Source organism: Citrus clementina, unplaced genomic scaffold, assembly GCF_000493195.1.
Source record: "Citrus clementina cultivar Clemenules unplaced genomic scaffold, Citrus_clementina_v1.0 scaffold_3, whole genome shotgun sequence".
Classification (NCBI taxonomy): Eukaryota; Viridiplantae; Streptophyta; class Magnoliopsida; order Sapindales; family Rutaceae; genus Citrus; species Citrus x clementina.
In genome coordinates this window covers 41,193,389-41,299,137 of record NW_006262339.1, presented here as the reverse complement: position 1 = coordinate 41,299,137, position 105,749 = coordinate 41,193,389, and the positions used below count along the sequence as shown (strand labels likewise).

General features: G+C 32.8%; 10 protein-coding genes across 17 annotated transcripts; 5 read left to right on the top strand and 5 right to left on the bottom strand.

The window, feature by feature from the left end:
* Positions 1-1,321: 1,321 nt before the first annotated feature.
* LOC18046912 (TATA-box-binding protein 2) lies at positions 1,322-5,909 on the top strand. 2 transcript variants are annotated; one of them, XM_006443335.2, is made up of 9 exons: positions 1,322-1,874; positions 3,426-3,513; positions 3,743-3,814; positions 4,231-4,281; positions 4,591-4,635; positions 4,746-4,838; positions 5,095-5,196; positions 5,282-5,355; positions 5,489-5,909. In XM_006443335.2, coding segments are annotated over exons 1-9 (606 nt in total). In that variant the 5' UTR covers positions 1,322-1,794; the 3' UTR covers positions 5,490-5,909. The 2 variants fall into 2 exon arrangements, with proteins under 2 accessions (XP_006443398.1, XP_024043783.1); XM_024188015.1 differs by lacking the exon at positions 3,743-3,814.
* Positions 5,910-6,171: 262 nt separating this feature from the next.
* On the top strand, positions 6,172-10,306 carry LOC18046911. Its single transcript, XM_006443334.2, has 7 exons — positions 6,172-6,686; positions 7,779-7,833; positions 8,229-8,303; positions 8,479-8,570; positions 9,000-9,081; positions 9,702-9,785; positions 9,889-10,306. The coding sequence occupies exons 1-7, from the start codon at positions 6,364-6,366 to the stop codon at positions 10,012-10,014; spliced, it is 837 nt and encodes a 278-aa protein (XP_006443397.1). The 5' UTR covers positions 6,172-6,363; the 3' UTR covers positions 10,015-10,306.
* Positions 10,307-13,784: 3,478 nt separating this feature from the next.
* LOC18046910 (GATA transcription factor 5) lies at positions 13,785-15,049 on the top strand. Its single transcript, XM_006443332.2, has 2 exons — positions 13,785-14,045; positions 14,203-15,049. The coding sequence occupies exons 1-2, from the start codon at positions 13,902-13,904 to the stop codon at positions 15,022-15,024; spliced, it is 966 nt and encodes a 321-aa protein (XP_006443395.1). The 5' UTR covers positions 13,785-13,901; the 3' UTR covers positions 15,025-15,049.
* Positions 15,050-22,872: 7,823 nt separating this feature from the next.
* Positions 22,873-24,620, bottom strand: LOC18046909 (glucan endo-1,3-beta-glucosidase 8). The gene is made up of 2 exons (XM_006443331.2): positions 24,274-24,620; positions 22,873-24,082 (listed from the first exon to the last, which is right to left on the bottom strand). The coding sequence occupies exons 1-2, from the start codon at positions 24,603-24,605 to the stop codon at positions 22,882-22,884; spliced, it is 1,533 nt and encodes a 510-aa protein (XP_006443394.1). The 5' UTR covers positions 24,606-24,620; the 3' UTR covers positions 22,873-22,881.
* A 2,259-nt stretch (positions 24,621-26,879) lies between these two features.
* Positions 26,880-31,082, bottom strand: LOC18046926 (glucan endo-1,3-beta-glucosidase 8). The gene is made up of 2 exons (XM_006443330.2): positions 29,905-31,082; positions 26,880-28,017 (listed from the first exon to the last, which is right to left on the bottom strand). Exons 1-2 carry the CDS (start codon positions 30,231-30,233, stop codon positions 26,895-26,897), a joined length of 1,452 nt encoding a protein of 483 aa, XP_006443393.1. The 5' UTR covers positions 30,234-31,082; the 3' UTR covers positions 26,880-26,894.
* Positions 31,083-34,638: 3,556 nt separating this feature from the next.
* Positions 34,639-46,869, bottom strand: LOC18046925 (general negative regulator of transcription subunit 3). Of its 2 annotated transcripts, XM_006443329.2 has the most exons (16): positions 46,538-46,869; positions 45,790-45,921; positions 44,738-44,875; positions 44,174-44,224; positions 43,522-43,611; positions 43,288-43,434; positions 42,904-43,014; positions 41,610-41,666; positions 40,162-40,887; positions 38,486-38,644; positions 37,161-37,326; positions 36,546-36,691; positions 35,638-35,916; positions 35,404-35,538; positions 35,116-35,297; positions 34,639-34,912 (listed from the first exon to the last, which is right to left on the bottom strand). In XM_006443329.2, the coding sequence occupies exons 1-16, from the start codon at positions 46,628-46,630 to the stop codon at positions 34,846-34,848; spliced, it is 2,679 nt and encodes an 892-aa protein (XP_006443392.1). In that variant the 5' UTR covers positions 46,631-46,869; the 3' UTR covers positions 34,639-34,845. The 2 variants fall into 2 exon arrangements, with proteins under 2 accessions (XP_006443392.1, XP_006443391.1); XM_006443328.2 differs by lacking the exon at positions 41,610-41,666.
* Positions 46,870-60,721: 13,852 nt separating this feature from the next.
* LOC18046924 (myb-related protein 2) lies at positions 60,722-62,843 on the bottom strand. Of its 2 annotated transcripts, none has more exons than XM_006443317.2 (7): positions 62,721-62,843; positions 62,411-62,631; positions 62,242-62,318; positions 62,004-62,061; positions 61,799-61,883; positions 61,615-61,684; positions 60,722-61,527 (listed from the first exon to the last, which is right to left on the bottom strand). In XM_006443317.2, the coding sequence occupies exons 2-7, from the start codon at positions 62,619-62,621 to the stop codon at positions 60,823-60,825; spliced, it is 1,206 nt and encodes a 401-aa protein (XP_006443380.1). In that variant the 5' UTR covers positions 62,622-62,631; positions 62,721-62,843; the 3' UTR covers positions 60,722-60,822. The 2 variants fall into 2 exon arrangements, with proteins under 2 accessions (XP_006443380.1, XP_024044798.1); XM_024189030.1 differs by having other exon boundaries at positions 62,411-62,624.
* Positions 62,844-69,092: 6,249 nt separating this feature from the next.
* LOC18046923 lies at positions 69,093-72,399 on the top strand. Its single transcript, XM_006443312.2, has 6 exons — positions 69,093-69,354; positions 69,435-69,485; positions 69,932-69,983; positions 70,298-70,356; positions 71,675-71,720; positions 72,026-72,399. Exons 1-6 carry the CDS (start codon positions 69,223-69,225, stop codon positions 72,151-72,153), a joined length of 468 nt encoding a protein of 155 aa, XP_006443375.1. The 5' UTR covers positions 69,093-69,222; the 3' UTR covers positions 72,154-72,399.
* Positions 72,098-82,417, bottom strand: LOC18046242 (DExH-box ATP-dependent RNA helicase DExH10). 3 transcript variants are annotated; one of them, XR_002906278.1, is made up of 18 exons: positions 82,212-82,417; positions 80,916-82,006; positions 79,386-79,700; positions 79,142-79,246; positions 78,962-79,030; positions 78,188-78,355; positions 78,023-78,094; positions 77,837-77,953; positions 76,621-76,830; positions 76,372-76,530; positions 75,617-75,706; positions 74,855-74,947; positions 74,511-74,664; positions 74,279-74,427; positions 74,102-74,197; positions 73,659-73,751; positions 72,920-73,097; positions 72,098-72,184 (listed from the first exon to the last, which is right to left on the bottom strand). XR_002906278.1 is itself a non-coding variant. In XM_024187025.1 (17 exons), the coding sequence occupies exons 2-17, from the start codon at positions 81,879-81,881 to the stop codon at positions 72,987-72,989; spliced, it is 2,967 nt and encodes a 988-aa protein (XP_024042793.1). In that variant the 5' UTR covers positions 81,882-82,006; positions 82,212-82,417; the 3' UTR covers positions 72,707-72,986. The 3 variants fall into 3 exon arrangements, 2 of the variants coding, with proteins under 2 accessions (XP_024042793.1, XP_006443372.1); XM_024187025.1 differs by lacking the exon at positions 72,098-72,184 and having other exon boundaries at positions 72,707-73,097; XM_006443309.2 differs by lacking the exon at positions 72,098-72,184 and having other exon boundaries at positions 72,707-73,097; positions 82,222-82,417.
* Positions 82,418-83,804: 1,387 nt separating this feature from the next.
* Positions 83,805-89,813, top strand: LOC112100274 (chaperonin CPN60-1, mitochondrial-like). Of its 3 annotated transcripts, none has more exons than XM_024189240.1 (17): positions 83,807-83,991; positions 84,131-84,251; positions 84,629-84,719; positions 84,853-85,025; positions 85,116-85,211; positions 85,938-86,039; positions 86,219-86,305; positions 86,394-86,477; positions 87,187-87,273; positions 87,360-87,419; positions 87,530-87,607; positions 87,697-87,792; positions 87,913-88,003; positions 88,106-88,209; positions 88,822-88,927; positions 89,034-89,112; positions 89,244-89,813. In XM_024189240.1, the coding sequence occupies exons 1-17, from the start codon at positions 83,954-83,956 to the stop codon at positions 89,311-89,313; spliced, it is 1,563 nt and encodes a 520-aa protein (XP_024045008.1). In that variant the 5' UTR covers positions 83,807-83,953; the 3' UTR covers positions 89,314-89,813. The 3 variants fall into 3 exon arrangements, with proteins under 3 accessions (XP_024045009.1, XP_024045008.1, XP_024045007.1); XM_024189239.1 differs by having other exon boundaries at positions 84,107-84,251; XM_024189241.1 differs by lacking the exon at positions 89,244-89,813 and having other exon boundaries at positions 83,805-83,991; positions 84,107-84,251; positions 88,878-88,927.
* The last annotated feature ends 15,936 nt before the right edge of the window (positions 89,814-105,749 follow it).

Below are 105,749 nucleotides of genomic sequence, written 5' to 3'. Positions count from 1 at the left end.
GGGGTTAATTTTTTTTTTAAATTTTTTAGGCTTGTTGCCTTTTTTGAGGGAAAAATTATATTTTTTGTATGGGGGGGGGGGGGGGGGGAGATAGTCATTTCACTAAATTTCCGTTAGTTTTGGTAACGGGCTGCAAACGGAAGTAGAAAAGTGAAACGAAAGTAACTTTTGATGGATTTCAGATAAAAAAAAAAAGAATTATGTATTTTTGATAAAGTCGGAAAAAATGGGTGGACGGTAGATATTTTCCTTATTAGATTTGACAAGCTTAAATTTTTATTTAAATACAAAAAATATTTATGAATATTTAAGAGTAATAATTAAAGTTAAATCAAAGCTAATTAATAAGAACATCAAATATATAGTAAATTAGTTATCGGGTAGTCATAACTATTATAAACAAATATAAATTAATATAACTATTTAATTATTTATTTAATTTTTTATCAGATATTTTAGATATATTTTAATTTATAAAAAAAATAGCAAATAAAATATATAAAATCAGCTAATTGCTGGTATTATTAATTTTCATGATTATTTTTAATATTAAATTGAATATAATCAATTATAGTAATATATTATTAAATAGTTAATTTAATTGAGGTAAAAATATCAATTTAATTAGACTATAAAAATAAAATAAAAAATAAATTTAAGTAAATCACGAATAAAATAATTAATTAACTTTAAGTAATAAATAAAAATTTATGTTATATATGAAAGAAATATTACAAATGATTGATTTTTTCCTCTTATTATTATCTCATCTAAACTCACTTATAAACTGGGATTGCTAATCCCATAGTTTTAAGGACTAAATTTAAATTTATTTCTTATTAATTTAATCCAAGCAAAGTTACCAAATATGGGATAGTCTCACACTTAATCCTAACTCTCAAACATAGCCTAAAGGAATTATTAAATGTTGGATCTTAGTTCTGGAAAGAGAGAGAAAAACTCCTTAAACTGAAAAAGGGAAAGTTCAAGGATTTAAAAGATAAAAGCCCAGTACCGATATGTTCTTTCTCTGTTATGCCCTCTCTTAACTTCACGCAAACATAGACTCCAAGGTCAACAAACCAAACCTTTGTGCCGAGGCTATAATGGTACATTCGAGGCTCAATCCAAAAAATATCACCGACCTCAAATAACACGCTCCCAATTATACTCTTCCAGAACCATGCATCAAAACGCATCGTTTCAAGGCAACCGGAACCATCCGGTAACAAGTTCTTATTACCGGCTCTTCACAAACTAAGCCCGGTCACCTCTATAAATAACCCTAACTAGGGTACAAAAGATCACCGTTTCGCCGACCGCCTCTCTCTCTTTATCCCTCTCTCTTTCTCGCATTCGTTCAGACCGCAGACCAAACGCGAACCTCTCAAATCCTCAAGTTCAAAGCATTATTAACAAATCCTTTGTATCAAAACCTATAAAAGACTTCTCTTTTAAAATTTGTTCCCTCTTTATAAGCCTCTAATTTCTTCTGTTTTTCCCTCCAATTCTTGGGTTTTTTCTTTTCTTATCAGCTTTAAGAACCCTAGATTTCTTTAAATTTTAATCGAAATTGAACCAGATCGATTCTTCAATCAAGACTGTAAATTTCTTTCTGGTTCTTGATATTTTAGCTGTGAAAAGAAAAACCCATAAATTGTTTCTGTCTTTTGACTTTAATCGGGATTATAAAAATTGAAAAAAAAATAAAATTTTTGGAGAAGTGGAAAAAGACAATTTTTTTTGAAAGAATAATTTTGGAAAATTATTGATTAGTGAGGAACAAGAATAGAAATGGCTGAGCAAGGTGGTTTGGAAGGGAGCCAGCCGGTTGATCTTTCCAAGCACCCATCTGGCATTGTTCCCACTCTTCAGTAAGTCCCTTTTTGGATCTGTATATACAAAGTATATGTGTGGATTTGTTTCCGTGAAAATATGCATGTTTGTTGTTTTTCAAGGTGAGTTGGTGGATGATGAATTTGTGGAATTAGGGTTTGTGCGTATGCGAGTTCATGATTTTGTAGATCTTCAGTGTCTGGGTTTTGAATTTTTTAATCTAGAAGGGAGATTGAGGTCTACAGTAAATTATTAGTGGAAATTTAATGGATTGGAGGTTTTGGTGATGGTGTGTACAATCTGATTCAAGTGATTTGGAGAATGATGGATTTGATAAAACGGTGGATGAGTGAAGTTTTGTTCATAGATTTAAGGTTGAAGGGTTGTTATTTACAGGAAGTGAGAGAATGGCAGGAGTGAATTTGTTGCTGATATGATCCCTATTCGACTTGTATTTGTATCTTTGTGGTGTTTAAGTGTTTATTCTCGGAATTATAACATGAGTAATCTCAATGTAATTGAAGCTGTCCTTGGCATGTATGTAGAAGACAAGATTTGTGAAATTATGAACTATTTTCCAGTTGTGGAATTGTAAACATAATTCTACATGTGCAAAATTACGAATTCTGTAAATGTTTATGAATCATTTTAGCTGGCATAAAAATTTTTAAAATGCTAAATAGATCTTTTCATTTTTGGAAAGAGTGTGAGAAAACATGTCCTACGTGAAGCAAAAATGAGTGTGTCCTGTTTGCATCTGATGCAATAACGTTTAGAACAACTATTTTGTTCTGATATTTAGAAAAGAGAAAAGAGAAATACAGAGAGTCAACTTGCTTGTAACGGTATAAATTCTTGGATTGTGCCAATGCAAGTTCTGTTTTTTGCACTATCTTTTGTTGCTGGTCATGATTTTTGGGTTGTATGTACAAGATATTAAGCTGTTGTGTTGACCTTATTTTAAATCATATTGACAAGCCCATTTGTCAGTATTGATAAGAGTTTACTTTATGAGGCGGCCCTTTCAATAGTTGTTTTGCTTTTTCTGTCAAAAAGTGACATTTTTGCTCAGATAATAGATTGGCTTGTACAAGTCCAGTGGAAGTTGTAGTTATTATTCTCAGTATGTATGGGTATTGGTCCTGTTGCGGGGTGTATATTTTGAGCTGGTTTTTGAAGTTATAATGGTTGTTGATTTCCATGTGCCATACAAGCTTTGTTTTCCATTTACTTGTACAACTACCATATGATCTAGTTGTGCACTATCAGTTGCTTAGCTAGGTCTCTTTTTGACCGATAAGGTCTCATTATAGCTTGTGCTACTATTTATTTGAAAATGCGATGATGATGTCATATTGTAATTGAAGATTATTGTTTCAAATGTTACCTTACATTTGCTATTTAATACTAGGTACTGTCAGTAGTGTCAAGTATATGTGATTTTTGTATAACTGAAGAAAGATTTAATTTAAAGTATCCCGTACAAATGGAATTTTGGCTGTGACATATTAGTTGTTTATTAAAAATTTGAAATCTTTTATTAAAAATTTGAGATCTTACTGTTACTTCTATTGGCTATTGTTTTCTAGAAACATTGTATCAACTGTCAACTTGGATTGCAAGTTAGATCTTAAAAAAATTGCACTGCAAGCTCGTAATGCAGAGTACAACCCTAAGGTATGTCAAAATTTGACAGTAATATTTTTTTCTAATATAATGCTAGGTATGGAGGAGTTTGATTGCCTACCCAATCATTGGGTCTGTTGGTCGTGGCACCCGGCATAACGCATCTCTCTCACTTGTGTTTGTTTATTTTTGTCATGTAGAGTGTATTGGTTGGTTGCTTAAGCATCGTGTTATTGTTATTATGAGTTTATGCCTAATATTTCTTTTGAATATATTACAGCGTTTTGCTGCTGTCATAATGAGGATAAGGGAACCCAAAACTACAGCCTTGATTTTTGCTTCTGGCAAGATGGTCAGTCTTCTTGTACTGTCCTAAATCATGGTTCTGAATACTGATAATTTTGTTTTCCTGTTATTATACTTTTATAAGCAGTGGATTCTATTTTTTAAACAAGGTTAAGTAGTGTGTTTAATTTCTCTTGCTCTCTCATTTTGCTTTCTTTTTCATTTCCTCCACTTCTACTAGTTGATGTTTCTGTTATGAAAATAGTTTCCAAATGTGTTAGAATTGATAAATTAGTTATCTCACATGCTGCAGGACATATCAAGCTGGTGTTTTATGTTTTTTATTGTAGGATTATGGATAATCATTTTCATAGCTGTAGTTGAATATGCCATCTGTGTATGGTGGGTGTTGCTTCATATCCGAAGTGATTTAATTTTTCAGCTTTCCCTTTTTTACTGAAAGAGATACTTCTCTCGTTACAGGTTTGCACTGGTGCCAAGAGTGAACAGCAATCAAAACTGGCAGCAAGGAAGGTGTGTCTTGGGCTGTGAAAGGCTTATAGATTGTAATTATATTCATGATAGGAGAGTGGGATGTAATTCTCTTCAAAACAAAAAAACTGGTAGTAAATTAAATAAAAAAATGTGTCGCATCAATGTAGAATAATTTTTAAAGATTTTGACTTTTACCGGTGAAGAGTTGTTTAGGGCTTTGAATGGTTATAAGCTTTCCTTCTTATTTTCTTTGAATTCTAACCTATAAAATTCAGTTGAATGGATCTTTATCAGTGGAGGATTTCTTGTATAATTTTCCTTGCATGATGTTGAATTTGTATTTTTCAGTATGCTCGAATCATCCAGAAGCTTGGTTTTCCTGCCAAGTTCAAGGTACCCTTTCTCCCTCTAATGAAATGCATGAGGGCCGTGCTTGTCATAGCTGCAGACTGCTTTTTAATCTTTTTTTTATATGGTTCCCTCACATCGGTATTGTGATGCAGGACTTCAAGATTCAGAATATTGTTGGCTCCTGTGACGTTAAATTCCCTATCAGGCTTGAAGGTCTTGCCTACTCCCATGGTGCCTTTTCAAGTGTGAGTGGTACCTCTCACTATTTCACTGCTATGATTTTGCTATTTAAATATGGTCTCTGTTAGATGTGCATGTTTGTGTTTATTAGACAAAATCCATGTGTCACTTCTTTACACAGACTGCTTTATATGTCATGCATGTTCTCATTCTTATCTAAGTTCCAAAAAGTTAAAAGAGGAATTTTCTTATTGATTTAGTTTTTGTTTGCTGATGTTTCTAAGGTTGAGGACTTGACTCACTTTGACTACTTTCATGCAGTATGAACCAGAGCTCTTTCCTGGCCTTATATACCGCATGAAACAGCCCAAGATTGTGCTTCTTATTTTTGTTTCTGGGAAAATTGTGATTACAGGAGCAAAGGTACTTTAGCTTTCTTGCCTACTTGCCCTATCCATTGTGATATGGATGGGCTGACAAGACAATTTTCTTTGTTCAACATTTGTAGGTAAGAGATGAGACCTACACAGCCTTCGAAAACATATACCCTGTCCTTACAGAGTTCAGGAAGGTGCAACAGTGGTATGGCATAAGTTCTCTGTCCTCTGCAGTTTTTCTTGTGCCAAAGAAGACAAGAACCTGATTGTGAAAAGTTTGTTTTTCCTTTTAACAAACGGAACTTTTGGCTGATATTATTTTCCTGATTTGGTTGCAGAATTAGCAAGATGAGTACACATTTGAATGGGGGCTCCGACTTTGCCGTGGAATGTGGATAGTATTATTAAGTTTCAAGAACTGCTTCTCTTTCTGGGTTTTGCTGTTGAAGAAGGTGGTGGATTCAAATGTGAATATGTGAAGCTTTGGGACCTTAGGGAACTGGATGTTAGTTAGGGTCATTAGAACTGGATTTAAGTTACCCTCCATAAAAATGGTACACGGTGATCTTCAAGAAGTGTTTCCTCTGTAATTAGTTTTTATTTGGTTCAGACGGGAAGGGCTTAGATGTAAGGAGCTTCTCTGTTTCATGATATTTTTTTTTTTTTTTTAAAGGCTCTGTTTCATGATTTTATTTAAATGTGAAGAAACATTTTTGGTGGATTCTAGTAATAACAAACTTCTTGTTCCAATTTTGACGACATGGTGTCTTATGACCTCTTGGAAAAAGAAAATTAAATTACATAAAAGACATGTGAAAGTACATACCTTTTGTTGCATAGAATTTCGATCTTTTGAAACAGGATGAGTTATATTCTAATTTATATTAAAATCGGGTTGAGTTACAAATTTTATGAATCATCAAACATTAGAAATGAAATTGTATTTTTGATGAAGCAAATTGTTAATAATTGTATGAAAATAATCACGTGGCAAATATGTCATTTTGGCTACAAGATATTCTGAGAGCATACGTGAAAACATGTGGCAACGGTTTTTTTACGTGAAGCTTTATTTCTTTCTTTCTTCCACTTCAAAACGACAGTTTCTTCTTCACTCTCCCCTCTTCAAACTACAAAAATACAAACTCGTAAACAAATATCTGACATAACTGAAGCACATGTATCGTTTAACTGTCTCTCTGCAAAACTGTTGATGGCTCAAATTACATCACAGGGTGGCTTAAATTTGCTCTTTAACGGTGATGGATCATCATTTGGTGTGGAACCGAGAGACCCTTTTCAGTACAAGCTTGGTAGTGGCTTAAGATCAATCGGAGTTCATAAGAGGAAGCTCATTAGGCCTCGGAGTGGAGTTTGGTCGTCTATGAATAAGAAGAAATCTAGCAAGTTTAGTGTAGATGCAAGCCTTAATGTGAGTGGTAAGGGGATTAGCGGCGAGAGTGAAGAGTATGACAGTGATGAGGAGTTTGATGAATTAGCTTGTTTTAGAGGCTTGGTTTTGGACATCTCTTATAGGCAAGTTCAAATATTGTTCCTATGCTTTGGTTCTTTCATTCATGATTCGTTGTTGTTTTTTGATAAGTTGGTTTGTTTTGCAATGTGGACTTTTGCTAAATTTTGATTTGGGTTTAGATTTTGCAGCATGCTTTATCTAGATTTGTAGTTATACAGGTTGTGTAATGGGTCTATTTCAGCTGGGTTTTAGGTAATTCAGCTATTTCTGTGTGGTCAATTATTTGACAGAAGGATAAGTTTTAGAGGCAGTGCACTAGAATCCCAATTACCAAGAACGAAAGGAACATGATCCGGTACTTGTTATAGCAGATGGGTTGCTTGTGAAGTGTATAAAGTTCGACGTTTCTACTTAGACGTTGATACAGTTGATCAGGAGACAAAATGTTTTACTACTAACTACTGCATTTCTTTTTCCCCCCCCCCCTGATTCTATATTAATTCGTTATCAGGTACTATAAGTATATGTGGGTTAAGTCCAGGTGCTGAAATATATTAACATGGACTGAAAGCACCTATGATCAATATGAAAGTTGATAATAAATTTTGTAATGTAATGTGGTTTCAGTTAACTCAGTTTTAAGGCTTCTTGCATACTTAAATTACTCCTGGTAGCCAATGGGCCAACCTCATCGGATCTGTTAATTGGGAATTTGTTATGAATATCTGTTGCTCAGTTTCATTCTCAAAACTAAATATCATTGCTCTGGAACCCTGTCAAAATGTCTCAGACACTTGATTTTTTCATCTGTATTGACTGGAGTGATCTCAGTGGTTACTATGAATTAGTTGAAGTCCAGCGTATAAAGTATATATCCTATGGCTCTATAACTTGATTGCTTTCCCTTTCTTCTAACTTTCAATTCTTGAACATTCTATTCATTTTCCAATGTCATTTCAATATAACTTGTACTTGAATATTAATCAATTTTTAAAGATGAAAAGGGAAGTTCAATTCTTAGCTGGTGTTAATTCGCAGAACTTAAAGTGCTCGGATCATGTCTTTCTTTTTTTCCCTTCCCCTCTTTCTTTGTACACCATCTTTTAGGAAAACTTCAATGTATCTGGATCTGATTTTTTATTGACTTTCTCCAGGCCAGTCAATGTCGTCTGCTGGAAACGAGCAATTTGTTTGGAGTTCATGGAGAAGGTTAGACTAACATGGCTTACTGGTCCATTTTAGATGTTTGGACAGTAGTAATTAATCTATGGCTTGGTTTATAGCTTTTGTTTTCTACTTTACTTTCGGCAATTATATATTAGAATGTGGAAAATCATTCGTTGAAGAATACTCAAAAGTCGAAATATTTCTCCTTAGCACATCTAGATGTTACAAGGCAGGCCTAGGAAAGCATATTTAGACTGGATGTTGATACATGATATTGTAATAGTGACAGAAATGAATCCTCAACATTACCTGTTGCTTCTCCTTAGTCATACAAAATTACAAGATTTATCTATTTTCTCGATTCACACAAGTACACAAGCACATTCATATAAATAGTTCATTTTCATTTTAAATCTCTTGTCATTGCTTCTACCCAGGCTGATGTTCTGGAATACTATGATCAGACTATAAACTCCCCGAATGGATCCTTCTACATACCAGCTGTTTTAAGGGTATGTGATTAGGGAGAATTTACTATTCGTTGTGTTGTAATTTTTCCTTGCAGTTCTTCTATAGTTTGATTTTATTCACCTTGTTTATTTACTTCAAGCATTACTCTCCTTTCTGACTAAAATTTGAACTTGAATTCCAACTCGCTTGAATTGACCATATCCTTCCTTCTTTTAGGTGCGACATCTGCTGCAAGTTGTTAGGCGGAGAAGAATAAAAAACAACCTCAGTCGTAAAAATATAATGTATCGCGACAACTTCACATGCCAGTAAGTACCCTTTGAACATGTTGAACTTGTTCATCATTGCTTCAAACAAGTAGGCACCAACTAACACAATTGCTGGAAGCTCCAAGTGAGAGAGAGAGCACTATGTTGACCACATGGAGTCAAGTTTCAAAAATTGCTTTTTAAGCTTTGAAGGCTTTGTATTAAAATTTATTATAACCTTAGCTGAAAAAGGAACTTTAACTTAGCTGTGCTATAAAATGGTGAGATCTCTTGGAGTGGCCAAAGAGGATTGAGGTTCAAACACTACTCACATTTTGATTGTATAGGGGTTTGGTTTTTACTTGTGCTAAAGAAAATTGTAGGAAAATAGTTGTGCAATATAACAGTAAATTTTCATTTCTTCTAAGGGTGTTTGTCACTGTTTTGTCACTGTTTTGTGTACTAACATAATATTTCCTATATCGATAGGTATTGTTCTTCCCGTGAGAACTTGACAATTGACCATGTTGTGCCAGCTTCAAGAGGAGGAGAATGGAAATGGGAAAATCTGGTGCGAAAATTTTGCTGAGACACATTTGCTGGATTCATTACTTTGTTACCACTATCTTTCATTGTTGATTGTTTCAAGCTTATAGTACTTCACGATCTTTGATTATGGATTATTTGAACTCATACATAGAGCTTCACAATCTTTCATATGCTTAACACACTGCAGTTTCCATCTGCTATGCATTATGTTTGATTGCAATTGGAATCGTTTATAAAAAGCAGAACTTGTATTTTAGAACATAAAAATCGCACAATTGAACAATATAAAGCTCAATGTGCTTTTTAAGATTACAATATAAAATGACATAAAAAATTACAAGGATCACATTACAATGTAAAAATAAATTAGCTTTTTCTTTTATGGAAAGTTAAATTAGATTCCCTTTTATGACTGATAGGGGATGACTGAGAAAACAGTGATACTGTAAGTTAGTTGTAGATAATGTATTATGACTTGATGTTACTCCTCAGAACAGCCTCAGGGATTTTTCCCAGAAGTTTGTATACCTAATGCACGAAACATGGAAACTCCTGCTGGAGGATGATAATAAAGATTATTGATATATAACCACTGTTTATTCTGAATCTTTGTAATTCTTGCTGATGTTATTTTTGTAACAGGTTGCAGCATGCTTCAAATGCAACTCAAGGAAAGGTAAAAAAACTCTGGAGGAAGCAAATATGCAGCTCTCAAGGGTTCCCAAGGTATTAGTTAGATACCTTTACCATGCTGTTGAAAATCATGCCATTGAAAATATGTGATTTTGGTTACCAGAAGAGTTATGGTTTATGCCTCTTAATCCTGCAGGCACCAAAAGACTACGATATACTTGCCATACCCCTTACAAGTGCAGCAATAAGAATGCTGAGGGTAAGAAAGGGAACACCAGTCGAATGGCGTCAATATCTACCGCAGCACTCTTTGGAGTTATGACATCCATCAATTGGACCATTGTACATTCCCAGGCTTTGTACATATTGTATCTGCTCACTCCTGGTGCTCAAGTCATTCGAAAGCGCCTAAAGAACATGGACAACCCATGATTTATGTCACGTAAATTTTCCTTTCTTCTGCCTCAAAAACAGAATGAATTCATCTACTGTAAATTCTTAACTGGAAATAGAACGATATATTCTTATCTACTCATTTATTCTTCTTTGTGTGACTTCATGATGCTTCTCATATTGTTTATTGATCTTGCCTCCAATTGAGGATATTGCTGACCTATGCACTTTCTGTTGAATCCTACTCCAATACATCTGCAGGCCTAATTTTTTATCTTCTTTACGTGAAAATTTTTGCAGTTGATACAACAAGTTAACTAACTCGTATAATATTGATTACTTGTTCTCTAATCCGTTCATTGAACATAATGGCCAAGTGGTTTCATCTTTTGGTAGGCATATTGAGATGAAATTCCTAGATAGAAATATTCTGCAATTTTGTTTATTAGGTGTTGTGAACTATGTTAGTGGACTTGTTTTAAACGAGATACGGTGTATAGCTGGAATGAATAGAATCACATTCATGGGGCACATTTTTCCTCCACCTCACGTTATTATTATTGTTATATAGATTCTCTTAACAATAATTGCTTGCAATGCTTCCTTATTTCTTCATTGAGACCGGCAGCTGGGGTCATTCTCTCCCCACCTGAAACCCCCTTCCTTTTACAGAAATGCAACATTGACCACTCTCCAGTCATATTATAAAGACGAGTTAGCTTCATAATTTAATATGTAACAGTTTTGGATCAATTAAACAGTGTATTAACTTAGGCATCAAGCTAGAAAGATGATAGTGACGAAGATGACATGATATATCATGAATGGTGATGATGATGATGATGAAGCATTGAGTGTGATGGAGACATGTAGCAGAGGAGTATTCGGAAAATTACAAAGATAAGTCCAATCCAGTACGGTCTAAAATTATGACTGTTACCTGTAATCCCCGTTCACAGCGATTGTACCGTCACTTCGGTTACCACAAATGCGTCAAAGCAGTTCTGGCCTCTGGGACATCAGGACTCAGAAGATTTTTGCAACTCATCCCCCTTGTAAGAAAGATTACTCGTTGCATCAAGTACTCACATTTTTTAGCATGATTTAATAACAGCTGGAATCAACCCACCAAACTTCCAGGTCCTAAGTATAATGAAAGATTGACTGATGGTTTTTATCATGAAACAAAATGATTAAATTCATGAAATTGAGCAGCTAAGCTAGCTTAATTAGCTATGTAATCTGGAGCAATATTAATAAGAAACGTGCAGTATAGTTAATTAAACTTAATCAATGCTTAGAAAGTAACTCCAAGTCCCACTCAAAGCCTCTGGGTATTGCAGCAATTAAATTAATTAAGGATCAACTCAATTTCTGGTCTGATAAAGCTGATTAAACATTTTATCCAAAGAATCTAGCAGTTAAAATTGCGCAGAGAGTAGACTGATAATAATGGTACTTTTTAGCTTACTTTGGTCCCCATCAAATCTCCCATTATTCTTCTTTGGGTTAATTCCGTCTTGTCCCCAAATGTTTTAATATATTTCACCGTACATCTAAATGTTTCAATAATACTCAATCTACCCCCAAATCTGTTAATTTAACCATTTATTCTAACGGTCAAAGGATAAATTTGGAAGTTCATGCCCTAAATATTATTTGATAATGATATTAAATTTATTTGATAAATTAATTAATGAAATTATTATTAATTACTTTTAATTAAGAATTTTTAATGTAAATATTAATTATTGGATTAACATTTTATCTCATTTAATTCTTTTCTAATTCAAGATAAGGGGTATTTCAGACATTTCATTAACTTTCAAATAGCTCCGTTAAAAATAACGGTCAAATTAACGGAATTGGGTGCGCGGTGGAAAATATTAAAAAATTTAGGTGCACGGTGGAAAATATTGAAAGATTTGGGGGTTAGGTGGAAATAACCCTTCTTCTTTTGACGTTTGATTTTACAGAGAAAAAAAAGAAAGAAAGATTATTATGATTTATAACAGCAGCTGCTGCAGTAGGTTCAGTTTTACAGCGAGCTGCACAGAACACAGGCCTGGTAATTTTTGTCCCCACTCATAACTTCTTCTTCACTCAAAAAACCCCCTTTAATCTCGACTTTTAACTTAAATTTAATATTTAAAAAAAAATCATCAATAGTATATCCTTAGTTTATTTCCTTATCAAATTTACTACAATATTTTTAAGATGTATCAGTTATTCATCCTAAATTAATAAAATATATCTACCGTCCACCAAATTGTTAGTTGCCATTTAAATATGATGACGTCATAGGAGTATTCTAGTATTTTCATATGATACAATTGATAATTTAAGGATATATAAGTGATAATAAGAAATTTTAAGCGTATACAAGTGATAATTTTTAAGAATAAAATCGTCAATTTGTTATAGTTCTGTTAACTTTCAAATGGTAGCTAACAGTTTAATAGTCGTCAGATAACTTTTGTCAATTTAAAGTACACGATTGATACAGCCTTAAAATGTTATAGTACTTTTGATAAAAACGTAAATTTAGAGTATACGAATGATAATTTTTCTAATTTTTTTTAATGACACTTTGAATTAAGTTTTTTTTTAAAGTAGTCATTGAAAAACGAAAATAAGAAGACTTTTTATACATTATATTTGAAAAGAGGAATGCAAGAGACAAAAATGAGAAATGTTGAAAACACCATTTGTATGTTTTCAACTTTTTCTTTCTTTCTTTCTTTTTTAAATATTTTCTTTTACAAAAAGTGAGAAGAACATTTTCATGTTTTATTAATTATTTTTAACAAAAACATGTTTTATCGTTTTGGTTTACTGAAAGCTGAAAATTGCCTTTGACAAATGATACAAAACAATTTTTTTTTTTTAAGTGTTTGATCTATAAAGTATACAAAAATAATTATGATATTACTAAGCTGTATACAACATAACCGTCAACATAACATAAATACCAAAGAATAAAAAAGTTTGAGTTGATTAAAATAACATATTATTGAATGGGTCAAACTTATATCACTTATTTATTAATCGTGTCAAGTTTAGATTTTGAGGTCTCAATGTAATTGTTTAATCAATTATATTGTATTAACTAATTTTTATCTAATTGAAATATATTTAAAAATATTTTATTATACTAAAATTAGTTATAATTTGAGTAAGTAACACCGCAAGCATTTGAACAAAATATTCATGCATGCAGGTGCGCACACACAGACACACTCATTACATGCATATGTAAGGGCCCACAACTTGCATTAATGTTTCATGTCAATAAAACCTTAATGATTCGTGTAATAATAACTAATCCCCTAATTAACTACTTAATAATTACTATGATAAATCATTTGTGAATTTCTCTTTAGTTTTTTATTTAAAACAAAAAACAAAACAAAACAACCATAGTAGTAGTAGTCGTTAGTAAATAGATAATGTCAAAGTAATTGCCAAAACCAATAAAGAAAAAGCAAAATTCAAAAGTAATAATAAAAAAAAAAGAATCATAAAGAGAGAAATGGAAGATTTGGGATAATAAGACAGAGGGGGTGGGGGCGTATTTTAAATTTTAAATTTCAAAATTTTTTCAATGTTGAAAAATTTGCACTGTTTGATTTCGTACCATTTTTAGCCTTTAGCTTTATCTGCCGACAGAAACCGAGGCCATAATAATAAAGAGCCACAGCAAACAGCTCAAAAAGACAGATAGATACCTTAGCCAATATACCCCCACCCACATCACGTTACCCTTCTTTCATTTTCTCCCTTCTTTTCTCACTCTCTCCTCTCTTTATCAAAGGCATGGACTTTTGCCGGAATGTGGCTGTTTCCGGTGACCAGTACCAGCAAGACCAAGTCCTCTCGCCTTCATCTATCCCTCCCTCTTCCTCCTCCAATCTTGCTCTTGCTGACCCTCTCGATGACCTTTTCCCTGCTCATACCACTGTGGGTTTTATTCTCTCTTCTTCTTTCTCTCTCTTGTGGGTTTTCTTTTATTCTTCTGGACAAACCCCCTAAAACAAAATTCTTTACTTTGCTCTTGTCTTAAGTTTTTCACTTGTTATTTTGGTTAAAGGTCACAATTTTTTTTTTTAACTTGCAGGAAGTGGATGTTAGCTTGGAATGGCTTTCAATATTTGTAGAGGACTGTTTGTCGAGTTCAGGAATTTGTCTCCCAGCTTCTGAATTGCCCACCAAAAATAATGCAGCTGCTACAACTGCAGCTCCGTCGCCAAAACCCTTGCAGCAGCAGCAGCAGCAAAAAGAAAGTACCACCACCACCCCAAGCCCGCCACCTTCCCTGGAAAAATTTGTTGTTCCGGGCAAGGCAAGAAGCAAAAGAAAGAGAGCCTCAAGCACTGCTAAATTAACTCAAACAAGCACGTCATTATCATCGTTAACAACTGGTTGTTGGACGACCACTCATAACAACCACCCGGCAGATACCCAACTCTTTCACTCCGACGACCCTCCTCTGCTTCAAGTTCAACAGGCCTTCTGGCTTGCTGATAGTCAACTCATTTTCCCCAAAAAAGAAACCACCAACACCAACACTATCAACACCAACAGCAACAAGAAAGCGAAAGCTAATGATGGTGATGAGGAGGAGGAGGAGGCAAAAGAAGAAGAAACAGAAATTGGCAAGGAAGTTGAAGTTGTCCAGCAGCAGCAGCAGCAGCAGCAGCAAGGAAGGAGGTGCAGTCATTGTCTATCACAAAGGACGCCACAGTGGAGGGCGGGACCATTGGGTCCAAAGACTCTGTGTAATGCATGTGGGGTGAGGTACAAGTCTGGGAGGTTACTGCCTGAGTATAGGCCGGCCAAGAGCCCCACTTTTGTTAGCTACTTGCACTCCAATTCTCACAAGAAAGTCTTGGAGATGAGAATGGCTCTGATGCCTTCTCCTTCTTCACTTCCCAAGTAATTATTTTTAGACAGACAACAAAAGAGAAAATATATAATGCAGAAATCTTTTAATAGTTAGTGTTGCTCTACTCTAGCAGGTAGTAGCTAGTAGTAATTTTCTTTTAATTTAATTTTTATGGGTATTATTAATCAATCAATTAATTAAGGTTTTAGAACTTCGAAAATGTTCTGTTTTTCTTTCTTGTGTTCTTTAACCTTTCTTTCTTTCTTAAAGCACCTCCAATGTTTTCAACAAAGAGAGAAGAGATGTGGATAGCACTAGCACTACTAGCCAGGACGCAGCCGGGTTTCTGTTTTGGATTTTCTTGGGAAACAAACATATAATTTAATAATATGGATTACTTATATATAGCAAGAAAGAAAGGAAATGCTATTATTATTCTATGTTACGACTTACAAGGCAGCGAAAAGGACATCATTTAGAATGATGTTGCTGCTGCTGTACAAGCATATTTTGACCCAGAAAGGATAAATATGGGAGATATTATTTGGAACAGTGAACAATTATTATTATGAAATAGTATTATTGAATTGGGTGATATTGAAATTTTCTTTTTTTTAAACAAAAAAAGGAAGGGTAATTTGGGAAGAAAAAAAAGTTGATGGAATCAAGGCATGCACGTGAGCAGTTGAACCAATGGATTCTCCCGAAAATGGGTTACAGATTGAACAGATTCTTGTCCTTTTCTTTCATCTTCAACAGAACAGTTACTTTTTCCTTTTCGTTTCCCCTCTTCGTAAGTTATTTACATGCCCACCATAATTAATGGTAATTTGCATTTCACTAGAAATTTAGGGAAAAAAAAAATCAAATGTATTCCTTTCCCATTTCCCAACAATCCATGCCCCTATATTTAAAGATTTTTTTTAATAAAAAAATTAAAATATGGGCTAAAGTGGTTAACCTTAAACGTTTTATATAATTAGAAGGTTGCTGGTTTTGGTATTTGAAAATGTTAGCTCCTTATTTAACCAGCTTACTCTTTTTAATTGGTATCCCACCATTGAGTGTTAAAAAAAAATAAAAACACAAACTCGTGTGCCCTTGGTCCTAGTTAGGTATTCATTTTTAAAGATTAGAATTTTTAAATTTTAATTAATGATTATAATTATCTTAAATTTTTATTTTTTAATCTAATCTAATACAAAATTTAGTTCAACACCGAATTCTTATCTCTCAATTAAATGGCTGGTGTATGGGCACTAGGCCAGAAGGGTCAAATGAGTTATTGCTAGCCCAAACTCTGACCTCTCTAGGTTAGACTCTAATAACATTTAGGGTGCGTTTGGGATTGAGGTTGGACAGTTCTAGCTTTACAGCACTAAAGTATTTGGTAAAAACACTAACTATTGTAGCTTGAAAGTTATGTCGATAAAATTTGTTCTCATGTATAATATACAGCACCTTAATCCCAAACATGACCTTAGTTAGATATATACTTTTTAAAAAATTGTAACATCCCCACATCATAGTTAAAGAAAGTGAATTTCAAAACACTTGCATCGGATGGAACTTTCAAGATCAAAATCGTGATGAATTGTGTGCCAGATGCCGTTGGCCACAGAGAATACGAGGTCTGAAAATGAAAGAAAAAGGGAACTTTGAAAAGGTGTGTTATTAACACAAAACATTCAACATCAAGTTGTTTAACGTTTCGTGTATGCACAAGTTATGACCTGTGAACCAAATCCTTAAGACCTTTGTTATATAATAAAATGTGATGAGCCGACATTACCCCATTGGGTTATATTAAATCTTTCAAAAATAATTGTGTTATTGATTAATGTTTGATAATATCGGGTACTACTCAAAAATAACATTTCTTGCAAGAGCACGGCATAGACTAAGTCCTTCTGATTGACAAAATTATATTAGATTAGATTAGGTCCATGCGGTATATAAATAAACTTAATCCCTTAAACTTATGTGCGGCATCAGATTATGCATATTTAATTTAATTGAAGATTTTGTTTTATTTTTAATAAATAACTCCCGAATCTATCTAAACTGCACCATCTACATAAAATAATATAAAATTTATATGTTAATTACTTTTTTCTTTTAACTAAAGCATAGGATAAACTAATAATTAAGGGTCAGTTTAGAATTTCAGTTGTTGATTAAATAATATGCTTTTGCTGTGTGGATGCAATAAGGATGCAATGATCAACTGATTAAAAAAATAATTTAGTGTTTGATAAATTATGTTATTGTGGTTGCTATGAGTTTGAAAAACAGTGTACATGTGTTTGGTAAATTTTATTACAAACATGATATTTTACCATATAATGACCAAAATAGACATAAATTTAAATTACCTTTTATTTTTTTGAAATATGTTTAATAATGTTTAGACATGCCCTTTTCTTTTTAAAACACGTAAAATTATATTAAGTGAAAAAACTTAATAATTTGTTACATAAAATGTGATAAAAAATCATACTAATATATAATTTAGATAAAATAAAAAAATAATATGCACTATTTTCACATAAAACATATTTCAATAAACACCATGATTATAGAAACACATATAAATAGATTAAATGTTAAAAGCCATGGTTATGAAGTTGATCTTAAAAGTTATTGTTAATTTTCATGTGAAATTGTACTCAGTTCAAAAAAAAAGTTTACATAATTATATGCAAGTCTTTTTAATCTTATAATAGAAAATACAAGTATAATATAAAAAAATACGAATTTACTATATCAAAACTTTGATATTGGAGAAAATATATAGTCGTTGTGGTGGTAATATGATATCAAATGGCTTATATATTAGAGTGTATGAAAAAATATGACATTATTATTTTTGTTAAAATATTAATTAAGGTTATAATAGGAACTTTAAAAAGATGTGGTAGTTTATTTAATAAATTGTTTATAAAAGGCAACCTTTGTCTGCTTTTAAAAGTTACTGTTAAAATGAAAAAATATATAAAATAAGCAGTTTTTATAAAATTTACCAAACACTATTTTTGTCATTGATAATAAAATAATTAGTTTATTAAGTTTCAACCTTAATCTCAAATAGGTCCTAAATATCCTTCTCATCCATATGAATAAAGTTTGAACCTCAAATCTTATATTTAATTTAAGAAATTTTATTAATTGAACTAATGAATTGGCTGGCCACCATTTGTAAAGATTACTTAAATTTTAGATTTTTTACATTAAAAATAAGTAAAAATTAAAATATCTAATTAACAACTCATCTCACATCAATTTGGTTGAGTGGAGATTGTTGACCACTCAGAATTCAAATCATGGAGAAGTAATGAGTAAATTTTATTTAATTTGAACTATAGGCCCGCTGCTTGCAATTTTTTTTTTTTTTTAAAAAAACACCATGCAAACTTTTTACTATCTTTTGAATTTTTGCACACAATGATTTTCGTTATTACTATATTTTACCATCTACTTTTTTCATACTCTCAAATCTCAATTTCACAGAACTACTAATTTTATCCCATCTAAATCTAAATTTGTCTATGAAAAGAACTTTTTCTTCAAATTGCTCTTTTACAAAAAAATAAAACCTCCTTTTTATTCAAAATCAAAGATGGTGCACTTTAATTTTATTCTTTTACTAATAAGAATAGAAAAAAGCCATGTTCTATGATAAATGACATTTATGCTGGAAGCCTCTATCTGCTTGACAGGTAGGCTGTAGGCAGGGGCAAATCTTATCTTACTTCCTTTTTCCCCTAGAAAAAATTTTCAATTCCCAACTTTTCAAATTTGAATCACCTCCACAAAAATAAATTTAATAGGTTAGTTATTATTTAGGTGGTGGGTGGTTATGAGTTATATTATATATACCATTGGTTATGGCCTAGGTGGTCCTTTTCTTTATTGCTTAGTTTGACAACTACACCCTTCTGCCTAGTTAATAAATATACACATATCAGGATCATGCTACGGTGCAACTGTGGCACCGTGCCACAGTTGCATCTAGTCGTTGGATGCAGTTGAATTAGTGGGATCCACTGACATCCAACGACTAGATGCAACTGTGGCACGGTGCCACAGTTGCACCTAAGATTTGCCCCACATATCAATAGAACATCATTTTGCAGCAAAATAAATATTAAATGTACACTTCCATTAGGATGGCAATGAGATGTATATAGTTTATGTAACAAGTGACAACTAAATATTAAAATCCACAACTTTTTAATTATGAAGATTATACATTGGAATGAAAAAAAAAATTAATCTTTTTAGAGTAATTTCGAAAACATCAGAATTGGTTATATAATCATATGCAAAATGGACTGTTACAATTTTATTATGAAACTGAAAAACAATTAGGTTATGATTGCCAACAATTTTTTTTTTTTGTGAGTATGCAATTAAATGTTTTCAATTGGTTCTTAAAATGAAGAGCTTCCAATACATTTTTGTCAACTAATTTGGGACCGAAAATTAAAAACAAGCTTGACCAAATTGCATGGTGGAGGAATAGAGTGGGTCTGAATTACACTGTCTCTACATCTCAATTATTAGCTCTATTATTACTTCTCCTTTATTTCTTTCTTTCTATTATGAGTTCTCTTTTGTTTTATTCCTAGTTAAAATTATACTAATATTTTTTTTTTCAGTCAATCAAACTGTGAAATTTTGCACGTTCTTACATATCCCACTAACTCATCGATAAGTCATTCCAATTTTTATTTAATCTAAGCTTTTCCATTACCAATCTTTATTAGCCAATGCTAGTTATTAATCTTTAAAGTGTTTAACATCTTTAAAACATGATTATTAAGCTTTTAAAAATAAATATCCCGATCATCAATTTTTTTCTAATAAATTTCTCAACTAAATAAATAAAGTAGATATTTAATGAATCAAATAGAAAAATTAACTATGAAGAGGGTAAAACAAGTCAGCACGACCTCTTTTTTAGAAATTACAAAAAAATAAAAATAAACAAATGAGACAAACAAGCAAATTTTAAATTAACTAGTGACTCCCGCAACGATATCTTCGTGTGAACGATAATTGTGTTATTGACAATAACAACTTTTTAAGACCCCACTAATCAATTATAATTAAAATTTTTGTAATAAAGTTGACTAATCAAATTTTATTTTGGAGATCATATTTATATTATTAATAATTGAAGTTGCCCTAATTAAGAATGATGAAATAGAAGAAAAGGAAAATGCATCGATAAGAATAAGAAGCAATTATACCAATGTCTGTTCTAAATGAATAGATACGTTATTTTCTTTTGAAGTGTAAATATGTGTAAAACTTAAAAATAATGTACAACGAATTTGATCTTATCAAGAAATTTTTATTTTCAGAAATCCATGTGGGATTGTTGTGTTGGTAGGGTTTCGAGGGCACCTAAGTGAGACTTGAGAGGCTCCTTTATTGATGGTACCGTCCTTAATTTGATTTTCTGCCTACCCTATAACATGCCCATCCAAATATGGCTCTCCATCGAAGCCGAAAAGAATAGAATGAAAAAGAAAGAAGAAGAATCAACTTCTTTATTGTTCAAACCAAAAAAAAAAAAAAAAAAAGCTTTTGTTATTTGCAACTTTTGATTTTTAGGTTTTCTGTATTAGGTTTAAAGTTTTAAATTATATTTTATGCAAAATTCCTTAATTGATTATGGGTGCGTTTGGGATTGATGTTGGGCAGTTGTAGCTTTTAAGCTACAATACTAAAGTATTTGGTAAACACTAACTGCTGTAGTTTATAAGTTATGTTAATATAGTTTTTCACATTTATAATAGAAAATCTATTATATCTTTAATAATTTTGTCACAATTATTATTTAAAAGTTATATTTACTATATTAATTTTTGTTTCATAATTACAATTTTTTTTCCACAGCAATTGTAACTTAAAAGTTACAGCACCTCAATTCCAAAACAAAATCTATGTGAACTAATATGTTACTATAATTTTGTGATTTTTAGATGAGTGGTTATATTTCGTACTGTTAACATTTTATTTGTCGAATTCAGATTATAGATTCATTCAGTCAAATTATCAAATATCCATTACGTGTTCATTTATGATACATAAATAGGTACAAATATGCTTGTAATTGTCATGTTTATATAGATCGTAACAAGTAATTATAAAATGATGTTAAGTGTATATTTAATACAAAATTATGTATAAAAAATGTCGAGCAGATTATATACAATATATAATTCTTCTTACTAGTAAATTTTCTATTTCACGGTAAAGAGGGATGGCAAATTCCTATTTTATTAGGTTTGTATAATTCTTCTTAATGGTAAAATTTCTATTAATATATAATGATTTGGTTGGATTCGGATTCTCAATATAATGGTTGGAATATTACTTCTTTAATTTCATTGCAATTCTAACCTCATCTGAAAGTGGAAACAAATGTTAATATCATTTTTTTTATGGGTGTAGTTTTATTGCTTTCATCTTTTTTGCAAACTTCATTCATCCAAAGTTTAGGTACACCCTAAAGACATTTTTATTCATATTTTTGTTACATCTCTAACCTACATATCACTACTCATTATTCTATTTAGTTTCCTCCAACTTTTCAACCTTATTTATCTATATTTTCTGTAGTTAGTGATTTGGAGTTTATCCATTCCTCTACCTTTTAAAAAGTTAAAAAAAAAATAAAAAGAAAATGAGAGAAGAGAAGAAAATTTCTATTATGACTTTTAATGCTTTTAATTGTAATTTTATTGTTTTCTTTCATACTTTTTTTTTTCCCACTGAAACTATACATTACACTTGTTAAATTCATTAAAATGTGATATTGTAAGACAAAAAAAAAAAAAAAAACCGTAGACAAATGATGATTCTCTGCTGCTCATTTAAATCAATAATTCTATTAGATCATTAAAAATACTTAAAACATACTAAGGTGGTGTGCTTGATTAATCACAACCTGCCATTTGGGTAGGTCTGGTGAGTCCCACAATAGGATTCTCTATTTTTTTATAAAAAAAAAAATTCCATCATATTAAAGTTAATTAGGATTCTCATTTTTTATTTTTATTTTTTAAAATTATCACATTAAAATTAATTAGTTGGTGCCTATGAAGGACTCATTTAACTTGCCTAAATGGCAGGCCCCTAGGCCCTAATGGTAGTGGTAAAAGTGATTACCGAGTTTTCACCGGTAGAAATAAAAATGAAAATAACTAATTAACAAACTACATATATGTATGCAGGGCTCCGTTTGATATATTTTTTCAAATAGAATTTATTTAAGTTGATATTTTATAAGTTTATGTTTTATAAAAAAAAAATTAATTTTTTTGTTACCAATATGAGCATTTATTAAGAATTATAAGAATTATTTTAATATATAAGTTTTAAAGTTATATTGAAAAATAAATAAAATAAGATTGATAAATAAGTAAATGATATTTTAAATATTTTAACAAAACTTTTCAATCTCTATCCCAGAAGCTACAAATTAAGCCTTTGCTGCTAGTAATAGAGGTTAAATAACTTAATTAATATTCAAAAAAATCCACTAAAAACATTCAAACAATAGCAAAAAATTTAAAAATAACTTATAGAATTAAATAAGTATTTATGATTATTAGATAAGTCTTACCAAATATGCACATAGTAAAAAAAAATTATAAGCAATTTATAGCAGTAAAAATTAATTGGGATATTAAACGTATAACATTTGAAGAATAAAAGTTTAATCATAGCATCACCAAATCTATCGTGAAAATACAAACACACAATATAAGATGCCAAAGAATTTGAAAAGTGCAATTTTATTCAATAGCCAATAGAGGAAATAAACGTAGCTCAGCAAGTTGGAAGGTAAAAGAAACTATCAAAACTATGTAACGAAGAAATAAATGTACATTTGACCTACACAAGCATAAATGTTAAGACCGCAATGAACGCCAAACCCACAAGTGAGGCGCTTAAAGAAGGGTAAGCATGAGAAGAAGGAGAAGATGAAGAAGAAGAAGAAGAAGATTTAGAGTCAGGAGAAGAGCCGCTAGATGATGAACTCTGAGGAGGAGGAGGGGGAGGCTCTAATTGAATAAGGAAATTGCATGTCCCTTGTGATATGTTCTCAGTAGTAACCTTGCCCAAACCTTGAAAATCACATGCCCTATCATCCTGATTATTCATCTGGTAGTACATATTGAATGCATACGAAACTTTCCCATTACCATCCAGCTTGTTACAAGAAGAACCAAATCCAAGTGACGTGCAATCTGATTTGTTGCAAGCAAATTGCATCTTCTCCGCAAGCTTGCTCGTATCCGTAGCATCGGGATTGACCGTACACCATTTCTTAGGGAGATATTTCACATCTTTTGCGCCAACGAGTGTTTTGTTTTCACCCTTGCCACTGAAATCCATAGGGAATTTCGGCTGACCATCGTATGTAAAGATTCCCCAGTGTTTCTCAAAGTTCCCAGGATCAATACTCTTAGAATCCTCGTCGAATAAACTAAACATATACACCTCAATGTATGATCCGGGCCTCAAAGGGGTACCTTTATCAGCTGCGAGTTTCGGTAAAAGGCCACTGTAGTATCTAAAAGCGTTAGCGGTGTTGGCCATTTTGTCCCCATCAGTAGGCCAACCAATTTCTCCTACAACAACGGGCATGTCGCCGTGGCCAGCAGCTTTCAGAGCGGAAACACACGTGTCATAGTTGGCATCGAAAACATCCGTGTACTTGTTCCCTGTTACGCTATCAACAATGGACTTGCCGCCATCAAAGAAAGCATAATCAACAGGGAAGTCATCGTTTCCGTAAAGGCTAAGGAAAGGGTAGATGTTTACTATGAAAGGGGCTTTGTTTTCAGCCAGAAAATCAACAATTTCTTGAATTGTTGCGAAGATATCAGGTCGGAATTTTCCAGCTGATGGATCGGGATTTTTATCAGGGGAATCGTACACATCGGCATTGAAGGGCACGGTGGCCTTGATGGTGTCTCCAACCCCTGCGTCATTGAGAGCATTTTGGATGTTCTTAAGTGCCGGGAAAGTGGTGTTTATGTGTGAGCCATTGTAAGCTTTGAGAAAAGGCTCATTCCCAACTGCAACAAACCTGTCCAACAATTTACGACAATTAATAGATCAATAAAACATCTGGCCAAACACATGCCCCAGGCGAACTGATCAGGTGACCACAGGAGCAAAGCACATTCACGGCCAGCTTGAATTACGACCGCCGGGAGCAACGATCCAAGAGAATCATTAATTCATCCAAAAAAAAAAAAAAAAACAAAGACTACTTACTTGATGTTAACACCACCTTTGTTAGTGTATTTGGTGACATTGGCCTTAACCCACTCTTTGGCTTTATCAAAGTCGGTCATAGTCTTGAGTTCTTGATTAGAAACGGCGAGCATGACTTCGATATCAGTCCCGGCAAGAGCATCCAAGATGGTATTATCAGCATCAAAAAGCTTGACTTTTAAAATGCCATTGTCCTTTAACAATTTCACAGTCGTTTTTGGAGGCAATTGGTGAGAAGCCACAGTCCCCCAGTTGACACCAAGGCCATTAACACGACATCCCAATACACCAACAAACAATATGATTCTGAGAAACAGGCAACTGCCCACCATTTTTTTGATCGTCAATGTGATTGTTTCCTGAGAATATATATATATATATATATATATATATATATATATATATATATATATTGGGATTTTTTCTCGGTGTGCTCTTTGGGGTTCAAGTGAATGTTCAATATATAAAGCAACGACTTTTACTGAAGCAACGGTTTTTGCGTACGAGAAATCAGCATAAAACAAGAGATCCTATGACAGAGAACGCAAAAATAGAAAAACATATTCCATTAAAAAGTATCAAACGCCAACAAATAAATAAAAATGAAACTATAAATTTAGAATATTTAGTCTAAATTTAGTTCTATGTTTTCGTGTGTAAAAACTTTCAAAAATTTTGAGAGAATCACTTAACTCATATTTCTTTTATTTTTCTATGTTTTAATTAGAATCTATCTGTTTCTCCCAGCGTATGTCTCCGGCGGTTCCGCAGTGAAGAATTCGCCGGCGCCGTCTTGGGCTCCATCTCCGGCCACGCAAGGTACGTGTCTAGTGATGGATGGGCTATGTGACATTTGTATGCATTTACACGAACCCCTTTCTTAATTCTTGGATTTAGAGGGAATTTATTAAAGTTCGCAGTTTTTTTTGTTATTTGATTTTTTCTTTCGGGGGTTTAATTTGAAATGGGCTGCTATTAACCGGATTTTCACTCAGATCCGATTCGAATCATTAGACGGGCTTTTAGGTCTTGGGCTTGTTAACAATAATATAAAGCCTGGCCTATTTTCACAATTTACGAATCCTATCCAAGATCTTTCATGAAGGTGTAAAAATAGAGAAATAAAAAGATGAAACAACTGCTTAAGAAATTAGATTTGGGGGAAAAAAATGCCCAGAGTTAGATGGAGTAAAAAGAGAGAGTTAGAGCTTAAGATCCCCTCAAGGTTTAAACATGTGAAGCTTATATAGGAGTGTTCGTAAAGGTGTTTTAGTAATTTTAGACAGTTGGCAAATCTTCATTGTTTTGTCCTCCACAAATGAGGTTATTTTAGTATTTTTTTGTCCTTTGATTGTGACATACAAGGCAAGAAAACCTTTAACCTCCTTTTAGCCTCCATAGACGGCACGTGGCAACCTTTTAGGCTGGTGGTCTTGCTGCTTTTCAGAGAATAGTAAAGGACAACTGACGTGTTTCCCTCCTATTGTTGTGCTCAAAGAACTATCATTATTCTTATTGGCTCCTTATTCTTAGCCAAAAAGAAAACACTTTAACATTTCTCATGGTGGCATGCATTGTTCACGTGCTTGCTCTAACTGTCAAAATTTGAGTTTCAATAATACCCATTAATATTAGACGTATTTATAGAAATTGCTCTTTTCCTCAGAGAGCTTATCTTTTAACCTTTGAGAACTATACTGCCATTCAATCAGACGAACTGACTTCACTTCACTTCACTGACATTCTTTGCCGTGTGTCATCAAGTTATTAGTACATGTCAATATCCAAATTTGCCCCAAACAAACATGATAAATGAAATGTCACTTTAAAAAAATTTATTGGTCATCTCCTTTTTTATCCTCTTGATTAATCCATTGTACGTAATTTTTTTCATTTAATTTTTCTTTGAATTATGACTATCAAAAGACGTAAGTAGGAAACATATATAAATTAATTTTAAAAAATAAACAAATGCTTGAATAATGTAGACCTATTCAAGAAATAAATAAGTAAAAATAAAACAAAAAAATTTGAGACCGTGTTATGAAAAGAAGGGTATTTTGGTATTTGCAAAAGAAACACTTGGAACAATAATACTCATAAATTTGACAATCTACTTTCTCTCACCAACATGCACTTATACTAATGGTGCCTGATTCAGGTTCATGAGTGAAAGTAATATTTTAACAACTAAACACAAGAGTGATTAAAGAGATTACTCATTCAGCAACAACCTTGACTTGTGCAACACTCAGGCACCCACAAATTATGAACCACCCCTTTCTTTTTAGAACTCACGCGAGAAGAAAATAAGAAATTTTCAAACCAACTAAAAGTGCTTCTTGTCTGTTAATTTTTAGTCTCTTTCAAAGCAATAACCACTTTTTGCATAAAGAGATAGATCAAGATTCTAGAAAATGGATTGATTTGATCATAGCATCACAAAAACATCATGGAACACGCACAAACAAACAATAAGATGCCAGAGAAAATTGGTAAAATGTAACTTTATCCAATAATCAATAATCCAAAAAAATATAATATAGCTCAAGAAGTAGTCATCTAGAAGAAACTAGAAAAAAAGGAAATAAAGAAAAAAACATAAATGGTATAAACTAAATCTATAATAGCATAAATGTTAAGATCATAATGAATGCTAAACCCCAGAGTGAGGGGCTTGAAGAATAAGAGGAAGACTGAGGAGAATAGCTAGGATCTAATTGGATGATAAAACTGCATTGCCCTTGTGAAAGATTCTGTGTGGTAACCTTGCCCAAACCTTGAAAGCCACAGGCCAACTCATCCTGATTCTTTATCTGATAGTACATATTAAACGCATATGAAGCATTCCCGTTAGCATCCAAGTTATTACAAGAAGAGCCATATCCAAGTGCTGTGCAATCTGACCAGGTGCAAGCATACTTTATGTTATCAACAAGTTTGCTCATATCCTTGGCATCCGGATTAAGCATACACCATTGACTTGGCATATACTTCACACCACTTGCACCTATAAGCATTTTGTTTTGACCCTGACCTGAAAGATCCATTGCGAATTTAGGCTGTCCGTCATATCTAAAGATTCCCCAGTGACGCTCAAAATATCCAGGATCAATACTCTTTGCATCCTCATCAACTAACCCAAACAAGTACACTTCAATATATCCAGGCCGCAGTGGAGTGCCTTTATTGGCTGCAAGTTTTGGTAAAAGTCCATTGTAGAATCTATAAGCATTACCATTATTCGCATTCTTGTCCCCATCAGTTGGCCAACCCACCTCTCCTACAATCATAGGCATGTCTCCATGGCCAACAGCTTTCAGAGCCGAAACCAAAGTGTCAAAATTGGCGTCAAAAACATTTGTGTATTGAATCCCAGTTCCGCTATCAACAATGGGAGTACCCCCATCAAAGAAAGCATAGTTAAAAGGGAAGTCATCGTTTCCATAAAGACTTAGGAAAGGATAGATGTTTACAGTGAAAGGTGCATTGTTTTTAGCCAGAAACTCAACAATCTGGGTCATTTGTCCAAGGATATCAGTTCGGAATCTTCCAAACGATGGATAAGGATTGTTTTCTGGGGATTCATAGACATCAGCATTCAACGGCACAGTGGCCTTTATAGAGTCTCCAACCCCAGCTTCATTGAGAGCATTTTGAATGTTCTGAAGTGCAGGGAAGGTGGTGTTTAAGAATGAGCCGTTGTAGGCTTTGAGAAAAGGCTCGTTCCCAACTGCAACGTATCTGTCCAAAAATTTCAAAAAAGAAATTAACAAATGAGATTGTGCACTTAATGCGGGTACTGTAACCATTAATTTACCAAGAAAGAAGTTAAGAAATTAATAGAAACAACAAAAGAATCATGATTTAATAGAGGAATATAAATTTTTCAACCAAGTGTCTTGAGAATAAGAACAACTATTGCAACTGTGATATCAATCAAGCATATTCCTTATTTTCACAAGTAAACTAGAAGTACAACCATAATACAATATTTCTATCTTGTAATAATTAGCACTTTCAAAGACAAGCCTGGAATCTTGTTCCTTTCACTACTGAAAACAAAGGTTTCCTTAAGCAATAAAAAGTTCCCAGGTCCATCGTTCAACAATGGTTTCTTACGATAACACTGTGAACAAGAATCAGTTAATTCATTCGACCATAGAGTAAGGAGAATCTAGTTAACAGCATTTCTTTTACTTGTGTAACATTTCAAAATAAATAGAAAATTTCTTGGTTAGTGTTTAACACACAAAACAAAAGAACAACCTTTCCAATTCGTAATCAGTTTTCCCTTAAAAAAGCATAGATAAATCCTTGGTTGAGGTCTAACAAATCAGTCACAGATGAAAAGTCACAAACTGAAAGGGACATAAGCAAAAGAATCAGAGGCTGAATAAGAAAACTCCTCATGTATTTCACTCCTTTAAATTACTCCAGCAGCCAGCAAATTGGCTTGGCGAGAAGAGTTAAACTGTAAACAATCCATAAAAAATATCCCACAACTTTCAGCTGAATATTATTTTCTATTTTTCGTAAAAAATATAAGTGAAGTATATACATATCTTTCCCGTAACTGACCTTAGCAGCAGTCAGCATTCTAAAGTGAACAATATTCCACTTGCCATTACTTTGTCTTTCCAGAAGAAAGAACCCTCAGAAAAAGCTTGACATAAGGAATCTAATACCCCAACTGACAGTTGATTACCTATGGGAAAAGAAATTAAAAGGTTGATACCTTTAACAAATTGGAGATTGTTTCTCTTAAGTTTCCTAATTTTCTTTCCTTTTCTTTAAAGATATCAGAATGTGCTATGATCTATAGAAAAGACTGAAATCAGAGTTGCAAGGAAAAGTTAAAGAAAAATTAAAAAAAATAGGCACAATTTTAAAGCAAAGTCACAGGCATCCATTCAGTGCACACCAGATCAGCGATTAATTTTGCTAATAAAAATTCTTAAACTGCCATCTACTGTCAGATTCAAAAATTGGAAATCAACTAACAAAAAAAACTCCAGCTGCTCACCAAAATCAATACACAGTAATGATGAACTCAATGTACGGTACAGAAGTGGAATCTTTTGTCTATGATTCTATGGCTGATTAGCAAAAAAAAACCTGAATTTCAGAAAGGGTAAAAAGGAAGAGAAAGAATCCATATAATGTGACTTCTCATACTATCACAATACAATTGTATGAACTTCGGAAGCATCAAGTATTGCCTCAAAATTGGATTAACGCTAACACAGAATCTAGTAATAAAAATTAGGACAAACCAATCTTATTGCTAGTTTAGATCAAAAAGTACAAATTGAGTAAGAGAATAGCATCTGCGTCTAATCTCTATGTCAACTTCTCTGTAACAAAAAGAAGCCTACAGTAAGGCATTAGAATTATTAGCATTCAAATGCATGCATAATATTATATAAGGAAAAATAAAAGGCTTGCTTCATATCAAATCCTCCGCAAAAGCAAAATTTTCAAATCAACAAACAAAACCATCATAGTTTTCAATGAATATACAATTCTAATGCGTCATCAACTCATGAATTTCAACAATAGCACGCTTAAGAACACAAATTCAAGAATCATCAATTCATCCAAAAAAAAAAAGAAAAAAAATCGACTTACTTGATGCTAACACCGCCTTTGAAATTGTATCTAGTGACATTCCTCTTGACCCACTGTTTGGCTCTATCATAACTATTCATATCAAGAAGGTCTTTATTAGGAATAGCAACCATGACTTCAATGTCAGACCCAGCAAGGGCAATCATGGTGCCTTGATGTGCATCAAAAAGCTTCACTTTTGATATGCCATTATCCTTTAACATTTGAACTATCGTTTTTGGAGGCAACTGGTGAGTAGTCTGAGTGCCCCAGTTGACACCAAGACCATTAACGCAAGACCCCAAAATAATAAAGAGCAACAACAAATTAAGAATCAGGGGATTACTCATTATTGTGATTGTTTATTTCCCGGGAAAAAAATGTTTTTGTTAGGTGGGTTTTCTGCACAAGTGAATACTAAACAGAAAAGGATAGAGCTTCAGAAAAATAGAGGGAAAAGCAACGGCTTTTGCAAGGTGGGTACGAGAGATAAGCGAAAAATAAGAGATCCTCTAACAGAGGATGAGAAAAAATAGAAAACAGAAACCAACGAAAGATCAAACGAAAACAAAAAATCCAATATTTTGCTTTGTATTTCGTATCTTTTCAAAGATTTGGGAGAGAGTAAGAAAAATAAAATCGTAAGTTGTCAAAGAAACAAATACGCGTTAAAAGTTAGAGGTTTAAGACAGAGGAGGAACAAAAGCAGAGCAGAGACTGCATCCTCAAAAAGAAAAGTATTTTTATTCCTTTGGAACACAAAAATTTGTGAAACGAATTTGAGTTAACAAATTTGAGTATTGAGCAGTTTTAGAAGATGGGTTTTGAATCAAGAACCAAAATATAAACTAAATGGCACGGTAGGCAACAAAAGATGGAAACGTGTGCTGAAACAGGGGAGATCATATGAGGAATACAGAAAAATGAGAGAGAATTTACTTGTTTTTATTTTTTCAAAAAGTGGGGTTGAATCTGAAGGGATGACAAAACAAGAGCGAGAGAGAGAGAGAAGATTCTCAAGGCCAATGATTAAATGACAAAACGATAAAAAGTGGAGCCAAAATTTGATGAGTGATCAGCGCTGTGAAACCAAAACAGAGGATTTTCAGAGGTCTTTAACGGCTAGATTTTGACAAAAGTGCTGCAGACGTTGATGGTCTCTAGAGAAAAAGGAATAATAGAATAATGACCAATAACGCGTATTAACAGAAGGCCATGGTGCGGTTTTTGTATTTGTAACAGCACAAGAGGTAAACGAATATTAAATGAAACACGTTGCTTAACTTGCAATAAATTAGAGTTGGAGGAAGGTACCTGAAAAATTCCCTTTTAATTCCTCTCTTACAATATTTTGACTTTACAAATTTTACTTGTAAACGAAGGGAAATAATAATAATAATAATTAGCTAAGAAAATCTCACATTTGATGACGTTGCCCATTCTCTGACAACCCATGTTCCCTCATGCACAATAGCCTATGTCGAATCACTGTAAAGTGTTTGATCCAATTTCAGCTTTTTGTATTTTTTTCAAAAGAAAAAAATTATATAATCAAAAGAATCAAAACATTATATATGAATACATGGGTACATTTTCATTATATTTCGAGTTCCTAAAGTTGATAGGTGTTATTTCATTATTTGTTTTAATAAGTAATATCTCTGTTACTTATAATTGGGGGGCCTTGGTGTGTTAGTATTTGATATTTTTAACTTAAATTCAAATTTTAAGTTAAATAGCTTTCATGTCAATTTTTAAAATCACTTTTCAAAGCGGTCGGTCGCCGACAAGATCTGCTCAGATTGGATTGGATGAGCTCACATTTTTGAGATTTGAGAACGGGCTGAACAGGTGGCAGGCAACTGACGTGTGTTTCAATATTTTGGCAGCTGTTGTAAACTTTTGAAGGATCAATAACGTTCGGATCCCCTTTTTTGTTACAATTTATCGGACAAAGGACTTCATTTATTTCATTTAATCAGAAAGGTCCTTGACCTTCTCTTCGAAATATTGAGAAGCAACTTGGAAATTGAAGTGTGCGAATTATGTGTGACACTAACTCAAACGCGATTGCATATATTTTTTTGTTGCATTTACTTCTCAATCATATATAGCATGTGATTATATTAAACTGCTACTTCATGACTCCCCAAATTTTAGTAGAAGTGCAAATGCCGACATGGCGATTGGTAATGCGTCACTTTCTCGAGAAAATAAGATAGAAGATGTCGTGAAACTAAGCATAATGACGTAGACCTCGAAAGTGCCGAATTAATCCAAACTATGAAGATAAGCAAGTGTGCATGACCTCCACTACAACGACCCATAAAAGCTATCCACAACTTCCTCTCATTCCCCACATCTTATTTTTGATAATTCAACTTCTTCTTGGTTGGTCAATTGAGTTTTGAGATTATAGGATTCCATACAAATTTTTATGAGTCATTATTATTCTTTTGAATTTATTGCACTATTTTACTTATAGTTCATTTAGTTCTTTTCTTGAAGTTATTGATGTGTTATGATTGGAAATCCTCCTTTGGAAATGAAAAAGTACATTAAATTCTAAAATGAAGTGCCTTGAATTCAGTTCGAATCAAAGTGTTCTTTTTGAAATAAACTTTACGTGGATGATTAATAAATAAAAACCTAATTGATTTGATCCACTTTAACTGGGATTATAAAATTTTCTTTTCCCATTAATTGATTTTCACACAAGTTTTCTTTCAAACATTCCCCACTTGTTTGGATAAGTTTCTGACTAGCTTCCACATCAACTTCCACAGCGGTATCAAAATTCAAAAGTGTGTATATGATTTCCAGGTCATCTGATTTTTATCCTGAAAAAGGTTGTCAAAAAGCTATTAATAATTGAAAATTTATAGGGTCAGGCTACAGTGCAACTGTGGTACCGTGCCACAGTTGCACTAGCCGTTGGATCCACTCAAATGAGTGGGGTCCACTTAAATAAGTGGAAATCCAACGGTTGGGTGCAACTGTGGCACGGTACCACAGTTGTACCACAAATTTATCCAAATTTATAATATTAAAACCAAAAAAAATTGTGATCATTTAAGTTCATAGGAAAACGCTTCTTTTTATCACCGGTTGAATTTTTATGGTGCATAAAGTTGGCAAGTCATTCATCTTTGAGATTACAATAATAAGGTGTTTTTCAATAAAATTTCTCCACTCTAATTAAATATTAAATTTGGATGTTGGAGACTTATTTGTAATTGTTATGACATTCTATGTTATAGAACATTCTGACTTAGAATAATAAATCGAAACCATAAATTAAAAATGATTTTATTTGAAAGGAGGATGGCTTTTAGATACCTATAAATGAGAAAAGAAATAAAGAATAATATCATTCAATAATAATGTGACATTTGGTTATGGCTAATTTTATAAGGAATTAGTTGTAGGGTTTGTTGTTTGATGGAGACATCATCTCTCTGTTTTATTTGTTTTCCTGCCTATTTGTATTTTTAATTTCTTTTTAGTCATGTAATGAAGAAATCATAATCCCAACAACCAATTCAATTTTTTTGTAGGTCCCATGCAACTTATTCTCATTCCCATCTTCAATTAAACAAGTAAATAATTTATTGATTCTAATTCCTTCATTCTGATTCCTATTGTTGTTCCATAAACAACGCATAAAACCTTTCATTTGCAAATTAAATTGCAAGAAAAATTTAATGTTATAATCATTTAATTGGAAGTTATCAATTTCTTGTTTATTAACAATTCTTAAGTTGATGTAAGTCATATTGTCATGTATCTTCAAATATTGTTTGATGGGTCGACTTGGGATGTAGTAACAACCTAATTTTTTTGTTTTTCCTGTGCAACTAGGGGGGAAAGGAGGCTTTCATGTCTATGACCATATCAATATTCCAGATTTATTTATTAATGTTTGTCTAATTTTGAATAAAGGATGCACAAATTGCATTTTAAACAAGGATTTGTATTTTTTTTTTCCCCCAAAAGGACTGTGGGCTAGAGTTTTTGTACCAACCAATTGTAGAGTCAAATTTCATGAACTGTCTAGGAAGGATTCATAGGAAGCCAATTGCTTAACATGAACGGTTTTATTTATTTATTTATTTTTAATAACAACCCTTGTGATCAAAGGATGTTGTTTAAAGAAGATACAATGATGGCAATTAATTGTAAATTACACAAGGATACCCAAATTGATGGGTGTGCCACACCCACAGTTTTTTCTTCCTACTTTAGAGGGAAAAAAAGAAAAAAAAAATGAAAGGTTGTCCACTTCTAATTTCACTCCACATGGTTATGTCGTTGATACCTTGATTCACCAATTTCGAAAGACATAATGCTTTAAAAACTCTCTCATTTCACTGTTTAGTGATTTTACTTATTACAAGCTCTTCAGTAATCAGCTAGACTTTTCTCATAACTAAAATTTGGGTTTAATAAAAAATGGCTTCGTCTCTTAGCCAGTAGCTACAACGCATCACGTTGAGTGGTTAGACAAATAAACACACCCCTGAAACATTTGACTCTCGGTTCGATTTTTGACACTTGCACCATTAAATAATCTTTGATTCCATCTTTGGTACGATTAAAGTAAATTACAAATATGCACAATCACTTATAAACCACAAATAACAAATTAAGTTTATTGTTACTGCTAATGACTAACGAATAATCTCGATTTGCTATGTTCATCTCAACTTTACAAAATTCTTTTTATGCAAGCACAATTAAAAAGCAAGCACTTAATTACGTTTGGAAAGAGAAAATGCATTGATATTCTTCAGTAGTCATACGGTAAAAGGAAAGTCTCTTCAATTAACATGTAAAAGCTGGATATGAAACACAGCCTAACAATTCATAGACCATTATGGAACAGTGTAATCAATACAAATTGTACAGCTGCAAATTCTATTGCTGGCCATGGTCAATCTTATAGCATCTTCTACTCAGTCGCTATACAATAAGCTCATCTTCAAGGTAGTTATACTCAAAAGTGAACTCGGTCTTGATCCTTTGACACCTGCAAACCAATATTGATTGATTATGATTACCATCAAATTAGTTTTGCAACCAAAACTATTAAGACAATTCTCACTGTCACTTCCTGTCTGTCCAATTATGGCAGTAACAAGCATACAACTATAAATCATGCATGCAACCAACCAACAGAATTTAGACGCATTTAAAAACTGACTATATTATAAAATACCAAATCCAGCTTACCATCCATGTTGGAGATCATCATTGGCGATATGAAAGTCAAAGTACACATAAGTTCCCTGTTCGAATTCATCATTGGCAACTTTAGGCTCCTCATGCCGTTGGAACCATGTGTTGTATTTTCTGTGGTATCTCCAAGATTGCTTCTTTAGCTCTTTAGCGGCCAAATATTGCTGGTAAGTATTCTGGTGTATAACAGTTGATGTGAGAACACGCTAGTTAAATTATATCAAAGAAAAATGCATGGCATAAATAAGAATAACATCATAGAAAGGTAACAAGAAAAATCACCTGCTGGTAGTAAAATGCAAAGAACAGTGTATCGGTACCGTAGCTGTCCAGAGACAATCGTTCCCAGAAAGCAGGGTTACTCACAATGGGTGCCTGAACTTGAGGATAGCTAGGAGGTGTTACAGCAGGGTGTCTCTGTACAAGACAAACAAATTATAATTGTTCAACCCCACACATAATAGACAGAGTCCAAAGTCAAAAAATTCAATGAACTGAATAAATTATGCATCATACTGGAATGTAGCTCCTGGCGCGTTCTGAATCCTTTGGCTGTGGAAGTTTATAAAATGCAGATTCAAGCATCTGCATATTGTACATCTGATCATGCATGCCGCCGGAACTCACAGTTGCTCCACTCAGGCTATCACCAATGGCACCAAGATCAGAAACACTTCGCCGGCCAATAACACCGAGGCCACCGGAAGGCTGACTGGATTGTAAGGGTTGTCCAGGAGAAAGATCGGTGTCCCTGACAACTTGAGCAGGCTCTGTCAAAGAGGCAGATACTCCCGTCTGCAGTAAAGAAGTGTTTACAAGAAACTTTGATTATTCCACATTTAAGACAATATTTACATGAAACTGTCGCCTAATCAATACACCAGAATTGTGTCCAAAACAAACAGCTATAATAATATGTTAAACAGCTTATAATCCAGTGCAAATAGATGCATCCCAAACGGGTGCTCCGAAATGTTTAACAAACAAATCTGGCATATTTCATCATCAGGCAATTACAGTCAGCATAATAACAAAGTTCTAGGAAAAATAAATAGCATCTTATGACAATTGTATGTTACATTTTTGAATTAGACAGCAGATTCTAAAAATGTGGCTAAGGTTAAGGTGGCAATTGGTTCAAGATCTGAAAAGTCCAAAAATTTGAGTTGTAATTCTGATAGTTGAAAACGCACAGAATATAATAATTTTAAAGCTTTTTCCGGAATTGAAAAATCCATGTCAGAAGCAAGGAATTATATCTGAAAACTAAACCAAACAAGCCCTAAATTTCACAAATGGACCGAAAAATACGATCAGCTAGGCAGCACAAAACACGAAATTCAATCAATGTTCATGCCGGTTGCGATAAATATCGTTAAGTAAAGACAGAACAGTATACAACGAATAAGAGTCAATGAACATACAGAAGAATCAATTGCATACGGAGCTTTCAGATCGTCCTCATGAATAAGATTCTTGCCAAGCCCAGGACTAGAAGCAGATTCTGGAGTTGACTCCTCAGGTAAATTCTGTGGTGGCTGTGGCTCCTCTACTTTCAAATGGCTAACATCTGCATCATACACAAACAAGCAAACACAATTAAGTTTCTAAAGTAATATCAGTTCAAGCAAGCTATCTATCACGCTTCTCATACTTTTATAAATCTTTCATGTTCCCTGGTTCACGCCAAATTCACTCAAATTTAACAATGGATAACTTCCTAACACTTTAGCATTTTTCTCAAAAGATAGACTTTGTACCTCGGTAGTAATATTTGTGTCAACTTGAGCCTTACCTTGTTATTAAGGATAAAGAAGACAAGGTGGGTGCAGAAAAGTAGTGGATATAATTGAAAATACAAATAAAGAGGGGATGTTATGACAACAGCATAACTCAGTTAAACATATGTACAGGTGTCTCCAAGATTCCAAGATCCAATAAGCAGTGTATCCAGAAAGAAAGGACATAGTCTATTTGTAGTTTTAAGCAAAGACTGGAGGAAGAATATAGAAGATGATGAAAAGACAGAAAGAAAATACCAGCATCTTTCTGGCCACCTGACATCAACGTCTGCTGACTAGATTGTTGGTGGATAGAATTTGGCTGCTGTTGTAAGCTGGCAGATGTAACAGAATTCATACCTGGTGCCTGAACCCCAAGTCCTAGACCAGCTTGTGCAGAGATGGATGAGCCTTGAGAATTAAACTGTACAAATACAATATCGCATGGAAAAAAAAAGAAAAAAAATACTTGTATATCATTGCTAAACAAATTATAAAATTTATAAAATCAGAGGAAAGTGTATATGGAAGGACCGTCTCAAAAACAGCACAAATAAATTACATACCCCTACGTACAACACCAACATAAAATTACAGTTTCTCAGCTTTCTTATACTGTTTAAAGAAACCCTACATCATTTAGTACCACACAATTATTTTAATCATAACACATCTGATATAATAGAATTAGCTTGTGGATATCTTAATGTAAACAGATTAAGCACCAGCAGATTAAAATAAAAAAATGCATATACAACAATTAGCAATCATTGTACTGGTCAACAAAGCGCTGTGACACCAATGAACAAGTAATGCAGGGGATGAAGCAGAACTATTGTAAGCATAGAGAGTCATAACCCAATGAAGAAGTTAAATTTATCATTATCTTTTATCCATACATCTCAATTTACCTCATGCAACCGTAAAAATAAATAATAAATGTGTTGTAAACTTTGAGATACACTTCTTTCTGACTAAGAGTTCAGTTTATTTCTATGAGCAGAGATATTTACTCTAACTTCATTGCTGATCCAGAATATTTACGATAAACAAAGTGACTAGACCTGTGTCAGCATTTACAGAATATGCATATACCAACAGAATAATCGATCCAAATCAAGGACTTTTAGAAATTTCCTCTCAGGGTTCTTCCTAACAAGAGTGGTATAGAAGCAAAAAGTAAGGGAGATGTACTAAAAAATCATAACATCATAAAAAATTAGTTTCAAATTTGTGTATGCTTGTAGAATAACAGGTACAGATCAAGGTTATTCGAGAGTATAATAGTCTAAAGCACCTATACTGCCAAACGCAACATGCAACAACGGTTGCATGTCGAAGATAGTGATGTTGGAGCCATTGCCATTAACACAATGAGATCCATTCCAGCTTCACAACAACTCACAATAAGAAATAACATCCATGATATGGACTAACTACTTATAAAGGTATGGTTCAAACTCCCAAATTAATGTCACAAAATTCACTATCTAAAAATGCTACTGGCAATCAACTTTTCATTAGACTGACTGTATCAAAGCAAGCAGGGCAAACAACTAAAAATCTCTAGCACAAAAGCGCACCTGCTGCAAAAGTGGGTTCTGTTGGGAAGAAAATTGCTTATTTCCTCCAAGAGGCATGCCAAGAAGATTGCTGTGACCTTGTTGCTGCACTTGTTGGAGTCGTTGCAAAAACTTCTCCCTCTGATCAGGCGCAATTTCAGTTCTTCCACGAAACTGCCCCTGCAAAAAACATAAATTTAACTTCCAACAATAAAATAGCGCCTCTTGATAGACGCACAGTTTCAAACCGAGTTACACTTTTTGCTAAGTCTTATTTTCCCTCCTTTTGGGATATATAGGACATATTGTCCTTATTTTTGTGGACAATTTACACAGCATTTCTGTAAATCTTGTTTGACTTTGATAGAAGTTCTCTTGCTTCTTCGAAATAATAATAACAATAATGAAAATAATTTATGTATTTTCATGTATTATCAGTAATACAATAAGAGCATGTTACTACAGAAAACGATGAACTATTTACAGAAAACCTATTAATCTATTCAAGCATGCACAGCACACATATGCTACAAATTATACAACCAACACACATTAACTGATCACATTTCCAAAATTTGACAGCTAGTGTTTGGGTGACGCAATCTAACTTCCAAATAGAACTCTAAATCATCTTCAACTAACTCGTGTTAAGATCCTGAAACACTTCATTGAAAAAAAGAAAAAGTAACACATGATTCAAATTTTACAACCAGCAGACACATTAACTGGTGACATTTCTAAAATTTGATAGGATGTGTATGCAACATTCAAATAGGCACACATCTATCATCCAATTTGGATTCTAACTCATGGTCAATTCCTCTATTATTTTGCGTACGTGCGAACAACCGGATGCTGTTTAATGAACAAAAGTAACAATAATGTTCATCAAGAAAGTTTTAACTAAGAACATTTATAGGTTCATGACCCTGCTATTCTACCAAATTCCAGATTATCATCATCCAATTGTAAGGGCTAGAAGACTTCTTTTTTTCTTTTTTTAAAAAAGAAATGAAACTTGAAATATATTAGAAATCAATATGGGGACTACAAAAAGTGAGCAAGATGTTCACAAAAACCAGGACCAGTGGAAAGAAACTTTTAAAATCTATAAAAAAGATCTCCATGCCAAAGGCGCAACTCATCTAATCTGTAAACCAAAATGGATGGCGATATGTGAACTTCAAATATCTTAATTCAATCACCAGCATTTCAGCTATCCATTTTTCAAATTTAAAATATTCTTTCAAGGCAGAGGAATACCCAATAGAATCCGCAATACTAAACACTACAAGATCTTAGCAGCCTGCTAACTCACTGTTATGCAAACTTGATCATATAAAGGTATTACTTCACTTCTTTCTACAAGATCTTAGTAGCGTGCTAACTGATTGTTACAGACTTCACTTTAATTCTTTTTACAAAACCTTAGCAGCCTAGTAACTCAATTTTCCACAGATTCAAACCTCTACAAGTACCACTTGTTTCTACTAATTGCATTCCCAATTAATCCTACGTTAAGGTCAGCTGAAGCAATAGTATTATGAACTCAGAAATATTCAAGAGTTACAAAGATTCCAGAAAAAGTTGAAAGAACATCTTCTACTATAGAGCACAGATACAGATGCACGTACATGTAACAGCAAACACAGAACTGCATATTAAAGAACAAAATAAGACAGTAAAAAGTGACAAACCGGTTCATTCTGGTTTTGGAACGAATTTCCAGTTCTCCACTGCATGCCCATAGAAGGGGTAAAAACCCTGCCAGCCATAGCCACAGTCTCTCCAGCATTATTAGAATCAATTGATCCGGTTCCATCATTACCTTTGGCAGCCTGAGACAAGATCATTCGGTTACTAAGTGGGGAAACCAGAGACTGTACCATGCCACTACTCCCAAGTCTCTCCTCAGCTCCCAAAATATTTCTCTTTGCCACATCTGAGACTAAAGGAACTGCACCAAGGTTACCATTGCTTGGAACTGCAGTGGCAGAACTAAGAGGGATGCTAGATGATGGTTGGCTGGAGAGACCACCTCTACCCATGACCCTTACATCTGTGAGAGATGGAGATGATCTACGACCAGGGAAGTTTCCAACATCTTCCTCCTTTGTAGAACTTGTCAGATTTACAGGAGGTGAGGAACTAATGGGACCTGTATTATCAAAGACACCTCTTACAGAACTTGAACCTGGAAGGACTGGTGAAGTGTTTGATGCATTGGACAAAGTCTGTGCTGGAACATTGATCGAAATAGGAGTTGCCGGACCAACAGCTGGCGTTGATGCAGTAGAACCAACTCCACTGCTTTTTGCTGGGGGAGTTCTAGCAGCTACATCTGAATTGCTATCCTGGGAAGCTGTATCTTCGCCTTGCTCCTGGACAGAGGTAACTTGCTGATGCGTGGAAATGACGGTAGCCTAGAAAGGAAACCAGATACCATGTTACACATGACAGCGGCATGATAGGGAAAAAAACAATTTAATGAAGCATAAAAACATAAGTTAAACAAGTTGCAGTATAAATTAGAACTGAAACAATCCATCTGTCGAAGTCCTAAAAGAAGAGGAAAAGATTCAACTCCAACCCCACCCCCAGAACCCCAAAAATAAAAATAAAAAGCGTTTCAATCAAATGAAAACGTCCGGAACCAATAATAATCAATAAAACAGCCATGGTGCCTTAAAATGTAATGTAACAAGTCAAAAACCAAATAACAGTAAGGAAATAATAAACAGAATGATCCTCGCACATGATCCTCGCACATGCCCCTCCCCACAGATAAAAAGTCAGATAATACAAAATTAAGAAAATGGTCTCTTTAATTTGGTGGCATTTAAAACACTAACCATGTTAGTCTGATTTCATCAAACCTCTTAACTCAATAAGCCGTCCTTAGCATGATTTGTTTGGGGGGAAAATAAAAAAGGGACAATGGACCAAAAGTTCCACAGGCAGCAGTCACTTAGGAATCAAGAATCCTTAAATTGGTAACAAATCAAATAAAATAGAGATGGACTGTGGCCTCATGCTCTATCGCCTTTTCAATTTCTTTGACAGATCCAAAGTTCAAAACAAAAATCACCATAATAATGCTAATCCAAATAACATTAAAAGCAAACAAATTAAAATGAAAAACTACAGGCATTTGAGATGCTGATGCTGCCAACGAAGCCTTCAAGCTAAGAGCCGGTGCACCCTGCCAACAAGTTAAATTTTATTTACTACAAATTTTCATATATATTAAAATGGAAGAATGACGACTTAATTTGCTAAATATCATGGGAGATGAACACAATAGAATCCCAAAGCTCAGAAAATCAAGCCGGTCACTGCTAGCTACCAGAGATTTTTTTTCCCCCCCTTTACATGTAGGAAGCATAGAAAGGAAGTGAGCCACAATTGCAGAGGCAAAAGTATATTATAGCTGGATGATATGCATGAATATTCAAAGCCCTAAATAAACAAAATCACAGACAAATTAGTGAATTGATCCTAGTTTTCCAAATTGAGACCATTTTATAATTGTTGTTGAATGGTTGGGCTAATTAGAAATAAGTTGCTCTTTCGCTCCATCTCAACTCTTATTTTATCACAGCAAGCCTAATGATGAACCTAAAAGCCAATACTGCACTAAAGTAGCCCAATGCGTTTTATATATGCCAAGACCTATCAGTTAATTCATCAAGCAACAAGGCACTGTTTACAAAAAAAGACAATACCCAGAACAATCAGTAATATAAAAGATGAAGCATCAATAATATGATAGAAATATTTATCAGAATATTTCATTAAAGGGTAGTAAATGAAGCATGATAATGCACAGACAGATAGCAAGAACCCAGAAAGAGCAAAACATTTTCCACAAGGAAATTGATAATCGAGTATAAACTTTCTTCAAACCAATTTTTGCAAGGTAAGTGGTAAACTTTTATTGGACATGTCATCTCTTCTGAGTCGCTGAATTGGGGCAAAAAAGAAAGAATCATAGAATTGACATAGATTGCGCAAAATATCAGTGACAGGCCACATCCAACAAGAAGTGCAAACACTGACAGGGTTTCCAAACTTTTGCCACATACCTATGGCAATGAGGAGTAACATTCTTAAAATTCCAAAACCAACAATTATTTTTAAACCTGGTCCATTACTACATTATTTAAAGGGGATTTTTAGGGCTTTAGAGTGTATTCTGCTCATTTTTGTATAGGGTCAGGCAGTCTCTTGTGGCTTGAATCAGGCTTTTGGGAATTGATACTGTTTTGCATAGCTTTGATTGATTTTGGATGGATACCTGGTCCACTAATAAAGTGTATTTTGTCCATTTTTTATTAATACAAATACTAATAGTTTCTTATTAAAAAAAAAGCTATTTTTCAACCTTTGACATGATACAAGAACTAGAAAGTACACATGAAATGGCAGAAAGACTTCACCTTGACAAGACCAGGAGGACCAATTGTAACCAAATCTTCAAGAGATTCCACCTTGTCCAGGGGTAATAAGTGGTAAAGCTCATCAACATCACTAAATTCTTCAAAATCATCCTACAAGAAAGAATATAGAAAGTACAAAGCTTCTATAAGTGACCCAGAAGTTAGCACGTAAATAGCCTCTCATTCAAATAAAAGAAACAATGAAAAGATAAATGAGATGGTAGGCAGATTCTCGCCAATGTTTTTCTTTTCAGAAGAAATTCAAAAATTTATTAATTTTGAAGATTCATTACAGAGATCCTCCTCAATGTTGCAACTCCTCAATATTGCAACTAAAACATGCAGCTGCAAAAAGGATGTGATAAAATTTTGAGTGATAAAAACCTGATTACGTTCCACATAATCTTCCAATAAGTCTTTGACATCATTGACTTGCTCAGGACTCAATTCATCATTGTCTAGTAGCCTCAAGATCAACTCCAACTTCATAATGTGAGCCTTGTGCCGAGTAATCGAAGTCTCTAAATGCGTCTGAAGAACAAAAGTGGGACATTGTCAACAAATTAGTGAACAGAAATTATGTCATTTTAAAGGATATGATTTTCCATTTTGTCTGACCAATCTCGGTGGTCTTGTCTTTCCTTTCTTCACAGTTAGCCCTTCCAGCTCTGCTTCAAAACTATCAATCTGGGATTCCAACTCTGAAACCTACTCAAGAACAGAACTTGTTATATAGCTAACTACAATAGAGCAATTTAAATACTAAGAAGTAATGAGATTTCAATTTTTTTTCTTGCAAAAAAGAAAAAGAAAAAGAAGGCAAAGTTAATTCAATCAAATAAAATGTTGTTACAATATCAAATAGCAACAAACGCATTATACAATGATTTAATAGCCTTGACATTGGAAACAAAGTAAAAAGCAAAAAGAGAGAGCACATAGAAACAGAATGACAATAACACCCTAAGTGCCACTCGCTAAATATCTTGATCATCAGCCTACTTTATAACTTTCTCACTTTATGCCAAATGATAATGCACTTAGTATAAAAGGATAATAATGAAAAGAAAAAAAAAAATCAGCTGCAACCCAAATGCATAACATAGGAGAAGCATAAATAAGTTTCCAATAAAAGCTAAATCAGGCACAAGCCAAACGATTAGTACTACTAAAAAACAAATTTCTGCATATGCAACTGCACTACGTTAAACCCATTGTTTAGCACAGAAACAAGAGACATAAAAGTGAAGCAAAAGGGCTGGTTCCATACCAAGTTGTTCAGCCAATCCCTCGTCTCCGATTTGGCCTTCTCCTTTGGATCCTTCATAAATTAAAAAAGGATTTTACAACAAAAAACTGGTGTAATAAGTAATTTGATTACAAAAGCATTCTAAAATGATTACTGAAATTACAAAGGATACTCTTAGAAAAAATAATTATCAATTTAACAGCAAGGTATAGCAATGTACAAGGTGTGCAAGATGACAATAGAGGATAACAAGGAAAACAGCAAAATGGTAAGTGCAAATTCCATGAAAAGCTGTCAGAATGCTCTCTAGGGCAGTACAGCAAGGATTTTCTTCTAGTAGAGACAGCCATTAGAAGCCAGCTTCACTGCAGTATGATAAGCATGGAAGAAAAACCTTTTTTAAACCAGACCTTCACTCTCTTCCTCTAAAATTTCAGACAGAGCAAAAATCTCATAACAGAAAAAAGAAAAAAGAATCTTTAACTTTGGATGAGTTGTACAAAACACCATGAATCTGCCCAAGGCTGACCGGTTAAATTTCTTAAAAAAGAAGCGGAGAGAGAGAACATAGCGTGCAACACTTACAGTTTTGGGTTGTTGTCCCAATCCTTCTTTAGAAAATGCTTTTGTCTTAGTCTCCTTTTCACATATCTTAAATCTTTCCATTTCACGCTCAATAAGCTTCCGAGCATCCACCAGAGCCTGCTCATAAGAGGCACTGACCTATGTCAACATATACCAAAAGAAAAAGATTAACTGCCGACCCCAACTCCATAAAATAGCTAATATGCTAAATCAATACAACTATTAAAGAAATTGAAAAATCTATAGCAGACCTTGGATACCAGATGTGACACAAACATTTATTCTCTTTAGTCGATCTTAAAATGAATCATGCCAAGGTACAAAATAAATAGGGAAAAAAATGAAAACACTAAAAATCCTTGGCATCATAAAGCCTATGTAGATGGATGCACCATTCACTCTTCGAGTGTGTATATGTTGTTTATAGAAACATAATATTAAAGCACAGGTCAAACTACCCAGTTCACTCAACTATTAACCTCATAAAGCTATGCAACAAGGAGTTGCACACAACACAATGATAAATTATTAAAGCCTTAGACCAATACATGAAAGCAAATATATTGATTTCAACAATGTAAAATTAAGTCATCAACAACTGTGGTAGAATCATAAGACATATCTTTAATAGCTTTCCCTTACTAAACTACTTTCATGACCAATCCTGTTGTCTATTTCCCTAGAAGCATAAATCAACTGTCGTACAAAGACATGTGAGGCAAAACTGTATAAGTAACACATGATGTTTTCCTTAGTTTTGAGGAATGTTTCAAGTTTGATGTACCAAAAACACATCTAAGCTACACAATTTTATAGTTAAAATACTAGTCAAAGACAAAAACAAAAAATGGCAGCACAGCTAAAGTTCAAAAGTACTAGACTAATTAAAATAATGCGGTTACGGTACTTGAGCATGCATGAGCAGAATTTAACCAAGCCAAAACAATTAAAATTAATAATTCCCAGACAATAGCACATCTCTTGATCTCAGAACTATGCAGTCACGCAAATGGAAGATGGAGGAAAGCATGATGAAAAAGACTGAGACTAACCTTCTTGTCCTTGATCTCACTTGACTGAATCCATGTCTTGATCTGGTCTCGGTACCTCTGCAGCTTCTTGATTTCCTTCTTCAAGTCAGCCTCAAACTTCTCCTTCTGGTTCGCATTGTCTGTATCATAAACCTAAAACCAAAAAAACCAAATCATACGCAGAAACAAATTGACAGAAATAAAAATTAAGAGCAACGCATTGCCAATATCCTATAAATGCCAAAAAGAGAACATTGAACGAAAAATAAAAAGAATAAACTTAATTCAAAGTTTAAATGACAAAACCTAAGTCAAATTCAACAAGAGAATTTTAGAAAATTCAAAGATGCAAAACAACACCATTTATAATTTCCCCAAAAAGACAATTAATAGGACAAGGCAAAGAAAAGTAAGGAATCCAATTCAACTAGCCTAAAATTCTCAGATTGTGCAGACAAGTTAACAAAAGCTTGTACATATTCCAAATCATTTATGAATGTGCAAGCAGTAAAGAAAAGAGAGAAACAAGTAACTAGAGTCAAATCAATCACTTTACAAATGCATACACAATTTCTTTTATTCATAACTTTTTACACATCCATAAGCAATGCAATACGTATACATTGTTGAAAAATGAAACATAAAAGCCGCTCAAAATTGATTTAGCAATATGCAAGGACAATTGTTTAAATTTTCGATAAATTTTACAGCCTTTATTCATGCTTGCTATTGATATGGATAAGTGTGCGTATAAGAAGCGTACAAATACCTTGTTCCAGATGCTATCGAAGACGTCGACGCCTTCTTGCACTTTCTTCAACACTCGATCGATCTCGCCTTGAAGCTTTCGACTGGCGCCCATTTCAATGGAATCGTATAAAAGTGAAGAACCGAATTTCGGAAGGGAATTCCCAGCATTCAAAATTGCAAACAGCGCTTAGGGTTTTGAATAAATGATGCAGTTTTGATTTTGAGTCGTTGAGTCAGTAGTCAGTCCTCCTAGGGTTCGGTTTCTGATTGATGGATTGACTGGGGAAAGCTTGAAGAGGAAGACGTGGCGCTGGAGGATTAGAGCTGAGTTCGTTTGTTTGTGTTCGTTAAGGCCCGAGGTGTAAAGATCTGTCTGCGTTCATGGCCCAACGAAAAATTATTGAAGGGTAAATTTTGGATACCTCCCCCGAGGTTTGTACCTGCTACACTTAGAGGGAATGTTGAGATATATTGACACATAGCACCCCTAAGGTATACATAAACATTAGAGTATCGTTTGGTAGTTAAGGACATAAATGTAATTGCAATAATTTAAATTTTTTTAACTATAAAGAATTTGTTGATTGTTTCAATAAGTCACTGTGCATCCAAAATGCGCAGTGACTAATTGAAAAAAATCATTGTGCATTCTGGATGATGCACAATGATGCAACACATGGAACCGTGTGAAAACTGAGGGGGGAGCGACCCATCTCCACTTCTTCTCATCGGTTTCACTTGAAAACACATAATACCCATTTGATTCAGCTCAAATAAACTTGTGATATAGTAAGAAATAACCTCTCTAAGATCAAGCATGTTAAGAAGTAAATTTTGTCGACGGCCGGCGTTTGAGCAATCGGTCATTGAAGAGCATACGAGGTGTGTATTTCCATCGAAACTTGAAGCTTAATTTGGGTTTAATTTTTGTCTTGCATTTTGTTCAATAGGTGTTGGGTTTTGCTTCAATTAATTGATAAGAATGTGTAGTGTTATGAAAATTTGCAATAGTTATCGAAATAAGTTAAAAATCACTAAATTTTTTTGGGTAAAATACATAATAGAGTTGATTTTTTAGGAGATAGGAAAGTGCGGATCTGAGTGCCTGCTAAATTTGATTTGCTTTGCTCATCATATTAAAAAAAAAAAAAACAAACTTGTTGCTGGAAATGCAAAGTTGTTACTACCGAGAATGGTTAGTGAATTTTTTTTTTTTTTTGGGTTGTAGGTAATAGTTTATAGTTCATGCTAATAAATTATGAATGGCTACTGTTTTTTATAAGTTGCACTTAAGATATTCATCCAAAATTAGTTGCAGAGGTTACAGTAAACTTGTTTCTCAATAATGTCATAGCTCATGCATTTTCTAATTTTTTTTGTGAAGTTATTTTTAAGATTGTTGATGGAGTAAATGTATTATTTTGAAGATTGTTGATGGAGTAAATGACATTGACTACGGCTAAATACTTTTGTCATTGTTTATGCAGCTCGATATACTTCGACATTGAGGCAGTGATAGATGGTGAAGTTTTTGCAGTTGGTCTTGCTATTTCATAACAATATAGCCTGCACAAAATGTGGGATGATATTAGGGATGTTTGTTGGGGTCACCCTATTAGGGATGCGAATGAGATAAGAGTTCAAGTGATGTTTCCATGCTAGACCGAGCAGTAAGCATTACTGACTGACAAAGACTTGCTAGAGGCATTTGAACAGCTCCAGAGTAAAGGGGCATAGTTGGGTAAGATTTGTGGTCAAGCCTGATGAAGACTATTTACCATCTTTTTCTTTAATGGTCCAGCCAAGTGAAATAACAACAGAGATTGTCCCATATTTGAATGAAAAATGAAATCTCGGCAGATAAATACACACAATAGTTGAACAATGATGTGGAAATTGGAAACGAAGAGAAGGAAAATTGTTTTGAGGCATTTTCAGATGAATTTGAAGATGATTATGAGGCTAATGGCTCTGATCCAAGTGGCTTTGATCCAAATGGCTCTAATCCAGATGATGCTTTTAGAGATGAAGGTAACAGTTGTGATGATCTTGAAGACTACGAATATGAGGATAATTGTGGAGATAAGTCGGATGATGATGTTTTCGAAGAACAAGCTTGTAATAGAAATGAAAAAAGTGATAGTGGCTTTGAGTTCAGATCTGTTAACGGTGAGATAGTATTGAGACCAGGGCAGTTGTTTGTCAATATGTTGGAGTTTAGAAAATTTTTGAAGGTGTTCGCAATTAGGAATGGATTCAGACTGAAGAGGTTGAAAAATGAGAATACAAGAATAACATGTGTGTGTGCAGCACCAAATTGCACATGGAGATCCATGCAAGTCCTAATTGGAACCGAAGGTCATTCCAGATTAAGACCACCACCTAGAGCACACATGTCCTAGAGTTGATGACAATTATGAGGCAACTTCATATTGGATAACAGCCACATTTGCATATATTCAAACCTAATCCCGACTTGAAATTTTTTGTTATTGTGGCTGCTTTGATGCAGAGGTATGGAATTGAATGCAACAATTAAAGGTTATATAGGGCAAAAAAAAAGCACTTGAGTTACTTGGTGAAGATCATAAGACTAGCTACAGTAAGTTGTTTAGATACATGCATGCCTTATTAAACTCCAATCCCGGTTTCACTGCCTCTCTTAAAAAGGATTGGATTGGTGGTGCTCAATTTCCCACATTTAAGAGGTTCTTCTTTTGTATAGATAGTATTAGAAGGGGATTTATTAAAGGGTGTAGGCCATTCATTGAGGTTGACGGCTGCTACTTAAAAAGATTATATAGAGGTGTACTCCTAACAGATATGAGCATTGACACAAATTATGAGATTTATCCTTTAATTTTGTGTATGGTTGAGTCTGAGAATAATGAGTCATAGTAGTATTTTATGGATAAATTATAAGATCAAGTGGGCTGCAATGGTGGTGAAAGTTTTTGCTTTATGAGTGATAGGGAAAAATGTGTCCTTAATACCTTGGATAGAGTGTTCCCTTTATCATTGAAGAGGTACTGTTGTAGACACATTTATGCAAACTTCAATAATAAGTTTCTTGGCCTGAACTGAAGAAAATGTTCTGGAGAGTATGCAAGAGTTCTAACACTGCTGACTTTAATTCCCATATAGAAGAACTAAAGACTATAACTCTGATTAACTATGAATGGTTGATGAAAATTCTCACAGTGTGTTGGGCAAAGCATTTGTTCCCACCAAATGCAGCCATGTTACTAATAACATGATTGAATCCTTCAACAATTGGATTAACAATTACAGAAATTTTTCAATAGTGAGGATGCTAGAGTAGATACAAAGGAAAACCATGCATTTGATTAATAAAAGGCATGAACTAGCCCTTGGATGAAATAGTGAGCTTCCACAAGTTGTGAGAATGAAGATTATTGAGAGAAGAGTAGAAACAATGTATTTTTCTATCATTTTTGGGCATAATGAGACATTCGAGATACTTGAAGATGTGACAAAAAACACTGTTGTTGATCTGTTGAGGAATAAATGTGATTGTAGTGCATTTCTGGACTTCCCTGCAAACATGCCTTCTGTTGCATAGATGCAAAGAGGTATCATGTGGAAACTATGTACATCCATATATTAAAACGACAACTTTCATTAGGACTTATAAACATCAATTTAAACTAGTTCTTGATGAGAAAATGTAGCCACTTATACTTCATGATAATTTACAGCCACCAACAACTATAAAAACAGTTGGCAGACCTCAAATTAAGAGAATGAAAGATGGATTCTTCAACCTTTAAAAGAAGGTCAAGTATCAGGTGCTCTCGCTGTGACCACTTGGGACATAATAAGAGGACTTGCTTAAGGACAATGAGTGGTTATGAGAAGAAAAAAGCTACAGAAAAGGTAAAACAATTTACTAAAATAAAGCTGTAATTTTAACTTAAAATTACAATTGATCACTGAAGTAATTAATAATTTTTATTTTGCTAGGCATCGATTGCTCAGACTAGTTTAGATATAAGCAATATAATGAGCCAAACACAATCATCTGCCCATGATAATGGTAATATTAATGCTGGAAATATCTGTAGTGATTAAATAATCTTAATTTTGTAGTTATATTCTGATTACAATATGATTATACGTCATTTGAGTTATGAATGAATACTGGTCATTAAACTTAAAGCATCTAACAGATTCTAGAATATAGAGCTAAGAATATATGAGAAGACAAAGCACATTATCTAACCCCCTTTTTTTTTTTTTTTTGCGGGAATCAGATGATGCTAACACCTTTGCAATACCTAAGCATCAACATATGGTGTATCATCTATTGCTCACCTAACATATAGGTTTAAGTTTTTTTTTATTCAAATTTTGTTAAAAGGTAGGACTTTTACACTAATGCAAAAAAATAGGTCCTATATGTCTTTCTTGGGTTAATTACAGTAACATACTATTCCAATTTTGTTAAAAGGTAGGACTTTTACACTAATGCAAAAAAATAGGTCCTATATGCCTTTCTTGGGTTAATTACAACAACATACTATTACAACAACATACTGTAAATTTTTTGGCATGCTTCTGTCACTTGTAAAGGTTGAGTGTGTTTTAGCCTAAGAAAATGAATGTTCAAAGTTAATTTTTGCTGCCAATTATATTATAGTTTGATTTAAATTTATTGTTGTCGCCTATTGTTTCTGATCATATTAAGAATGAATTATGTTCTTATTTCTTATTATTTTACTGCTGATGTTGAGATGAAGTTCAATTGATTCATAGAATAGAGGCTCAGTCTGGACAGTGAGCTGGTGAAGCATTAGTTTATTTTGAAGTGTTTTGGTTTGACAAATATACAATTGTGCTTTATAATTACTTTGTGCTTTGTGACAAGTCTCTGATTATACACTAGGAATGAATTTTGTTATTGCTTATTATTTCAATAATTTATTAATGTTGAGATGAACTTCAATTAATTCACATATAGGTTTGGCAAAACCTCGGGTTCGGTCCGGGTTTGGTGCTGCTCGGGACCAAATCGACTGACAAAAACTAATGCCCGGACCCGGGCAAAATCCGACTTTTGCACGTGCGAGCTGGACTCAAGCTCAGCATGTCTCCGGTCCGGGTTTTTTGATCCGGGCTTCTAAGCCCGCAACTATTCTTTTTCTTTCAATTTTTTCTTTAATATTTATCCCTCATTTACCCGCCTCAGAAATTGTATGGACATATTTCACAGAATGCATGCCTGATGCAGAGTTATGTGTTAGAGAGGCTATAGAGAATTTTGAGTCTGGCATAATTTGATGTATATGCTGGTTTTTGGGAAAGTTTTGAACCAAATAAAACAAAAAGAAAATGACTACACTGCCTTGACATATCAATAAGCAACATGTATCTACATTTTTTATGCCTAGTTTCTGGGAAACTTTTGGCAGTTATGGTGGTTGAGAAAGTGGCGATGCAGAGTTGGAGACGATGGCGTTGACAGCGCCGGAGGGGGCTGCACGAACGACTCACTATCACAGCCGCACTAGAGATGGAACAATCGAGCAAAGTTACGTGCCAAGCCGAGTCAGCAAACGAGAAGAGATGATGCCGACGAGCGACGGTGACGGTGGGTGGTGACTGATACAGAATGCCGACGGTGACGATGGGTGGTGGCCGGTGGTAGCGTTGCTGCTTATGCCTTTCAAATTGCTTTGATAGGGAATTAGGGATTTTGGCATTTCACCTTTGCGATTTTGGGTTTTGATTTTTGCTTTAATATATATATATATATATATATATATATATATATATATATATATATATATATATATATATATATTAAGAAAACGGGTCCGGTTCTGGGTTTTTGGTGCTGAACCCGGAACCGTGCCCGGAAACATGAAGTTTCAAATTCTTAAACCTGGATCCGCTTTTTGAGTACACGTGGTTCGGGTTTTGCCCGGACCGGATTGGTCGGATCCGGTCCGGGCAGGTTTTTTTAACACCCCTATTCACATAATGGAGGCTTAGTCTGGACAATGAGTTAATGAAACACAATTTATAATTGTTTTTTTCCTTTAAACAGTCGTACAAGTCATAATAAGTTGAAGTTCTTTGCATTCATATACAAAAAGTTACAAAAAGTCAGTTGATTCAAATTCATCACAGTACTTGTTTATTAGGTACTTTAGGTACTAGTACATGCATTGGTTGCATAAATAACATGTTTACTTTTTGGATTTTTTTAAAAATAAATGATGACATGTGAAGAATTGAGATGGTGACGATTAATTATTTTAAGCAAATCTTACAATAAATTTGTAAAAGAAATTCAAAAAATGTTAGGACTCTTAATTGAAGTTCATTTTGAGTATATTATCGTTAATGTTCAGTTTGTATTGTGCAAGTATTTATGTAATTTTTATTAAAATTTGTTTTACAAAGAGTTTAGCAGGTTATCAGTAGCAATACTCCATCAAAATTTTGTATCACTTAAAGTAACAACTATGTTTTCCAAAACTTTAACGTCAACTTGATTGTTGGTCACTAGCGGTATACTAAGCTTTAACGTCAGCTTGATTGTTGCTCACAAACTTGACGTATGCCATGTCTTACATTTTTAACACAAACTTGATGTACACCATGCTCACAAACTTGAGAAAGTGAAGTAATTGTATTATCCTAAACTAGAAGATGATGGTCATAAACTAAAAGTTAATTATTTTTCTGATAAGAATAATGATGATAGTAAGAAGACAAGAAATTTTAAATGGGAGTATAGACATGATAAAAAGAAGCTAGACTTGAGAATGCAAATATGATTTTTTTTAAAAATGGCTCCTCATTCGTTAGGGCCACCTAGGTATAAAGTCCACTTTAATGATATGACAAATTATTTAAGTAAAGTTTGCAAGCTTCCATCAATGAGACATGTGCTGATTTGTTTTCAAAATGATCATTAAATCAACACAAGAAAGCAAGGAGATGAGTGAGAAGTTTACGAATGATGCAAAAAAAAGACTGCGAAGGACTTTAAGAAAGCAGTTGAAAAGATTGGGACAAGCTCAATTTGGTTGTAAATATCATGATGAAGTATATCTTCGATGAGGTAGGTCACTAAATAATTTTTTTTTCACTTAAATTTATTTTCATTCCAAAAAAAATATTGATTTAATTTTTTTCAAAAAAATTACAGGTTGGAAGATGGAGGGGAAGAAACTTGAGGGACCGAAGTTGACGATAAATCTGAAAAATCCATGAAATGTTTTTTTCTGATGATCATTTAGACTTTAGTCTTTAGCAAAAGAAGAGCTTTGGGTGGAAAATAAACAAAAAAATAAAAATATATTTCAAGATTATCTTAATAGTAAGCGCCATACCCTACAATGTATCTTTATGGTTAAATTTTGTCCTTCAATAATAATATTAATATGTGCTTTCTTTTTGAATTTAATAATGTACTGTCTTTCCTATACAGGAAAATTGGATCCATCAAGAAAAGGGAATTCTCATGGATAGAGGAGTGGAGTCATGTAGATTCAGGTAGTAATATTAATTAATTTTTAATAGATCATTGACCAAACCATTGTTTCTATTTTTTCTCTATTTTCCACGCAAATCTCATCTTTCACTAAAAGTCAAAGTCTAAACGATCATAAAAAAAAAATTATTATATAGATCATTCAGATGTATCACCAACTCAGATTCCTTAAGTTCAATCTCATCTATTTTCCAACCTATAATTTTTGTTTTGAAAAAAATTGAAAGTTGTGTCGTGAAGGGTCTTGCTATGTTTGCTAAAGGAAGTATGTGGTATAATATTATAAGGAACTATGTATTAGAGAGTTTAATGAAAGCACATTGTCTAATGTTAAGCATAATTAACACGTTTACTTTTTGGATTTTTTAAAAATAAATGATGACATATGAAGAATTGAGATGGTGACGATTAATTATTTTAAGCAAATCTTATGATATATTTGTAAAAGAAATTCAAAAAAATGTTAGGACTCTTAATTGAAGTTCACTTTGAGTATATTATTGTTAATGTTCACTTTGTGTTGTGTAGGTATTTATGTAATTTTTATTAAAGTATATTTTACGAGGAGTTTAGCGGGTTATTAGTATAAATACTCCATCAAAATTTTGTATCACTTAAAGTCCACTTTGAGTCTTGTAGATTCAGACAACATTAGTGTTAGTAAAGTTTAAGTGCAGAGCACAGTTGAAGTATTCCAACATCTAAGACGCAGAAAATTCTGATAGAGTAACTCATAAGAAACCAATTATATAAATTAAAGTGCAAAACATAGTTGAAGCATTTCTAGCACCCAAGACAAAGCACATTTTTATAAAGTAACTCAAAAGAAACAAAGTATATAAATTAGTGAGCGGCTTAAATATATATTTTTTTAAGCAAAACATGTATCAGAAGCGAATAGCTTAAGTTGTTTGTACAATTTACAAATTTTTTTGGTCCATTTGGCCTTGCACCTTTTCTTAAACATATTTTTACATACAATTAAATATAATTTAGAGGATATTTTCTGTTCAGTACTTTCAAAATATTCTAAAAATTTTGTAAAAAAATTTCTAACTTAGAAAATGATGTAATGTTTGATATTTTTATTTTGAGGAGCCCATAACTAGGGGTGGGTAAATAAACCAACCTGATTTGAATATTTCGGGTTTGGATCAAATGCGGTTTGATAGTCAAATCCGATCATATTGGTTTTCCTAAACCCGATTGGATTGTATTTGGATCGGATCAAACCAAATCCGATCTGAAAATTCGATCAAATTGAAAAAAAAAAGTTATAGAAACACAAAACCTTAATTTCTCATTTCTCAACACTCATACACGCAGACACGTAAGCATAAGCCGCCACTAGCCCACCATTGTCCAAAACTCCAATTCCAAAGGACTAATCTCACCGACACTAGTCACCACTACTAAACCGCCACTATCCACCGCAAAATTAAACCAGCAAATCGCATCATCACTATCCTTTGTATGAAGCCGTGAGCCTTTGTTTTGATTGCGCTAATCGCCACCAAGCACAATAGATCCATGGTCACGCTAGCCGCCACTAAGCACACAATCTGTGGTCGTGCCAAACTGCCATGTTTGCAGCCTCTCTCTACTGCCGAAATGATATTTTCCAGTGAAGCCATTTACAAGTGATGTTAATAATATTGAGCTGTGGAAGTTAGTCAATTTTTTTTAGGCTTGGGATAGTCTATTTTTTTTAGGCTTGGGATTATTTTGTTGACATGAGGGATGTTGTGAAGTCGTTTAGACTGTGAAAGAAGAGATGGGAAGTTGAAAATTAGTGATTTTCATTGCTATTTTAATTTGTTGAAATGATTGTTTAATTTTGTGTGTTCAAATTGAAGATATAAAGTTCCTGTCATTGTAATCAAATTTGTAGCCAATGTTTTGATTGATTCCAACTTTAGTTATTAATTCCAGGATGTGATTAAAAAAAAAAATTCTCTTTACACCCTTTGCTTAAAAGTAATACAAGCTGAATATGATCTGATCCATTCTTTTGATCTAACCCGATCTGATCTGAATATGTTTGGATCAGATCATTTATTTATTTATTTATTAGTAGAAAAGTTGAAAGTTAAAACTTTTTGTGGTTTGTGTTGAAGTGTTGAATGGTTGTGAATTGAGTTGACGTGTTGAGTTGAGTTGAATTGGTTGTTAGCATTAAAAGGTTGTTGTTTCTCTTTAAAGATTCAAAAATGTGGGTCTTGTGCTTTGTTGTTGGGGAATTTCATCTTTAGGGTTTCATGCAATAGTCAATTTCATCCCTACTTTTTAAACAATAACCCAAAACATCCTTCCGCTAACTTACCGTTGGTTTTTTACCATTAACTAGCAATTCATTGAGGACAAAATAGGATTTTTCATTAATGTGATACAAACTATATTAAAATATTTTTTTACACAATTAAATAACACTACAAAATATGCAAAATTCATTAATTTTTCTTAAATGAAATCAACGATGAAATAGTTTGATATAGTCACTGAATAATCATCATAAGTAACAAACTATAATTAACACAATATCTTTAAATCATTGGAAAAAAAACTCAAAAATACAACCAATTTTTATGTGCTTGCATATGCTGAATATCTTCTTAATCTTCAACAAATTTTTATTTTGAGCTTTACCATCACTCTTCTTTAACCATTATTGTCTCCCCAAGTCCTTACCACTATCTGCCCAAGTCCACTCATGGTGCAATTAGAGAATATACTTATACAAATATGAGAAATTTTGATTATTTTTGGTACTTAGGTTTAGGGTTTATAGGGTTTTCATGCCGACAGAATAGAGAGGAGTGCAAAACAATTGCTTGAAATAGTAGTTTTTCATCTTTTCGGTATTTCTTATTTAGTGAGATTAGATAAAAATTATTTTTAGTTATATGTCAACTTTTATTTATTTTTTCTAATTTTCTTTTTAATGGAAAATCCTTTTTTAATCTCAATGAATTATTAACAAACAACATTTAACTAACAGTGAGTTAACGAAATATTGTTTTGGGCTATTATTTAGAAAGTAAGGATGAAATGAGCTATTGCATGAAACCCTAAGAATGAAAATGATTTTTTTCCCTTTATGTTGTGTACCGATTCTATGCATGAATTTGTATTAGTTTCTATGGGAGAAGTGCACGGACAGTTTGATTTTTTTTTTAAAGAAACTTTATTAATTATTCAAAAGTGTTATCACTGATATTGTCTGCACAATCTATTGACAATGACACTAGCATAGTTTGAATTTCACTATCTTAAAGCCTGCCAAGATGTAGTTTCAGTCCATTCTTGTTGTGCATACCAAATAACGAATTTGAGGTTTCTAATGTAGATTGTATCATGGCGAAAGCTAATTTCTAGTAAAAATATCTTCAAATTAAAATTACAAGTGCATAGCCTCCATAAGTGTATGTCCATGACAACAGCAAGATTCTAATAGAGTTAAAATGGTAGTGGATCAATGAAACACGTTGTAAATTTAAAGTGGATTTATACCCAAAAAAAAATGGTGTTTATGTATTTTTAATGAATAATGAAAAATCATATGTTTAGTGGATAATTGTCCTAAAAATATTTAATAATTAATTAAAAATAAAGTTATAGCAATATTAAGTAATAAGTTATTTATCTATTAGATAAAATCAATGTTGATGATTAAAACATGTGAATCTAAAGGTCAATAACAACCCTATTATAAATGCTGTAAAAATTCATATAGTATCACATAAAGATACTTTATTACAAAAAAGAAATTATTGTCAGCAGATGCATACAAATATTATCTTCATGAACAACTATCACGAAGGCAAGTTAATTTATCTATCACATACACGACCAGGCATTGCCTTTCTTGTGAGTGTGATAAGCCAATTTATGCATGCTCCACAGAAACCCCGTTTAGTTGCTTTGCACCGAATCTTGAGATATTTACCACTAGCTCCCAAATATTCTCATATACTATGAGAATCTTCCAAAAATTGTGATGGATAAAGTTCTAGATTGAGGATGAAAATGGCGATGCACTGGTTTTTGAATTGGTTGAACCATTAGGATGTAAGGTAAGGCGTATATATACATACATGCATGAATGCATATTTCATAAATTGTATTTTATCTATCCAGATCTTTCTCTATTTGTATGTGTATCTGCACCTAAAAAGATTCCACATATATACATACATACATACATGCAATATATATATATATATATATATATATATATATATATGAGAGAGAGGTTAATTACTCCTGGATGACACATATTTTGACAAATTTTAAATAAGTGACATATGTTTTAAAAATATTCTAGCAGTAATATTCCGTTAACTTTAACCGGCCGAGGGTAAAATTGGAAAAAAATAAAAATATTGGATTTATATAATGCTTTACAATTCATAAGGGACCTGCTTCTTTATATTCACAAATCAATTTAAATCAACAAGAAAAGTTTTTTTAAAAAGAATTTGTTTGATTTAACCAAAAAAAATGCCTTGTTAATTAGACTTAGATTTAATTTTTTTAATATATTTTTCTGTTTAAAAAATTAAAAAATTAAAAATAAGTGAGCAGGAGTATAAATATCATTTTATAACAAACTATAAGGTTAGGAACCTCATTTTGTAATTAATTATAGGGATATAAATATAATTTTGTAACTAATTTATTATCCCCACTAAAGTTAACAACAAAAGTTGACGAAATATCACTCACTTGAGTATTTAAAAAAAAAAAAAATCACTTCTTTGAAATTTTTCAAAATATGTGTCACCCAAGAGTAATTAACCCTTAAAAGTAAAACCCTTGTTACATGCATGTTCATCTCTGAAATCCGCAAATTCATCAACATGCATGCTATGCAAGATAGTGAAAATCGTGAACTGTATGGAGTTTGATTTGTTGTAAATCGAACTGATACTTTAGGCCACATGTTGATGATCTGGGAACCTTTTAGATGCATAACGGTGTATCTTTTGTACCTGGTGTATAGGTTGAATGAATGGGCCTATCCTTTCATTAAGAAGAGGGTTTTAAAGTATAACCTGTGCACATGAGGAATTTTGGCAAGCGCAGATAAATGTGATCAAAGTGTTAGACTTGACATTTCTATGTATAACTAAAACACTCAATTTAATCTATTTAGTCTTAACCAATAAGATATCAGTAAGTTAGGTTAAACTAACGTTTATATGCAAAGGTGTTTCTTGAATTCATTTCACTTAAAAACTATCATGATAAAATGTTTCTCTTTCATAAAAGCAGGGTTTATGGTTTAGTGAATTCAGAGAAAATTTTAATTTTCAAACTAAGTTTAATTTGCAACTGCAGATGTCTGTTTCCACAGTTGCTTCCACCGGCGAAGTTGAGGGGTCAGTTGTTGTTGGCAAGCTATTAGAGCAGGACGGTTCAAACTTTGGACACGATGCTACTAAAGGTTTGTTTTGCCTTTTTTGCACTTCCCAGTTCTTTCTACCAAAAGAAAAATAAATAAATAAATAAATAAAATAATAAAGTAATTTTCATTGTTGGTTCTCATTGTGAATTGAGTTAATAAGAATGCTTTTATGTTCCAGAAGAGGAAGCACAAGAAGTAAATAAGAGGGAGCTCGATGACGATGAGATTGAAGTTAGAATAATAGAAGGAAAACCAATATTGTACGGCAGGCCGAGTATGGCGCTTGTAATAATCTAAACTTTGCTAGGGTAAAACTGGAGATATGAGATTTATTAGACATAAAAAACTGATATGTTTAGCTGTTATATTTTAACGGGCAGCAAAGTACTCGTATAGTGCTGTTTTGGATCATTTCTGAAGTTTAACACTTGTTAATATCAAAGCAAGATGGTGAGATACGTCTTGTTTTTAGGAGATGTAATAAAACAGCAGATGCTTTAAGTTCATTTTGCATTTTGCCGCTTTGAAACCTCTATTTGGATGGAAGACTTTCCCAGTCATCTGATTTGTTATTTTTGACAGTTTATATAGTTATTTTTTTTTCTGGAAATATATGAGAAGTATTTCATTCGAAAAAGAGGAATTGCATATTGATACCGGACAGAACGAACGATGCTTGGCTTAAAGGTTATGATATTGATTGGGATTGTATAGTATTTTTAAAATAATTATCAGCTTCGTAAATAATCTGTCGAGATGTTTGGTGTGAGACCTGCTAAGGCAAAATACAGATGAGAAGGAAGTCACGTGTTATCAATTCAAAGCACGGTTCAGAATGAAAATGTTTAAAATTTTAATTCAATTTTAAGGTTTTATCAATTATGGATTCCAAGGGATGGAAATATAAGCTGGTCACGCAAATATAAATTCATCGTTATAATATGAGCACGTATTGTCTTTAACGTTTTGATACGTATATATGTTAGAGAAATCGCATGAACAAAAGCCCATATGGTAGCTAATTTAAGACGACAAGTTTTTAACAGGTGAGATGCAAATTATTTAAAGCTTTGAATGATACTAATGCAATGAATCAGTGAATTGTACTTGAATTAATCAAGACATAATACTTGTAATCCATGAATTCCTACAGAGATATGAAAATTACATTATGCTTGGGATATATATATATATATATATATATATTAGCCATAGGCCTAATGCTTTTGCCGCTGCAATTTTATTCCATTCCGATGGAATCGGTTGTTCAAAGGCTACCCTCCCGGCCTGAACATAGGAGCAATCGGCTTCCAGGCCAATATTCCTCTTCCCCTGGTGTAATACTGGGATTTATGCACCCGTTTTCGCCCTCTCAGTTCCAGCTGAAACCATTCAAGTCAAATTGTTTGCAGCCTGAAGCAACATCATTTTCATGATCATGGGCATTCAGGTCCAGCTTTGTTGAAAAACATGGCAGCCTATACTCCGGTAGTAGATTTTCATTCTCTAGTTTAGCTCCTTCAGGTTTCTTGTTGGTTTGGTCCTGGAAATGTTCATCCTCATTGCTTGCTTTGAATCTTCCCGCTGGGAAGCTGCCGCTGCCAATTGATAATTCACCAGGGCCTCTGTCCTTGCCTATTGATGAAAGAAATTTACTCTCTTTCAGATCTTTGCGCCACTTGAGTTCTGTTTGCTGCAGCATAGGCTCTTCCACAATCTCTTTTGGCTCTAATGTTGGAGTGCCATGATAAGGCCTTAATCTGACCCCACCGTTGTGTATTTCTTGATCCTTTTGAGATCCTTCACACGATGTTAAGCAGCTGTCCATTGAGCAATCAGTGGGCTGGTTTGCTTGTGGTTGCTGAGGGCAGAAACCCTGAAGTTCTTTAAGGTCCGAAAATGTAGAGTTTAGGCATTGCGTCGAAACTTTGGAAACAAGTTCAGAAAGCTGAACTTTGGCAGCTTCCAGGCCTGCTGTGCCTAAGTTCTGTCTTCCAAGAGTTTCCTGAGCTTTCTCCAGCACTGCCTGGAGATATTTCCCTTGAGCCTCTATGCGAAGCTGCAAATGTCGTTGTACCTAGTGGTTTAATCCAAGACAAGTAATTAGAAAAACAATAATTTTGAAAAACTACTTTCATTTTCGAAGTATGAATGTATATTGTACCTCAAGCTGCTCGTGTAATCTTCTCTGCACTTCGATTTGCATCTGTATTGTTTCGCTTATATGTAAGCTCCTGGATTTCAAAATTCTATTTGTTAGCATAGTAACAAAAATAGTAATAAAATTAATTTAAATCTAATAAAAAAATGAATATATTTAAAGTACGATAAACCATTTATCCTCTTACTTGTTTGGTTGGGGTCCAATGCTTAAATTGTTCATATGAGTTGCATTTGCTTCAGGCATTCTTTCTCCAGGAACAGTAACTGGACCTACACCAGATGACTTAAATTTCATTCCTCCGATCCCAGTATGTGCTTTACAAGCTAAATATGTATTGCAATTCTGATCTTTCTGGTAATTTGCAGATTTTTGAGATATCGTCTTCTTACCAATTTTGTTGTTGCCAATATTTGCTTGTCCATGGAGATTCTTACTGAGCCTGTACTTCTGCTAGCCAAAAGGTACAACAACAATCAGTATTTGTCTGTTAAAAAACTAAACAGTACTGACCCTGTAACTCCAAAAATCCGGAAACATAATGAAGGTATATGGACCGACAAGAAAAGTTATCTCTAGCTACTCTTTTGTTCCAAATCTATAATTATTTTAATACCATTGACAATTTACCTGAAGATGACTCTTTAAGTGGTACAAGGTAAGTCCTGGAATCCCCATAAGTTTCATTACTGTTTTTGGAGTAGCCTCTGTGACATTAAAATAATTATTCAACTTTAGCTGAATTTATTCATGCATTTTCAGTGATAATTTATTATCGAATGTTTTTATATATACTCACTGTCTGCTCCTCCAAGCTGATTGACAGCTTCTATGAACCGCTCATGAAGATCGGGTGTCCATTTTAGTCTTGGCTTGGCATCGGTTGAGAGGACAAGGCCAGAATCTCCAGGGCCACTCCCACCTTGCAAGAACAAATGTCTTTCCGTGGGGATTGGCATTCTTGAAGAAGAATGCATGCTCTTTCCTTGATTCTGGTGATGATGGTACATCTTCTGAACTCTTTCAAATATTAAACAATTGTAAGTTTACTTGTCCTGGAAGGCATTGCAAAAAACCAAATGATTGGTCAAGATCAGCTATATTTTTACCTGAGAGGAGTTATGATTTCTCTTGATCCAATCCGCAACCCCCTGAAATGTGTAACTTCACTATGTGATTTTCTTCAATTTCTGCAATCAAAGCTTTCAGCACTTGCTGTTACTTGTCTCCCGTCTCACTAGGCCAACTCTCACGAGGCAAAGCGTATGCTCAACCTTGATTTATAGAGCAAGCTAGGGGGGGCGGGGGCAGCTAGGAAAGCATAGAATCTTGAACAAAAATGACACAACGCTCGATCCAATCCAATCCAATTTCAATATATTCACAGCGACTCGAAAAGATATATTGTCCTTCCTACTTTGTTAATAGTGGGACCCTGACCTCCTAAACTCAACTTTCCATTCTCAGACAGAACTAGGCCAATTGAATACCTGAGCCCTTCTACTTTTCAGAAACACCTCAGGACTTGCATAAGGTACCAGAATTGATCCCACCAAAGTTTTTTTTGTTGTGTGCATTCGTATTCGTCTTTCCGGCAAAGTTAAAGAATCTTATTCTCAGGATTTTATAGAAGAATTTTTCTGACTTGGATGAGGGGAATCCACTATCTATCTTGTCTTGAGACCTTCAAAGCTAACCCGGTGCCCTTCCCCTCTCACCTTCAAGGAAGATTCTTAGAACTGATAAATCTCCATCCCTCTCTTTGTTATTGGAGTCACTTTTCAGTTGTCAATGTACATAGTGAGACTAATGATATTGTAAATAATGCTTATAAATGAATGTTATCTCTATATTAAAGATTGCAGATAGAGACACGAAGGAAGGTTTTTAACTGGTTATATTTGGAGAATTTTAGAGGAAGATTCTGTTGACTGGAGCACCTGGGAAACTTTGGAATTAGATACATACATACAAGAACAAATTAAAAATATAAATTAATTAATGGTGGCAAAAGATGCTGTTTCTTGGAGATTGTTTGGAGGCAAGGAATGGAATATGGAATACATTCTGTTTTGTCTCCTTCAGTAAGTTTGGTACTTATTCAGCCCACAAAGTATAAAAATATAAGAGAAGAGGGACCCTAATCTTTTTCATTCTTCAATTGGCATAAGACAGCCGGCCCCTCCCGGCGAATCCTAAGCAGCCGGGACCTCGTAAAAAAGAAAAGAAATAAAAGAATAAAAGGATATTGTACTTGCTTCAATACTTTCATTTGATGAAAGACATTACAAAGTCCTGGGAAGATGACACTACTTGCCCTTGACTCATGTCTTTGTTAGCTTTGCAGATTCTCTTGTATCTGTATAAACTACTCTTCTTGCTATGTATATGCATTGATTACTTGCTCTTTATATTTCATTACCTTGTTTAACAAGCAAGGGTTCTAAAGACTTAGAGCATATATCTCATTGTCACCGTTAAGCAATATTGAGCCCATGCGTATTACATATTCTTTACCAATTTTGCAAGGATCATAGACTTATGCTTGCACATGTAGTGTCATCTTCAGCTGCTATCCTCTGTATTTGAGCAGAGTGAACCCGGATACTCTCTAGACGATTAGTGATTTTATCCCTCTAGGCCAGATGCCATCTGCGTATATGGAATAAATATGAGAGAGGACACAGCAGCCTAATTTTTAGTAGTTTAATTAATTTGTAAATCAGGATTTGCATTCCCATAAGCTATCTATGTGTCAACTTCAAGTACATTATGCTTATGCTATTCACAAGCATTGGCATACAGAATGTGGCTGAGGTGATAATCAGGAATTATCATACACCTATTTAAAAATACAAAGAATAATATCTAACAGATCAAGTACAGCTAGCTAGCTATATAATGCAGAATAAATTCGTATATTTTAAGTTATGGAGACCAAATCTTTCGATATACATTAAACCCACACGACAGAAAAAATAAAATTTATTGACAAATGAGGACGTATCTAATATGCCGATGCCCATTAAACTGAGTGCTTTGAACAAGTGTTGCCAGACTATGTAAAAATTTATAAAAACTCATTTCTTAAGCATGTAAAATGAAAATGCCTATTCCTTGATCGCCATTTTCATTTTCAGTCACAGCAGCCTTTTCGAAATATCAATTGATTTTATTAATGAGGATATTTTATATCCATTTTCTGGAGAATCTATCAAAGTCTTTGGGTAAAGCAGTAAAGCGAAAAATTCCTGTGTAGGTTGCTGGCATGTGGATAGGAATAAATTGCAAAATTAAAGAGGCACCATTTGAGTAGCTTTCAAGTTACAAAAATTACACAATTTCCAGCATATACAGGAGCTCAGCAATGTCACCAGCTGAGAATTTCGGATGGACTGTAACATGTCATAAGTCACTATAGCATGGATACGCATGAAGAAACTAACGACCCAATTATTTTAGCAAAATCTCAACTCAAATCTGCATTAAAGATGTCGAAAGTCGCCATCTATTAATGCATGTATCTATGGTATATATGCTAAAAAGTAAACTCATAATGATTTGTACTCACATATAGATATGTATAAGATTTATATAATAATTCACACTTTATGATCTTTTAGTAGTATATTGACTGAAAGTGTCTGTTCTTGTTTGGAGAGTAAACAACTCATATGATGTTTGAAAGTGCTTATGTTGAACCATAAATAGAATAAACATGGAGCTAAAGCTTTCATTTCATGTCTCCATGAGGACGCATAATATAATGATCATTCCAATAATGGTACATGTGAAGTACTAATAATAGCCTTTCCTTGATGTTTCCAATTTGCCCTTGCTCTGAATCTCTATTTGTGTGTATGCGTATGTGCGTGTGTATACATGCTATTGTTTTTGTGTAGTATAGAGCGAATAGTTATCTTTATTTTTATTTTTTATTCCTTTCCCTCTTTTCTCTAACTGCTACTACCTTCCTTCTCTAACAATGGATCTTATTCTCTCACTTTAGGATAGAGGGCAAGAATTTTTGTTCTTCCTTGTACTTACATTTCCCTTTATGGATTCCTTCTCATTTTCTAATTTTTACTTTTGAGAACACAACAAGAAAATGTGAAAAGAGAAACACTTACTTCATATAAGAGAATCGTGTATTTAAGACCAGTCAATCATAAGCGAGGACACGTGTGAGTTGTCGATTCGCCGAGCATTGTTGACCACATATGATACCATTCACTAGAACAATAATAATAATAAGTGAGAAATGACCACGGAATGTTATTCCTTGTGACAAACAGGTTTTGGGAGAGAGGAAATTGAAATTGAAGCAAAAGCTAAAAAGGTTTAATTCCACTGGAATTTGGAATGTGAGAATCTTAACTCAATGTAAAGCCAATAAGTCATATTCTCAAGTCAAGAATTTTCATTTTTTTTCCTTATTCCTTTCTACCCAAACCACAAAAAATGGGTTCGCCTTAGCTTTTTCTTTTTAGGTAATATAGTCAGATGCCTTCAGAATTCATGATTAGAGCTGTGTGCTCATAAGTTGAGCCACTTTATGATAATATTGCTGTGTTTAGAGATTGCTTAGGTTTTATGATACGCTCTTCTAATTATTCTTATAGCATTGGCCAACATGAACAAGTGATGTTTGAACAAATATTAGTAAAAAAAATTTCCCCATTTAAGGTGTTAATTTAAGTTAATGTTTATGTTCTATATAATTATTCTTGATTGTTTATGAGTCAAAGAGAGATCTAAAAACAATAGGCTATATTTATGTTCTATATATTATTCTCTTATCTGGGTTTATAAGTTTTTTTTTTTTAATAGAGCGATTATATTTGCTCAAAATTTGGTAGCTTCATTTTGACTGAAAATGCAATTCAAACTAATGACAAATCAAATCCAAAAGGGTCTAGAAGTCACTTGCAGTTACTAATAGTTTTCACAGCAACTTGTAAATTCAATAAATTTGAACAGAATTTTAAAATTTTTTTATCTTTCTCGCAGCCAATTTGTTGTAATCAATACTTTGTTCTAATTCCTTTTGCCTTAATGCAAATTTTGCACATCATTTCAGCATATTAATTTATTCTAGATCATTCTTACAGAATTTTCTTTGAATACCATCCATTTGTTCATGCACTACATTATAATTAATTAAGTAATGGAGATCATCTTTCCACTTATCCCTTAATCATAGTTCAGTTGGCTGTGAATATGAATTACGTCGGTGGTCACCTGAGTTCGAGTAATAATAGGAGACGAGGATTGGTGTTTTAATGGGTGAAATTGAAATTGTTGTACCAAACTACCATCTATATGCACTTGTTTGATAAAAATAATAGTATGTGGCATGATTTTATTAGATTGTGTCCTCTGTATAATATATAGATTAATCAATTTTCCAGATTCCAATGCATGTTAAAACTCTGTGGCTGATGAATGATCAAGATCACTTTTGGTACCAACAGCTAGGACAATGACTCTCTCACACACCATTCATTTCGCGTTTAAATTCTATAAATGGGGGGCGCCTTAGCTGTGATAAATACCAATACTAATAATAATAATATTGCCACCTTTTTTAATTTATTTATAAATGGGGCACATTCTCTTTGTAGCTTAGAGTCAAGCTTGTCAATTTCATGCATATATTCTAAGCCATTTTCATTTGCTAGCAACCAACTTGTTGGCTAAAAATACTAAGTTCACGGAAACAAGGCATATGCAAAAAAAGCAATTAAAAGCTTTTTTTTGTTCTGGTCCAACAATACTAGTTGTTGAATCTTTTCAATTTCTAGTTGCCTCGGCTCCTCCACTTCCACCCATTCCTTTCAGTTCAAAAGTTATTGAGCACCAAAAAGTTCCTATTCCATTTCTGTAAAAATAGATAAAATGTTCATGTAGGAATATTTTTAATTATTATGAGTTTAAATCATCGGTTGGGGCCAACAAAAATATGCAAGCAAGCACATGCAGCCAAATCTTTTTTGAGGTTCCATATTTTAATTATTGATAAATGAAATGGAAAATTTTCATTCAACTAGTTGCATATTTTGAATTTTGAGACCATCTTATTTTAAGCTCTCCATGAAGAGAGAGAGGGAGAGTATCATGCATGATAGCCTCACGATTACTATTTGTAAACAATATTTGTTAAAAAATTGTCATATAAAGAGAACCCATAGAATTATAAATTTGCTATCAGAAAATAAGATGGCTTATTATATGTTATGCAAGTTAAGGAATATGAGAACTGTATTAAAGTGGCATTAGTATCAAGTTCATTTAGCATTTGTGCTTTAACCTAGTGATTGGAACTCAAATCATACAATTGTGAGGTCATGAGTTCGAGCTCCCATAATGCATTGTGAAGGTTTAATTTCCTTTCTCAATTTGAGTGAAGACACTTTTGTTTCTTTCGAAATATGAAACAATCTTGTCTCTTTCGAAATATGAGCGAAATAGACGTCCTGGGTGAGCTTCATAAGAATTAATGTAAACTAGTCTCAGTGATAGTCAGATTTGAAGTAAATTAGTTCTAGTAATAGTATAGTTTATAAATATCAGTTGTAATCTTATATAATATGAGTTTTACTCTTGAGCAATAATCAATAGTCTCATGTAATAATAAAAAGAGAAAATATCCACTGTCCACCCATTTTTTTCAACTTTTTCAAAAATAGACAATTATTTTCTTTTTCTACAATCCACCTAAAGTTACATTTTATTTCACTTTTCCACTTCCGTTTGGAATCCGTTAAGAAAACTAACGGAAACTTAAAAAAAGAACAATTTACCCCCCAAATTAAAAATTACAATTTCACCTTAAAAATTACAAAAAATAATCAGATTAAATCTTATTATTTTTCTCATAGGTTAATAAAGAAATTAATTGTACAACCATCAAATGCATGTTTTTTTTAAATATGTCTGTAATTAAAATGCTAAATTATAACAGTATATTAAAAATAGCCTAATCTCGCAAACCATCAATTGAATTTAAGATAAGTAGAGTTTTATTAGTCATTGAGTTATAATCTCTAGTAGTTAAAATTTTTTTGTACTTCATTAACGTACCAATAATGATATTCATCATTAGATTTAATTATTTTTGGCATATTTTAGAGTAAAATTGTAATTTTTGTTTTGGGGGTAATTGTCATTTTTTAAGTTTCCGTTAGTTTTCTTAACGGATTCCAAACGAAAGTGAAAAAGTGAAACAAAATATAACTTTAGGTAGATTTCAGTAAAAAAATGTGTTTTTTAAAAAAAAATTAAAAAAAGTAGATGGTAGATATTTTCTCTAATAAAAAAAAAGTACCAAGTTCATTTAATTACTTTTTTATGTTTTTCAAGAGGGGCCCGGGCCTTACAAACAACATCTAGGCCCAGGCTTGGCCAAACTCGCCCCGGCCCATTTCTCCGCATTGGAGAACCATGTTCTTGTCCTCCTGATTGTAATACAAGACGTGGCGATAAAGTACAGGCTCCAAAGTTAGCTTCACTCTAATCCTCTACCCTCCGGCGCACCGAGTCCAAAAACTCCGCTAAATTCAAGAAACAAACAAGAACGTAACTCACGCTACTGCTGAAGAAAGAGGTTCTATGGAGGGTTTTAGCAGACAGCAGAGAGCAGAAACAAATAGAACAAAAACAAAAACAATGGCAACAGATTCAAATCCCGATCAAAATACACTTCGATGCCATCACTGTGCAGGCCCGCTTTCAATGAAAATGGTATCTCTTATTGTTATACTTATTATAATTATTATATTTCTTTTTGTGAAGTTTTGGGCTGATCCGGAATTTGATTGCAGGAGACAAGTGAGTGGACAGTGGCTCCTTTCATAAGGGATAGTTTTTCCATGGTAATTTTTCTTCTTGTTTCTCTTTTATAGGTGCAGTTATTTTTCCTATGGGATTCTTATTTGAATTTGTAGAGTTTAATTCTGTGTGAATTTAGTAGGTTTTGTTATTTGGATCTTAAGAGCAATGAAAATTAGGATCCTTTTTCATTATTTCTAATTGAGGATGCTTGTGCTAAGATAATATTTAATGCTATCTTTGTTGGCTGAAGTTTGGGCTTTGGAATTCCAATTTATTATAATTGTAGACTTAGGTCTTTTATTTTTTATTCTATCCTATTCTAGTTTTATGGCCAAATTTCATAATGCCGAGTACAAGTGTGCAACTCAAAAACTTTGATTGCATCTTTGTGTCTTTATTTTTTTATTTTTTTGGTTGCGTCTTATTGGTGGTGTTGGGCTTTATCTTTTTTTTTCCCCCCTAATCTTTGTTGCTATGAATAATTTAGATTGGCACAGCTGTTGGTGGTACAACAAGTGCATTCTATGGATTCAACCATGGTAAAGTGTTATTTTCCTTTTGTCATTTAAGGTTTCATATTTTAATTTGTTTCTTTGTTTATATTTCCACTAAATAATTCATATCCCAAAATATTAGAAATTTTTTTGAGTAAGATAAATGACAAGAAAGGAAAAGGAGTGACAAGCTTGAAAAGTGGATATTAAATGATTCAACGCCTTCGCTGATTTCTTGGATGTTAAATAATAATAAAAAATCATAAGTTTCCTAGGCACTGCAATATTTTCTCATATTTAGTATTTAGGAATTTTTATTGGATAATTTAAAATCACATAGTCTTTGTTTGTTATTGCAGTGATGCCAGTTGTCCGAAGATGGGTAAAAGGACCCATGTGGTTGCATTTCCTAGTTGGTGTAAGTGACTTGGTGCATTATGATATTTCATATTTTCTCCTTTTTTTTTCCTTGTTTAGTCCCATCTCTCTCTGCTCAATTCAAGAAACATGAAATAATTTTTATTAATAATTAAACAAATATCTATGAAGATAGTAGATAAGCAGTCCACGTCAAAAAACCAATTGTAATGACAAAGTGCAACTTAGAAAACCAAGTGTAGGAAAAATAGTCTCCCAATCTCTATGAATGAAGAAGAAAAGAAGTATATGTACATTGTTTGTAATTGATGCCCCTTAAAGATCTAGGAAGCTGATTAACATAAAAGAAAAGTCGTTTTTAGCTGATAATGGAACACAAGAATTTGGAATGACCCTCCTAGCGTCCTTTAAGAGGTTGAACCTAAATCTTTAAGCAATAAAGTAATAAACAAACAAAATAATGAATGTTCAATGCTTTTAAGATCTTTTCAGACCATGACAGACTGATTAGTGGGCAAGCATGCTTTAGGCCAATGTCTTTATTCATTGTTAGGAGTATAGTCCTTCCATGAGCCTAAGACCAAGAAAAGAATTGAATATTACAAGGAACTTTAGCCTCCCCTACATTAAAGCTGGTTGGGATTGAAAAAAGGAGGAAATTTGCATGCCAAACAACATGAAGAGTCAAGACTCTAAACTCTGCAATGGGTTTATCTGCCTTACAATAGTTGTATGTTACAACTTGTCACAAGTTTTTCGTTACACTTTTCAACTTATTTGTTACATTTTTCAATTTTGCATTATACTTATCAAGTTAAGGCTAAAGCTCAAAATTGTAATGGAAAGGTTTTGACCAGCAACGAAGAACTTATGGACAATAACGAAAAATTTGTGACGGTTGTAACATGCAACTGTTGTAAAGTAGTTTCTCCCATATGCTTCTTCAAACTATTTAAAGAAACAGTGTCAATCTAACAAAGAAGAGAAGACTGCTCCCCAATTCTTTTGGCATTTTAGTTAAGAGTTCTATTGCATCCTTGTTTTGGATGTTTATATTCATATTTTCTTTTCTTGAGAATGTATATTAATAATTTAAATCTTTACAAAGCTGTGTTTGTCTCTCCCTCCAAGAGTGTTGTATTAATGGTATTGTCATGTGTAACTAAGTTTTGTAGCTTCTATCTTTTGTTTCTGGAAACTCACTACACCTAGCCATTAGATTTTTCTTTTGTATATAATATAATGGACATTAGATCTATTTTTTAAAGCAAGCAGGTTGATATTCATGAAAATTAATGACGTTTGATGGTATATGCATGTGGACCTCAATTCGCCCCACTTCCTTTGTGAACATGCAGGCACCCCCTGTGATAGTATTCTCTTCAGCATGTGCTGGATTGACAGGTTAGATGATTACCCTTTCACCTTCATTTGGCTTGCAACTTCATTGAAAAATTTAGAATTACAGTTGTCGTAGACAATTGCATAATAAATTGTATTTAATAGATCTTCGTATTAATCACTTTAGTTAAAACAATTAATTGGTTGACCGTTTGATTGAGATATAAAGAAATGAATTCATGATTTGGTACATTGAAAAGTCAATCTTTATGCAATTTTAGAAAAAGTCCATGTTGGAACTGCCTTGGTACATAACAAAACTGGGTTAATGCGAAATTAATATGCTTCATCTCTTTGAAAATTTTTAGGTGGTGCTGTTCCGGCCATAGCCCAACTAGCTTCATCTTCTTACCATGCAGCAATCTCATCACATTCACAACCTTCTCCGTCTTCAATCTCATCACATTCACAACCTTCTCCGTCTTCAAGAGGATGATAAGATGCACAAGTATACGACTTCCTTTACGCTGTAATATCAACCATAAAATGTCCATCAATGGGCATTTGTTAGAGCCATGTACATGCCTTCTTACTACAGAGATTTACAACTTTAGCACATATTAGTCATGTAGCAGCATTACAGTTTTGGTCTTTCTGTAACAAAGGCTTCAATATTCTATTGCTATTTCGAATGTTTTCGTAAAAGAGCCTCCCACAAGTTATAAGGTGAATTTAGATGCTTTATGACGCACTGAGTGCAGTTGAATGCAACTCTTCTGGGCTCATTCAAACAATTTTCTCAACTCATGAAAAGTTGCTTTGTTAAATTAATATGTGATAATACTTTATTGGACGAACATTACGAAATTGATAGAAAATTCATTTATTGGTATTAAAAGTATTTTTCTTAAATAACTCCCGATAAGCTTCAGATACTGCAGTCCATTGACGCATAAAATTTTAAAGGTTTGTACGGGGCTGTGAGTCATAGCAAAGGCATACATCTTTGAATTATTAATATAAAGTTCGATAAATACAAAAATTGAAAATTTAATTTTTCCTAAATCAGAAGCTATATATTACATGTTAATTTCAAAATCACTGCAGCAGAGACTCAGTACAAAACAAAACATTTTCTTTTATCAGAAAAAACAACAATTAAATAAAAGGAAAAAGGAAACAAAACATGGTGAAAAGCGGAACCCATAGTTTCCAACCACAGCACATCTAACATGTATGAAATGGCCGCCAGAAGTTTGTACCGTGAGAGGGATTAAGTGCTGAAGTACTACAGAATTCCACGTCTACAATAACCTGTAAACACGTATTTCACAAATAAAGGGAATTTGAAAACATAATGCCTCGGCGAAGGCTTTCACTGGCTGCAGCAAACTTCTTCTCCAAATTAACTTCTCCAACAGCTTGAGCAGCTGCACGCAACTGAAATTGTAAAAATGAAAAAAGAGCTCAGTAGAAGCTATTGAAATTTGAAACTTTTTTTTAACTCCCAGTGGCAGGCCATTACAATTTGGCACCACTCCTAGGAAATCCCAGATAAAGGGCCACCTAAGAAAAGGCCCCAACCTTCATCAGGCTTGTATGTCCACAGGAAACCTTGGTCTAGGACTAGGAGAGACCTTAGGGAGCAAAATTCACAAAACAAGAAAAGAGGCAGGATAGGTACTCTTTGACAACAGAGATAAAGCCAAGGCATCAAGAGCAATATGCACTCCTGAGTATACAACAATTCCTATGACAAAAATTCCACTGCACATATCTGTACAATAGTTCTTCCACCTCGAATACAATAGTTTCGCTGTAAAAGGTTTTCGTTACTTTCATTTTCTAATCTCATTTTATTAACAAGAAAACTTGTACCTTATTTATTGCTTGTCCGAGGACTGATAAATATGATCAGAGATGGAGGGAAGGATTACCATGAAGTGATATTCTAAAAAACACGGCCCTCCATGACTATAATTTCAAAAAAATTTATCTTACCTGGTTCAAAAACTCATCGAGTCTTCTAGCACTCCTAATGATACTACCCTCAAATATATCAGTCATTTGAATAACCTCTGCAAAAGTTGCACCCTGGGAACAGAAATATGAACAGAATAGCTCAATCTAATCGACAAATATTAGATAAGAAATAACCAGATATGCAAACTAACTCAAACAAAAATAAAAATAAAGCAAGATCCCGTCATGTAAACCATATGTTAATGACAGAACACCTCACAACTCATAAATCAAAGAGTAGTCACAAAAATTTCATCAATGACCCAAAATTACATGAAACTTGTGAGACGAAATATAAGCAGACTGTCCAAAACCAAATGACAGCAAAATAAGATACATCAGTTTAGGTTGCCATGTTGATGTTGTCTCCCTATGCATGATGTGAAACAATAATGTTAACACCAAAAATATAAAACACTAACCTTTGACCAACAGTAAATCACATCCATCAAAAACGGCCTGACAGTTGACTCCACGTATTCATCAACATTTACTTCCAGTTTGCACTCATTTTGTATCTGTGAAAATGTGAGGAACTTTCAATTATGTTTTCTAATGAATAAATTAGTGAGCAAGACATTAAAAGAAAGACATAACACCTCTGCTATTTTTCTCGCACTCTCTTGAAGTTGTTGTAATGGTTTAGCAAGCTCCATTCTCAAATTTATTTGCTCACTTGATTTGTCTACTGGAATAAAACAACTTGCAAGAGCTGCAACTTGGTGATGATCAAGATCATTGAATGTACCTGACCAAAATTTTGGCAACAATTGAGATGAGATTCTGCATATAATGGAAACAAAATCGAGGAACAGATGGTTAAATATTCACCATTGAACATGAGCTCAGTAACAAGGAGTTCATCTCCTGTGTCTATCAAACAAGCTGCTCGTCCCTTCAACTGGACAACACCATCAGCATCAATATGGCCAAGTTTTTTCAAGACCCGTGAGCGGTTTTTAAGTTCATCCCGGAATTTTTGGATCTGAAAAATAGTGCCAACGAATAAAAGTATCAAACATGTAAAAACAGCAACATGCAATTTCAAGTGGTCACAACGGTGATAAAAACAAAATATTTACACAATTTCATAGCTGGGAGTAATAATATCAATAATCCTGCTATTTCAAGCTCACGTAAGATCTACTGAGGGAGAATCTGGCAGTGGAAAGTACCTGGGAGTCACGCATTTTTGACTTGAGCTGCTGAATCTCATGATTCACCTCTGCTTTCCTTTGGAAACATCTAATTTGATTCTCATCTTGAGACTGCAGTGCACAAAGGAGTCAGTAGAGAGCACAACGCTTGGGATAACTTATTCAAACTACCATCGCTATTTTTTATGTAGTGATAATAAATCCATTTTTTTTATATTTAGAGAATAAATTAAGAACATATATTAATTGAGGAAAGAAGAGTGGCACATGCCCAAAGAGGTAACAACAGTCCTAGCACCTCTTGTGAGCTGCTCTTAATAAATGGCCAATCAAAAAATTCTTCTGTTATTGATGCGCTTCTTCAGCCGTACTTGAAAAGTGATCCTCTGCTCATGCTGAAAACGTAAGCATCACAGATGCTCTGGTTAAGCTTAGAGAGTTTTCCCCATGACCGTGACACACAATCCCAATCCATCATTATGGAAATTTTCGAAATCTGCTAGACTGCTACTTTACGAGATTCTAAATGAAATTCTCTGGCAATGGTTCTTTCCTGATCCACTAAACAAGTTTTTTCCCAAAGAACTGGTGTCACTATTTCTATCATCGTTCTTATTTCTATTAATTTACAATAAGATTGGCTCGCTTATACATTGAATTGGTATTCTCAAAACAAAAATTTATACTCCTTCACTCCCCATCTACTGTAGTATTTCAAAGTCAACAATAACATCATATGAGAATGTGGCATTAATCAAACAGCATACAGCTATTTCCAACCTTATTCAGTGGATGAGCAAACAGCTTGTGCTCAAGTTCCTCAATTTGATTCACCAAATCAACAACTTCAGGATCTTCGATCTTCATATCCTGCAAATCCATTAAAATAAAACATACATAAATAACGGCATTTGATTCAACAATTGCAAAAACTATTAAATTCATGCTTTCTGACAATTATAACGACAACTCAAATAATGTTTCAAAGACTTCACTGCAGACATATAATGCTCAAGAAAAGTCAATTCAAAAATTAAGTGTACGAAACCAATAGCTGAATCACTTGAAGAAACATTATATCAATATGGATAATGGGTCAACAGATAGGTACATTGTGAGCAAGAAATAATGGAAGACAGAAACCTAGATGAAGTAAATTAATTTTAAACAGAATGCACACGGCCAAACTAACAAAATTAGGTTATCTGTCTATGAGCTTTCAGTTGTAATAATTTGGAAGTAAAATAAAGAAGATGACAGTCCGATGCATTTGCATATGCTGGTAGGATACACAAAACACATAAGCATAGTCAGACTTCCAACTAGGAGTGCAGATTAAAAAATTTTGAATTCTATTAATGAGCTAACACAATATCACCTGATAGGCAAGTTTTGCCATGTCCCAAAGGATAAAACCATACATGAACAAAATCTCCAAAAACCAAACTAGATACTTTGATAAATTTGCACTACATCTAACTATCTATTGCTTGATGTTAAATATATCATGATATCTGACTAGAACATTTAGTCACCTTTACGGGATTGAGCTTTGGCAGGCCTTGAGGGAACCGAGACTCCAGCTCCTGAACAGCAAGAAGTATACTTTGCCTTGCATCCAGAGGTCGTAGATCAGGAGGAACAGATAATCTGATTTTGCTTAAAGTGGAAATTAGGGGCAGCTGAACAGGGACCTGTAAGCAGAGGGATGTGAATACTGCTTTCACCACAATGTAAATTCAGATTCTTGAAGCAGGATCATGTCTTGGTATGTGTCAACTAACCACGTGCATTTCACCATTTTCTCCAGGTTGAGGTGGGCATGGCTTTGGCCGTGATCCATTTTCACTTGAAGCAGGCGAACAATGAAGCAAAGTATCCACTATATAACCACCACCTCGTGAAGGCAAGGTGCCTACACCTGCTGACGGCTTTTTGACAACATTGACTACAACTCCCCAGCCCCAATCTGTTCCACCTTCTCTTACCTTGATCTGAAACAAGCATATAAAAAGTTATTGAGAACATATTTAACTCATAGTAATTCTTAAAATCCACCAGCAATATTCTCAACTTAAGGCAGCAATTAAGATGATACAACAATTAATCTTTTCAATGAATGACAAAAGAAATTATTGCAAGTTTTTCTTCTTTTCAGTTTTTAGTGAAAATTATCAATGATCTGCTATTAATAAACTAAATCACACCCCATAGCGACACACACGTGTTAGTATCAAGCAACCCATAACTGACAAGTGCTACAGTTACCCAAGAACAGACCATCGCACAACGTACAGAAAACCTAAATCTCACGGCAATGTGCAAAAAGTAAACCAAAAGATCCCTCAAAAAAGTTCCTCAAAGCAAAAAAATGAACAAAAATGTTAGTCCGCCATAAAAATCCCAGAGATAAAACATTATCCAGAAAAAGAAAAACAAGCTTGAATTTGATTTATGTAATTTTCTTAGAGCTACAAGCTGTAAGGACAATGTTCTTATTTCAAATTTAGAGTCACCTTTTGACATGATGGTTTGGGTTAAGAGCTTATTTGAGGTTTTAAAAAAAAGTAGCATAAAAACTGGTACTAATCAGTTACTTACATATTACCTTTTGAAATATCTTTTATTTTTTTCACGTGTAAAAACTACAACCTCATGCATTCAAACAATCTCTCTTTAATCGGCCAGGAACCAGTAAATTGTGCTTCTGAAACATAAAATACAAACAATTTTACCAAATCAGAATATTTTTCATCAGACATTAAATGATACAGTGGTGGAGTCCATAAATGATCTACTGAGATGGAAGTTTTAATTGACTATATGTTTGACAGAAAAAACATCTCCAACTAATTTTGAATTAAACATATATTTGAAGCTCCTCCGAGTTTTTCCTTGAAGATAACTATAAAAATTGAAGGGCCAAGAACATGTAACGGTATCACTTACAAAAAAAATATTAACGATTTAGCTAACTAGAGTGTTGTTCTCAGCACATACCAGCCGACCGGAACCAAGATAATAAAGAACTCTTTCAGGCCTTGTTATTTCTGACATCAACTTCTTCTCAAGTTGGGCTATGTCAAGTTTCAGCTTATGATACTCAGCAACTTCAGCCTATACTAGAAAACAAAAGTTCATGTAAATTACAAGAACTAATGAAAAAACCAAGGGAACTGACATTACCTCTCCTGAGGCATCAAGTGAGGCAGCTTCTTCTTCCAGCTTTGAAACTTTTTTTCCTATATCAGGTAAAGCCTGAAAAGATGCAAGGATTTCATTCAATTAAATCACCTGCAATTAATCAACAACCTAAATGCCGATGAAAGAAAGAAGAGATCGAAAAGAAACCTTTTCGTACTGAAATTGATGAAATGAATTCTTTATCACATGTTCAGCAGTGAACTGGCCTTCTGCACGGCTCATTAAATTTAAAATTGAATAGTAGCTCAGTCTGAAAGTACTAACTAGAGGAGCTGGTTTACCCAAAACCATGTCCTTAAGCGTATTCATCTCCATCTGCCGAAAACAATGACAAAGACATTGGTTTGATGAAATAGAACAATTGAACAAATTCCTTTTATTCCTTCGATTCAGACATTTAGAAAGGAATCACAATAAGCAGTTACTTAAGGCCAAAACCAGATGTTATTAGTTTAAATTTAACCTTACGTTAGAGCTCAAATACTGTTGTTGGGTCCTTACTTTAAGTTAATGGATTTAGGCCAAGTGGTAATTTTACATGGTAGCAAAGCCAATTTGACTAAATGGCCTCATGTTTAAATCTTCCCACCATCTTAATAAAGTTCTAATAAGTTGTATTTTTGTTAGTAGATATGTATGTGTCTGACGTTTTGGCAGTGGTTTTGTTTAATCACATGTACTTTGCATTTGCACTTGATGGCATATGTTAGAGCTTAAATAGTATTGCCTAGGCCTTATCCATTAGCTTAAACTTTTAGACAAAATGGCCACTTAAGACAATAAAAACCTAAGTAACATCAAATCAGACTATTGCGCACTCAAAGCTAAGTTCAAGTAAAACTTGGAAAGGATAACTAACAGCTGATTAAAGAACCTTAACAAAATAGAATTTTTCTTTTTAAAAAAGAAGTGACTTATTACCTGCTCATCAACCATTATTATACAAATTCCACGGTCATCTTTGCCACGGCGTCCAGCCCTTCCACTCATCTACAGGATTTACATAATAGTAGTTATGCATTTGAATATAAGAGGAAAAAAGAAAAGAGAAAAAGATGTACGTCTATCTCCCAACAGACGAAAGAATAGGCCAGCACTCACCTGTATATACTCACCAGAACCAATATAACGATGACTATCACCATCCCATTTCTTAACAGCTGTGAACACAACGGTCTTGGCAGGCATGTTTAAACCCATGGCAAACTATGACAAATAGAATAAAATGTAAGAGCTCTTCAACATTAGTATATAAACTGAAAAAATGAACAACTCCACAGACCCAAAATGTAGGGCTCAGATTCAAGACAAAATAAAGAAAAACGATGCAAAGAGAAAATCTTACTGTTTCTGTGGCGAAGAGGGCCTTCACAAGACCTTCCTGGAAAAGAAGCTCCACCAATTCCTTGATTACAGGCAGAAGGCCAGAATGATGAACGGCAATACCTCGCTTAAGTAAAGGCAACATCAACTCAATAGCCGGTAAATTTCTGTCTTCCTCATTCAAGCAGTCCACTGCATTCTGAAAAACCTGCTCAACTGTATCCTTTTCCTCTTGTGTATTAAAATCAAGCTTAGACATAGACATAGCATGTTGTTCGCATTCTCTTCTACTGAAGCTAAATACAATGACCGGCTGAAATTTTCGTTCCATGATCATCTGAAATTTGGAAATGGATTCTGACTCAAGCAACATACCACAATATAGATAAAAGAAGGGAAGAAAAGAAAATGAATAAAAGATTTAGAATGCCCTTGATGTGCTACATAACTGACATGAGAAGGTAATAACATCCAAAATGGTAACACTGAAAATTCATATCAGAAACTGCATAAACAGATCAAACAGGGTCTCATCAAGCCATGCAAAGTTTCCAGCCCAAACCAAATGAATCAGAAATAGTGATAGATACAAAAAGGCATATGCAGTTTATGACAATCACCAAAAACACAATTAAAACAAAATAGAATAATAACAACCATAACAGGCTCACACACTTGTCTAAAGACTCGTCTTAAGCCTCCTGTGGTGAAAATAGCCCTACAGTAACATGGTTCAAAGCTCAAATAGCTGTTGAGGGATTTTGTTTTTTCCCGGAATCAAGAATTTATATCAGCATCTTTTGTATAACCTCATCTTTAATTACTGTAAAAGCAAACATTCAGAACCTAAATCCCCATATAATGTTCTGAACTTTATTATAAAAAAAAAAAAAAAAGAACTTTGGGATGAATTTAAAAGAATGGGAAAGAGACTAACTATAATATAGATAAGTTTTCTGACCTGAAATTTATTTCACTTAGTTATGACCTCATTTATGGTAATATTTAGTTAGACTCTCATTTATTGTAATAATGCCATCAATAGAAGTCAACTTCCAACTACCATTCTACGCAACTAACATAAGTATGGAGAAATTTTAAAAGGAAAAGAGAGAAAGAACTATTAGAAGGACAAAGAAGCATCATGGTTCTTCTTCTTTTCTCCTTTTTTTCCAATTTCTCTATTTATGACACAACTTTTCACTTCAAGAGAAGAGTGATATTCCACAGAATTAAAATAAAGAACTGTTGAATTGAAAATCAGAAGTTTCTTTAGTAAGAGTATTCTAATTCCCATAGTCAGACTCCTAAGTCATGCCAGCAAGACATATTTCTTTGAGACAGATTATATCGATTATATCATAAGGCATAAGAGTGGATATAAAATGGCTGTGAGAAATAGTTAACCATCACTTACAATGATACCAATAAAATTGCTCCAAGAATGAAAGAAAGATGGTAACAAGCCACGATCAAATAATTTAGAAGAACATCATTTCAGGACATCTAACAACACTGAATCAAGAACAATAGTTAGAAATAGTGGTTGCACCTTCACAATTTTGAATATGTCTGAACCCCCTGAACCACTCCCACCTTTGGCCATTCTCCCACTTGCTTTTCCATTTTCTCTCCTGCCACCTATTTTCTGCTTTAAGAAAGTATCTTGCAGCTTCACAAAATTATCCTCTCTAAACTGCTCTTTCTCATCAACAACAAGATACAATCCACTCCCACCCACCGGAAAAACATAGTGCTGTAAAGGTGTTGGTCGAAAATCTGTGTACACCACATGGCAAGGCTGTTTGTGCAAATGACAAATCCACTCGGCAAACTGTGTGGCATTGGACATTGTCGCAGAAAGAAAAACCATCTTAATAGCTGGCGGTAAAAATATAATACTCTCCTCCCAAACAACCCCTCTTTCTCTATCTTTCATGTAATGAATTTCATCAAAAATAACCCAAGCAACTTCCTTCAAGACCTCCGACCCCCGATAAAGCATTCCTCGTAGAATTTCTGTTGTCATGACCAAACAACTAGCATTAGGCGAGAGAGTAACATCACCAGTCATCAATCCAACATCTTTAAACTCTTGATGTAACTCCCTGTACTTCTGGTTACTCAAAGCTTTCAAAGGTGAAGTGTATATAACCCTCTGCTTATCTCTGAAAGCCATTGCTATCGCATACTCAGCAACAGCAGTTTTACCTGCTGATGTATGAGCTGAGACAAGAACCGACTCATTTCTCTCCAAGCATGCAACCGACACTCGCTGAAATGGGTCGAGCTCGAAACTGTAGGTTTTTGCCATCTCACCATTATACACCGGATTAGCAAAAGTCCCATGAATTGCTTCATCTTTAGTCAAAGCATAGCCACTGGGGACTGCAACCTCATGCACACATGAGCGTGTCAGATTTCGTTGCTTTTTGGTGGATTCTTCCTCTGGGGTTCCAGTGACATGTAAATCCTCTTCAGGTGCTTTCCTCTTCCCAGCCATCAGTGATTCTTCCATTTCCAGTGTTTAAGCCTATCTCGTTCTCAGCTTCAATCAGGTTTGGGGTTACTTCAACACAATCTTCAAAAGCATATCTGTCTTCCTTTCAGCTAAAACACTGCTAGCGCACACACGCACACACTCTCCATAAAACAAGAAACAAAAATCAGCTCTAAATTGCCACATTATCATTAATACTAATTTTGCAAAAAAAAGTTAAAAAATTAGAATGACTTATTTTATTTTTCATATGAAAAACACTTTCACCAGCCACCAGGCTTATTCAATAGTTACATAAATTAACATTAACAAAATGTTAATAAAACACTAACTAATATGAAGAGTTACCGGCGGAGACCTGGGTCAGCGGTGCGTCTGTCTGTGATTTCCTACAACGTTCCAGCGGGATTCCGGTAAGGCGAACGAAGAAATTCTGGCAGCGAGGCACGCGATTTGAGAAGAGTAGCTACCTAGGGTTTCTTTGCTGGAAAGCGCGAATTTCAGAAATCCCCAATTCCCTTAATTTTTTTAATTAAAAAACTATTATTTGATATTTGTTCTTATTGGGCTGATTGGGCTTGGGTTTATAGATTAGTGGATCATTTTGTTAATGGTCTCAGAATAGAAGAGTCTATATGGGGCCCACTACGGCTTTGTGCAGTAGTGCCCACGAAATCTTGGAAGCTTATATAACGTAGGTTTTTTTGTTCGTAGTATTGTAGATTACAAACACTAAAAATTGTAATTGAATTGATCTGAAATCTTGGAAGCTTATGTTATCTAGGTTTATTTTTAATAATATTATATTGCGGAGTACTACAAATTCTAAATGGACTGATGAGTGCATCAAATATCTTACAATGTATCAATGTTAAAGCTTAATTACGAAAGTTTAGCCTGAAATCAATAATTGAAAGTACAACTGAATTTTATTTTTTATTAAATAATGAAATAAGTGAGTATCTTAGAAAATGACGTGATTCACTGGTACTTTTTCTATCAACTTTAGCATGTTAAGTCTATGTATGTTTTTCGACAATACCAAAGCCCTAAGTTAATAATTCTACTCAAATAACGAAAAATTCTTTTTACATTAATCAAATAAGATTCCTTAAGACATGATTGAAATCTTGCACATAAAAATAATCATGATATCAGATCTGGTAGTAATTCAGTAAAAGAAAGATCCAATCATATCTCGATATATTTTGATGTCAACCTCTTTACATTTTTCATCCTTGTCGAGCTTGATTGTTGAGTTCATTGGAGTGCTTTTGAAATCTTTTGAGCAGATATTTTACATATTCGACTTAATTAATAAGGATTCCCCATTGTTTTGTTCAATTTGTAGTATAAGAAAATACTTCAACTCTCCCATCATACTCATTCAACTCTCCCATCATACTCATTCAATATAAATGGAAAATTTTAATTTCAAATTTCAAAAATACCCTTAACAATTTATATATTTCTAATATTATGTATAAACCTTATATTTTTGTGTTATTCTTGAAGTTATTTTTTTAATTGCTTTAAATTTTTATTTACATGATAACATTAACTAAACTGAAATATTGAGCAAATCAAATTATGTCAATTGTGATGAATCAAAAATAAAATAATAGTGTTGATTTTATAATAAAATTTGATGTTATAATTACATATTTCATTAAAAAATTAAATTAAGATAAACAATAATAGTATTTTTTTTAATTTACCAAACTAACCGACCTGTGAAAATTATAAATTATGAAGAATAAATATATATACTATTTAGAAATATATTTATGTCAAACTATTAGTTTTTAAGTTTTTTTTTGAGATGTTAAAAAAAATATGTTATTAAGATATTTTTATTTAAACTTATTTAAATTTCAGTTAAATTTAAATTTATTTAAAATTCAGATTAAAAAAAAACAAAACGGAGTCTAAGAACTAATAAGTCAGTAAAACTTCCTTCTCTCAGATCTATGTAGTAGATTCTCAGTTTATAATCTCTATTCATCTATCGTCAAAAATAAATTAATACGTAAGAGAAAAAAAAATTCAGCAAACTCAACTCTTTTATTCTCTTTGACATCCACGTAGTTATGTTACGGTTAGCTTCTAGGATCGCTTCCAACGTCAGGTATGCGCTTAGGCTTTGTGAATTTTTACTCGATTGATAGTTTCTTCTGAGAATCACATCGATCTTTATTTATTGACATTTTCTTTCTGTTAATTTTTTTTTTTCAAAATTTCGGGCTGTTTATTCATGTGAATGGTAGGTTGCCTAATAACAACAGATTAAGTTGGAGAAGAAACTATGCTCATGCTGGCAAAGATAATAACTATGGCGCTGATGATGTTATCCAGAGGCCCATGTTGAGTGAATTGATAACTAATAAGGTGAGTCCTTTTAACAATTATCAAAAATTATTTATTTATTTAGCTGTTGCGTTTTGTGAAATAATTGAAATTGAAGAAGTTTAAAGCTTATCCGAAGTAGAAAATTTTGAAGGCATATTTGGAGTTGATTCCTATTATTGTCTTTTGATGAAGTTTTAGTGCCTGTTTAACATTCTCTCTGCATTCTGCATAGCACTTCTCTTCTAAGTCACATATATAAATTTAATAATTGGAGTGGATTTGCTTGAGATCATAGATATTGGCTATGCCTTGGGGTTTCGTTTTTGGTACATGCATTGTTTTGAGTTTGTTCAATTCTATCAACCTTACTAGGTTTTTATGCGGTTGTCTAATATATTATTGGACATGGCTGGTAGGATCTCAATGTTATTGAAGAAAGTTTTCTGGCTAGTGGTGCAAGGTTTGTGAAGGAAGCTCTAAACCCTATATGCAATCCAGATGAACATGGTGAGTAGTGGCTATTATTTTGCCCAAAAAAAAAAACTTCCTTATTTTATTTTAGCGGACAACTATGAAGAGTCTCTTACAAATGGGCACGCATGGTTACTCATCTGAAGTTTGAGATGACCTTTTATTGCAGGATTTAAATATTGGGGTGTCATGAGTTCAGCTGTAGCTTATAGATTACTCTTAGCAGTGAAAGCTAAATTGGATCCCAAGGATATAGATGTGGGTCTTCGTTTGGCTGTTGATGCAGTTGCCGAAATCTTACGCTGCAGAGCACAGGCCAGCACATTTGAAGAAATTTCCCAGGTTCACTTTTTGAGTTTTGCTTGGTTTAGGAGTTAGGATGATTATATGGACAATGGATTGTGAGTTGATTTAATTTAATATTCCATAAAGGTTGGAACCGCAGCAGCAAATGGGAACAAAATAATTGGTGAGCTTGCTGCCATGGCTTGTCAGAGAGTTGGAGAACATGGTCATTATATCATCAGGGTGAGTTGTTTGCTCAACTTTTTCTGTCATTGTTTGTTCAACTTGTTCTGTTATGGTCAGTACATATTCATCTGATGTAAAGTATTCACTTGTTGGATTTTTCCTTTTGATTTCTCTATTTGAGATTGATTTTGCTTGGTGTAGATTTTACACTACCTTTCACTCTTTATTCAGTATTATTATAAAATTTTTCATGCACTTCCGTCTTTCCAGTTTTAATTTTGATAGAATTGAATGAATTTTGGAGAAAGGGTGTAGTGTAATAAAATGGAGAGAACGAAATTAAGATGATAAAAATAAGAAACAGAAACAGAAACTAAAGTAAATAGGAATTTATTTAGCTATTTATTTTAATTTCTATTTTACAATTTTTTTAAGATTGTGTTTTACCGTTCTATTATATGTTTAATTCAGATTTCCAAACCTGGGAGGTATCTTTATAAACTTCAATGAAAACATCCGTTGAAGTTTTATTGGTGTTTGTGCTGCAGGTGTACAGGTGCATGGGTTTATTAATATGTACTTTTGCTTCTCATGCATCTACCCAAGCATCTTGTTCTTTATTTATAATGATATATATTCCTTTTCCTTTCTCATAAAATTTTAAGTCATTGCAGTATTTTACTGTTGGAACTTGTCTATAATACTTATGTTGCTCTCTTAGGTCAATGAGTTCTCCTAACACTAACAATACTAGGTTCTTCTCTCCCTCTTTAACTGAAACAGGATAATGGAAAATCAAAGAGTGAAGTAGAGTTTTTTAATTTTATGAAACTAAAATGGCGTCCCGTGTCCTCTTACTTCACCAATCAGAAGGCTAAAGATTGTGTAAGCATTCCAATAGACATGAATCACATTGCTTTCTTTCTTTTCCTCCTCTAATTTTATTTATTTATTTTTTTAACTTCTTATTCACTGGTTATTGTTATTTGGGTTTGCATTTGTATTACATCAAGGATACAATGCTATGCAGTAGTGGTGTCAACCATTGGTTTCTTTTTTGCCAGGTTTTGGAAAATCCTTTCCTTTTAATCCTTGAGAACATGATTGTGAGCAAGAATATTGTTGAGCAAGCAATTGCACAGGCTGATTCTGTAAGAGGATTTATATACAGGAAATGAAAGTTTGAGTTTATTGATTATCCAGTTTAATTGATTTTTTTCTTTCTCTCTGTGTCTTTAGAGACCTTTATTGATTGTTGCTGAGGATGTTGAAGATAAACTGATAGGTTCTCTTATTCTGGGCAAGACTTGTCTCCAAAACAAGGTAAACTAAGTTTTTGGCTAAATAAAAATATCCGAGATAGACATGAGAAGAATTTTCATGGTATGGCCTAAGATCTACATCCATATGAGAGTATAGCTTGGAAAACTTACTAATATCGAAAGAGATTTCAAGCTAGTACTTTGAAGATTTTAGCTAACTAATGAGGAATTACTTTAAGTGTCACATGTTGTTGAGGGTTATTATCCTTTTGCTGTTCCAACTATGCCGAAATAATAAACAAAGTGTTACATTTTCGTACGTCAACTCTGTAAAAGTAACATTTTGCTACTTTTCTGTGACTGTCATTATTCAAATAATGGTTTCATATGGGCAAATTTGTCTTTGCATTAACGCCGACCCAAAATTGTAATATACAGTAAATTTGAAGGGCAAAACTGTCATTTTAAATAATTATCTGCCAACTTTCTTTTTATATAGATTTTTAATATCTTAGATTTAGTCATTAAGGGCAATAGTGGCATTTTAAAAGTCCATTAACAGTTTCATACTTTTACATAGTTAAAAGTAGTAAACTGTTACTTTGATAGTTTACTTGTAAAAATTTTACACTTCCACACCAGCTATAGTCGTTTGTTATTTCGGCTGGAGTAGTTAAAGGATAATAACTTTTTAGTTGTCAACTTACTAGTTTAGTTTTACCAAATGTTGTTAAATATATTCAATTTTGGTGGATTTGATTTGGGTGAAGGTTTCTATTGCCAAACCTCATGAAGACGACTATGAAAAAGAAACGAAGGCCATCATGGATGATCTTGCCATACTCACAGGCGGTCAGGTAGGTTGATTTGGTAATTTTCCTTCCTCGTTTTGCATTGTGACTTAATAAACAAGTATGTATGTTCCTTCCTTTTTCATTTTTAGGTTTTAAATGGAGCAACCAATGTTAGTTTTATGCCACTAATGCTTGGCTCATGCAAAGAGGTGAGATGTTCAGATCTGCAATTTTTTTTTCCACACCAGTCATTGCCCTTGGTCACTTCATGCGTAGGTGTTTTCCAAACCATATATTTTAGCCCTCTCTGTCATTATAGGTTGTTATATCAGATGACGAGATGGTTATCCTTGGTGGGGCTGGTAGCCAGTCTGCTATTGAAGAAAGACGTTCACAGGTTTTTCATGGCTTGTTGACATCTTTTCACCACTTTATCGGGCTTTCCATATTTGTTAATAGTTCTACATCTTGTGATTGTTATTGCAGTTGAGATCTGCTATTGAATTGAGCACTTCGGGTTATGAAGTAAGATTATTAAAACGGAGGCTCCACTATCTTTCTAACACTGCTGCTGTTTTCAAGGTTTGTTGGTTTGGGTATATATTTTACATTACTTTTCAAGTGTTTATTCTGTTAACTTATCCATTTAGTTCTTGATGCTCATTTTAGAAACATATTTTCATGATGTTGTTTGAATGTTAGGTTGGTCCTTGTAAATTGCCTGATAAGCTTAATGGAGCTCGTTTAACCCTGGAAGCTGTCAAGCGCGCAATGGATCAAAAAATTGTACCTGGTTAGACTCTTTTAATATTATTTTTTTCCTAAATAATTGTGTGGTCCATCTCCATTTTGTTTGGTTGATTAATCATATTTTTGTATTTTTATGTATTTGCAGGTGCTGGGATTGCACTTTTACATGTCTCAAAGGAGCTAGACAAATTGCAATCTACAAACGTTGGTGCTAAGATTGCCATCAAGCTCTTCCAGCATGCTCTTAAGGTTTTTTTCACCGCCTACTGCAACTCTCTAATTGTTTATTTCTTTGGATGAACTGTGCATAAAGATTGCTGTTTGATTTTGTTTAATTTGTTTTAAGCTTTTTAGAATAGAAATTAATAGCATATTTAACAGAGTAAAAAGAAGTGTACTAGCAGTTTGAAAAAAAGGAACTGAAGACAATTTTATGGGAAAGTTATCAATGGCATGAAAAACCTCTGTACTAGCTGCTTTATATCATCATCATTGTTGGAAATTTTTGTTTTGCTAATGGTCTCAAATTATAAGTGAAATAATGTGAGAGGTTATTACCAGATGCCTTATCCAAGTTGCTAGCCATGAACCTTATCTATGCTTATTGGAATGGGTGCAATGAATTTTTGGTAGTCGGTTGTATATAATACTGCCTGCTTGGTAAGTGCTATTACCATACCGATTATAATATGCTAGTAATATTTCTACTATTACTGTACTGATTATAATATTATTAGTATTTCTATCGTGATAATTTTATTATTGAATATTCTCACTAATAATGTGAACTGGAGTAATTTAATGTTGTGAAATGAAAGAGCTAGGACCTTGTATTAAATTCCATAGTTTGGGTATATACAGCTGCCTGTGTACACAATTGCTTCCAGTGCTGGATTTGATGGTTCATTCGTTGTCAGAAAACTATTGGAGCAAGACAATTTTGACCTTGGATATGATCCCATTAAAGGTTTGTTTTTTGAATTAAGTCAATTTAAAAGAAAAGTCAAGTCAATTTCTTTGTAGTAGTTGTGAACTGACTTAAATAACAATGCCTTCATCTTTGTTTGTACCAGGTGAATATGCAGATGTAATGAAGTCTGGAATTTGCGATCCGGTTGAAACCTTAATATATGACTTGTATTATCTAGCAAGGTGAGCAAGCAAGCTGCTTAAACATCCTTTTAAATCTTAGTTATTTTGTTCCATCTAATGCCTAACATAAGTTTGTGGATTCCTAATATCCTATTGGTAATTTTCTAATACTACTAATTCTTCTTTCGTAGTCGCGTTAGTGGTGGATGTTGGGCTTGCCATTATCACCCCGACGAGTTAAAATTGTATCCCAACAAGTAGACAACAGGACATTGTAATCCTATAAAACATTGAGCTAAGTTATGGGTTGCTTTATTGTATCCAACATAAGTCGGTGAATCTTATTTTTCTACCAATGCTGCAATGTCCTCAGATTTGTGGTCTTTTTTTGTCGTATTGGCTTTTGCTTTTGTATGATTTAACCTGCTGGGGAAGTAACATTGTGAAATTCTATATTTTTAAAGGAAGTTTGATGAAAAAGAAAGGAGATGATGGTCGAAAGGAGCCCCTGGCAAAAGGCCAAATGGATGAAGGAATTGATTCCCAGAGGTGATTCCTTCATCGGAGAAAGAAAAAATTGGCGAGTCGAAGCTTGAGACATTTTGTGAAGAGGGCTGAAGCGAATGCTCTACTGTCACACACTTTGGCTGGATTCGTCGGAGATTGCAAAAAAGGACTGTGAAAAGTTTTATCTTTTATCAATTATCACTCCTCCACTCTCTTCTGATCTGTATCTAGGGTTTCTTTGTTTTCCCCCCTCTTTTTCTCCTCTTTTTCTTTCTCTATGATTTTAAATTAAAATCCCCATATCTATTCAAATTTCAATATTCCATTTTTCAACTTAAATCAACTCATCGGGTCTACACAACCCACCAAGTGAGTCACTCTCATTCTCCTTTTTTTCTTTCAAACAAATCATTTCACTCTGTTGTTTTTTTTTTCTTTTGGGCGGTTGTAGTTGTTGATTTTATTTTAATTTTAATTTTTCTGGTTAAAATAAGTCTTTTTGTTTGGTTTTGATTTAGTCCACGGCTTGGTCAAACCAAACACTTGACGATCACGAACCATGAAGATGATTTCTTCTTACACGAGCCCCAGTTAGCTTCGGAAGAGAAAATCTATTAGTTCAAATTTATATATTAGCATAATATATAAATTACCACCAACACAATAATGAATGAACAAGGGCGTTTAGCTCGGCCAATCTTATCTCTCTATTCTTAGCAACAGAAAATGAGATTTTTAGAATTTCCAGTTTGCTTCTGCAAAATAGTATCATGTTCTCTTTATGCTTTTTATTTTATTTATTCTCTTTGTATGAATTTATGTTGTTGGTTTGGGCGAAAATCGAAGTCGAGTACAATCGATCTAATTATTATTACTAGATTTGCGAAGTATTTTAACTTGATAATAAGAAAACAGTGAGATTTTGAATTTGGTGTTGGAGCTTTTATAATTTAGATGTGTTTAGTTAATTGAGAAATAACAGACAAAGAACAAATGGATAGAAGGCAGACGAGAAAGAGTGAGATTTAGAGATAACAATAAATCTGCGGAGAAGGCAAAAACCAATAAGAAATCGAGAAATAATGAATTACTCAAATGAGAAACAAGAAGATAAAAGAAGGGCAACGATAACAACATAGTCAGTGCAAATGAACTTTCAAACGATTGAGGTATTTGTAGCAGCGGATTTAGCGGCAATCAAAATGGAAAATAAAGACTGGGTCTGCGAATTCGGAGAATCGAATTGAGAGTTTAAGTGATTCGATCAGCACAAGAATTACAACCTGCCACAACGGTTGTAAGTAGCTGGATCAATTATGTAATAATTAATTTCAGCCATTAGATTTGATAAGGAGGCATCCAACAGCTTTGTTGAATAAAGACAAAAATTGTGGTATGGTATACAGTTGCAACATATGCGGACTCCATATATTGGAAGCCTCTTTTCTAAACCTACGCATGATAATTTAAAATTTCATATTGTTTTTATTCTTGCCCATTAGTTTTGACAAATTATGTCGTTATTTTGACACAAAAACAAATCTCTCTACTTTTTGAGGTATTCTTTTATATCATAATCTGGTGTGACCGTGTGAAACTGCTAATTAATTTTAATTGGACACGTAATGATACATGTTGAAAAAAATTTAAAAACAAAAATTTTAAATTTCTATTTTCTCATTATCCCTCTAATGGTTTTGAATATTTTGAAATTTCGAAAAAAGTAAAGGACAAAATATTAATATTATTCTCTCTCTTCATTACCTTATTTAAGGTCCGGTTCTTGTTCTCTCTGTCCAATCTTCATTTGTGCTTTGTTGGCTGCCATTTTTTATACTAAGACTTTTTAAGGATGGTGATTTTTCTCTCGCTAAAACTAACAAAATGTGCTCCAATGTTTGCATTTTTCACCGGATTGCACTCATTGTTGCGCTGTGTTGCCAATATTAAATCGATATAACATTGGTGTTTGAATCAAATATTTAAGCTCGATTTGGTACAGCTTATTAAATAGAGCTTATAGTAGTAAAGGTTATAGGAGAAGAACTTATACCATTTGAGTTTTTGGACAAAAAATCATTGGGTGTTTGGTTATCAATAAAAAAAGTACTTTTGAATTATTAAAGTGTTTGGTTGTGTAAAATTAAAAGTGTTTTTATGTAATTAAATTACCGAAAATGATATGTATTCATAATTATATAACATGTACCAAAATGCATTCAAGCTATCAATTAAACAGAGAGAAAAGAATTCGAATTGAAATAAGGAAACGAAGAGAGAGAGAGAGAAACATTAATTTTTTTTATTGTGATAATAATTATTATAAATTTTAGTTATAATAATATCTTCATAAATAATAATAAAATAATGAAATTAATAAATAATAGAAAATTACAATTATAATGATATTTTAATCATCGTCATAATAATAATAATAATAATAAAATTATAGTAGTAGTAGCAATAACTTATTATTATAAATTATATTATAATAATATTATAATAAATATTATTATTGTTGTTATTATTGTTCGTTAATGTCATTATTATTATTATTACTACTACCACTACCACCAATTGATAATAATTAACAAAGGGTATTTTAGTAAATTATGATAGTTTATTTCGATTCCAAGATAAAGTTAACACATCAATGAAAATGAATCTCATTCCGATTTCGATTCCTACAACTCAAATAAATAATTTCTTCTGATTGTCATTCCTTAGTATACCCTTTAGAGTATCAAATTCACCCCATATAATATTTAAATTTTGAAAATACCCTCTATTTAATTAAAAAATTAATATTATTAAATGGATTATAATTATAAATATAATTATAATTATAATTTTTAAATGGATTATTATTATTATTAACAACATTAAAAAGTATTATAATAATTAATATATTAACAATAATTAATAATAATTTTTTAGTTAAATTATTAAAAATAACAATTAACAACCATTATTATTAATAATTAATTTTTGAATAATAATAATAGTCACAATAATTAAAAATTAAAAATACAAAATAATAATTATGATAAAAATTAACTAAGGATTTTATAGTAATTTGTTACAATTTAACTCATTACGATTTTGATTCTAAGACAAAATAAACACTTCAATGACAATACAGTTCATTATGATTACGGTTCTTACAGTTCAAGTAAATACATTATTCTGATTTAAATTTTTCATTTCGATTCTAACTATTCCAATTCTAACTCATTTTGATTTTAGTTAATTCGATCTGGTTTAGTAAACGCACTATAAAATTGTAAACATTTCATATATTTTTTCCCCATTTCTTCTTGCCTCTCTCACTCTCTCTCTTTTTGATGAGTCTAATGATGACTTCAATTGTCGATAAAAATTACTGATGAAAAGAAATTAATATTGTAGAGAGATGGATTCAAAGGGAATTTGTTTTTTATTTTGTTAATCCTTTTATCATGAAAGTATTAATTATTATGAGATGATATTAAAAAGAAGATGAATGATAAATACTTGAAATTTTTGTTGATGATGAGTGGTAGAAGATGAGATATTGTAATTTTTTAAAATAGGAAAGTGCTTTTTTTAGGACTAATTCAAGGATGTTTTTATTTTTTTATTAATATTAGTGTGTTATGATAACTAATATATCATGGTTGTAAACAGAAATTGTTTTGACAGTTACAAAAACAATTGTAAATGAAAAAGAGTGCAAGGAGATGAATTGAATTTTTATAATATAGATAAGTAGAAAATTTTATAATACTTATGAATAAATAGGGATGGCAATGGGGTGGGGTGGGGGTGGGGAGGCTTTCCTCATTCCCCACCCCATTAAAATTTTTTGCCTCCATTCCCCACCCCATTCCCCAATAAATTTAGTGGGTTGGGGATGGGGAATCCCCACATTGGAAATGATTTCCCCATCCCCGCTCCATTCCCCATTTACCTATTTTATAGTAAATATAAATATATGATTTCAGTAAATTAAAAATTAGAAACTTAAAATAAAATCATCACCATATTATGAAGTATTTAATTTTTAAAAAAAAATCTCTAAAAGTTTGAAACAATATCTTAAAATGATATTAAAAGTAAAAAATATTTGAAGAGAGCAACACCTTAAAAGAGAAAAAAAAATCATAATGTTTTAGAATTGAAAAATATTGTAGGGTTTTCTTTTATTCATATCTTGTTTATATTGCATAAAATTTTTTAAAAAAACTATTAATTGACATTATAGTTGATAAAATAAAAATTACTAAATAAGAATTAAAAACATATTTATATATAATGGGGATTGGGGTGGGGGTGGGGTGAGGAGTACAATACCAAACCCCATTCCATTAACAATTTGAGAATTATTTTCCCTCCACTCTCTACTCCATTTCTAAAAAATTATTAAAAATCTTCTCCATTTAGGGTGAAGCTCCATAAAACCTCAAATCCATGAAAAATTTTACCATCCCTATGAATAAATGGTAAATCAAATAGAGTACAAAGACCTAAACAAAAGTTTACTATAAGTAAGTCAGAAAAGACAAAAGCAGCCGTAAGTTACAATTTATTCATACAAAGCCCAAGCCCTAGATCTGACGGCTGTAAGCTTCATAATGTTGTCAACGGCTTGAATGTGACAGTGGAGAGAGCTTGGGGTGAGGATGTAAGTTGGTACTTCTTCACCGTAAAACAAAAGATAAATAAATAGAAGAGAGTTAGTAGTTCTTCGAACACCACGTCACGTAAGTAAAAACTCTGAACTGAAGGACTCTTTAAAGCCTTTCTTCCGGATCTATCCAGATGCAGTCTCTTTCAATTTTATTTTTTTTTAAACTTTGGTCTCTGTTCATCCTTGAAATAAATGAACAAATGGAAATAAATTAGATTTAAGTAAACAAAAAATCTCTGTTTGGCTGTTTCTCTCAGATCCTTCCCCGGAGAGCCGCAGAAAGATGTTACGGTTAGCCTTCAGCCTCGCATCCAAAGTCAGGTAAGGGCTTTGTGAATTTTACTTAATTGATAGGTTTTGATAATCACATCTTTAATCATTGTTATTATTATTTATTACAATTTCTTTCAGAGTAGCTGTCTTATTACTTTTTTTTTTTTTTGGGTTGTTTATTCATGTGAATGGTAGGCTGCCTAATAACAGAATCAAGGTGGTTTCTGGTAGTAGATTGAGCTGGAGCAGAGACTATGTTGGCGATGGCGAAGATATTAAATTTATGAGCCCATGTACGGAGGGAAGTTTCTCAATTAATTTTTAAACAGTTTTTAATGTACAGACGTGCTTGGTTCTTTGGAAATTGATATGTTAGTTTGCAGACACCAAATACAAAACCGTTCTGGCCGAATCCATGTGTAATGAAGGACGGAACTTACTCCTGGAAAATGCAGAACTGGACGATACAGAAATAAGAAAAGGTGTTCAAATGGCAGTTGATTCAGTGTTAGAAAATTTAAGCCGCAGTGCACAAATGATCAGTACATCTGAAGAAATTGCCCAGGTTCAATTTCTCATGCAATTTGTCTTACTTTATTTAGACTGAGATTTTGAAATAACTGGCTTATGAAATAATTAACTTTTGGATGTTGGATTATCAAATAAGTGATTATTTGACTTCCCCCACACCCCCCGCGAAAAAAAGGGTGATTATTTGACAATCTAAGAATGCAATCTCAAACATGCTATTGATTTGATCTGTTAGTGAGGTATGATCTTGTTTTCTATAAAGGTTGCAACAACATCAATAAATGGGGACAAAGACATTGGTGCGCTTGTGGCCAGGACTATCGAGCTTGTTAGAAAAGCGGAGGGTCATATATTCATCACTGTAAGTTCCTTGTTGCATTACTCATGTCCGCATACTTTTGGCTGCGTTGTATCATGTTCTTTATTTTTAGTTTGATTTGTCGGTCATTCAATCTTTATTTTTAGTTTGATTTGTCGGTCATTCAAAAATCCGTTAACATGTGACTCCCTCAAAATTGTTGCAGGAAGGGAAAGAACCGGGTGTGAAATTGAATCTATACTCAGGATTCAAGCTGGATTGGGGATATTCATCGTCTTGCTTCGTCACAAATAAGAAGAAAAAACTGTGTAAGCATTTTGCCCCCCCCTCCCACCAAAAAAAAAAGAAAAAAGTCACACACATGTGACCTTGCATTTTATATCTGGTGGGCCATGATTTTAGGTGCAAATAGTGTTCAGCTTGTTGGTAGTGGTGATAAATGTAAATATGGAGTTTGAGGAAATTAATAAACTAGTAAAAAATTCAAACAGTAATGTTTTAAAAGATTAGTTTATCTGATGAAAATGAGGAGCTGACATTTGTAAGTTAAATGTTCGACAATGTGTTTAAAAGCATTAAAAGTTTTTTTTTTTAATGGAGTTTTCTGATTCATATCTTTGATTGTGTTTTAATTTAACACAAAGTATGAATTTCTTGTCTTCTTTTTGTACTTGAAATATTGAGAACAGCATTTAGAAAGTATACTGGCAAAGAAACATGACCTGATCAATTTAATAAAGGATTGCAACCGAACTACTTCCTACAAGCCGCTAGGACTTGGTTCTTTTCCTAAAGAAGTAACATTATTTCTTCTTGACACTATGCATCTTTTTATTTTTATATCTTTTGGTGGTTCTTATAACTGATAGATTGGTGATGAGTTAATTGGGATGACATAGTTTTGCCTTAAAGATGTAACTCTGGATCATCTTCAATGTTAATGAACTACTGGTTTCATTTTGTCAGGTTTTCAGTCATCCACATATCTATTTCTTTACGGAGAAACTTTCAGACTTGAATGATGTCTTGAGTCTGTTGGAAATAGCTGTAAGGGTAAGAGGATTTGCATGTAGCAAGTGAAAGTTAAAGCCTGTTTGTTAACAGATGCATTATATATTGAAAATATGACTTAGTTACTAGACCAATTTGTTGTTTTATTTTCCTCAGAATCCTTTACTGATTATTGCTGAAGATTTTGATGATTATCTACTAGATACTATTATCACCCGAAAGCTTACTGCTGGGATCAAGGTAATCTTGTTCACACTGCAGTTTATGAGGAATAGCCGAGGATATTTAGCTATATATCATGCAACTGCATTCCTAACATTTCATGTCTCATGAAATTATTAGTTTATTTTCAATGTGCTTTTTAATTATGATATTTATATATACTTGATGGTTTTGAAGGTTTGCGCCATCAAAACCAATGTGCCTCCGGATCTGTTTATTCCTGCTGATTGCCTCAAGGTGAGATATAAATATTATTTGTTGGTTTCTAATCCTTGCCTTAAAGCATGTCAAGTTCAGTCTTTGTTCACAGATCAAACTGAAATATTTTGGCCCTCTCTCTTTCATTATAGGCTATTGTATTGGAGAATGAGACCTTTATCCTTAAAACGCGACCGTTGAAGAAATTGGGCAAACAAGACCTGATGAGGTTTGTGTTGTGGCTGTTGTCTTTTTGTATGATTTTTCAACCAGATAACAGGCTTTCTATTGTGTTTATTTATTGGTGTATATGTTCAGTTAATTATACAGTTTAAATATTTTTTGTGATTCTTTCTACGGGTTGTTGCTAGCTTTTGTAGAGTTTCATTACTAAGTGTAGTTTTTTGTCTGCTCGAAAAAAAATAATAATAAAAATTAAATTGATGTGTCTGACTGCAGATATTATTTCCAGGATCACCATATAGGACGGTTCCAGACCAGGATTGGTTATTTCCTGTTTTAAAGGTTTGGTTGTTTTGGAGTTGTAGTTATATGCTAAGTGTTCATTTATATTTTAGCATCTTAACCGTACAGAATCAAACTCTTTTCAAAAGTACCATATTTTGATGGATGTTGTTCTGTTCTAAGGTTGGAGGAACTAGTAGAGCCGATACTAGTAAAAAGAAGAGTATAGTTACTCATGCCGTGAATGCTGCCAAGGCTGCAATAGAACAAGGAATTGTACCTGGTGAGCTTTCATATAGTTAGAATTTTGTTGGTCCAAGTTGTTTTTGTTTGATTGATGAATAACACTGATTTTAATACTTGGTATTCCTTAGGTGGTGGTATTGCATTTCTAAACGCCTCAAAAGTGTTAGACAAATTGCAAACTGCAAACTCTGATCAAAAGATTGGCATTCAAATCGTCCAGAATGCTCTTAAGGTTTTTATTTTGATTAAATTAAATTAAAAATCTTTTGCTTGTTTTCCTGCATCAATACAAGCTGCAAGTTAACTTAAAGCCTATTATTTGATTCTCCTATGCATGAGCTTGAGCTTTCTTCCATGGAATTATTATTTAAGCCAGTAATTTGAGGGGTTTCAAGTTTCAACATACAGATCTCCAAGGATGCCTTTTAACTTCATTTCACTTGAAAAGTGTCATGAGCAAAAATTACTCCTTCATAAATGCAGTGTTTGTGGGTTGGTGGAGTGAGAAAAAATTCTAGTTTTCAACTAATTTTAACCTGCATCCGCAGATGCCTGTTTGCACAATTGCTGGCACTGCTGAAGTTGAGGGATCAGTTGTTGGCAAACTTCTAGGGCAGGACAATCCGAACCTTGGATATCATGCTACTAAAGGTTTGTTTTGTATTTTTGCCTTTTCCCATATCTTTTTTGGTTAAAAAAAAAGAAGGTAATTTTTGTTGTTGGTTCTTGTTGTGATTTCAGTTGATGAGAAATGCTTTAATGCTGCAGGTGAATTTGTAGATTTGATTAAGGAGGGAATATTGGATCCCTTGAAAGTCGTAAGGAAAGTATTTATAGGAGCAACATGGTAAACTAGCTAAATCACTAGAAATCTTCCTTGTGCAAGCATAATTTTTATTGCCCTTTTGGGAATTCTTCAAGTAAGCATGTCCCCATGCAGCATGTTTTTAAATAAGTTACGCGAGTGTCAGCTTGAGGATCCTGAGAGGAAGCACAAGAAGTATAAGAAGAAGAAGAAGAAGCTCGATGATGTTGGAATAATACAAGGAAAACATATAATTTAAGCAAGCCAAGTGTGGGGCTTCCCTAGAATGTGGCAATAATAGTGATATTTATTCCTTTTTTTTTTTGGGTTGTATTTTTATGAAGGATTTAGGGTGTCTGGTGAAACATTTCATTTTATTGATAAGGGACTGAATGATACATTTGGCTTAAAGGGTATGTTTGGTATTGTATTGATTTTTATTTAGACGTACGCACCCGCCTCGTTCACTCTTCGGTTCCATCTGAAACCACTCAAAAGTCGATTTGTTTGCAGACTGAAGCAGCATCATTCTCATGAATCATGATCATGGGTATTCAGGTCTAGCTTTGTTGAAGGTTGTGGCAGCCTATACTCCTGTAGAGATCCAATGTATAAATTTTATGATACCGTGGTTAAAGGCGTTAATACTATAATTAAACATAAATTGTATGAATAAAACATAAAATATATAAATAAAACATAAAATTTATAAATTACCATCAATTGTAAAATAAAACATTAATTTTAAAAATTAAAAATGACCTTGTAAATGGAAGATAAAATAAGTAAATTAATATAAAATTAATAAATTGATGTATTATTAGTTAATAAAACAAAAGTTTGCAAATATAACATAAAATTCTTAAATCAATGTTAACTGTAAAATAAGACATAAATTTTTTAAATTAAAAATAAGATCTATAAATGGAAAATAAACCAAGTAAATTAATATAAAAGTAGTAAATTAAATTAATATAAAACTAGTAAATTGATGTATTATTAATCAACAAAACAAAAACATGCAAATATGATTAAAATTAGTAAATTAACATTAACTATAAAATAAAACATAAATTTTGAAAATGAAACATAAGATTTGTCAATAAAAGGTAAAACAAGTAAATTAACATAAACTAATAAATTAATGTGCTACTAGTAAATAAAATAAAAACTTGCAAATATAAAAATTTGTAAATCAACACTAACTGTTAGGAATGGCAAATATCCAATTATGGATTAATATTATCCATCCAAACAAAAATCCATAATTATCCATAATGGATATATCTATATCCAGTATTTAATATTGGACATGAATATGGATTTTATCCATATAGCTATGGAGATCTATGGATATCCATGAATATTTTATATAATAATATAAAATAGTTAAAATTCTAATATCAAATTTGGTTATTAAACTATTTATATTAGTAGGCCGGTGGTGGCGGTCCGTCGAAGTCCGGTGACTTTCCGGCGAAGCCGACGGTGGTCTGGCAATCTTCCGGCGAGGTCCGGCGGTGATTCCGACGATCTTCCGGCGAGGTCCGGCAACTTTCCGGCGAAGCCGATGGTGGTCCAGCAATCTTCCGGTGAGGTCCGGTAGTGGTCCGGCGACTTTCCTGTAGAGGTCTATTTATAATATTAAATCAATAAAATAAAATAATAATTATTAATGGTATTAAATAAGTTAAAAAATTAAAAAGTAATTTTGGAAACTTTAGTTTTTAATATAAGAGGAATTTAAATTTTTCACTAGTTAATATAAGAGAAAATTAGATTTTTTTTTTTAGTTTAACAATATAAATTTTTTTAACTTTAAATGGATAAATTAATTGGATTTTGGATATCCATTAAATATCCATACACATCTAATATCTAATTGGATATTTTTAAAAATATCCATATCCATATCCAAGAAGATTTTGGATGGATATTATCCAATCCAATTAGATTGGATATATGGATATCCAATTTGGATAGACCAATTTGCCATCCCTACTAACTGTAATAAAATATAAATTTTGAAAATGAAATATAAGACTTGTAAAAAAAAAGTAAAAAAAGTTAATTACTATAAAACTAGTAAATTGATATATTACTGGTAAATAAAATAAAAATTTATAAATATAATATAAAATAAGTAAATCAACATTAAGTACGAAATAAAATATAAAATTTGTAGATTATTCCTAAAACTTATGAATAAAAGTTAAAATAAGTAAATTAATGCAAGAGTTACTTAAAAAAAAGGTTCATACTTGTAAAATAAAACTCGTTATAATGTTTATTACCTTATACATTTGTTAATTTTTTATTTAAATTGAATAATGTTGATTTTGCATTTATGTAATACATGTAATATTTTATTAAGAATGAAATTTATGCTCAAAATCGACTTTTGAAAAAAAATATTATTCTAATATATTTTATAGTTGTTGTAAGATGATGTTATTTTGCATCGTTCTACACTTCCTCAACGACAACCCTAAATGGTCTCCAAATATAAGTAAAAAGTTTAAAACTACATAAAATATACATAAGACTCAAAATTAGATCTAATTTTATTGATACATCATATATGTGTATATTAATATGAGAAACTTTTTTTTTATTTTGTTTTTACTTGATCCACATCAAGATAAATAATTGTGCTTAATTAACATATGTAATAAATGGATATCATTATAGAAAATTGGGAAAAAGAAAGTATACAAATGTTCTAGAATAAATATAGAATTTATGGTAACTAATTCAATAAAACTCATTCCACTTTTTTTTCAATATAATTTTTGTTTAATTAATGACTAAATTTTTTTAATTAAAGAAAATATTTTTCGCTAATATTCTATAGAAACAATGTTAATTTTTTAACTAATTAGTGATTTTGTATGAATTTATTAGTTTTATTTTACATTTACTAATTTTATGTGTAATTTATAATATTTATGTCTATCACGGTATTGATGTTGTAATTTTCATTACGACATTATAGAATTTTCCTACAAAATAGCGTGGTGAAGAGCAATTGTCATAAACCAGAATTGTTTGATTTAATGGTTACATGAAAATTTGGCAACTTGGTATTTTAGAGATAATTTCCCTAAAGAATTTTGACACGGTTATTTTTAGAATTTGTTCAGTCTCAATTGAATCGGTTTTTTATCGTGAATTAATAATATGTTACTTTAAAATATATAGTTTGTGGCATAAAAAGGTAGTGTTATACTTCCATCTTCATGAATTAATGGAAGATATTCTAATTTCTTTAATTTTGTATTACAATTTTTACTTTTAAAAATATAATTTTTCTTTTGGGAAAGGTAAAAGTATAGATATTGCAAGCTTTAATATCATTTAAAAAATTTTTATGTTCATAAATTTTATCCATACGATACTTTTGGGTGGTAATAGGGATGACAATGGGGAGGGGAGGGGAGGGGACCGACATCTCCATACCCATCCCTGATATTTTTCATATATCCTCATCCCCTCCCCGTCTCCATCAGAATTAATTGAGGGGGTCCTCGTCCCCTCCCCGAATAATAAGAGGGGATCCCTGAGGTGTCTCCGATCCCCGAATAACTGATATATTTTTTTATTTTTGAACTTGATTTAATTATATTAAAATAAAAATTTAAACAAAGGTAAGGTTTGACAATATATCTTAAATTAACATTAATTCATTACAAAAATTACACTACAAAATACAAATAATTAGAATAATTATCTTCTTCAACCTTCATAATCCTATAATAAAAAGAAATTACTCTTATATCAATAATGAAATAAATGAAATGGATATAGATACTGAAATTAATATTTTTTAATAAAAGCACTTACTCTTATGTCTCATACTCATCATATTCTTCCTCGAAGAATGTTGAAAATTGAGAGATAGCATCAGGTTTTAAATCTAAAATAATAAAATAATATAAGCAATATGACTCATAATCTAAAATAGTTTTGCGCCAAGGCCTTTGAAATAAGGTATGGTCAAATAGTAATTTAGGACTATAACTAATTAACCAAGCTTGAAATTTTTATAGTAGATGCGTATAAATATTTTGATATTTGTTATTTATACTAATATTTAACATTTTATAATTTAAATTTTATTATTCGTTTATTAATAATTCTAAAAAAATAAAATCAAAACAAAAAATTAATATGAGGAAATGGGGAAATGGGTAGGGGATGGGGATTCCACCTCATCCCCGTCCCTTCCCCAAATAAAAACCTGAATAAAAAACCGTCCTCGTCCCTTCCCCGAATAAGAAATTGGGTATAAAATTATCCTCTTACTCTCCCCGAATAGGGAAAATCCCCAAGGGTTCCTGTCCCTGTGGAAATTTTTGCCATCTCTAGGTGGTAATATTTCCACCCCATAAACTTTATTAAACCCAGCCCAATTTTAAAAAATTATTACAACAAGTGCACATTATTTTTTTTAAAATTCAAATTAAGAAGAAATTTAAAAATTTAACCAATTGAATCCATATTCATTAATTATTTTTTTATGAGACTATGTTTTTTTTAATTATGTTTGATCAATAAGGTTGTTTTTAACATAAATTAATATAATTATTCTAACCTCATAAGGTAAAAGTACCAAAAGTATCTAAAAATTTACTTTGACTTTAATAAATTCTTATACAAAAAAATTATATTTTAATGATGTATAAGTAGTATTTTTTTAGTATGATTATTAATATTCCAATAAACTAACGAGATGTAATTAGGACATTTGGAGTATTGAAAATTATTAAATTTTATATAAAACATATTAGATTATAAACTATAAAACTAAACGCCTAAACAATTATTTACAATTATTTATATATTTTAGGGTAATTTGGTTATTTTGTATTATAAGGGTAAATTAGTTAAATTAAACTTATCTTAATTTGTTAAAGATTGTTTAAAGACAAAGTAAGAAAAAAAATATTATAAGAATGATTTAATCAATTAATGATTCAAACTTATTATTAATTTGTAATTGTATAAAATAATGTGAACTTATTGTAATTAGTTTATGAAGGTGGGGTGGGTTTATAAAAATAGTGGGGTGAAAATATCCACACCCGATACTTTTACATAATGGTGGAAATTAAATCAGGGGTGGAGATATTTCCACCCCACTATTTTTGTAAACCCACCCGCATCTAAAATATAATTACATTGAATGCATAATATTCTTAAAAATTAATCAATTAAATCCTTTTATTAAATTTTTTCTTAGGTTTTTTAACCATATTTAATCACGAACTTTAATATAAGTTTTATTTTATTATTTTATTATTATGATATAAAATGACTAAATTGCCACAATAAACATGAGTTATTTTATATAATAAATTAGATATTTAATTTTGCGACTTGTAATCTAATATTTTGAAATGAAGTCCAATTATTATTTTTACCGTCCTTCCACGTAAATAGCATAAATTTGACTGTCTAATAATTATATGAGTATTATGCCATAAAGACACTATGTTAATTTAACTAAAGTTTAATAATCATATTAATAAAATAGTATTAGAAGAAATGAGTTTGTTATAAAATTAGGAAAATATTGAAGTCAAAGTAAATTCTTGGTAGTTTTACCCTAAAGAGGTAAAATAGTCAACTTAAACTTATACTAAAGCAATCTTTGTAATAAAATATAAATTAAAAAAATTCTAGGTAATTACTATAATTTAATTAATTAGTTCTCTAAAGTTCTTTTTTATTTGATATTTTCTAAAAATAATGTGCACTTTTATAATTCTATGTTAAAAATGGGGTGGGTTACAAAAACTATGGGGTCCCTTCAATCACCATTAGATAGGTATTGGGTTCAACTCTCCCCACATTAAATTTTTCGATAGTGATAATATTAATTATTATTATTATTATTATTATTATTATTAAGGGTGGGCATGGGTCGGGTTGATTGCATATATAATGGGTTGAAAATTTTTAATCCGACCCAACCCATTACATATCTCAACTCAACCCGCAAAACTGTGGGTTGGGTTGGAATTTTGAAAAAGTCTATTTTTATAGTATAATTAAATAGTGAACAAAAAGAAACAATTTAATTAAAAAACTAAAAAATATAAATATTAAAATCCTTAGAACAAATCCAACATTTGAAAGTTTTTTATATTTACATTTTTTTAAATTTTTATATAAAATATCAAAATTAAATAATAATTTATATATGGGTTGGTGGATTGGGATTTTTAACCCAACCTGACCCACAAATAGTACGAGTTGGGAATTTAACAACCCAACCCATATATTTTATCAACTTAACCCAACCCGCAAAAAATCACACAGGTTTGGTTGGTTTCACGGGTTGGACAAATTGGTGCCTACCCCTAATTATTATTATTATTACTACTACTATTACTACTATTATTGTTGTTATTATTACTACTACTATTATTACTACTATTGTTGTTAATATTATTATATTACAATAACAATTATTATTTAATATTTAAATGAGGTAAAAAAGAATTTTTGATTTTGTTTAAGAGTGAAAATGTCAACTGATTTTTTATTTCTATTCTCCTATTTTTCATTTACACCTGCTTCAATAATAATGAGATTCTCATTTCTTATTCCCAAATTTATAGGCTCTATATAGAATCCATTCTTATTCTTGTATTTTTAGCAAGTAAACACTATCATTAGTGCATTTACTTCTCGTATTGGGGAATCAAAATCTAGAATCAAAATTAATGACAACGTTTATTTCGCAAAATATGGGCGGAAATCGGAATTGAAATTGTGAGGCCCACCCCAATTTGGGAATGATGAATGGAAGATTGATTCCCAAGGGGGGGGGGGTTGGGAATCAATCTTTTATTCCTCAGAGTTCCCAATATACTCCCAATGAATTTTCATAATCCCTAAAATGCCATCAATCAAGCTTTCTCTTTTTTGCATTTTAGTCCCTATAGAATTATGAAATTATCTAGAAGTTCTGTATTATTTAAAATTAGGTCCTTTGATGATGATGATCATGATGATGGTATTATTATTATTACTACTACTATTACTACTACTACTACTACTACTATTGTCATTAATTTCAATATTATTAATATTAATATTATTAAAATTTATTAATTATTGTTATTATTATTTGAATAGATAACTTTGTAATTTTAATTATTATTAATCATTTTAATTATTATTTTTGTTAATATCATCATCATCATCATTATTAATGATAAAAGTATTTTAATCAATTCACATATTAATGTTAACAATAACTATGATAATAGTTAACTAATTTTTTTTAATAATTTGTAACAATCTAACTCATTCTAATTTCGATTCCAAGGAAAAGTAAACATATCCATGGCAATATAACCTACTACGATTCTGATTCTTACAGCTCAATTAAACAACTTATTATAATTATAATTCTTCATTCTGATTCCAACTCACTCCCA

Coding starts and splice junctions, on each gene's coding strand:
- LOC18046912 (XM_006443335.2), top strand. CDS start 1,795: ATGGCTGAGCAAGGTGGTTTGGAAGGGAGCCAGCCGGTTGATCTTTCC. Junction 3,514..3,742: donor ATGCAGAGTACAACCCTAAG/GTATGTCAAAAT, acceptor AATATATTACAG/CGTTTTGCTGCTGTCATAAT. Junction 3,815..4,230: donor TTTTTGCTTCTGGCAAGATG/GTCAGTCTTCTT, acceptor CTCTCGTTACAG/GTTTGCACTGGTGCCAAGAG.
- LOC18046911 (XM_006443334.2), top strand. CDS start 6,364: ATGGCTCAAATTACATCACAGGGTGGCTTAAATTTGCTCTTTAACGGT. Junction 8,571..8,999: donor CGCGACAACTTCACATGCCA/GTAAGTACCCTT, acceptor CTATATCGATAG/GTATTGTTCTTCCCGTGAGA. Junction 9,786..9,888: donor AGCTCTCAAGGGTTCCCAAG/GTATTAGTTAGA, acceptor TTAATCCTGCAG/GCACCAAAAGACTACGATAT.
- LOC18046910 (XM_006443332.2), top strand. CDS start 13,902: ATGGACTTTTGCCGGAATGTGGCTGTTTCCGGTGACCAGTACCAGCAA. Junction 14,046..14,202: donor TTTTCCCTGCTCATACCACT/GTGGGTTTTATT, acceptor TTTAACTTGCAG/GAAGTGGATGTTAGCTTGGA.
- LOC18046909 (XM_006443331.2), bottom strand. CDS start 24,605: ATGGTGGGCAGTTGCCTGTTTCTCAGAATCATATTGTTTGTTGGTGTA. Junction 24,083..24,273: donor AAAGGTGGTGTTAACATCAA/GTAAGTAGTCTT, acceptor ATTGTTGGACAG/GTTTGTTGCAGTTGGGAATG.
- LOC18046926 (XM_006443330.2), bottom strand. CDS start 30,233: ATGAGTAATCCCCTGATTCTTAATTTGTTGTTGCTCTTTATTATTTTG. Junction 28,018..29,904: donor AAAGGCGGTGTTAGCATCAA/GTAAGTCGATTT, acceptor ATTTTTGGACAG/ATACGTTGCAGTTGGGAACG.
- LOC18046925 (XM_006443329.2), bottom strand. CDS start 46,630: ATGGGCGCCAGTCGAAAGCTTCAAGGCGAGATCGATCGAGTGTTGAAG. Junction 43,612..44,173: donor GGGATTGGCTGAACAACTTG/GTATGGAACCAG, acceptor GTTCTTGAGTAG/GTTTCAGAGTTGGAATCCCA. Junction 35,917..36,545: donor CGTATGCAATTGATTCTTCT/GTATGTTCATTG, acceptor TCTTTACTGCAG/ACGGGAGTATCTGCCTCTTT.
- LOC18046924 (XM_006443317.2), bottom strand. CDS start 62,621: ATGTACCATCATCACCAGAATCAAGGAAAGAGCATGCATTCTTCTTCA. Junction 62,319..62,410: donor TCAGCTTGGAGGAGCAGACA/GTGAGTATATAT, acceptor TTAATGTCACAG/AGGCTACTCCAAAAACAGTA. Junction 61,884..62,003: donor TATTGGCAACAACAAAATTG/GTAAGAAGACGA, acceptor CATCTGGTGTAG/GTCCAGTTACTGTTCCTGGA.
- LOC18046923 (XM_006443312.2), top strand. CDS start 69,223: ATGGAGGGTTTTAGCAGACAGCAGAGAGCAGAAACAAATAGAACAAAA. Junction 69,486..69,931: donor TAAGGGATAGTTTTTCCATG/GTAATTTTTCTT, acceptor TGAATAATTTAG/ATTGGCACAGCTGTTGGTGG. Junction 71,721..72,025: donor AGCATGTGCTGGATTGACAG/GTTAGATGATTA, acceptor GAAAATTTTTAG/GTGGTGCTGTTCCGGCCATA.
- LOC18046242 (XM_024187025.1), bottom strand. CDS start 81,881: ATGGAAGAATCACTGATGGCTGGGAAGAGGAAAGCACCTGAAGAGGAT. Junction 74,428..74,510: donor TACTGAGCTCATGTTCAATG/GTGAATATTTAA, acceptor AATTTTGGTCAG/GTACATTCAATGATCTTGAT. Junction 73,752..74,101: donor TGATTTACTGTTGGTCAAAG/GTTAGTGTTTTA, acceptor TTCTGTTCCCAG/GGTGCAACTTTTGCAGAGGT.
- LOC112100274 (XM_024189239.1), top strand. CDS start 83,954: ATGTTACGGTTAGCTTCTAGGATCGCTTCCAACGTCAG. Junction 86,306..86,393: donor CAATTGCACAGGCTGATTCT/GTAAGAGGATTT, acceptor CTGTGTCTTTAG/AGACCTTTATTGATTGTTGC. Junction 87,793..87,912: donor ACACTGCTGCTGTTTTCAAG/GTTTGTTGGTTT, acceptor TTTGAATGTTAG/GTTGGTCCTTGTAAATTGCC.